This window comes from Akebia trifoliata, unplaced genomic scaffold, assembly GCF_017979445.1.
Source record: "Akebia trifoliata isolate Shusen 1 unplaced genomic scaffold, ASM1797944v1 Contig01299_ERROPOS615004, whole genome shotgun sequence".
Taxonomy (NCBI): domain Eukaryota; kingdom Viridiplantae; phylum Streptophyta; class Magnoliopsida; order Ranunculales; family Lardizabalaceae; genus Akebia; species Akebia trifoliata.
In genome coordinates this window covers 1-119,781 of record NW_028237657.1, presented here as the reverse complement: position 1 = coordinate 119,781, position 119,781 = coordinate 1, and the positions used below count along the sequence as shown (strand labels likewise).

The 119,781-nt window shown below is 34.0% G+C and overlaps 4 protein-coding genes across 5 annotated transcripts; 1 reads left to right on the top strand and 3 right to left on the bottom strand.

Annotated features, from left to right (window-relative positions):
- Positions 1 to 1,079: 1,079 nt before the first annotated feature.
- LOC147380571 (DNA repair protein RAD4-like) lies at positions 1,080 to 14,299 on the top strand. Of its 2 annotated transcripts, none has more exons than XM_086431503.1 (8): positions 1,080 to 2,391; positions 2,587 to 2,636; positions 4,127 to 4,822; positions 8,680 to 9,088; positions 9,544 to 9,738; positions 9,849 to 10,001; positions 11,170 to 11,379; positions 13,523 to 13,760. In XM_086431503.1, the coding sequence occupies exons 1-8, from the start codon at positions 2,389 to 2,391 to the stop codon at positions 13,607 to 13,609; spliced, it is 1,803 nt and encodes a 600-aa protein (XP_086287629.1). In that variant the 5' UTR covers positions 1,080 to 2,388; the 3' UTR covers positions 13,610 to 13,760. The 2 variants fall into 2 exon arrangements, with proteins under 2 accessions (XP_086287629.1, XP_086287628.1); XM_086431502.1 differs by having other exon boundaries at positions 1,091 to 2,391; positions 13,513 to 14,299.
- Positions 14,300 to 14,879: 580 nt separating this feature from the next.
- LOC147380570 (uncharacterized) lies at positions 14,880 to 22,707 on the bottom strand. The gene is given in 9 exon segments (XM_086431504.1): positions 14,880 to 15,254; positions 15,346 to 15,413; positions 15,525 to 15,611; positions 18,171 to 18,272; positions 18,417 to 18,512; positions 18,600 to 18,644; positions 19,216 to 19,302; positions 22,042 to 22,418; positions 22,421 to 22,707. Coding segments are annotated over 9 exon segments (1,146 nt in total). The 5' UTR covers positions 22,623 to 22,707; the 3' UTR covers positions 14,880 to 15,172.
- Positions 22,708 to 35,725: 13,018 nt separating this feature from the next.
- On the bottom strand, positions 35,726 to 38,532 carry LOC147380569 (pectinesterase-like). The gene is made up of 2 exons (XM_086431505.1): positions 37,636 to 38,532; positions 35,726 to 36,534 (listed from the first exon to the last, which is right to left on the bottom strand). Exons 1-2 carry the CDS (start codon positions 38,525 to 38,527, stop codon positions 35,843 to 35,845), a joined length of 1,584 nt encoding a protein of 527 aa, XP_086287631.1. The 5' UTR covers positions 38,528 to 38,532; the 3' UTR covers positions 35,726 to 35,842.
- Positions 38,533 to 54,965: 16,433 nt separating this feature from the next.
- On the bottom strand, positions 54,966 to 117,882 carry LOC147380568 (uncharacterized). Its single transcript, XM_086431501.1, has 42 exons — positions 117,681 to 117,882; positions 115,587 to 115,662; positions 115,104 to 115,184; positions 114,916 to 114,996; positions 111,113 to 111,189; positions 110,936 to 110,990; positions 110,776 to 110,824; positions 109,566 to 109,703; positions 107,353 to 107,431; positions 103,989 to 104,067; positions 98,708 to 98,751; positions 98,398 to 98,592; positions 87,602 to 87,677; positions 87,441 to 87,521; positions 87,279 to 87,359; positions 84,429 to 84,505; positions 84,200 to 84,254; positions 84,041 to 84,089; positions 81,739 to 81,876; positions 79,757 to 79,838; positions 79,597 to 79,675; positions 79,060 to 79,106; positions 78,517 to 78,728; positions 77,691 to 77,778; positions 77,422 to 77,541; positions 77,201 to 77,319; positions 76,211 to 76,283; positions 75,970 to 76,089; positions 67,122 to 67,190; positions 66,849 to 67,019; positions 66,704 to 66,751; positions 66,437 to 66,578; positions 65,706 to 65,803; positions 60,823 to 60,967; positions 60,643 to 60,731; positions 60,408 to 60,518; positions 58,807 to 58,881; positions 57,872 to 57,937; positions 57,546 to 57,734; positions 57,340 to 57,450; positions 56,173 to 56,253; positions 54,966 to 55,383 (listed from the first exon to the last, which is right to left on the bottom strand). The coding sequence occupies exons 1-42, from the start codon at positions 117,780 to 117,782 to the stop codon at positions 55,204 to 55,206; spliced, it is 4,128 nt and encodes a 1,375-aa protein (XP_086287627.1). The 5' UTR covers positions 117,783 to 117,882; the 3' UTR covers positions 54,966 to 55,203.
- Positions 117,883 to 119,781: the final 1,899 nt, after the last annotated feature.

Below are 119,781 nucleotides of genomic sequence, written 5' to 3'. Positions count from 1 at the left end.
AGAATAATTATGCAGTAGATTCATTACCAAGTCAAAAAGTTAAAAAAAAAAAAAAAAAGAAAAGAACATATGTAATGTTTTATCACATAAGTATATTAATTATGAAGATAAGAAGGACTCATATTTTTGGATCACCAATATAAGTCAATGAGGTCCTAGACATTTCCTATAATTACAAACATATAACCTTGAACTATTTTATATGTTTGGCAGTGTAGTTGTTAGTGATTATCTAAGAGAAGATTCTATTATGGATACAAATAGATCTGGACAGAAAATATTTTGATTGAGGACTGGGCCAACATTGGATACTGAAGACAACATTAATAAAAGCACTAATACTAGGAGTAATTATTATCAAGTAATTGATAAGAAAGATCTTGTTTATCTCGCGATTCATAAACAAATCAAATCATTCGGTCAAAACTAAAGTCTTTTTTGATTGGATGGGAGTGAAAGAAGAAATACAAAATCATTCCACGTCGTATCTGGAACTTTGATTTTTCTGTTATAATCTATTGTACTTGCAAAAGATGTACAACCATGGTACTCCCAGAAATGTGTTTAATTTTCATCCAAAATATTTCCATTTTCATTTCACACGTTTAATGGAATCTATTTATTTCTATGAAAGATTATTTTAATTTTTTTAATATTACGTATAATTTGTGGACAAAATAAATTAGTAGTAAGTAGGTCATGTGGTTCCGAACAAATTACGCGTACTTTTAAGTTTAATTTTTAAATAATTGTAGTCGTAATTGGTAGGCATGTGGTTATGACCTTCTTAGGTCATAAAGCAACTGGTTTTATTTTATCATTTATCTACTTAAATGACATGGTTATGAATATTCAAATATGTAAGTTCGACTATAAGTAATTGTGTTACTATGTACCAGATGCTGATGTTGGTTTTTCTTAATCAAATGGTTGTTGATTGGTGTCTGCATGCGTGCAGGCAGGTGTGGGGGTGGGTGTGTTTGCACTTTTACGAGTATTATGGGTCATGAGTGTGCTTATGTTATCATGCTGTAAACTCTTAAAGCACATTCCCTTTGTTTTATATGAATACCGTAATATTTCAATATTTTCTACAGTATTTCCACAATGATTGAAATATTTACATTTCCAAGCAGACCGAATTATAAACCAAAATCAAAATATAAATGTTTGATGTAGTTAGCCTCCATAGTCCTCAAACTTCTATTCTTGAATTTATGGTGCAGGAAATTTATTCTGACATCAATCTTTGACATTGACCATCCTTTAGTTTGAATCAGATATTTTTACATTTTAATCAAAAGAAATAAACAATCATCCAACTCTTTTCTGATACTCTATATCAGCAAAGGCCGGGCTATTGTTCTCCTTCCATAAACACCAACACATGGCAAATCAAGTAAAAAAAAAATTCATTTTTTCTCCCAAGAATATTAAATTGCTACCAACATTGAAATAAGGAGCACAACGAATTTGGATGAACTCAGCTCATTTTGAAGAGGCAAAAAACAAATCCAAGTAGCATGTGCAAAGTCAATGGATTGAGAGATGGTTAGGTTATTTGCTTCTAATTTTGCACATGTAACAGCCAGAGGTGGAGCCAGGATTTTGTCTACGTGGGGGCAACTAAGACCCTTACAAATTTTAAAAATTCTTGTGGGGGCACTAGCGGAGGATTTCTTTTTCTGCAGCTGTTATCAATCACAGTAGCATATAAATCCTTATAATTTTTCAAATGTCTTTAGGGGGGCAAGTGCTCCCATCACCCCCACTATAAATCCTTCCCTAGTAACAGTTGTCAACCAAAATAGTTCCCTTGCAAATAAGATGATCCGCTGTGAGAATCCTATCTAAGGCAGCGGACCATATAAAAAATGAGACAAGACGGAACATGGTGACCCCTAATGGAGAAAGCCGGAAACTCATTCTTTGTACAAAGGCAGTCCTCCCATCCTCTTCATTATCTTTTTTTCCTAATTTAAATCAATAAATCTCTTTACCTATCAAAAAAAGAAGCTGGAAATTCATTCTTATCAATATTTTCTGAGAAAGACTGTAAAAATACATCACTGGGAATATATCATCCTTATTTTGCAAATAAATCCATCGTTCTTCCGACATTGATGAAGTGACGTGAGATGATAAGCTGCTTATTAGACTAATCATGGAATCCGATTTCTAGTTGTTCAGGTTCCTCCTGAAACCGAGGTCCCAACATGAACATGAGTCTCTTCCTAGCTGTCCCCTGAAACTTTCAAAAAAGATTTTTTTCTTTAAAATAATCGTGTACAGAGATGGGAATTGAGATTTCAAAGAAGACTCCTTACTCCAGACATCATCCCAAAAGTGGATCATGTTCCCTCTTCCCACCGTGAAGGCATTTCTTTTATGGTAATTATTTATGTTCACACCCCTTTGTCTCAGAAACAGATTTTCCATTATTCCATATATGATCCTCCTTAGACTTTGTTCGGTACAAGTTACAGTTTGAATGATTTTGAGTTTGTATATTGTTGGAAGAACAGATTCAAAATTGCCCACTTTTGGGTTAAGTGACAGCATACTATTGTTTTTGATTTGTGGCAGGTTGTTGCATTGTCTGTGGCACTATTCAGAGCTCTCAATATGACAACTCGGTATGTTATAGCAAAGATTATTTTCTGAAATCTGGCTAATAATTAACCATTATCTTTTTTTTTTTCATTTGAAAATTACTTTGCGCTTTAAAAGTTTTAGAGTTTTCTTGTTGTTAACAAACATAGGCAATGCTCTATTGACTTAACTAGTGAAGGTGATATTCTTGAGACTTGACAGAGCAAGATAGAGTTTGTTATTATTTCTCTTAGGCCTTGAGACTTTCTGATGCAGCCAATTTGATGAAGCACCGAATTATAGTGCCCCAAGGAGAATCTGATGCATGCTTCATAATAGAAAATTTTATGCAATATCTGATGAGTAGGGAATCGCAATACACCACGAAAAAGTAGTGTCGCCCGTCTATCAAAAAAAAGAAAAGATTTCAGAAAGAGTAAGATGATGATTATGCAGCCTAATTTCGTCACGTTACCTGCAGCCAGAGTGTTTGGCGTCGGAAGGTTAAAATGGAAAATGCTGCAGTGACGTTAAAATTCACATCGTTCACACATTGCTGATGTGGATGTGTACGGAACCATAAATGCTTTTCATCGAGATACGAGTGACAAGCATCTTTGGTTATGTGCGTACCTCCACATCAGCTATGCGTGAAATGATGTGAATTTTAATGTCACTCCAGCAAGACTCTGTGTAAATTGCTTAATTTTGGTAACCACTGAAAGCTTGTTCAATTAGCCTTTGGACGAGACCAAAAACCAAGATTACTTAATTTGGACATGAACTGACTGAGATATGGCTAAAATACACACAGGACATGGGTCCATGCCGGCTTAATCATTTTGGTGAGATTTTAGTTTTGTTTCTATTTTCTGGATTTCTTCTTGGTTTAGTTGAATTTTAAGAAATTTTGATTGAAGTCAGGTTTTTATTTTGGGAATTTGAACTATAAATGGAGTAGTAGCTTACACCATATCAATAAAAATACTTCTTATATTTCTATTTTCTGTAAGTATAGAGAATTTATTAAAGTAGTCATAAAATACAAATAGAACCCACGGTAGATGGTGTTCTCGGCATCGCTAGTTGCTACCTTGTTCTTGTTATTACTTAGACTACAGCATGGGCATCCTCTTAGGGGGGTAAAAGAGGAAAGATAGTAAAGTTAAAGTGGTATTATTGAGAAAGGGGGTAAAAGAGGAAAGATAGTGAAATTGGAGGGAAAGGGGTGGGGATGAGGAGAGACAATAAAGTGGGGTAGTGTGGACCCCACTCCACATTGGAATGGGATGTTTATACCCCTTAAAACTGTAGCTGGAGTGGGTCCCACCATTTTGTTTTATTACATAGATATTTATTTATTTTTCTAGCTACTTCCCCATGATAAACTTTGTTGTTAGAAAGTATTTCTATGTCATAGTTTCTGCAGGTCATCCCTTTGCAATCTGGATTGCGGTCATCTTGTTTACTAATAAATATGGGATGGAGGACATTATATTTACATCATCGATCATACTTATAAATCTATTCTCAGGTTTGTGTCCATTCTGGATGTGGCCTCGCTCAAACCAGATGCCGACGTGTCTGGATGTTCAATCCAAGGTACCAGTAAGGTGGAGACCAATATATTCGATTCTTCTACATTGATGGTGACCAGGCCAAGTCAGGCTTCTGTATCTTCTGTTCAGTCTTCCTCACATAAAATAGGCTCCAACAAAAACATTGAACATAGAAGTTCCTCTACATTGTTAGATTCGTTAGTTTGTAAGGAAAAAAACGGTAAGTCCGAAGTAGTTCCCATCAAGATAGATGATGGATCAAAAAGAAAAGGGGATTTAGAATTTGAACTACAGTTGGAAATGGCTCTTTCTGCCACCGCAGCTGAGGTTCGTGACAACAATTTAAGTTCAGAGTTGAAGGATTTGCCTAGTAGTTCATCAAATTTTGCTTCTCCATTGAAAAGAATGAAAAGAATTAAAACCGAAAATTCTCCGGTTTCCTCACAAGGAATATCAACTGCAATCGGAGCAAGAAAAGTAGGACCTCCTTTGTGTTGGGCAGAAGTTTTTTGTAGCGGAGAAAACCTGACTGGAAAATGGGTTCATGTTGATGCTGTCAATGCTATCGTTGATGGTGAGGAGAAAGTAGAAGCTTCTGCTACAGCTTGCAGAAGGTCTCTGAGATACGTAGTTGCTTTCGCTGGTCATGGTGCTAAAGATGTGACTCGAAGGTTTACCTTTTTTTCCCTTGTTCTTTATGATAAGTCAGATTTGTCTTTGAATTATTTGTATATCGCTACTTGATGTTTGTCATTTGAAACTGCTTCTAAAACTGAAATGCCTGTTAATTTTCGTTGTAACTTAGGCCCTGCTTGGTACTTTACAAATCATTTGCATCTGCAGATCATTGGCACCAGGGGCGGAGCCAGGATTTTCTTGTAGTGGGGGCAAACTATGGTTAGTTGTCTAGTTGAAGAACTTGAATGGTGGGGAAATTATTTGTGCTGGAAAATACGATTGGAGGGAGGTGAGAGTGTGGGAGCAAAAATTGGAGGGAGATGAGGGTGTGGGGGCAAATGGGGAGAGAGGTGAGAGTGTGGGAGCAAAAATTGGAGGGAGATGAGGGTGTGGGGGCAAATGGGGAGAGAGGTGAGAGAGTGGGACAAATGGGGCATGTAATTAGTTGAAAATATAGGGGTGTCTCAAAGTTCTTTGGGGGCAATTGCCCCCACCAGCTCCTTACTAGCTCTGCCCCTGATTGGCACTGCAAATGTTTTGCAATGCAAATAGTGCAAATGATTTACAAAATATCCCTATCAAAATGTATAGTAACCTACATATTGGAATTACAAAAATACTCATTATCAAAGAAACGATTTAAATTATAAAAATAACTTTAGTACTTTTTACAATAACATGCATATGAATTTACAAAAATGCTCCATGATGAGGGATATTTTTGTAATAACATTGTGAGGGGTATTTATATAATTTTCATATGCAAGTAAATGTTATGACTGTATTTTTGTTAATTTCATATGCATGTTATTGTACTAAGTATTGAGGGGTATTTTTATAATTTAAAAGTTTTTTGATGAGGGGTATTTTTGTAATTTCAATATGCAATTAAGTGTATCTTGGAGGAGGGGTATTTTTCATAAATTTATGTGCATATTGTTGTACCAGGGATTTTTTATGATGAGTTGTACTGGAGTGACCTCAAGATTGTACCTCATATCTTGCTTTCCTGACTTGGAAGTGTGTAGTAACCATAGATGCTTTTCATCGAGATACGAGTGAAAAAGCATCTATGGAAAGTGAGATATGAGGTACAATCTTGAGGTTACTTCAGCATTATTCTTTTATAGTTAGATTAATTTCCTTGACAAGGGGTATTTTAGTAATTTTCATATGCATAGGTTGGAGTCAAATAATTTTGCCAATGATTTGCAGTACTTTTTGTGCCGCAAATCATTTGCTGAAATTTCTTAAGAATTTAGGTGATGCATGCAAAATTTTCACAATGCAAATCTTGCATTGTGTAACCAAGCACCAATAAAATTGATTTTAGAAAATTATTTGCATTTGCAAATGAGTTGTACCATACCGAGCAGGGCCTTAGATGCAATTTTGATGGACTACATTCTACTAGATATTGAGATACAAGAGTATGAGTAAATTCTTCTTCCCCTCCCCCACCTTCTCTACCTGACAGATTTTTGATGTTTGGTTTAATATATATATATATGGGTAGCGTTCTTTTGACAAAATCCTAAACAACATTCTAGACAAAGCATTTTGTCTTATATGGGCTAAAAGTTTCAGAATGGGCCGATTTTTTGAGAGGATGATCTCTATGGTGAGAAAATCAGCCAATTCTGAAATTTATAACCCTAGTTTCTAAGTTGAATCATGAACCGTCAATTTTTTACCGTTAGTTTGTAGCCACTTTTCATGGGGTTTAGTAGTTTCAGAATTGGCTGATTTTTTGTGAGGATGATCTCCTCACTACAGAGATCATCCTCACAAAAAATCAGCCCATTTCGAAACTTTTTAGCCATATAAGACAAAGCTTCGTCTAGAATGTTGTCTAGGATTTGTCAAACTAACCTGACCCTATATATATTGGATGGGTAAATATCAATAAAATTCATTAAAAAGGAGGTACAGATGACTAACCCAAGGATACAACAACCAGAACATTAATCACATTGAATATCTTGCTCTAAAAGAAGAGAAAAGTTATAATTGAGATAATAATGTTTTGGAATGGATCCTAAAAATAAATAAATAAATAAATAAGAAAAAAAAACACCCTTAAACTCTTTGAATATCTTGCACCAAAAGAAGAGAAAACCCATAATTGAGATAATAATGTTGTGGAATGGATCCTCTCTGTTTTCAAACACTCTGGAGTTTCTTTCCTTCCAAACTCCCCAACAGATGGAAGAAGGCATTGAACTCCACAAAATTCTTTTGGAAGCAGAATACCCAAGAAATGACAAACTCTCCAACAGAGAAGCAATTGTCTTAGGAAGACAATCCTCATTGAGGGAAAGGAAGTGATACCAAATCTTAGAAGCATCCTTGCAATGTATGGAAGGATGATGAACTGATTCCTCATTGCATCTGCACATGCAACATAACTTTGGCACAAACACTCCATGATGGTTCACCTCTGTTCGTTCTTCAAAATATGGTTTTTTCATATTTTTGGAGATCTAGTTTTCTTCTTGTTTGTGCAACAACCTCATGGTTGTTGCATACCCAGTGCCCGTTTTTGTACTTATTTCCATTCTTTCACGTAATTGGACAAAGGGTGTGTAAATGTCTGATGTGAAGCTTGTATGGCTTCCTTAAAGTTCATTGTGTTGAGTGTTAGTGCCTAAAGAAGTGTTCATGCAAAAAAGATGAAGTAAATGTTCTATTGTAGTACATTGTCATCCACTTGTAATGTTGCTTCTTCATCTCTCATTTTTTCCTTATGGTCAAAGAAAAGGACCACTTTCTTATCTCTGAAAAGCCACCTAGCGATGTGCCTAATTATCATGGTTGGGTTAGAGATAACACTTTATTATGTCATGGCTATGGAACAATATCGATCCCTTTGTTACCTCATATGTGATATTTCTAGATTACTAAGGTCATATGTGAGATTTTCCGTGATATGCATTCTTCTTAAAGGAATATCTCTGTCCATCAGTTGTTTGAAGAGACTTTATTTCTTTCTTTTTTACAAAAGGAGAGAAGTCTCTAGGTGAGTATTACTCCTAGTGTGTCGGGATGTAGGAGAAGCTGAATGTTTAGTTTACCTTTGACATGGAGAAGGAGTGCCAACAATGGGCATATTAGAAGGTAGCCAAGTTTTTGTTTGGTCTTTCCTCTAAATTAGACCAGTTCAAGCACAGATTCTTGATAGTTGATCTCCATATCATGAAGCCAAATTGGTTCTTTGATTTCGTTGTTTTCATTTTTAACATAAAACAAGTTCATTACATATGTAAAGTTTAAGATAAGCATCATGTAATTGATAAGCTCATTTGCAAGAGGAAGTTACAAATTTTGCTTCATCCTCTATAATTTTTAACATATATTTTCAAACAGATGTTACAAATTACCATAAGAGAAGTTTAATCTGTGAGAAAGAAAAAGCTTTAAGAATGGTCTTTTACATTTTCTTCTATAGTTCTTTCCATTTTTATTGGATATAATATCATTTTCTCCTTTACTTTAAATGTTTTTGTAGTATGTACTTTCATTACATTTCCGCATTTGCATGAGGTTGTTGAGTTTCCAAATCAGGAACAAACTTGTTACAGAGCTATACTGAGTCTGGAATAAGTCCAATATTTTGGTTGAATGTACAAAGTGGGTGCGTCTCCCTTTGTGGGGAGTCTTTCACTTTATGCTATGTCCCCCATTGTGATTCTTTGAGAGGATTGTGAATGTCTCTAATTCTCATTTTCCATGCACCAATTATTGCAAAAGATTGCGAGTAAATAACAAATAGTTCATTTTACGCATCTTTCATTTTGTGTGCTTCTCATAATCCAAAGGTATCAACAAAACATTACTTCCTAATTATCAGGTATTGTATGAAGTGGTACACGATAGCGTCAAAACGAATAGATTCACGTTGGTGGGATGCGGTATTAGCACCACTGAAAAAATTGGAGTCAAATGCTACTGAAGGAATGGTTCACTTGGATGTCGATCCGGAGAAGGATTCAAATGATCTGGAAAAGTTAAAAGCAATTAAAACTAGTGATTCTACCGAGCCTTTTGCGAACGGAACCTTCATAAGTTGTTCAACTCAAGAATCTCTTCCAGACAATGCTAGCTTCACTGGGAAGCTTTCCTTAGAGGTGTCTAAATCGCATATGAACATCAATTCACAATCTTCAACGTTGAATTCTAGGGTTGCTACCCGGAATTCTCTCGAGGATATGGAGCTGCATACTAGGGCATTAACTGAGCCACTCCCCACTAATCAACAGGTATAAATTAATATATTGCAATTTTTATGTGTGCCAATAGAACTAGTTATTTTGTGAGTTTTGTATCAAATTTTCTTACCACATTACTTGTTGAGTGTATATTTTCCTCCACTTTTGGGTGTCTTACCCCAGTTAAGCCCCGTGACCCTCTTGTATTCATAGTTCTCTCCCTTCCTTACAGATTGGTCTTTTGGAGTAGTTGGTTGGTTAACATGGTATCAGAGGGCTAGGTCCATATAGATCTTAGGTTTTATTCTTTCCACCCTTATGGGTGAGGGGGAGTGTTGAGTATATATTTTCCTCCACTCTTGGGTGTGTCATACCCCAGTTAAGCCCTGTGACCCTCTTATATTCATAGTTTTCTCCCTGTCTAACAGATTGGTCATTTGGAGTAGTTGGTTGGTTAACATTACTTGCTGTTTTATTGATAGCATTACTTGTTTTTTAAAATCCAGGCATACAAAAACCATCATCTATATGCTATTGAAAGATGGCTTACCAAATATCAAATACTTCATCCAAACGGTCCTATTCTTGGTTATTGTTCGGGTCATCCTGTCTACCCTCGGACTTGTGTCCAAACTCTACAAACAAAAGAAAGATGGTTACGAGAGGGCTTGCAAGTTAAAGTGAACGAAAGCCCGGCAAAGGTTTGGTCCATGGAATTACACTTTTTTTTGGTAATTTGATACTTCGATAACATCAGCTATTTGAGTGAGACGATTTATGTTTTGTGTAATGTTTTTGGTTCTTTACTCAGGTGGTGAAACGTGTTGTAAAGTTAGGCAAGCTACAAGCTTCTGAACCCGGTGTTTCTGACGAAGATGATGGCAAAGGAACTATTGCACTTTATGGGAAATGGCAAATGGAACCATTGAATCTTCCTCGTGCTGTAAATGGTATCGTACCAAAGGTGAGATATTGCTATATTTCGTAGTTTTGGTTGGCAAATTGTTGTTTCAACCATTTGGTAATGCTTCCATTATTTAGCATTTGAACTATAATGTCTTTTCTGGTCTCAGCATGGAATTAAATCTCCTTACGTGTTCAAGCTAAATTGTAAATTTAAAGTTATTATTTTTGTTTAATTGTGTAGTAAATATTATTTTGAACTTTGACAGTCTAAATCCATCTTGCTATACTGATTAATTTTTACCTTTTTGGAGGAAAGGTGGCTATTATCTAGCTAATAATTAAAAGTATAATTTTTGTTTCACTTTGTCCAAGTAGAAACATCTATTGCTTCAATCCTAGTTAGTTTTTGGTCCTAAATACCCCTTCAGGTGATAGTAAAACACAAAAGCTTCCTCTACGTACCCTAGTCTAAAGCACAAGGAGTGGTCGTTTGACGATGGGTGTCTTAGCATAGTTCATACACCAAAATTTGTATTTGAGCACACGAAAGATCAACTATCAATGCATTCATCTCGTAGCTGCTAACAAACCATGCATTGTATGCCTCTAGTATGGTTCTGCATGTGAGCTTTTAACATTTCTCATCATAGAAACCATGATTCAAAGAATGGGTGTTTGAAAAAGAGATTTAAGATGGCAGATTTTTGGAAGAAAAAATCAAGTTTTCTTTATTTACAGGTTGAAGACGAGGGTAATTAGTCAATTTTCATCAATTTATTAATAAAGACCAAGGTCAAAGTGGCATGCTTTCAATTTGAAAACTTAGGGGGATATCTAAATATTATCAATATGTGGAGAGGGTGTAAAAAAAAGGCAAAATAAGGAAATTCGTTTGGTTCTCTGCATTTCACGAGCCTACAGCGAATTGTAGCGCGAACGGGTTCGGTTTGAACCGGTTCACAGTTCAGTACCTCAACGACAAATTGGGTAACCCTGGGCTACACCCCAGTCTCTTCAAGATTATCAATTGCTTGGTGCCCAATCTTCAATACTTTATTGGAAAAATTGTATTTCCTTTTGCCTGCCTTTCATCTTCTGATACATTTAAGGTCTAGCACATTTGAGAAGCCTTTGAGAGTGCACAATATTAATTATTCATTGTTAGTTGTCAAATTGTGTCTGATTTTGTATTGAAAGTTTTATTCTCTATTTGGCATTTCTTCTAGAATGAGCGTGGTCAAGTGGATGTGTGGTCCGAGAAGTGCCTCCCTCCTGGAACAGTGCACTTGAGGTTACCTAGGTTGGTTCCTGTCGCGAAGCGGTTGCAAATTAATTTTGCTCCTGCTATGGTTGGGTTTGAGTTCCGGAATGGCCGTTCTGTTCCCGTCTTTGAAGGAATCGTTGTGTGTACCGAGTTCAAAGATGCTATTATGGAGGTAAACTTTGGTTTACTTTTTTGAGTGCATGAAGCCTCTTTAAGGGTGTCTTTGGCTGCAGGGATGGCACACCCAAGAAATGGGAAAGTACCCAAAATCCAATTTTATTTATTTAATGGCCACAAATCTCTCTTGTTGGGTTCTGTTGACTCAAGAGAAATGCAATCTTGACTGTGCAAGTGAAATCCAATGGTCGGGATTTTATATGTATCCCAAGAACATATCCCATTGATACTTATCTCGGGATATGACTTGACCATTGGATTTCGCTCTTACTAGTTGTTGAGCTATGAAGCACACCTTCAACATGACATACCCGGAGATCTTGAGTTGGAGAAGCTGGAGGTGGCTTACTACTAATCTCTCCTTTGCACATTAAGAGCTTACAGAACCTTACAGATCACACTCACTTTGGACTCAAACACACAAGTCTTTGTGTAGAAAGCTTGCTTGCCACTATTAGGAACCACTTTTGTGGTCCTTTGGAGGTTGTTGAGTGAAAGCACCTGATGGCACTCAAGAGTATATATATGTATATATGAGTTGGGATCGGTAGACTCATCGAAGGGAAACTCATATGTTCACTCACAATCCAACCGTGTAAACATAAAATCCAATGGTTGTGACCAGGGGCGGAGCTAGGATTTTCTTGTAGTGGGGGCAAACTATGATTAGTTGTATAGTTGAAGAACTTGACTGGAGGGAGATGAGGGTGCGGGGGCAAAAATTGGAGGGAGATGAGGGAGTGTGGGACAAATGAGGTATGTAATTAGTTGAAAATATAGGGGTGTCTCTAAGTTCTGTGGGGGCAACTGCCCCCACCAGCTCCTTACTAGCTCTGCCCCTGGTTGTGACAAGATATGTATCTTGAGAATCCATCACATATCCCTAAGATTTATCTTGACCCTCGGATTCCTTGTTTACATGATTAAGATTGTGAGTGAACGTATGAGTTCATTCTCCACGACTACGGATCTCCACCCCATATATATATGGGAAATGTTCAACACCCTAAGCTTTACCCTACACTTTAACAAACGTGTTTTGTCTTACATGAGTTAGAAGTTTTGGAATTGGCTGATTTTTGGTGAGGATGATCTCTATGATTAGAAGATCATCCTCACCAAAAATCAGCCCATTCCAAAATTTTTAGCCCCATGTTTACAAGTTGAAAAATTGTGGACCGTCCATTTTTTGTAAATCATTTTTGATGGGGTTAGAAGTTTTGGAATGAGCTGATTTTTGGTGAGGATGATCTCCTCACCAGAGAGATCATCCTCACCAAAAATCAGCCCATTCCAAAACTTATAACCCATGTAGGACACAAAACGTTTGTTAAAGTGTGTGGTAAAACTTAGGGTGCTGAACATTTCCCATATATATATATATATATATATATATATATATATATATATATATATATATATATAGGGTAGCGTTCAATGGCAAACTTTTGCAAAACTTTTTTAACATGAGTTAGAAGTTTTGGAATGGGCTGATTTTTGGTGAGGATGATCTCTACGGTGAGGAGATCATCCTCACCAAAAATCAGCCCATTCCAAAACTTCTAACCCATGTTTACATGCTGAAAAATCGTGGACCGTCCTTTTTTGTAAACTGTTTTTGATGGGGTTAGAAGTTTTGGAATGGGCTGATTTTTGGTGAGGATGATCTCTACTGAGGAGATCATCCTCACCAAAAATCAGCCCATTCCAAAACCTCAAACTCGTGTTTTGAAAAATGTTTTGCCAAAAAGTTTCCATTGAACGCCCTCCATATATATATATATATATAATATTATATATATATATATAATATATTCCTTGTTTACATGGTTAAGATTGTGAGTGAACATATGAGTTCATTCTCCACGCTACGGATCTCCACCCCCTATATATATATACATGAGTCGAAAACTTTGATCCTATCCAAAAATAAACATTCCAATAAAAGAGAAATGACTTGTGTTGTCTTGTAGTCACATTCATCCCCATGTTTACTTAAAGCAAACCACCGCATAAGGCTCACATTCTGGATTTGATAAGTTCAAAACAGAGCTACTCTCAGCCGAACACCCCCTAAAATTCTCTGTTATATTCTATTTAGATGAACAATTAATTATTTATTAGCCAGGCATATGCAGAAGAAGAAGAGAGGAGAGAAGCCGAAGAGAAGAAAAAGATTGAAGCCCAAGCTATTTCTAGGTGGTTTCAGCTTCTTTCGTCCATAATAACCAGGCAAAGATTGAATGACACTTATGGAGATAGTTCATCTTCGCAGACCCCCGACCCTTTTAAGAGAAAGGACAACATATGTGGGTCTGAGGTTACTAATCGTCAAAACGTCATGCAATCCCATGAATGCCGTCAAGAGTATGTATCCAAGTCTGATCTTTCGGCAATAGCACTAACCGAGGACCATGAGCATATATTTCCAATAGAGGATCAGAGTTTTAATGAAACAAATTCAGTGAGAACGAAGCGATGCCCCTGCGGATTCTCCATCCAAGTAGAGGAGTTCTAGCTCTTCTATTGGAATTGCCCTAATAGCAACTGTGTTGTATATTTTCTGGATTGCCTTTTTGTTGTCTTATATGTTATCAGTTTGAATCTAATTAGTAGAGTTGGTCCGATGTACATAGCTTCGATCGATCAGGTGGACACATTTTAAATATAAAAAAAAAATATAGTTTGACATTTCAATTTTTGCTTATCCAAAAAAACACTACTTGATATTTAGGATGTCAATGGATTGGGTCCTGATTGGATCAGATCATTTTTCGGATTAGGCTTTTATTGGATCTTAATTTGAGGATTCAATAACAATCAGATTGGTTCTGGATGAGACCAAATCCAATTTGATATACAAACAAATATATGATATAGTTGCGTACTTCACATCTTATTGGATGGATTGGCCTCTGTTTGAGTGGGATATGGATTATAGATCTGTAAATCCATTTTTATTTTGAAATACACTTTTTTGGGTTCTTGATGACGTTTTGCCAACTTTTCCCATTTGTAAAATCTTTAATGTGGGAAAATAAATTTCTGGGGAAAACTCGTATCTGCTTGCAATTGTTTCAGTTCATGAATGAAACTGATTTACTTGAAATCAGAAAAAATCGTTTTCTTACCCCAAATTGAATATTTTCGAGACAAGCTCTAATCACTTACCATCCTATATCACTTCAACCTTAAGTTCTCTCTCCTCCTTCAACCTTCAAACTTTACGAGCAAGATAGAAATTTTGGGGAAGTAGAAAGTAATGAATTTTAGATAAAAAATGAACAAGAGTTTTCTTCAAGAAGTTGTATAGGTTTAAAATAATTTACCTAGGTAAAGATATATTTTGGGAAGAAAAATGAAGGTTTACTGGTTAGAGGTGAAGATGAGGGCATTTACGTCATTTACATGTTAGCCTTTCTGATTAGATTGAGGTAAAGGGTATATGTAAATTATCCCAATACAACCATATACTTCTCTACAACAAATTTTCATAATGATAACTATAAAGTAACATCGTAAAGACCTCATGGATTATCCATTTTTTTTTGTTGGAAAAAAATAATAATTAGTACATAAATTAAACATTCTAATACAACAGATCATGTCTTCAGTTGCAACATGGATCCCTCGAAATGGCGTCAACTCGCAAAATGAACTAAGAACACTAAATACCTGAGGAAGACATTATGATTGCAAAAAGTTGCCTCATCCTACAAAATGAATGACCCCTCACATCGGAGAAACATACTTTCTAAAGGGAACTCATTACCAGAATCAATCTAAAATTAAAGCAATAGCTCTGCAATTTGTATTGCATTAAGGGCAGCTCCCTTGCGTATTTGATCACCGCAGACAAATATGTCCAACCTGTGAAATTTTTTCCTTTTTAGCACAAAGGGACGCATGGAATTGGAAAACAATATATATATACATAAATAAACCTTTTGTTTCATCTTACCCATAGTTTCCATCTTGAGAGAGATCTTGGCGTATCCTACCAACTGCAACATCATCTTTGTTTGATACCTGCATCCAATCGTAATATCAAAACTACTTTTTAGTTCATAAACATCAGCATAAGACTGTGTGTGTGTGTGTGTGTGTGTGTGTGAGAGAGAGAGAGAGAGAGAGAGAGACCTCCAATGGTGTAGGGAAATGATTGGATGCCCGCTCATCAATAACAATTACACCAGCAGCTTTCTTGAGAATGTCTCTTGCGGTGTCCTGGAAAATAAACACAATTCAGTTCAGAACCCTGCCACTTTTTCTTTTTTCCTTTTTCAAATAAGTATATTTTTATTGAAGAGAAAGTTAGTCGAGCAGACCTGCCTACGTATAAGTATAACCTACTTATAAAAGAGACTTAAACTAGGCTGAAACCCAACAAACAAGATCCCATTTAAAAACAAAATCCTCAAAAATTACACATTTGAAGTTGTTAAATGACTTGCGCCAAAAAAACAACTGTCCTCGTGCTAATGATTGTATCTTGGAGTGATTGTTCATTCCCTTCAAATGTTCTTCTATTCCTTTCCTTCTAGAACCCCAATAAACCACAAAAGGTGTTAGGGTCCACTCTTGAGTGTATTACCATCAGGTGTATTGTAGTTAGTCTTCGGTTGAGCAAGTTGGACGGTTTCACTTCTTTCCTTTCGGTCCTTCCTTTTAAGGGTTTTTCAGGTAATAAAGCCGTAAACATCTTTCCTATCCAAATGTAGGTAGGTAAGTCACTCTAACAAGAATCAATATAAATGGAAAATGCAACTTGGAATACTTCTGGATTCGGTGTTCAAGCACCTCAACGCTCGGGTGCTGCGCATCGCCACAGCGAACTAGTAAGCTCGATGCTTAACACTGGCACTCATTCCATCTTGCATATTGATATCTCTAGTGATGAACGGCTGGATAGGACGACCACGGGGCGGGCATGCCATCCCCATTGAATGAAAGGTGGTATGAGTAAGTAGGTCTATAGGTTGTGATAGCTAGCAAAGGTGTCATTCGAAGAGCTAAGCTAAGCGTCATGAATGCACGCAAAAGAGCACACACACACACCATGGGCAGAAAACATGTTTTGAGCACCAGGAACATAAGGATTCCACTGAAGGGGTGAGCATGATTTGGGGTGGGGGGGAGAATGCAAATTCTCACCCACCCAATAAGCGAAAAGTGAAAAGCTAAGAGAAGGGAGTAAGTATATATGGGACTCAAAAAAAAAAATATATATAGAACTTTCTTTGTAAGTCAACAGATCTAGATTAACAAGATAACTTTTAAGGCCATAACCAAAGCACAGTCATCATGAAGAGTTTCCCATTGAATATATAGATCGTAAATGGGAAGATTGTTTTTATGGGTAAAAAATATATGTATTCGCATTGCTATACACAAGAATTATATAAAAACAGGAGTGATCTATGTATCTATATTCCAAAAAAAAATGAAAATGATTTTTTTAGCAATAAAATTGTAAAAAAAAGTTTGTTTACAGGTAAAATAGAATATGGATTCGCAATCCTATACACAGGAATTATATTAAAAAAGGAGTGATCAGTGTCTCTCTCTTCTGAAAAAATGGAAATGGATTTCTCTTAGGGTAATAAACTTGTAAAAAAATGTGCTGAACCACTCATAGAGAAAGAATCGTAATGAATGCAAAGGGGTGGCTTGTTCACAACAGTGAAGGACTTGAACCAGGATTTCCATATAGATGGATAGGAAATTAGAGTATCTAACATTAATTAAACATGATATCATAGCTGATCATAGGGTGATCACCTGCAAAATTTACCCCTAAAAAAAATCAATCAAGGAGTTACTAATTTACAAATCAATATACACAAATCGACACTTAAAATTCCCTCGAGTGATTTGTAGTAGCACTCAAGTATGTGTTCTTTAACAAATATGACACCTCTGGGATATTCCTCCAGGGAACAATAAAAAGCATATGTAATTGTCAAAACTGAAATTTTGATGTTTAAGTTGTTGTTTCACATATATACACTTAAAAGCACTGAGAGAAATTAGTGTGATCAACTCTTCGTTTTTGGGTAAGTTAGGATGAATTCTTAATGAGTCTACATACTACCTATTACCCAATTTATACAGAAAGAGCATATAGGAGAACCAACAGAAAGGAAAGCAAAAGTCAACCAACATATAATGCGCACACAGATATGCTACATAAAAAGACTCAAGTATATTGAAACTGTTGCATGGACTCCTTGAAAGGGTGAAATACTCGGTGGAAATACAGTTTTGACACTCGGGCTTTAGTGTGACAGTTAAGATTTTTTCCTCTTATTGCAAGATATTATTAGCATTTCATATCTTATAAAATTTTCTTTGTGCATGCTATTTTCTATTGATACACATCTAAAGATATCCCATCATATAAACTACTATTATCTTTACTATCATTAAACATAATTGCATTGCTATATATTTTAAAACCATAATGTTGAGACTAAAAATCCAATATTTGGGGTTTGCCAGATCAAAGACTCCATACCCGTGTTGGGCTCTTAACATCATTACTTGTATCCATGCAACACACGTTGAAACTAAAAAAATCAATGTTCTTGAGATCATTGACCACCCGTACCTTAACACTCATCCTTTCTTTATAAGTAACCACTTGACCTTTCATCCAGTGGGGACAAATTATCAATTTAGAACTTTTGATAAATAATAAAAATGTAGGGAAAAAAATATATAAATCAACTACCAGAAAATCGACTTCTAGGAGCTACACCATAATCCATATTTCTCCAACATTACCTCATCGAGTGGCTTCTCAAATTGGAGATTCACACTCTCAGCATGTGCGCGCATCACAGGAACTCTTATACAAGTGGCAGTCACCTTGACACTGCTGTCATTCTGCAAATCAAGGTTAGGGTAAAATATTAGATAGATTTATGGGGTCTACAAACCAAGGAAGCTCCAAGCAAGAATTATCTACTTAATTATACTTATTTGATGAAAGTTAGAATTAGGATTATAGGGTTCAACCCCAATACTTACCCAGATTTTTCTTGTTTCCTTCACTAACTTCATTTCCTCTTCATTATACCCGTTTGAGAGAACAGATGCATTGTGAGAGAACAAATTAAAAGCATACTGTAGGCATTATGAAGAGAATCTTGGTAAGTAGCTGATATACAATATCTCTAACATCTAGTCAACACATGTAACAAACAAACGAACCTGTTGATTAAAAATTTTACAAGTCGGTTGCTTTCCCTCCAGGACCTTATATTGCACAATCAGAGAAATATTGATTCATTAGTATTCAATTACGGACAAGGTTTCAAAACTCGTTTTGACCTCTCATCTCGTTCATGGAAGAGACTGCGTTGTCTCAGACGAGTCAACTCGCATCGGACAAGATAAACCATTTAACTCGTTTAACAATTATTTCTTCATATATATTTATATTAAAATAATTATATATTTTTTATAAAATAAGGTAGACTATAAGATGTTTAATCATTGAGTCATATTTTATTTAGATAATAAATATTCAATTTTTTTTTAAAATAAATATTTTAATTAAAATGTAGAAAATCCCAATTGACTACGATGAGTTTTACTAACTCGTCCGAGATTTTCAAAATATTGTCGGAGTCATCTTGTTTGTCTCACGAGGTTTTGCACATGAGAGATGCTTTGTTTATTTGTCTTGTTCATGGATGATATTGAGATGACTCGGGCAAGTCATCTTGGTCGTGGACGAGATTTAAAACCATGATTATGTATACCGTCAAATGGGCATAACATGCACAACCAAATAAAGATAAGATTATAGTTAAATAGAAGAAACCTCACGGGTTTGCAGTTCAAGCTCTTCCATTGCGGCAGCACCAGCACCACTAGCAGCCTGATACGTGCTAACAACCATTCGTGTCACCTGGCACATGTGAAAATCAGGCAAAAAGCCTAAGTACAAACCCTCTCTAAATACTTGAAATATGCGAAGCTAGCAATCCCCAATAAAAATATTGAGTATGTCATCCACAAAGATAATTGACAAACCTTCAAGGTCATGAAGTGTGAAAATTAGAAGTTAATAAACGATACGATGGTACTTACATATGTACATGTACACTAGTGTTCAGAGGGCACTGTCCCAAGATGCCAACTTGTAAATTTAGCTAATAATTAAAACAAACCCGGAAGGAAGCTGAAAGACTCATGCCATTACACAGTTATAAGTTTGTGGTTGTTCCCAAAATTCTCAAGGACCGGTTCCATAAAGCTCTAGAACAGTAGCTAACTCCTAACTCCTAAGTGAATCCTGCCTTTCTCCGCTTTCTAATTCATGGGCAGAAACCACATCAAATGTCCCCAAAGACCTTATGACTTTACTGTTTAAAGCTTGATCTTTAAGAAGCTCTTTGCGAATTAAGGCTTAAAGGAAAGACTAAGAAAACTAATCATCGTTGCTAATTTGCTTAACTTCCTTCAAATTTACCCACTCAATCCTTTTGGAACAAGAAGAAAATGATGTGGAAGTCGAGATACCACTCACGGACAAACACAAGAAGATTTGTTTTACCTACAACATAATGATCATACGACCAACACAAAGGATGATCCACAGGAAAGACTATTAAAGGGGGAAGGCAAAACAAAGTTAAGAAAATACAAACTGAAAGTTTAAATACCACGTGAACATGAGTCACTTATCGTCATAGGATTTCCCCAAGATGAGATCAAAGCTTTTAATGAAGTTGGGTATAACAGTACAATCTCCATAGGACTGCTACTCTGGGGATTGAGACCTTGAGTCTTCAATAGTCCTCTCCTATTCCCATCACCTTTAACCAAAACGTGGTGAATGCCCTAATAAAAATACCTATGTCGGGCTCATCTACTCTTCATCATCTATCCTTCCCTCACACAAATCATAACCTCTGAGGGAAAAAAATCCTCTCATCTGTCTTAACAAGCTCTAATACCTGAGATTTTTCCATAACAATGAATCCAAACTTTATTCTCTAGCCTGCTTCCTCTATAAGAGTTTTCATTTCCTTTTTTTGTAAGTTGGACTTGAACCCACGACCTCAAAGTTGTTTCGCAACGGTCACACCAATGGAGCTATGGGTCTAACACCAAGGGCATTCAATATGGACCACATGCATGTTTGAAAGAACTTCACGTTCTGCACATTAAAAAGATATTACCAATACAATTGCACTTGGATCATTCTCGATAAATAACCATCCATCAAATGTCATAAACTAAAGTAACACAATCATTCAAGTAGACAGAACTATACTTTTACTAAATGTCCACAAAATATCAGGAGGGAGGGAGAGAACATGGTCTTCACATCCAAGCTAATTTCACTCCATAAACCATATCGTGTGATCAAAGTTAAGACAAACAAAATTTAATAAAGCTATCACAGCAACATAAACAGCAAAAAAATTGAATTAAGGGTGTGTTTGATGTCTGGGAAATCAATTTCCTGGACCAAAAAAAAAAAACGCAATTTTCAAGTATTCCAATTGTCATTTTATCAAACAGGCAGTTTTCTGACAAAGGGAATTACTTAACTTAACCAACATAGGTTTTTATTTATTTATTTATTACAATAATTCCTCAAAAGAAAGCCTTAAATTTCTGAAAGTAGTCCTTGGGTCTTCCTTGTCTTATTTGCCACAAAAATGTGATTTGCTCATGATTGTGGAATAAGTCATTTTCTCCCCACCCCGGGGAAGATGATTTTCCCACCGGACGGAAAAATATTTGGCCGAAAATTTCATTATTATTTTTAATAGATAAAGGAAATTTATTTGAAAAAGAAGAAGAAGAAGAAGAAGAAGAAGAAGAAAAACCTAAAGAAACAAAATGGAGGACCCCTCCTATGGTTTACAAATAGACTCCCATCTAAAGAGAAAAACTTCATCACCCTAAATTTTGGGAAATCCCTACACCAGAAAAACATAAAACCCCAATAGAAATAAGCACTTCTTGCATCGAGTTTTCATTCTATTTGAATGTTCTACTGTTACTTTCTTTCTAGATCCCAAACAAAACAACAAAGAGGGTAATGGACCACAAAATCCTTTCTTTTTTGACAAAAATCCTCGATTTTCCAACATTGAAATAATAACATAAATGAATATAGAAATCATCAATAAACATGAAACCCAAGCAGGAAATGAACCAAACCTTTCACATTAGAAGTACCGGAATCCGATTTTCCATGCACAACCAAGCGCCATCAAACAATTTTATCATGGATTTTTCTTTTTTTTTTTTGGGTAAAAAAAAAAAAAACTAATCCCAAAACCCACTCTAATGTTGAATTTTACAAACCAGTCCCATCAACCTAATTTATCTTGGAAAAAATCACACCCTTGGATTCTTTAAAGGCTCCTCATGGATTTTCCCAACAAAGCCTCCAATTTATTATTATTATTTTTTATAAAAAAAACCTAGTCCCAAAACCCACTCTCTAATGTTGAATTCTAAAAACCCTCTCCCATCTACCTAATATATTTTCGAAAAAAGCGCACCTTGGATTCCTTAAAGACTTCTCATGGTTTTTCCCAGAAATCAAACAAACCCTTAAAGTTACAAACAAAAATTAAAAATTAAAAATTAAAAATTTAAAAAGAAGTGAATCAATATCCATTACCTTGGCATGTCGATGAAGAGGTGTGGCGGCCATCAAACAAATAATTGTTGAACAATTTGGATTCGCAATGAGACCTCCCCCCTTCCCAGACCCAATCTTAATATGCGACATTGCATCCGGATTAACTTCAGGAATAACAAGAGGAACCATTTCATCCATTCGAAATGCAGAACTATTATCGATAACAATCGAACCACTATCAACTGCAATCGGTCCAAATTCCTTACTTATCGATCCACCAGCACTAAACAAAGCAATATCAACATCATCAAAGCTATCTCGACTCAATTCTTCGATCACATAATCTTTTTCTTCGAATCTAAGTTTCTTTCCTGCAGATCTTTTGCTAGCTAACATTTTGATGCTTCGGTAGGGAAGTTTCGATCAGTAAGGACGCGGAGGAATTCTTGTCCGACTGCACCTGTTACACCTACAACAGCTAGAGATGGTGCGTCTTCTTTGAGACCCATTCGAATGGATACATTTGTTGTTGTTCTTCCTCTGATGGTTGCGTGATTGGGAGTAATGGAGGTCGAACCAGTGAGAGAGTGATAATGGCGGAACATAGTTGAAGCCCTCATTTTCTCTCTCTAGCTATGAAGTTGTTGCAGAAGAGAGAGAGAGAGAGAGAGAGAGAGAGAGGTGGCGACTGGCGAATGGCGGGCAATGAGATTAAACAAGAGAAAACGGTAGGGTTTTGATTCTGTGGGTTTAGTTAGGGCGTGTTTGGAGCATCGTTTCAAAATTCAGTTTGACGTCTCGTCTCGTTCATAGACGAGTCAACTCGTCTCGCATGAGATAAATCATTTAACTCAATTAAAAATGATTTATTCACATATATTTAAATAGAAATAATTATGAGCTTTTCAATAAAGTAAAGTAGATTAGAAGATGTTTACTTATTCGTTCCAAATTTCATTCATTTCCGATTCCAATTCTCAAATCAATGGAATAAGAATTGAAACTATCAAAAAAATTTGCTTTAAATAACTTTGGTTCTTAATTTCTATCGACTCTTATCAATTTCGATTCGGTTCCAAAGAATCCAACTCTAATCGATTCTAATAACAAAGAATCCAAAAGCTTTCTATAAGTTCCGATTAAATATGTATCCATTGAAACCCCTAAGTAGGAGGTATTATTAATATTAAACACACATTTTACTATATTTAATTGTCCAAACAGATCCTTTGTGAGAAGTTTCTCATAATTTGGGCTTTTCTAGCGTTAAATGTTGTTGGACACTTTTATGTCCGTCAACCAATGACATGGTCTCATCTGACTGAGAAGAGAATATATGGAGTTGGTTTTTTTTTTGGCTTTTTGAAAAAGTTAAAAAAACATTTCAGCCGCCATGACTTTCCATTTTCTTTGTGTTTGGTAAAAGCCATAGTCGAAAATACGACTCGACTCGGATGCCACAAGCTTATGAGTCACAAAAATATATTTAAAGATAGTATTTAATATTTGAGAGTACTGTTATTGGCACCACAGTTTTTACTTATCAAATCTCAATTAAAAATAAATAAAAAGGAAATTTTATTGACATGCCAAAATACTCTGAGGGAGCTCTAATTTTTTGGGCACCTCTAAAAATTAGAAAGAATTTTAGGAAACTTCATTTCTATGGGCACCTCTTTTTATTTTTAAAATTATAACCTTGAATTGTCGTGATCTTCTTATTTGAAATTATTTCGATGATTCCCACGACTTTGATTCTATTGGATTGGACGATCTTTACTACAATCAAATATGTTGTATTCTTAGCGATTTTTGAAATTCTCGTCACGATTTAGAATCAAGCCTTCATTGTTTTTCCACAACATTGGTTGAACAGATATTAAAAATTTGTAAGAATCTTGGAGTTTCTGTTGATAAATTTTTCGTTTGGATACAAAGATTACAAAATTTCATTCACAACTCAAAAACGACACGAAGTTAATGTGTTTGAGTCAAGCTTAATTCGGTTTGGGTCATAATAGTGTTAATCTGTCTAACACAATTATTAAATTGGTTGGATTTAGGTCTTAGGCATCAATCTGACAAACCTGTCTAGACACGTTTAGTTATTCTATCATTAACGTGTAATTTTAAAATATATCAACAATTATTTAAGAAAATTTTAAATTACTCATTTTTTTTCTAGAATTTCTTAGAACTTTTTCATGATTCAATTTTTTATTATCAAATTCTATAAAATATAAAATGTGTTTTAAGAAAATTTTAAATTAATAAATAGTTAAGTTTTTGTTTGGGAAAAAACAAACACTTTTCTTAATAAGTTATTTATTTATATTTATATTTGTTTACTCCATTTTTTTCATTAAAACTTAGAGGTATGAAGTGTGATTCTTAATATTGACAAAATGACCGTGAATAAGATCATAGATCTTACCAAGTAAGACTATTATGTCTCATGTGATAATGAAATACACTTTGTTTAGCCAATAATAATAATAATAATGAAAACTATTTTCCTTGCTGAGTTAGTAAGAAAAGTTTTCTGACCACATCACCTTATGACATCCAAAAACATGATCTGAAGCCATATGGTTGTAAAGGACAAAATTCTATGAATTTAGACAAAATAAATTTAAAAAAGTTATTTTTCATCATTCAACTTAGTTTATGGTTGTGTGGCCTTACTTTTAGTAATGATATTTTATTTTTAATGGTGGAAATGATTTTTTTTTTTTTTCAATAAAGATTAGAATTTTATTAGATAGGTTATATATGGGTTGAGTCAAGTATACTTATTTATAAATAGGTTGGATTTAGGTTTAAGTATTTGACACGATTATTAAATGGGTTAGGTTTGGGTTTGATAAATTTTCATAATACCCTTACCTCAACACGACCTAACTCGATCCATTGCCACCCCTACTTAAATTCATGTCAAGGACTCACATCCAACATTGTAAAACTCATGCTAAGATTGCACATATGACAGAGATTAAAAATAAAACAAATATGTAACATTAGATTGCATCCATTTGTGGTGTTTGCATTTATTTTTTTAATTAAAAAAAAAAATCAAGAGAACTGTTATTGTCACACAAACTTTTACTAATGTTAGACCAATTCATATGTAATTCATCAAAGAATTACACACAGTCAGTGTAGCATTAGTAAAAGTTGGCGTGGCAATAGTAACTTTCAAAATTTAAATAAAAAATTGAGTTGTACCCATCTTATTTTAATGCATTGAGTCTCTAATCATCAAACATTCTAATAATAAAACTTACAATTAATTATAAATATTAAAAATTATTTTTCTTAAAATATGTGAGAAAAATGGTTCAAAATGATTTAAAATGGGTTTCTAAGGCAATTCGTATAGGTACAGGTGAACGATGCAAGTTCGAGTGACTGAATCTGAAAAATGCAAAATGTTGGATTTTTGTACATGGGGTTCTAGGTGGGTCAATCGAGTTCAAAGTTAGGCCAACCAAACCCAAGAGTTGCTCATTTTCCAGTTCTTCGTGGGGAGAATGGTTAGTTGATTGAGGTGGAAATAGGTCGACCAAACTCGAGAATTGTACACTTTGTCTTACTTATAGAGTAATTGGTCGATCGAACGAGGTGGGTCGACCGAGCTTTCTTGTGTCAACCAAGCAGAAGGACTTTTGTTATCTCCTTCGGTGATTTTGCCTCCAATTTGTCCAACTTTTCAAAAATCAATTTCAAATCATGATCCAACAAGAAAGCACACCAAACAAACATTGCTAAAGATGAATTTGTAAAAAGAATAATTTTTCCTAATTTATAATAAAATATATAAGATTTTAAATCGAAAACTGTATGTATTGAAAACTATGACTATTAAGAAGATTTAGAAGTTCCCCCCAAGAAATCTTTGAAGAATGCGAAAGATGAGTTAGGTCAAATTTTCCTTTCAGAGGTGATCAAAAGTTTTGTTTCTTCAAATCCCCTTGAATCTTGCAATGAATTGATTGATTTTCTTTCTTATATCAAAATCTAACGAATCCTCTAGGTAGATGACAAGTGGGCCAGAAGATTGAAGGAGAGGTCTGTTCTTTACAGAAGCCAGCTCCAGCTCCAGAAGCCAGCTTCTTGAAGAAGTAGAAGCCTAGAGCCTGAAAAACTACATTTAGCAGAAGCTTGTTCATTACAGAAGCATTTAAGATAGAAATTGATGTTCGTTTGACAGCTTTTTATAGCTGGATTCTGATAAAATGACCGAAATACCCTTAATGTTGATAATGCACTTAGAATGCACAAAAAATAACTAGAATATATATATATATATATAAATTATAAAAATAATTATTTTTAATTTAAATAAATATATAAATTTTATAATTTTATTGAAATTTCGACAACATCTCTTCTTAAAAATGGACATATGAAAAATGACATTAATGCATTGCCATCATTATCATTGTCATCGTTATTATTATCTCATTATCATTATCTGTATTATTTTATATAAAAGGTTGAAGATTACTAATTTTTGAAAGAAAATTCAAATTTTTTATAAAAAAAAATATAGGATTTTATTTGGTGATTTTTCATTAATAACTGAAAACAAATTATACTAGTCCCTAAATAGATAATATATAGTCATCTATGGTAAATTTTAGTTATTTTCCTTTTATATCAACCATCATTTGATGAACAGTAAACCTTTTATGCTTGTCTTTGCATCCTTAGGCTAAAAACAATAAATCTAATTTTATTTAATTTTATCTTAGAATTTGACATGATATGTTTTTAAGAAAAAATCAAGACTTTTTTAGCTAAGATTAAAGACAAGGGTATTTCCATCATTTTATGTTAATATTTCATGGAAGACCAAAGAAAGATTGTGTCACTAGTTTGAACTTTGAATTTCAAAACACAGAGGATTATTTATAATGAGAACTTTTATTGGCACCCCAACATTTATTTACAACACCCCATCTAAATTTTATAGTCGATGGTGGCAATGTGAAAATATTAATTCCTATTTTAAATGCCTTGGATTAATTTTTTTGTTGGAAAGTGGTGATAAATAATTTAAAGTAATTGGATTGTAATAAGTAAAAGTTGAGATGCCAATAGAATTTCTCCATAATTTTAACAAAGAAAATCAAATTGCTTGGGGTGAAGTTATAATTAATGGTGTGTTAATAACACATCTTTTATTTATTTTCACATCTTTATCACTCTCTCTCTGTCTCTCTCTCTCTCTTTCCATTACATGTGGCGGGCCCATCTGCCACAATTTTTTTTCCTTAGATCTTCATCACTCTCTCTTTCTTTCCATTATATGTGACAGACCCATTAGCACAATTTTTTATTTTTTTATTCTTAAAGAAGAAGGGCATTTGGTGGAATATTATTTAAAGAAGAAGGGTAGTTAGGTCATTTTAAGTAGAGCCGTTTTCGATCTTTGCTCCGCGCAAAAGCACAAATGCGAAGTACCTCTAAGGCGGCTTCAATTTAGGACTTTAATTTGAAGCCCCGTCAGCTCCATAAGCCCAAACGAACGGAATCCAACAGGCTTTTTTTAACTTAAAAGCAGTAAAAGCTAAAAAAGCCCAGCTCCAAAGCCCAAACGAACAGGGCTTAAGATTTTTCTTTAGGGTTTATTTTCAAAAAAAGAAGAGTACGTAGGAACTGGAAAAATTCCAAAGATTTTTCTTACGTTTGGTATTTATAGATTCTCAAGGATGTAATAAAGGTCATTAAAGGATTTGTTTTATTTTGCTTAATAAATCTATGTTTTGAACTCCGTTTTAAGTGATCTTATTGTCTATTTTGGGTAATTTTTTTGATGCGAATATAATGGTGTAGCCAAATTCATCAAAATCCATTTCTAGGAAAACATTCTTATTTGATTGACCTACAAATTTCCTTGAGATGAGCGTTACAATTTTAAGTCATTACATAGGAGCTGTCTAGAGTTAGACACCCTCTCTATATAAAGTCTTTTCTTTTTGTTATTTTTGGGAAGATTATGTATTTTGCATATGTGGTAGACGTTCGAGGATTGAAGTAGTAGAATCTCTCGATCTTGAGATTGAACATATCATTAATAGAATTCGTAGGAACCCATCGTTAACCATGATGGATGATCGTAAGTGAACATTGAATGAGTTTTATTCTTGTTCGTTATGTAGATTATCATGAAAATAATAGAACAAAAATATATAAAAACCTTGTCAAGCAAGGATTGATCCACAGAGACAACATTGATCCAACAATTTCTTTTGATTTAAAATAGTTAATCAGGTCCAAAGTATGCAAAAGAATTAAATTAAAACTAATTTAAAATAAGCAATAATGTGATTCACAATGTAAAAACTAAAAGAATTAAATTAAAACTAATTTAAAATAAGCAGTAATGTGATTCACAATGTAAAAACTAGATCAGTCAAATTCACAAAAATAATTCATCTTATTAGGTTATTTATTTTTTATTATTTCAATCCAATTAACAAAGCTAATGATATTGGATCGAAAAATGAAATTTGTTAATTCAAATATTAATTCCAAAATTATATGAAACATTTAATAAGATGAAATCAAAGATAAAATATTTAATCTCTAATTAAGCATAGTTTAACTTGATCTTATCTAAGTTTAAACTATCAGAATCATACAATTATTTATTTCATTCAATGATTACTACTTAAGAAACTGGCATCATAATAAAACATTCACGCACAATAAATAACTCTTTAAGATGATTGTGTTAGGGTTTCATTGACCTTTCTAATGGAGATCTAGCCACAAATCATATCAAGGACAATAATAAAAAAAATAGACATAGAAGAATAAAAGATTAGGAAAGAAAAATAAATTATCTTTATTGATCTTGAATTTTACAGAGTATCATTCTATTTACAAAATGCCCACAAAATTAACTCTAAAACTATAAAATTGAAAATAGAAGAGAACTAGAGGAGATGATCACTTGTGGTCTGGTTTGGTCTCTTATTTATAGAGACCAAATTAGGATTCCTTTAGAATTTGGAACACTTTCGTGTTTTACAAGGTTTAAATCCTAATTTGTTAGGTTACAAATCAAGCCACTTTACTAGTATATGAATCTTGAGGTACGTCTTGTTGATGTCATCGTGCTACCCAAGGGGTTTTCCACGTCGCGGTGCTTGTGGGCCCAATGAATTTGCATTTTGGTCTGCAACTTTGTTTGGGTCCTAGATTGCAATGCACATCTTCATTTGTCCTGGCTTATCCATTTGATTTTCGCAATTTTGACCTATTACACATAAATAACAATAATTAGTCCGAAAATATATAATTTATTTTAAAACAATAATAATTATGGACTATCAACATATTTGGTCTATTTAGGGGATTTTATGCATTTTTCAACCTTAAAATCTTTGTAAATAAGGCCCTAGAATCAACTTTTTAGGTCCTGATCAATTCTCCTACTTCCGCTACCCCATTCACATGCATTGTTTTATTGTTCAACAATGCTGATTAATTCGAGATTATGTTATTAACCACCATAAATATGCTGCTTAAGTTCTACAGTTTGAACGTGAACAACCATATACCCACCTTAATAGATTCTTGATCATTTGTCAAACCCTTAGGAATCAGAATTTAGATGAGGAGAGTGTCAATCTTAGATTGTTCCCGTTTTCATGGGGAGATCATGTAGCTGTGTGGTAATTCCCTAACACTAATTTCATTGCTTATTTGGATATTTTATAAAAATAATCGTAAATTTTTTTTACCCCATGACTAAAATTGAAATAATAAAGGATGTTATTAAGAATTTTAGAGGGCGTCCTTATGAAGAATTCTCCCAAATTTGTGAGAAATACAATGATTTAGTGGTCAAATGCCCACATTATTACAATGATAAAGCATAGTTGGTGCAAATTTTTTATAAAGGACTAACTATGAATCAACGTACTCTAGTTGAGTCTATACATAAATGTCAATTCATGAATCAAAAGCCTAATCAAGTATATGATTTCTTAGTCAAGTTAGTAGAAAATGCTCAGAATTGGAGTATTGTTAATAACATGCAAGAACTTAATTTTTATACCAAACTTGAGAAAGGCAAATAAGGCTCGAACATTGGGAAATGGGGCAGTTATCAAGTTAAAGGAAATGAAGTTAATGTAAATCAATATTCAAACCTATTTTTGTATTTTGTGTAACCAAAATGTAAGTAAAAGTTGCTGGAAAATAAATTAATAATAACGAAAATTAAACTAAGAACAAGAGAAGAGTACCACTAACGATTAGAATTATCTAAGGCTAGCATTTAAAATTATATCTAAATTCTATCGTTTTTTAAACTCAATTCTAAGGGCTTGATGTGAGCTCCTTGGATTGGAATATATAGCATGAAAGCTTGAATAACACAGAAGTTATGACTCATTCACTCACTAATGTGTGAAGCCCCTACAACCAATTATTTAAATTAAATATATTTTATCTAGATCTTGTCTAAAGATAAAATATCTAAGTTAAACATAAAAAGTGTAAGAATTCATCTAGAATTTTGATCCATTAGAGTTGGACAAGGCCTTGAAGAGAATCTAATAATCATAAAAAAAGTATGGAAGGATAAAGAATAAAAATATAATAATAAACACTTACTCCTAGGCTTCCTCCTCTCACTAATGGAGGGAGTCTAGCCTATGATCATTGCAAAGAAACAAGGAGAAATAATAAGTATTCATTGAGTGACCAAGGTACACTATCTCCTTCTTAGAGAAATTATAGAAACTTGAAGAAATAAAAACTATCATAAAATCAAAAAAATTATAAGAAAAAGTGCCAAGGGCACTATGGGGAGAAGAGAGAAAGAGAGAGGCAGAGGGAGAACCCTTTCTAATTTGAAAAATGGTCTATTTATAAACATTCGAGGCTCTAGAAGGACCCAAATATAGTCACCATTCTTCTTGTGCGTGTTAGCTAGTGAGAGGCAAATAGATAAATTTTTAGGGCACTCCAACTATGGTTTAATTAACTATAGTTGCTAATTATACCCACATAATACATAAAGAGAAATGAGAGACATATTCTCCCATTTCCTCACTCAAAAATTCCAGTAATCTTTTGTCTTCCCATCCTTCCATTTTAGATCTTCAAACCTCTCTACCCTTTTAGCACCCAAAGATCCAATGGTTTTTGTTACAAGGAATTCTATCAATTTAGTGTATTGGGAGCTCAAGAATAAGGAGGAGGAAGTCACAATTGCTCAGGTAGATTTGCATATGTTATACATGTGTTACTATAACATGTTTTGATGCATGAATTGCCATTTGTTAGCTTTGCTTATGTTGAATAAAAATAATTGATCATCTATCCCTTGGGTTACACACAATTAAGAATTTGGGTGAAGTAGTGGGAACCACTTAACAACATAGGAAACAAAAATTATTGTTGTTTGTGTTATTGCGGTGGAAGCCACAGTGGGAGCTCAGTGGCACTCTATCCCACCGTAGGCATATTCTGTAGTTCCATTGCAGGAAGTGATTTCTATCATTGCGTGTACCATCAGGGGACAACAAGGGGTATTTTCCTTGTATTGCCATTTGGATTCAAATGGACCTCACATTCATTTTTTTTTTAAAATACTCATAAATGTAGGTTTTACAACTTAAGTTAAACGTAAAATGTTGAGGTGACTTAACTTTCGTTGGGAATGTTTGATTATTTTCTAAGTTATTTTTTTATGCACTGAGATGACGTTTGAGGGAATTGTTAACATTGAATTGGTATTGGGTAGTTGACCAATGCTTATCACAAACTTTAAATTTTAAAATTCAACTAAAATGTCACATTGGCTGAGTGTTCTACACTTCTTTTAAAAGAAGGACGATTTTATGTGGAATGTTATTGTTTATGATTGATGAACATTTGGATAATGGAAGTACCTGTTGTATGTTGTATGTAGTGAATGATCCAAAATAGTGATATTGGGCATGATTGTCTCAGATGAGTGTGTATGAGAGTAATCATCCCGGGGAGATATGTTGCGCACGATTGTCTCAAGCAAGTAGAATTAGTGGGTGTGATCTTCCCAGGGTAGAATAGTGGCCATGACTGTCTCAACAATTGAGTTTGGACGTGATCGTTTTGAGAGAGTGAATTGGGTATAATCATCCTAGGAGTAAAAATCGGACATGATCGTTCCAAGGGATAATGGGTGCGTCTAGGATGTATTCCATGTGCATATGGTGTTTGTTTCTATTTTACAATTTTAAAGCGAAGAAAGATATTTATTTTCATAATGATGTGTAAGGAGTCATATAAGTGTAGAGAATAATGGGATTCACATGCTGGCTTGATAGGCAAAATGAAAAAGATTGTCTCTGTGATAGTAGGAAGTTTATAGTAGTCAATCGATTGACCTCCGTAAAAAAGGTCCTCGTGATCGTGGGACCTTGGTTAATGGATAGTCTTAGCTGGGAAAAGGGCTATCCAATAGTAGTTAGGCTGACCAAAGAATCAGGTTATAACGTGGTAATTCCTCATCGATAAACTATGGAATCCCGAACTGAGGTGTAATTCAATCCTGAAACCCACAACTCTTATTTGATATACCACCGTGCCTATATTAATTATTTTCTTCAGGTGTTGTTTGTTGAAATCATATTGTGATGGTTGTGTATTTTATAACCATGTAATGGTTATCTTTTATTTAAATATATTTGACTCTTTTTTTTTATATTTTATATTATCAACAAACTACAACAAAATATGTTAGTTTTCATAAAAATATGCAAACCTACTTCTATAACTTATACCCATATGTTATGAAGTTAGCGTGATTAATTGAACACGCCCGACAACCATTGTGTTCTTTCCATCTACTGGGTAAGATTATGTTACTCACCCTTTCTACTCCCCAATTGCAGGATCCGAAGAGTATTACGACGACCATGGGAAATCGAAAATGCCGACATGAGAAAGTTCTACGGAGGACTTTGTCGGGAAGAGTCTGGATAGGGTCTTGGGAGAACATATAGTTGGAGGATTTGGTTGGGTGACAATCACGGAACTGGGTAATGGATTGCTCCAAGTGATTGTGGTGGTGATAGAATTACAAGTCATAAGTAGAGTTGTACGTGTTTGTTTGAAAGACTGAAATTTATAATAATGCACTACCTTTGGGAATCTGATGAACCTCGAGTTCATAGTAATCTAATAGTTATGCAGCCACTCCGAGTTAATAAATTTTATTATAATTAATATACTTGGATTATTTATAATATTAAAGAAAATAAATGGATTATGTACCGTCTTTGACTTAACCTTGTTGAAGATGATATGTGGCAAGTCGTGTCCCCAGATGATGCAGTACAAAGGATGGGAGATACCTATCTTGAAGCATAGGATATAAAAAATAGCCAAAACCCAATTTCTTCAGAATGACTCTGGGAAGACCCTAGTTCAATCACAATTGCCTACATCTGGTTTTGGTCAAATTTCATCGTTTAAGCCCTCAAAATTAGTATATTTGTTATTTTAGGAAAGTTTTATTTTCGTTATAACTTTCTTAAAGAATGTCCGTTTTTTAATTTTATTTGTTACTTTAGATTTGACTCGATTAGTAGTTTCCAAATTTGTGGTTAACACGAAAATTTTCATTTTTAGTAATTCTTCTTAATTAGCAATCCTTACTATAAAACGATTAGCTTTCTATGAAATGGAATAATTTTTGTAGAGTTAATATTTTATTTTTGTGTTGATTTTTTGGAGTTTTTCTTATTCTAACATCACGTAACATCGGAGGGGGTGTGACAACTCACTAGTATATTAAATATAAAAATATTAGAATTTCCACCTTAGGCCTCAACATGTATCAAGCTGGCCTTACCATTCCCAGCGCCATGATTATCATTGTCCACATCAACACCACATCATGTTGATGATGATCTTGAGAATATGATGATCACGATCAAGACAACGATAATGATGATGATGCTAAGAAGGGCATTGAGGTTATTTTTTATCGAGTGCTGATTTTTGAATTCAACCTGACAGGGAAACTCAAAAATTCATTGACATGTCATGAACAAAGAATCGTAGATTCTGTATTTCGGGATACACAACCGACCTGACCAATCTGCTATCTGTAGTTGTGTATTACAAAGGTACAGTTGCGTATCTCGAGCAAAAAAAATCTATGACTCTTTGAATATGACACGTCAGTGAGTTTTGAGTCCGGCTGTGAGGTTGAGCTCAAAATCATTAGTCTTTTTTTTTTTAAATTTACAAGTATCTCAAATAAACATGAAGGCACAAGTGTCTTCACGTTTTTTGGAAATAAAAGTGGAACACATGTCGTCTACTTTGAAACGGGCTGGTCACTTCAAAGCTTTTCCCTCCGAGTTGATGCAAAACTCAGTCAAGTTGGCCCAACTTGATTTAAATTAAAAAATTGACCATAAAACAGAATGTCCTAAAACTCTAAAACAGTTAATGTCTTAATCTTTTTAAATTGTTCAATCAAAATCATTATTTTATTATATTTAGTAAAAACTTTACTTAGGACAAACTATATATTATGTACAGATTGACACGACAAGCTTTAATAATTCATGGTAATTGGATTCTTCTATCTTAAAGAGTGGGCCGAGTAAACATGATCACGAAAAGCTCCAAGCAATTGGCCCAAGAATCGATCGAGCTCAAATCCATAGTCATAACGGGTCAATGGGCTTGCTCAGCTTGGTTGAACGTGACTCAAATCATAAACTATTACTCATAAAATGTTTACAAAAGATTAAAGATGAGGTGATGAAGTGGTCCATGTGGGATATCAATATTATTATTAGTGTTTAATATTAACCTAGAGTTTTCTTATTGAATTGTTGATTTAATAGTCAATACTGATCATAAACCACGAAATTTATCCCATAAATTTCAAATGAAAAAACTTAGTTGAATTTGGAATGTAGTCACCAAAGTAACTCTTTAATAGATCCAAGGCAAATGCATAATATATTAAATTAGTGAGAGAAGTAATCTGAAAGAAGCTATTATCTTTTATTTAATTGAATTCATGATATATAGCTGCTCTTAATCCAATAGCAAGGCCTTGTTATGACATGGTACCCCGATTATAATTTAAATAATGAGTCACTTGGTTCCACATCCCCCAATTTCAAATGTAGTAATCTAAAAGAGTCACGATCCAAAACGGTGTCCCGGGTGTCTATGTGGCACGGTTCAATTGGAGTTAAATACTTTGGGCTGCGAGCACAGCGTGGTTAAGAGTCCAAGGTGTTTTAAATTTCAACTAAAACATGCCATGTAGACATCATTCCTTTTTTATAGGAACATAACATTGGTCAATCTAAAATTGTATTTGCTTGGATGTTAAGAATGTAATTAAGAGATCAAAAGAGTCGTGATAATATCACGCCCCCTTTTGAAAAACGCTTCCATCATAGAACCGTAGATCATTTGCCTCGGGATACATAGAATCATAAATCTTTTTCTTGTGTACCCCAAGGCAAATGATCTACGGTTCTGTGATGGATCGTTTGTCAGAGGAGAGCATCATATTATCACGGTTCATATCAGAAATTAACAAACAAAAGAGGCCTTGACGATTCATAGACCTAATCTTGAGGTATGTGCGGAAATTACACCAACATACTCGCGCAAGTTGAACTGTGAGTCATTATTGACGTAATTCGATGGACATCATTGGAGTTTTTAATATTCACCTCTCACTGTGCTATTATTAAAATAATTAATTTGATACATAAATGCAATACAAATAAAAGCAAATATCAAGCAAATACAAATATGAATATAGATACAAAGACACATAAGGTGGGAAGTTGTCTCAAAGACTCGAAGTAAAGGGAACTCCAGTATTTGGTATCCAAGAATTTCCGGCCAAGAAGTTGCCCACTGTGAACTTTCCAGCCTCGTTCGCACTTGTTATTACATGGTACCCTGACCACTTAACTCGACCACTAGTACCTGCGCCACCACCTGTGTTCATGTATTCACCATAGTACAAAGTACTTAGAGCAAAGTTACCACTCCATTCGAGCCACCCCGCCTTGTCTATTAAGCTATCGAGATAAGTCTTCATGAATATTGTCCTTGAGTATTGCTTCCATGGTCGACCGAGGTACGTTTTGAATGAACTCTGAACACCTTTAAAGACTGACGCGGCGATTATCCTTGAATTATGGATAGAGATCCCAGTATTTTCATTAGGGTCTGATCGACCTTGAGCCGTTATTGTGTTCTTTTGGTTGGCCATGGGCCTCCTCACATAGATGTTGCAATTTTGTAATACGGCTACCGCGTCCCCGAAAATGAAGTCCACAGTGCCATATATGTCACAATTGCGGTAGAATTGGCGTTGTGAGTATACATATAAGGTGTCTTGGTAGCCCTTGAAGCTACAACTATAGAACACTGAGAGATCTGATCCTGATCGAAGTGCGACTGCTTGGTGCTTCTGGGGTCCGGCTGTGTTTTCAAATGTCATGTCCCTAGCAATGAACCCGTCACCCGAGACCGCTGAGAAGACAAACCAGTTTACGCAAGTGTTTAGAATCATATGGTTTTTTATTTATTTGCTATTATAAGTAGTTATTATATAGGACTTTTAAACATAATTATAATTTTTAAACATATTGAATATAGGCGAAAATTTCAATTGTCCATCAACTAGCCAATTGGTTTATTTGTTTCTCAAAGAGGGCGTCGAAATCCTTAAGTAGGTCATGTCTGTGTCTTTTAAAACCATGACTCACCAAAGTCTGCGCTACCTAATTACTCAACATGTTACAATCTCATCCCGTGGTTGGAGACCCTAGAAAAGTCAAACAAAAACATATTTTGTGTTTTCTTTTAAATATAAAGAGATGGTGTTACCCAGACAATAATTGGGGACAACGTTAAGAGATAAAATGTGTCCTATATGACTTAAAAGATTTGGATTAGGATGATTTTTTGCAAGAATGATCTCTATGGTAAGAATTGACAGGATTAGAAGTTTTAGATTAAATTGATTTTTTGTGACGATAATCTCCTTATCACAGAGATCATCCTCACAAAAAAAAAACTAGTCCATTCCAAAATTTCTAACCCATATAGGATAACCATTGTCTTCTTAACGTTATTTGTCGAATATGACCCTATACATATATGAAAGATAAAATAAATAATAATTTTAAATAAGATAAAAAATAAAAATAATTAATTCCTGAATTAAAAGGATTAATAAGGGAAGCTATTATATATTTTTCTAATATTTTGGTGGGGAATATCTCTTTCGCTTTATTTTAATGGGTGAGCGTTTGAGATTGGTGGGCCATGACCCTATATTAATAAATCATTGAAAAGTACAAGTGCAATCTCTTTCACAAGAGATTTCAAGACTAGAGTTACACAATCAATGTTGACCCGTCTAATTACATTTGAAGAATTTAACCACAATTTTGGATGAAAATCTAGTGAGGAAGATTATCTAATATCTTAATCTTGATAAACTATTCAATTAAAACCACTTATTTTACTACTTAATATATTTAGTAAATTATTCCTTTACTAAGGCACTAACCCAGCCATTTTAAGCAAAATTGAGAACAAGAAGTTAATAATTTATCAACAACTTACCGAAAGTCGCTGAACGAAAAGTCGTGGAACCATCTTGAACATTCTTATTGCCAGTGACGATAGTAGCATCGATCCCATCTCCAAAAAACATTAAGTTCTTCATCGATTTCTTAATCTCGACGTTTTCTTTATAAACACCAGCTTTTACATGTATAATAAATCTCTTAGTCCCACTCCTCAGATTCTCTGAAGCAGCTACAGCTTCTGATATGGTCTTGTAATTACCTGAGCCATCTTGAGCCACCACAATATCGGCCTTCAAAGCTGGACTAGACGATTGAAGAAGCTTTCGATCGGTGAATGAAACCCATGTCGGGAAGCCATCGGAGAGTAAGCGTCGTAGGCCACCACCACCATCAATGTTACTAACTAGAGCTGCCCGATTAATAGCTAGTGAGTTGCTAAGCAACTTTGTAAAATTACTTAACATGAAGGGAAAGGAGAGTAAGTGAGAAGATGCATTCAGCTCAATGAACCCATTTTGGCATGTTTGCTGGTTGTTTATAGCTGCACTTAGCCATGTTTGTGCATCTTTCATGTTAATTGGGTTCTTCGACCCTAATGAGCGGTTAAGCTGGCTAACCATGTCTTCGAAGAGCTCCAAGCAATCGGTCCATGCCGACTTAGCCTGAGCATCGAACAAGCTCAAGTCCATAGCTGAAACGAGCTGATGGGCTTGTTTGGCTTGGTTCAAGGTGACTTGAAGTGCGACATCGCGAAATGCGAATTGGGTATCATCTAGAGTAGTGACAAGAGGATTAGTACTAACGAAAGAATTACAAATTTCAGGATATGGGGTTTGGCTACAAGATGATATTATTTCACCATTACCCAACCCAAGAAGTAAACTAAGAACATAAACACAGAAAAACCTTACTACAAGCTTATCCATGGACACTATTGTTGTTTCAATATGATCCAAGAAAATACAGGAGTGGTATCCTTTTATAGACTGGGTTGGGCACTTGAACACGGTTTAGGTTCTTGAAAATAGGTTGTTGGGGGCCATGCATGATGTTTACGTGAGAAAGAATCTTGGTTTATGGTTGTTTTTCAATACCAACTTGGGCCTACTGACACGGCACCAGCAGTCCCTTATGGTTTTCACTAATTAAGTAAAATAAAAATGGTCGATAACCCATGGTCCATGAACAAAATGTTTTACTTTGAAATTGATCAAGAGATTTTGGGGTCCGTGTGTTAGGACTTATAGCACGACAGTTATAACTGGTTCCGATCTATACAAGATTCCCCCTCCAAATTAAATCCAATAGGGTCAATAAAAGCAATGTCTTCTTCTGTAGGATCCCAAATGCCCGGATCAATTGAAAGTTCACTACTTCTATCTAAAGTACTCATTTTCAAAGGATATCCACATTGTTAAAAAAATATTCAATTTTGATCAAAACAATTTCTTATTTTATTTATATGGGGCATGTTCGACACATAACGAAAAAAATCAAATAGCAAACATTTTGTCTTATATGGGTTAGAAGTTTCAGAATGGGTTGATATTTTGTGAGGATGATCTCCTCACCATAGAGATCATCCTCATCCTCACTATAGATATCATCCTCACAAAAAATGAACTCATTCTAGAACTTTTAACCTGTATAGGACAAAACATTGGCTTTTTTTTTTTTTTTGTTGATTTTTAAATTTAATATATATAAAAATACTAACGTTCAATATTTCATGGGAACACTAGCATCATTTACAATTTGAAATGCATTTATTATTTTAGTTGTTAGTACGCAAAATGTAAAGATATTTTAATCATTGTGCAATAAATATTTTTATAAAATATTATGCTGGTAAATACTTAGATAATGAATACAACAAATACTTTATCAAAAATGGTAGTGAGTTCTTTGATACTTATAAAAATATATTATTTTACAATTATTAAAACATCCTTTCTTATTGTACTAAATGATGAAATAATAAATACATTAATTCAAGGATATTTTTAAAATAATGAGAGTTGTGAAAAATGCTAATGGTCCCCTGATCATTGGACATTAGAATTTCCTTATATTATCATGACATAATTGATCTAGAATTGATTGAATAATTTTTTTGATCAAATCCTCATAATAATGCATCTTTTTTTATATTATTATTATTATTTTTTATTTTTTATTTTTTATATCATAAATTTTTCCCATACCCTTTGAGATGGATAAATCCTGGTCGGGTGAAAGTTTATCAACTTACAATAAAGTAAGTTAATAGGCCACCCGATTTCGAATGCAAGATGAGAAGGAACAAACCCGTGTCACTATTTTATCATTGATTCAACTTAGAGGATATTAAATCGTATATTTTATTAGAACCCAAAAGTTGCATCCAGACCCTAATTTATAATATTATGTTGATTCAATACATTGATTGTCTTAGAGTGTTAGAGGCTTAGAGTTCTCTCTAGATTTTACATGAATAAGGGAAGAGTTGTGCTGGGGTGACACAAACAGAGACACAAAGGTGACAAAATGATGAGGTGTTGTGCACATTACCATAAATGCTTTTCTACGAGATACGAGTAAAAAACATCTACGGCTATGTGCAAGCCACTATATTATTTTTGTCACCTTTATGTCATTCCAGCATTTCCATAAGGGAATGTAGAAATTCACCACAACTAGGTTTCCTAAGTTGATTAGGTCTGTTGTTGGTTTTGTTTAGGTGAACGGCTAATCCCGAGATGTAGTTAGTGGGGGTGGGTGGGTGGGTTTCTAAACTCTAATTGTATCACGTGGCTTGATGAGAACTACGTAGCTTTCGTTGTTAAAAATTTGTTTGCTGCCCACACAACTTGTCCCCATGTACGGAAAAGGTCATTAATTGGAAAAAAAAAACACTAAAAAAGTGCTACATTATGCCTTCACCCCCAGTAGCCCAAGAAATGGCCCACCTGTTAGATTGCTTTCAACTCGTTAGGAGTCTTGGAGTTGGAATTGTACTTCTAAATGCTTAAGCATATAAATATAGTCCCTCAGTTGGGTGTCAATGGATTGGTTCTCATTTCTGTTAGTTCGAAGAGATTAGACTCTAATTGATTATAATAAAAAGAGACCCAGTGCCATTCTAATAAATAACTGGTTTTGGATAAATGGTACTTATTGACATACTTAGAATGTTCTAAGCCTAGTTTTAAAACTTGTAAAGCCGAAATAATTGGCCAAATTTTGAGTTAACTTTGTTTGATTTTAAGTTGAATTCAAGTCAGCTTGATTCAGTTGATTTCGAGGTAACTTGGCCTAAAAGTCGATGGAAGTGATTTCCTGAGTAAACTTTGCAAATCATCAACTAGGCTAAATAAGCTTGAATTCTGAAAAATAAAATTATTAGTATTTTTTAAAATGTTTAAAATTATTTTTCGATATTTTTGTTTGACTTGTTTGTGTCGAATTATAAGCCGTGGATTTGATTTGATTTGGTGGGTGTCTGAGTCGAGTTTTCGAGTCTTACAACTACGATTCTAACTACCATGAGGGTATGGTAAGAAGTTCCCAAAAAGGAATCTTCTGATATATGATCAAATGGAGAGAATTGTACACTTGTGCAACTTGTAACGTAGACTGCTACAAGGGGGTGGCAATGGGTCCGGTCGGATCGTGTTGAGGAAAGGGTATTATAAAAATTTATCAAATCAAAATCCAACCCATTTAATAATTGTGTCAAAACCTTCAACCTAAACCAAATCCAAACCCAACCCGTTTATAAATAGTATACCTGGCCCAACCCGTATATAACCTACTTGATAAAATTCTATTCTTTATTGAAAAAAATAAATTACATTTCCGCCATCAAAAATAAAACACCATAACTGAAAATAAGGTCACACAACAGTATACCAAGTTCAAATGTAAAAATAACTTTCTATGGATTTTTTTTTTTTAAATACTTCATATAATTTTAGGTACTATAGTTAGGAATTATGGGTATTCATGTGATATGCATAGAATCACTTCGCTTTTTTTCCATCCCCCATCTCCAAGGGCTGGTTTTCGCTTGCTCTTTATTGCAATTGGTCTTTCCTCAGAAATGAGTTCAATTTCTCAGGAGGAACTAAAAACTGAATGTGATCCTTGGTCGTCTCCAACCGTGCTACCCATAACTACTACTCATAAATTGTTTAATAATTTTTTAATTAAATTCAGAGTTAAAATTTTCTAAAATGACTTATTTTCAACATAACTGCCAGAAAATTTTCCCTCAAAAAGGATGGGTAACCAAGTGAGAATACCTTTTTTTTTTTGTATTGAAAATGTCAAGACCCAAAAAATGGTGAGGGATGGCTCTAAGATTGGAGATATTATTTTTGGACTCCACTACCCAAAATAACAGTTGGGAGGGGATTGGTAGAGGCATGGGTATTGCGTTGGAGTTGTTCTTAAGACAGATTATAGTGGCACACCCACTTTGACTAGCTCCACACCAATGCATATGTAAATCACCAAGGGATTACGCACACCTTGGAGTGGCGTGAGCTAAAGTTGGGGTAGCAATAAAGGGCCTGTGTGGATACACCTCTCCATGCAAGAGCAAAAGCTCAATCACTCCCCGCAAGAGCAAAAAACCTCTCCGCGGAAGAGCAGGTCTTTGAAGCTTCTCCACAAAGAGCAAAAAACCTCTCCCCGCAAGAGCAAAAAACCTCTCCACGTCAAAGCAAAAATCTATCCAAACGTTTGCTAGCTCCCCGCAAGAGCAGAAGTCGTCAAGAAGCTCTATCCAAACGCAGTGAAAATCTCTCTTTTGTAAAGAGTAGCGATAAATTGACTAAAAAAATACATACTCAAACATACCTAACAGATGTGGCATGTGAATAAAACTATAGATTTTTCCTCGAGATATGCAAGAAAAAAGAGTATGGTTCTATCACATTCTACGGTAGTTGAGTATATTTGAGTACTATTTTTTGAGTTAATCACAATACTTTTGCAAATAATGGATAGTGTTCTTGAAAAAATGCTTTGCAATGATTTGTAAAATACATATTTTCTTGAATTTCTCATATTTTGTGATGGAAAAATACTTTATATGAAAAGAAAAAATGTAAAGGCTATTGACACCCACTTTTTTGCTTGCTACATCCACTGTACTTGTCGTTGTATGTAGCAAACACTTGTCTACTAGTTTCACCCATTGCTTTATTTTAAAACAAACAGTAATTTATCGAACCTTTCAATAATTTTCGGGAAATACATATCGAACATTTTAAAAAATGTTTGGTAATAACATACCGAACACTTTTCACGTGGGATCTTGTGCAAGGAATTGTTCGGTATGTAGCTATCGATCTAAGAACGGTAAATTTAGTAGATCTCAAATTTGTAAGCCACACAGACTTTTCTATAAAAACTTTCCTAGCTATGAATGGGAAGGATTCTAGAAAATCAAAATTGGACGAAGATGAGGAATTAGAGTCATGGTATACTAATGCATTGTCAACAAAAACGTGAAGGATTAGACCATGGAACAATGCTTTAAACTCAGTCGAGTTATTTGAGACATGTCCTCATGTCTATCTGTTACACTCTAAAAATTTTGAACCTCGATCCAATCTACGACTCAGTTCAAGATCTTAATTTAAGGTATGACAAGAAACAAAAACCATTGAATCACATCAATTAAATATCTAAAAAGAAATAATTAAAATAAATAGAAATTAATACTGATCAAAATGGATAGCATCATCCTAGACCCGATTAAAACGTCAAATGTAGTAATAATTGTTGGGTACTTTTTACATTCAAACAAAATATAACAAAATAAAGTAAAAATATTCTAAATTTGAATCTTAAAGAGACTAAAAAACTAACAAAAAATAAATATATAAACTATGCCCGCTGATAATTCTGTATTTTCATCGTCCAATTCCAATCTCAATGTTCATTATTTGAAAAAACAAATTCCAATAGAGTTGATAAACTAAAGTTTGCAAGAAAGTCAACGCTATACTAACATCTAAGCATACATACATACAAATAAAAAGAAATATATGATTATCTTATCATCAAGTAACCAAGTCATTCCAAAACAATCAATGTATGCAATGATGACCAATTTTCCTACTAGGTTGACCATAACCATCATCATCAATTTTTTCTAACAGTTCGGTTAAACTCTCTGTTCTAAAATGCTGAATCTTCCTCAAGGGTCTTTTGAGTTTTTCAACTAAGGACCTAAATCCTCACTTGCTCAATTCATCATTCCAAAATGTGTTCATAATTATGCAATTTCACATTCATCTTGTAAAAGAATATTCCATACATTTTCAACATAAATGTTATTATGACAATCAAAGATTTATCACCAAAATCTACTAGGCATTTATATCTCACATTATTCATCGACAAGCACAAAAGAAGCATATAATCATGTTATATACTTAATTTTTATTTACTATGTATATATAAATTAGACGTGTCGTGAGAACTTGGCTTAATCAATATTGGAATCTGATAATGAAATCTAATTCCTTCTTTTTTATTTTAAGCCTTCTTGATTTTCTACACCAAATAATTATATAAATAAAAATTACATAATTACTAATGGTGTCCAAACTATCATAATAGAATTTTTAGTATCTCTCTCATCCTAAGGATCTTATTTTCTTTTAAAAAATAACATAAAAATAAAATAATACAACATTCAATTACAAAAAAAAGACTAAAATTACAGACTTGCATTGTAAGTTAACTTATCTAAATCCAAAATCCTATTTAAAATTTTTTGATATTTTTTCTGTAAAGGGGATTTCTAGATATTTCCACCAATATATAAATTGTAAAAAACGGATAAGTAACAAGTCCTTGGTAGATTTTACAAGTTAACACCACAAATATACCTTAAGTGACGAAAATCATAGATTCTTCAAAACGATGGTTTTTTTTATTAATTTTTTTTTTTTTTTTTTTACAATAAAAGTATAAATTTTTGGTTTAAAACTACAATGCATATAAATCTATGACTATTAAGAAAATCTGGAAGGTACCTATCTTAAATTTATGTCGAGATGGTTTTTTATCGAACCTTGCGATAAATTGAATGATTTCCTCTTTTACGCTAAAACCTAACTGGTCCTCTAGGATAGATGAAAATCTAGGTTCAAGATAGAAGGAGACTAAGGTTTCTCTAGGGTTTTGCTAGTTTTATTTTGTTTTAATTAGAAGTAGAGAACGTGATAAGTACGATCTTATAGTTTATTTTGATTAATTTTTTGATGCGGATATAATGGTGTAATCGGTTTCAAAAAAATTCTAACTTAAATTAAAAAAAAATATTTGTTGACTTACTAATTTTCTCTAGATACGTGTTTAAAAATCTGGGACCTTGCACTATCAAAAACGCCCTATGTAGATATTGCAAGCTATCACCATAAAATCACTGTCATCCCTCAAGATATATCTAACCCTTGACATACCAGGATCTCCCAAACAAGAATAGTCATGTTTATGTGGCGTTCATTGGTTGGTAGTGAAAAAAAAAACAAGAGTCGTGATGAATGCATGCGATAAATGATACACGTCGGTTTGTACATGGTTGATGTGGCAAGGGCATTAAACCATATATCTTTTTCTTCGGGATACACAAGAAAAAAAATCTGTGATTTTGTGCCCTTGCCCTATCAGCTGTGTACGGACCGCGAATGATTTGACGCGTGCACTGTTGATATATATATATATATGCAAGGGAGCTTGGCATGATTTTCAGTTTTATAATGTACGTACAAAATTGAAGGATTTTTTTTTTTATATATTTCTGTAATTATTTGTTTACAATTTATACTCAATCATTGTGAGGAGGGGTAAATCTTACCAATTAAAAAATAATTAATTGTTGAAGGAAGAATTTAATTACAACAAAGTTGAAAAATTAAGATATGAAGAGAGTCCATTGAACTTTGGGACAATATGAGAAAGTAATGTTGGATAGGGTCTAAAATATTAGGCATATAATGAGACTATAAAGAATTTATTAGTAATTGTTAAATATTTGGTTTGTCAAGATGTCTGTGTCATCAGCAAAATTCAAAGTTTGACATAAATGAGATTAGTTAAGGAACGGAAATTGTAAGGGTTTTGAGAACTTAAAAGTCTTTGGTTGTTTTGAGTTTTGGTTGGTGAAGAAAAGACACTAGAGATGTTTGAGGCTTGCAGGTTAAGCTTGAAGATAAGGATTTGTGGTCAAACAAGCAATTAAATTAACATCATATTGGAATGAAAGCATAAGAAAGAACCTCAAATGATCCTTTTGTAGGTGAGCGGGAAATTGACTTCTCATTTGGAAAAATGTTGTGCTTTAGCTTTCAAAATCTCTTATGTACATCCTCCTGATCCTCTAGGTGTCATTTAAAACTTGAAAACTCTGACTCGGCGTCTAAGTATGGTTTGGCAAGTCACGTTGGGCACATAGTAACAAAAGTGGGGTTTTATTTATTTATGTTGTTGAAAGAAACGTGTTTAAAACGCATTTTGCATAACTGATGATTAAAAAATACAACTTTTTCTTTTGTGAGAAAAGACACCATTTTATTCCCATTTTTTTTCATATTCTATTTAAAGGACAAAAAAAAAAATTAAATAATTTCTTATTTTTTCAATGTGGGATTTGATATATAATAGAATTTGATGACTCATAAATTAAAAAATATGGGATTTGATGATAATAACTTGATTTTATAAATTTTCATTATCTATATATATGGAAATGTTCAACAACAAACATTTTGACAAACATTTTTCAAAACATGGGTTAGAGGTTTTGGAATGGGCTGATTTTTGGTGAGGATGATCTCTACGTTGAGGAGATCATCCTCACCAAAAATCAGCTCATTCCAAAACTTCTAACCTCATAAAAAATGGTTTACAAAAAGTGGACGATCCACGAGTTTTCAACTTGTAAACTGGGGTTAGAAGTTTTGGAATGGGCTGATTTTTGGTGAGGATGATCTCCTCACCGTAGAGATCATCCTCACCAAAAATAAGCCCATTCCAAAACCTCTAACCCATGTTTTGAAAAATGTTTTGCCAAAATGTTTGTTGCTGAACGGGACCCATATATATATTTCATAATTTTTAATATATTTTTAATCTTCTACATTTATTGTTCTTTTTTTTTTCCTCTTCATTTTCAATGTTTTATCTGAAGTTTTCTCTTGCCGTTTTATACCCATACTCCTACTTTGTGACTATTTGGGCAAGTCAAATAAATATATATAAACTTAGACCCCAATAATCTCGCGTCCCCCTAACATTTTGATAATTGCAATTACCTCCTTTTTTTTTCTTTTCTGTTTTTGATAAGTCAATTACCTCCTCTTTCACTCAAGGTGTTGAAATTCAGATGTTATTTTATTATTTTATCTTTTCATTTTATTCTTTTATTACAAAAATAATAATAATAATAATAATAATAATAAATGACTTTGAAAATGATAATTAAGAATGACTTTGAATACACTTTTACCCATTTTTTCACAGGGTTATTTTTGTTTATCAAGAAGAATTTTTAAAGAGTAAAATGATCTTTACAAAAATAAAAAAACATTTTTTAACTGTTTAATTGCCAGCAAGTAGATGGAAAGGGGGTAAACAAACCCCTTTGGAGATAAGTACAATTACCAAAACCATTAGGGGGTAAACATAGAATTATGCCAAATCACAAGGGTCAAAGTGTAATTTACACTAAATTACATTTACAAAATATTGAAATAAATTTATAAGATCTACAATTATTGTATTTGTCTTTTTGTCGAAGTTGACTTGAATCAAGTTTTTGGATTGATTTAGTGTATAGTTTCAAGGGAAAATTATTAAAAAAAACCGAATAAAAATATTATTTCTAAAAAAAAAATCAAATTTATTTGAAATTAGCAAAAAGATAAAAAAACCGGCCATTGATTGGCCGGTTGTTGTCTCTCTCCTCCTTTAATTATTTAAAAAAAAAATCCATTTTTAAAAAAAAACAGATCATTAAATGGCCGGTTGTGTATCTCTCTCCTCATTCTCTCTCTTCACTTTCTCTCTCTTAATTATTTAAAAAAAATCGATTTAAAAAAAAGGTCATTGAATGATCGGTTTTATATTTCTCTCTCCTCTTTCTCTCTTACACTTTCTCTCTCTTGATTATTTAAAAAAAATCAAATTAAAAAAATAATAATTAAATAATCGATTTTTTCTCTCTTTTGAAAAGAGCAATTACAAATAAACCCTTAAAAAACTTATGATGTTTCACATGCCACCTTCTAATTAATTAAAATTAATATTGTACGTATAGGATTACTTTATGACATAAACACAGTCAAAGAGCAATTATAATAGCTATAATCGATATATGATTCATCCTACATCAATGTTATTGGAACACCTGAGACGACTAAGATAATAAGTTCTCTATATATCAAGAAACATTTAACGAGATTTACATGATTGGGAGAGGTGCTTAACATGAATAAACACGTGAAATATATAAAACATATCTTATATATTTAGGTTGCATTCTAAACTTTCATACGTTTATTCCTGTAAGTTAAAATAAATAACGCTAACATTAAACCAAGCAAATACTTAATATAAAATCAGAGAAATTCTATTGGCACATCAACTTTTACTTACAATACACTAATAGGATGGGTTGTCTCCAAAAGGAAAATGAGTGTGATATAGCAAAAATAAAGGAGGGCAAAATTTGCATTGAAAATCGTTTCGATGAGGTCAAGTATACGTGATTAAAATATTGGGAAAAAAAATAAAAGAATTGTCAAATCAACAAGTTCATAGACCAAAGGATTTTTCTAAGGGTCCAACTCCAAACCACATTGGACATTAAGGGGTTTTTTTTTTTTTCTCTATTTACGTAGGAGAAGAGAAACTGAATGGTCAAATCAATAAGTATATAGACCAAAGGATTTTTCCAAGGGTCCAACTCCAAACCACATTGGACAATAAGGGTTTTTTTTTTCTCTGTTTATGTAGGAGAAGAGAAACTAAATGGTCAAATCAACAAGTGTATAGACCAAAGGGTTTTTCTAAGGGTCTAACTCCAAACCACATTGGACATTAAGTGATTTTTTTTTCTCTGTTTATGTAGGAGAAGAGAAATGAATGGTTAAATCAACAAGTGCATAGACCAAAGGGTTTTTCCAAGGGTCCAACTTCAAACCACGCTGGACACTAAGATGTTTCTCCTATTAATTTTTTCTCTATTTATGTAATAGAAGAAAAGAATTGTCAAATCAATACTAAGTTAAAAGATCGAAGGATTTTTTTAAGGATCCAACTCCAAACCATGTTGGATACTAAAATATTTATCTTCTTTAATTTTTTTTCTCTATTTATGTAGGAGAAGAGAATCTGAATAATCAAATCAATACTAAATTAAAAGACCAAAGGGTTTTTCTAAGGATCCAACTCCAAATCACATTGGATACTAAGATGTTTCTCTTCTTTAATTTTTTCTCTATTTATGTAAGAGAAGAGAAATTGAATGATTTAATCAACACTAAGTTAAAAGACCAAAGGATTTTTCCAAGGGTCCAACTCCAAACCACGTTGGATTCTAAGATGTTTCTCTTCTTTAATTTTTTCTCTATTTAAGTAATAGAAGAAAGGAATTGTCAAATCAATACTAAGTTAAAAGACTAAAAGCTTTTTCCAAGGATTCAACTCCAAATCACGTTGGACACTAAGATATTTCTTTTCTTTAATTTTTTAAATTCGACAGTTACGTAACCATTTGTAGTTGTTTTTTTACCGTTATTTAATCGTTATACTATATATATATACATATCTCATTATTTTACTTAGGGGTTTCTCTTTCTCACTATTTTGATTCTCTAATAATTCTTCATATTTTTATTCTTTCACAATTTACATCGAATATGAATTCAAGAGTAATTATTTGTCGATATGGCAGTTCTATTGAAGGTATCACGTATATTGGTGGAAATACACGACTTTTATCAACTTAATTAGAAATTACATATGCGGAATTAAAAGCTCTTATTATTTCAATATGCAATATTCAACGACAATTTTCAATAAAGTCAGTTATCAATTTAGATAATAAAAATTTTTTAATTGATATTTTTGATCAAGGAACTTGAGAATACATATTAAATTATAATCAAAATTCTCAAAGTACAATTATTTTTATAATACAACATGAAAATTTTGTAATGTATCAATCAAATTATGGTCAAGGTGAACCTAGTTCTTCAAATCAATATCAAAATACTGATATTGACCATAATATTACATACAATACAACTCAATGTAATGTTGTAACACAAAATGATTTTAAGAGTGATACACATGAATTTATTAATAACAATTTGAGTTCGTCATCCGACGATGATGAAAATATATTAGATATTTATATTTGTAAGATTTTTAAGAATGTAATTGAATTAAGAAAACATGTAATTTCTCTAGCTATTACTCATAATTTTAGAATAAAATATGTCACTAATAATAAAAAAAAAGTTATAGTTAAATGCGATGTTTCAAACTGTGATTGGTGCATATATGCAAAAAAAATTACAAATGGTGATTTATTTATTATACGTAAATTTAACACAACCCCACATGTATGGATACAATAGACTTACGACCTCATCCTCAAACCAGTAGTAATTGGATAAAAGATAAAATATTAACTCGAGTAAGGAATAATGAATTTTATTCTCCCTAATCTATAATAGCTGATATTAGAGATGAATATAATGTATCTATCACATATATAAAAACTTGAAAAGTAAGAGAAAAAGTTAATCGTGAAATACATGGTTGTGAAATTGAGGCATATAAAAATATTGAATATTATTGTCAAACTATTTAAAAAACAAATCCAAGAAGTTTTTGTTTTCTTAAAATTAGTCCAAATAGTCATTTTCAACATATTTTTATATTTTTTAAAGCATGTATAAATGGTTTTAAAAATGGATGTTTACCAATTGTAGGATTAGATGATACATTCTTAAAAGATAAATATCAAGATATACTACTTGCTGTGATTGCTCACGATCCAAATTATGATATTTTTTCACTTGCATATGCAATAGTTGAGCAAGAAAATAAAGATACTTGGGAATGATTTTTAAATTGTTTTGAAATGTCACTTAGACCTTACGATTTTAATAAAATTTCATTTATTTTAGATAAACAAAAAAGAATAATCTTTGCAATTAATAAATATTTTCTTTCATCATTCATTTTTTTTGCATTCAACATTTTCAAGCAAATTTAAAAAGAATTTATAAATCAGATTTATTTTGCAAACTTTTACAAAAAGTTGCTAAAGCTTATACTGAAATTGACTGTAAAACAAAGTTAGAATTAATTAAGAGAGTAAATATTGAAATATATAATTAGATAATATCAGAGGAAGATCCGACACATGTATTAGTTCATTGGGCAGTAAGTCATTCTTCAATACCTCATTTTAGAATAATAAGATCAAATGCAAATGAAAGTTTTAATTCAGGGACATTGAAATTGCGTATGAAATCAATAACCTGATTACTAGAAGGTATTAGGTGTAAAATAATTGAATTACATAATAGACGTAGATTAAAGAGTCTTACTTGAGATTCTCAATCAGTTCAAAGGATTGAAAATAAAATTCAAAAAAGAATACAAAAGGCAATTAGTTGTGAACTTTTAACTATTAATGATATGAGATTTGAAGTATATGATCACGAGAAATAAAAAATGCACATACTTCAAATGGATAATAGATATTGTACTTGTGGCAAATGGGCTTAAACGCTTATTCCATGCCAATATGCAATCAAAGTATGCGATATGAAAAGATGAGATAAATATTAATTTTGTTCTAACGAATTTAGTATTGAAAGATATAAACAATGTTACACAACTTCTATGGAAGGTATTCCTAATCCATATAAGTTAGAAAATCCTTCTCAACGAGAAGAACAAATTTTGCCGCCTATGACTCGACGTCGATTTGGTCATCCAAAGGTAAACAGAAAGAAGATTGATGTCCAAAGATACGACGTATTTCCATGTTCTCTTCTCACTTCAAAATTCAAGACTTAAGAGAAGGGGAAAAAAAGAACCCTAAGTTGAAAATCGCCCCCACCGATCCACCGTGAAGTTTACTAGTTGGCCGTCCACTGTTCGGTGAAATTTTCGTTATCAAATTGTGAGTAACTAAGAATTTCCTCAGTCTTTCATTGCTCCACGGCTCCACGCATCCTCACAATCTTTCTCTAGAGGTAATTTTCTTCTCTCTTTTTCTCTCTCTCTAGTCTGTTATGTGTGTGGGTGAAACTTTTCTTCAGTTTCTCTTCTCCTACATAAATAGAAAAAAAAATTAAAGAAGAGAAACATCTTAATGTCCAACGTGATTTGGAGTTGGACCCTTCGAAAAATCCTTTGGTCTTTTAATTTAGTATTGATTTGATCATTCAGATTCTCTTTTTCTATATAAATAGAGAAAAAAATTAAAGAAGAGAAACATTTTAGTATCCAACGTGGTTTGGAGTTGGACGCTTGGAAAAATCTTTTGGTCTTTTAACTTAGTATTAATTTTACAATTCTTTTCTTCTATTACATAAATAGAGAAAAAATTAATAGGAAAAACATCTTAATATCCAATGTGGTTTGGAATTGGATCATTGGAAAAACCCTTTGGTTTATGCACTTGTTGATTTGACCATTCAGTTTCTCTTCTCCTACATAAACAGAGAAAAAAAGAATTAAAAACCCCTTAATGTCCAATGTGATTTGGAGTTGGACCTTTAGAAAAACCCTTTGGTCTATACACTTGTTGATTTGACCATTCAGTTTATCTTCTCCTACATAAATAGAAAAAAAAAGAAAGAAGAGAAATCCCTTAATGTTCAAGGTGGTTTGAAGTTGGACCCTTGGAAAAATCCTTTGGTCTATGAACTTGTTGATTTGACAATTCTTTTATTTTTTTTTCCAATATTTTAATCACATATGCTTGACCTCATCGAAACGATTTTCAATGCAAATTTTACCCTCCTTTATTTTTGCTATATCACACTCATTTTCCTTTTAGAGACAACCCATCCTATTGGTGTGTTGTAAGTAAAAGTTGATGTGCCAATAGAATTTCTCTGATTTTATATTAAGTATTTGTTTGGTTTAATGTTAGCGTTATTTATTTTAAATTATAGGAGTAAACGTATCAAAGTTTAGAATGCAACCTAAATATATAAGATATGTTTTATATATTTCACGTGTTTATTCATGTTAAGCTCCTCTCCCAAACATGTAAATCTCGTTAAATGTTTCTTGATATATAGAGAACTTATTATCTTAGTCGTCTCAGGTGTTCCAATAACATTGATGTAGGATGAATTATATATCGATTATAGCTATTATAATTGCTCTTTGACTATGTTTATGTCATAAAGTAATCCTATACATATAATATTAATTTTAATTAATTAGAAGGTGGCATGTGAAACATCATAAGTTTTTTAAGGGTTTATTTGTAATTGCTCTTTTCAAGAGAGAGAAAAAATCGGTTATTTAATAATTTTTTTTTTAAATTTGATTTTTTAAAAATAATCAAAAGAGAGAAAGTGTAGAGAGAGAAAGAGGAGAGAGAAATATAAAACCAGTCATTCAATGACCTTTTTTTTTTAAATCGATTTTTTTTTAAATAATTAAGAGAGAGAAAGTGAAGAGAGAGAATGAGGAGAGAGAGAAACATAACCGACCATTTAATGACCTGTTTTTTAAAAATATTCATTTTTTTTAAATAGAGGAGAGAGAAACACAACCGGTCATTTAACGACCTGTTTTTTAAAAAAATTTCATTTTTTTTTTTTTAAATAATTGAAGGAGGAGAGAGACAACAACCGACCAATCAATGGCCAATTTTTTTTATCTTTTTGCTAATTTCAAATAAATTTGGTTTTTTTTAGAAATAATATTTTTATTCGATTTTTTTTAATAATTTTCCCTAGTTTCAAACATATTATACTAACTTTTGTGATTCGGCATATATTAACTTCAAACATAATTTTTTAAGGGAGCATCATGAGGCCCTAAAAAGTGAGCCAAACATTTTTCAATATGTGGACTAGAAATTTTAGAATGGGTTGAATTTTTTTGTAAGGAAGATCTCTATGATGAGGAGATCATTCTCACAAAAAAAAAAAACAAAAAAACAAAAAAAAAAAAAATCAGTCAATTATGAAACTTCTAACCCGAGTTTACAAGTTGAAGAATTGTTGACCGTCAATTATTCGTAAACCACTTTCAATGTAAGATTCTCTTTAAAAAAATCTGAAATTTGATTAGCATATCCTACATGATTTAAGAATTGTTGACAGTCAATTATTTGTAAACCATATAGAACAAATTTTATACTATTCACTCTTGTTAGAATTACATACCAAGTTATTTTAAAGATGTCAGAGCTTCAATACTAGAGAAGGTCATCCAAGTTGTAGTTTAGCCAGATAAAAAGTGCGAAAGTGCATTTATCAAATGATAGCAAATCTTACATGGGACACTATTAGCAAATGAATGTATTGATTGAAGGAAACAAACGGGTTTGCTTCTTGAGATTTTTGTTCTTTTGGTGTACACTCTTTAATATGTTCAAAAGTGTGTTTCTTTGAAGATTCCATGTTTAGGCTTTTCGAATTCCTAATTATTTTCCTTTTAATAGATCATTATTGTTGGATGTAGAAATCGTTTGCATGTTTTCACAAATTGAACAATTTATATTAATGTTAGAATAAGCAAATGTATTATATATACATATAATAAACATAAAACACATTCACTTGTGTAACCTCTCAGTCAAGCATGCAAAATATTCCTAATTTTAGGTAGTCCTTGTGTTTGGATAAAGAAAATAAACTACTTAAAATAAAAAATAAAAAAAACTCTAAAAGATGTTTATAATCCGAAAAGGGAAAAAATTGATCAAGATGTGTTGCTAGTTTTTTACCAGATTGATTCATATATTGTTTCCCTCAAGTTCCTGTTTTACTTGCCAAATATTTTCACATTTCCTAGATTTTTGAAAAACAGATTGAACTCATTTCCCAAACAGCCACAACAATCACATTTTATTTATTTATTACATTTGCTGGGATCAAATCATGCAGAAGCATTGGTAGATTAAGAGATGATGATCAAGATAATTTGCTCGGTAGTGGTCCACTACTAAAGAAAGACAATGAACCATCATTACAGAGGTACCAAGAGTAAGACAGGCGGTTAAAGATGCAGGACGAGTTCAAGTTAACCAGATGTGGCTTGAAGTTCAACTCTTAACCAAATCGTCACTTGCACTGAAGTATGAAATTGAAGTTTCATGGCAAGTTTAAAACAGAATAGAATTAATTAAAAGATGAATCGAAAAGATCTAGAACAATTTCAAGTCCAACGTTCAAAAATGATAATCTTGTACTCGTTCATCTTGCAGAGATATCATGCTAAGTCTAGTGTTTCCATTGAGTTCTGACACAGAAGTTCAAGGCTTCACTCACCAGGAGTGCCTTTGAAAATAAATAATAATAATAACAATTTGATTCACCTAAAATCATGCTTATGCTTTCCCTGCTGAACCAAACAAGTGCATCTTCTCAGCTACCACAGCTTTCATGGCCTCCTTTGCAGAAGCCATTACATGGACGAGGTCCTTCTTAGGGCTACGAAGGGACTCTATGTAGGCCTTCCGGACCTCCGTATTTACATTGAACTTTCTCACACCAAGCTCTATGCATTCCTGTTAAAAATGAATACAAAAATTATGTAAAAGCTTAATATTTGATACCCTAGTTTACAATAATAATATCACATTAACTACATGCAACTTTAAATGTAAAATACTCGCTTAAATGAACAAACCATTGAGCAATATTTTAACGCGTCATTATATCTTTTTCTCTCTTAAAGTGTGAATAAATCACTAATATATCCAACTAATTAGATATGGACAACTGTATATGCATGATTATCTGAGCGCGCTAACATGAATACATCAAACTAGGATGATATAAATGTTTAACTAATCATAATTCATTTCTACGAAAGACTGAATAAATTATTATGTGCAATTTACAAGCCTTTCTACAAGTAGTTTATAAAGTTATTTTATAAATGTTACTCTAAACAAAGAATATTTCAATAAAAATTTACTGTTTATTTAAATATTGCCACCAATCTTGCATTTTTATATCTAAAACTAAAATTGAATTATTCCAATGAAACTAACTGTTCAATAAAATATATCTAGAAAGAAACTACTAGCTAAATTTTGTACCAGTCTTCTGGAAATGAAAATATTTCGTGGAAATATGTCAAAATTTAATACCATCTTTGGGATAGAAAGCAACAAGTCTCATGGTGCTTTTCCCCATTCTAGAAAAGTTGGATGGCTAAGTTCAAGTTTGGAGGTTGACTGCAAACTTTGCTATATAGAAACTGTTGGCAACGTTTATCGAGAGCTTTTGACCATAGATTGAACAACATAAGATAACTAAGAGAAAGAATTATATTAGATGGATAGGCGTACCTTTACAAGTTCCTTGGGCACTCCAGAGGCTCCATGGAGAACCAGAATCACACCTTTCTCTGTACTCATGGCATGAAGGTCCTGGATGGAGAGTAAAAGTAGGCTTCAATAACCTAAATAATATGGATACAGTTGGCATTGAATCCTATTACTTGTAAATGAGACAGCTTCAAAAGAAGCAAAAAAAGAAAAAAAAGACTTTATTTCTCAGGAATTTCTGAGTGAGCCATATTTGAGTAGAACAGAGGTTAGAGATCACTGTATATCCAGCAGTAGGGGGTTAAACTTGGTTCGGATTGTGGCTAAATCGGAACCGAACCAATGTAGGTCGGTTCCACTAAATTAGAGCAAGAACCAAACCATCTCAAACCAAATTAAGGTCGGTTCGGTTCCATGGGTTGCCAATATCCTATAGACTTAGTTGTAAACAACATATTTTTAATAAATATAAAATTTCATATAATAATCATTAATCTATGTCCTAACTCCTAAAATAATTCATAATAAATGAATATATTTATTTGTTTATTATATAAGGTTCGGTTCTATACAAGCCTTGAACTGAGAACCAAACCAAATTTGATCGGTTCTCCATTTTCTAAACCCAGAACCAAACTGCAACTTGTTCCAAACCAAAGCAAAACAACCCAAAGCTATCCATTTGGTTCAGTTCTTGGTCTGAACCGGATCAGGTTGCACTCCTATCGAGCAGATACATGTCAGGTATGCCAAAAACCTGAATCTAGCCAGTATGCAACAATGAAGAAAAATGTCCACCGAGGTAATTTAAATTACTTCAAAATATAGATTTCTTTTGCAAATCACTATGCTCTAGACAAGTAGGAAAAATAGGGATATCTTACCTAGAACGTTAGTATAACTTAAGAAGAAGTTATGAATGAAGACTACTAAAGGAAGTAACATATCTTTCATCGAAATATGCAGACCACCACTATATGTTGAATATGTATGGTAAGATTCTTGAAATAAAGATTTCTACTTGGGAATTGAAGACGATATTGAAGTTTGTGAAAGAGAAACTAGTGAAGATAAAGCTGAAGGAGAGTTCTCCACGCAATAATAAAAAATAAGTGTTAAGTCGGTAACAGATGAATGTACACACAAATGAATTCTAGTTTCAAAGTTACATAATTTCAGATACTTGACCTTAAGCAAATCAAGTCTCAGATCAGGGCCACTTGCTGGGTATGTCCCATGGACGTTTCCAATACACACGGCTAAAGCATCAATTCCTGTCTCATCGATGAATTCCCGAGCCTGAATTTCATATAGAAAACAACATTTCGATGAATATTTCGAAACTTCACCATTTGAAAAGATTTTGATTTTTAATAATAGAAATTGATAGTCACCTGAGTAACATCAGTTAACTTTGCTTCATAGTCTTCAACTGTCAAGTCGTCTTCAGTTCCTGATAATCTGCCAAGTTCAGCTTCTACCAACATATTTTTCGAGTGGGCCAAGTACGATATGTACTTCGTGTACGCAATATTTTCCTTGAATGGAAGATGTGAACCATCGACCATAACAGAATCAAATCCCTGACACGATTGTCATAGCATTTGAATTAGAAAATAAACCAGAAATATATGCCTTCGATCGAAAATAGTGAGCCAACAACTTGTCATTAAGTGATACCAAGAGCAATGAGAGTACAAAATGATAATTAACTACATACCAGTTCAAGTGCTTCCACCAACTCATGCTTGGTACTTCCATGATCAAAATGAACAGTGATTGGAACCTGTTAAAAAATTGTGCTCAATTCAGACCCCCACAAAATTATGATACATTGTATGTACAACAGAGATGCATTATATAACAAATTGTGATGAAACAGAATGTTCCATTGATCTGAAACGGAATGAAATTTTAACCATGGTTTTTCTGACATTTCCGGAGGTTTGTATCATGAGTTTAATGGTGCAGCAAGTTACTGTTTTTTTTTAAAGAACACCAGCAATGGGCTCAACTGCAAAAGGGAACTTTTGGTCAGTGACCCAAGATCAATTGTAAGCATAGTTTTCAAACTTGGTTTGACGTCTCGTCTCATTCATGGACGAGACCAAATTGTGTCAGAAGAGTCAACTTGTCTCGGAAGAGAGAACATTTAACTCAATTTACAATTATTTATTCGAATATATTTGTATGAAAAAAATTATTATTTTTTATTATTTTTTTATAAAATAAGTTAGATTAGAAGATGGTTGGTCATAAAATCATATATATTTTTAGATAATATGAATTTAAATACTAAAACAATAATTATTTTAAGTAAAATATACAAAATCCCAGTTGTCTCAGCTGAGTTTTACTGATTCAGAAGAGATTTTAAAAATCTCTTCCAAATCATTTTGTTTGTCACGGGAGATATGGCAAAGTTGAGACGCCATGTCTATCCATCTCATTCATGGACAATACAGAGATGACTCGGGCAAGTCATCTTGGTGATGAGATTTGAAACCAGATTGAAAGGGATAACAATGGCTACCTGTCTAATATGTTCATTATTTTGCATTAATGTTTAACATGATGGGACTACTAATTCTAAAAGCAGTATCTGTACGGAGTGTATACTGTTTCTATATGCTAACTACATTAAATACCACTTACATTGGCATGTTCAGCAGCAGAGATACAGCATGCAACCAAGGGAATTCCTCCTTGTTTCAAGGAACTCGGATGAATCTGGAAAACATAACATATTAGATACAGGGAAGGTGCTGCAATTATCATAAAGGCGAAGATAAAAACAATTATATCAATGAACCAGTTTCTAATGTATGTGTAGACTTTAGAGGTTAAAAGAACTTCTTCTTCCCATGCACTTTGCATACACAAGACTGAAATCCTAAATATTAGGGTGGGAACAATCTGAATCCTAGTCATGGTCAATGACATAAAGCACTTCACTTCTGAACAACTGAGTTTTTCCTAGTTTGAAGTACACAATAAGTAATTCCCCGAAGCACAAACTGCTTGCCTTAATATCACAACCAAGAAGTTACTTAGAGAACAGAATCACAGAATTTTATGATATAAAATCATTTTTAATCACATAAAAATATGACCAGGTATCAGTACGAAATGTTACAGAATTAAGATGGAATCAGAAATAATAAAGCAGCTTTAGTAGCAATTGAACTCCTGAGTAATTTATAAATTAAGTTATACATGAGTTATACTCGAGTGTGCTATGCCCCTTGTCTCGGTTGGCTGTGCGGATGGATGAGGCTATCCTTAATTCCTTTAGTATTTCTAGACCTCATTACGCCAATATTTGTCTAAGACTGGTTCCGATAGACGTCACTTGACTGGATTCATCAGTTAAGTATTTCAAGGGTGCTATAGGTCACCAATTGCCTTAGACGGCTAGAGCAAAGCTTGAGGATGGCTCTGTGGCATCAGTGATGTTGGAAATGATTTAATTGCACACGTCCCTCTTGGTTCTAATCATAGTTACCATCTTGGAATATGAGTTTAAATAAGGAGAGAAAACGTCAGAAAAAAAATGATAAAAAAATAGTAATAAAAAAATATTAAAATTTATGAAAATATATATAAAACATTTGATATTTATCCTAAGTTTTTAATATATTTTTTAGCAAAAAAAACATACAATTCAAGGTTAAATCGCTAGGCGAGGCCTAAGATGTGACCCCCATAGGGCCTAGGAAGGACCAAAGTGGGGCCCAGGCGGGGCTTAAGTGAAAAAAAAGAAAAAAATTAATGTTTCAATTTTTTATATGCAGTAAAGATCATGCCAAAAAATAGCAAAATAAAATAAAATAAAATAATGTAAATGTTATTACTAGGATAATACTAAGTTACCAACTACCTAGCAACAGCACAACCAATATGCAAGTTATGAAGTAATCTGATGCGCCTCACAAACTTTGCTGTCATAAAAAGAGAAGGTTGAATAGGTGTTTGTTAAAACCAAAATTCGGAAGCCAACAATGCCCCCACCTTTACATCTATCTTATTATTATCAAAGTCATCTTTCTCAAATGAATAAAATTATAATATGACAACCCTATAACCATGTTAGTTTGTTTTTAGTTTCCTAATAACACAGGACATTAAAATATTATGCTGAACACCAACAATGTTCTCAAGTGAAAGGCATTACAATAGACCATGGTGGATAAATAATTATTGATTATATATAAAAATAAAAATAAATGAATAGAGTTTACCAAAACACTTCTCACCTGCAAAATGGCAGGACTGTTCTCTTCCTCTGCAGCAGCAACAACCGCTTCAACTCCTTCCAGATTATAAACATTGAATGCTCCAACAGCATATCCACCCTTTTCCGCATTCTTGATATAGAATAATATAATTAATTACCGTTTGAAAAAGATTTAAATTATAAAACTTTTAAAATAATATAATTACATTTGAAAAATATTTAAATTACAAAAAAAATTAGCAAGACGTTCTTACAAGGAGGAGTTCCTTTGTTGAGGAAAGTCTAACTGGACAAGCCCAATTTTTTACAACTTCTGCCACTGCCGTACTGTCACCAACATTTCCTATGGAAAGCCAAGGATTATAAGTTAAAAGGCCCCAATGCAGAAGCTAGTTCAAACTCTATAATAACATCTAATCAAAAACTAGAATTACCTGGAAAAACAATGTACGGAACACCTGGATGCCTACTTTCAGGACCTAATTGCCACAGTGGAACACCAGCCAAGGCTTGTCCAACAACCTTGGCACGTTCTGCCTTTAAAGCCTTGGTAGCAAGATCTGATGAAGTAATGCCACCCTGAATGCAAAATTGTACATAGATCAACAGAAATAAACTTCCTTTCCATCTAGAATATATGTAGATAAACGAATAAAACAATATCGTAGCTTTTAAATACTAAACATTGCAATTCAAGAGCCAGATATGAATATGATAATAACACACAAGACTTAATTGGCTCTACTGTCCACTATGAGTTGAGAAATTAGGTTTCCATGCAATTGGTTAATGGTTACTTTCTCTCATTGTAGTTTACACTTTACATCATCCGCAAAACTAATATATAAATTTTTAATCAACATTTGCTCGCCCATTTCATTTTGCACTATCTAGTCTTTTGCTTGAACAAAGAGAGGCCCTTGAGCTTGGATGCATAGCCCAATTGGTTGACATAATTCAGTGCAAGTGTGCAACTTCATGGCCATGGGTTCAAGTCTTGCACACCAAAAAGAGAAAAAAGAATAAGTGAAGCCCTTACTACAAATAGAGTGAAGTTCACTTCATATACGGTTGATGTAGAGGTTGGTGAGGATGTGGCCTATAAATAAGTATTAGGTGGCTAAATTTCCACTCGTGCATCTTTCAAGACTTTTATGGTTAAACTTGTGAGAGTTGGGGATTGTACCATCTACAAGATGCTTCAGGTGTTGTTCTTTCTTCTTAGAGGAACCTTTCAGTGGATACCTTTGGTTTCCTCTAGTTTCCTTGCATTATGGGGTTGGTCACCTCGACCTTCCCTTGATCAATAAATTTGTTCTTTATTTATCCAATAAAGAAAGTTATGCCGATGAAGTCTTTGAGGCGACTTTTCTTTGTTTGGAATTTGGATTGAAAATGCTATTTCCCTTTTAACTTTATATTTATTTTCTATTCTGAAATGTGGGAATTGGAAAATAGTTTAAAAGGTTAAAATCACCTATCCTAAATGAAATCAAAACTGATGGAACACTTAACGTTACACATTTTGATGTTTGGGCCCTCGTTTTGTTTGTTCCTTGGCTATTGCTATTCTAATTCTTATATTGATTATCATTCTTGTGTTACATGGTTGTGTTTAATGAAGAGTATACAAGTGTTGCCATGATTAAAACATATTTGATCACGGAAATAGGATTCTATAATTAGAAAATGCTAAATAATGTTTCCAGTAAAACCTTCAGTTATTCCTGGAGGAGCAGACGTAATTGCTCAAATTTCATGACGGAAGGCACCCCAATAAAATGGCACAGCTAAGGAGAAACATTGTCACCTTCTAGAAGTAAAATGTGCCATTCTCAAATTATGAGGTGTTCATACTTGTGGTCTGAAGCAATTTTGAGTCCTCTTTTCCCTTTGATTAACCATTCACATACTTTAGAGGGTCAAATTTTTGTTAATGTCCTAGTACCAAATAAGGAATTGTTTTATTCTTTCCCCAAAAAAATTGGATGACTTTTTTTATTCATAATCATGATCCTTCCATAACCAAGTTCTGTGACAGGTCTATTAAATGTGTCTTTGTTCTCTACAAATGTATTCTTTTTTGAATGACAAGTATTGTGGCCATGGAAAATAAATGGAAGCCTTGAGAAAAATCAAATGATGGATATTTCCTCTCTCAATACAATAGTAGGGTTGATTATTTTAAGTCATTTTCTTTGGTTTCAAAACCCATCTCTTGAGCTTTCTAATCTCTATGTTGGTTGAATGACACTACGTTGTCCATTAGCAAGATGTAAAGAATGTTTTCTTTCATGCTAATGCACATGAAGAGGTCTACATGAGTCTTTCACCTAGTTTTATCCTTAAGGAATGCAGACTAATGAAAGACATTTATGTCTTGACTCAGTTACATTGATCATAATTTGATAGTTTCAATAGGATGGTTATTTCCTTTGGATTTTGTTTATGTCAATTTGATAGTTTTGTATTTGTTCATCATGGTGCTTAAGGGACAACAAAAATTCTAGACTATGTGTATGACAGTATCGTGACTGGCACAACAACCAACTCCGAATTTGACAATTATTCAGCAGGGGATCAATTTGGTTTAATTTGATAGATCCGAGAAAGTTCCAAAAGAATTCATGAAAATCTCATGTATTATAAAACTTTACTCTAGGGGTTGAAGAAGATGGGTTCTAGGGAAAAATCAACTTTCTTATTTAGAAATAAAAGAACATTTAATCAGATTTTGGAAGAAGAGGAATCAATGTTGAAGACAATGGGTTTTTGGGGAAAAAAATTAAAGATCCCAAAATTTTTCCAAAATTTTGTGAAAATGGTGACTGGAGATGACTATTTATGATTGATGTCTTAAACATCTGTAACATGTTTTTGACATTAAAGACATAGGACCATTGAAATGTTTTTGGTATTGAAGTTGACCATTCCAAAAATACTTTTTTATTTCTTAGAGGAAATAGCCCATGATGGGCCTCCCTTCTCCCTATTAATAAAGTTTTGATCTTAACCTATCAATATATATATATATATATATATATATATAGCCCTTGATGGAGCTACACCTAGGGATAAGTTAACTATCATCTTCAAGAATGATAGGTATCTCCATTCAAACTCATAGATGTAACCCAATTGAGTATAAAGGTTGAGTATTAATATATGGAATTAGCTACACATACATGTGAGTTCACACAAGTCAAAAATCTTATGACTGAGTAAGGCATTAATGCTCTAGATCCAATGGAGATATTTGTGACCATCAAGCTTCCATTCATATTGTTACCAACCCTATCTTCCATTAGTGGACCAAGCACACTGTGGTAGATTATGATGCAGTTCATAAGGTAAATAGTCTTCGGACTGTAAGAAGGCAAATGATCCTCGCAATAAGGTATTTTTATTAGAGGAAATGATGGAATTAAAACCAAATGAAGAGCTAGCCATCTATGATCAACCTTCCAATAAGAACATTGATGGAGATCTTGATGAAGAAGAAGGGTTAGCATTCATGATGAGGAAAACTCTCCTTGTTCCTAAGCATCAAAGTGAGGAAATTGTGAAAACAAAACCAGTAGAAGAGCTCCCTATCTATGGCAAGTCCCTAAATAAAGAGATTGGTGGAGATTTTGAAGAAGTGCTTGCACTCATGATGAGGAAAACTCTCCTTGTTCTTAATCATCAAAGTGGAGGACATTGGAATTTGACTCCCAAGAAGGATAGTTCTTGGAGAATGTGTGGATTTGGCTCTTTTACCAATTTTGAAGAAGATAAACAACAAGCAAGGGGATATGGAAGTGTATATGAAGACTCTTTATGCTCACGTGAGGGCCAAATTGAGAAGTCTAATGCCAAATACAGGCAATTGCTAATGTGCAAAGACAAAAACTTATTTTCAAAGAAAGAGATCTTATATGGGTGGCTTTGAGCAAAGAAAGACAACCTCAAGGACCTTATATGAAGTTGAATGATAGAAAACTGGGTCCTTGCAAGGTTTTGAGCAAGATTAATGACAATGCCAATAAAGTTCAACTTCCTCCACATTTCAATATTTCTAATTTCTTCAATGTGAAGCATCTTGTACTTTATTATGTTGTTGACGTGGGCAATATTGATGCTACTCCCAACTTGAGGACAAGTTTTTCTTTAGAGGGGGAGTCTGATGCAATGCATAAATGTTGTCTTCTACACTTAGTATTGTGTGTTAATTTCCATTTGTTTGTTACTTTTGTTATAGTTAGTTATTTGTTAGAGTTAGCAAATTAGTTGGGATTAATAGTTTGTTGGAGTTAGTTAGTTAGTTAGTCGTTGAAGTTAGTTGTTTGTTGGAGTAGTTTCTCTTTAGTTTTCTTTTGTTACTTTAAGTGTTCATGTAAGAGTAGTATAGTAATTTCACTTGGGTTGTTATGTTTCTTTTGCCTATAAATAGGACATCGAATATAGTTGTAAATAAGTTTTTGGTTGAATAAAATAGATTCGAGAGAGATTTTTCTCTTCCAACTTAACTTCTCAACTTCTCTTGAAGTTCACACAAATTAGTCCAAATTTCCAGATCCGATTACATCAGATTCTTATTTCATTCATGACAAGGTCTAGTCTGGAAAGATTAAATCTTATACTAAATCCAGTGAACAAGTTGATATCCTTATTAAAACACTTTCCAAATCTAGACATCGTTTGCCCAAGCTGAGCTTGTTTGATGTCATGCTCCTAATTGAGGGGGCGTTGAGAAGGATATAATGGGACTTAATGGGTATTTTCCATTCCATAGTGTGTTTCATCTCTAAATTATAACTATGTTTCAAGAAGCGTAAATTGACTCCTCTTAAATAAAACTTCAGACTCAGTACTACATTTAAGCAGCATCACCTGTCGAAAAATTTATAGATACATAGAATACACTAGCAAGTGATTAGACGCTAATAGAGAACTAGAAATATCCAATATTTGTAACTTGTGATTATAATGTTAGATTGACTTTTATGAAGAATTTACATCACTTAGCACATTAACAACAAGATGTGATCATTCTTATTTGCATGTATTGATTGAAAGTTTTAAAAGAAACAACAATTTAATTGTTAAGTTCAATGCAAGGGAAACCTTTTAATCAACATATAACACAAATCTGGCTCCTACAAATTAGAGGTTTATTATAAAGAAAACCGATCGCCAATTCCATGCATAAATTGGCAAATTGGCGGTAAATAAAAATCATATGAAAAAAAGAGAAGTACAAGAGCTTAGTGCCTCTTCGTTGATTAGCAGGAGTAAAAAAACCATAGTAGTTAGAAGCGTTAATAAATGGAAATACCTTTGCAAGAATATATCGGGGTCGTGTATTTATCCGCCTAACAATTTCCACCAATGCAGAGCTGACTTTGAAATTAATTTCTAAACTTTCAGAAGGAGCTGTAAAATGAAAAGGTAAGTCATTCAGAGGCAATTATATGAACAGGAAACCTAATATATAAAAGAATTGTTGGCATATCTCTATTAATTTAAAAAGAAAAAAATGGTCTTGGTTGATTTATTAACAAACTCTCGAGTTTCATTAACTTTTGTCCCATCAAATATTATAGTGACCAGATCTTCATTGACTAGAAAAGCCGACATGGAAAATCTATTCACAGTTAGAAGTTTTTTAGAATTTATTACTTACTGTTAGTAAAAGGGAATCTAGCATAATTTGAATGTTAGATAATGAAAGTATAGGTAGGTTGTAATGGCTGTGCCATCACAAAACCCTAATTTATCATTTGTTTGTCTTCTTCTTATTTCTTCAACTGGAAGTTGAGGTATCTCTTTCATTAAAAATGCAAAACTATTACTTGAACCACATGAAAAAGAACTTAACTGTATATCATATTCAATTATTATCAGTAGTAAGAACATCTGTCTCTCATGTTCAAGGCAGTTAAAAGAGATAATTGAGAACCCTATTGCAATTTGCAGTTTACAAAATAAAATAGTCACTTAGCTAATCATATCACAGAATTATTATTTGATGCAAGAAATAAATGTATGAAGGAAGAGGAGACAAACTGCTTCCTGTGATGAGGTCTCGACTGGTCATTATTAATGTATCTTTATTGGCTTTGAGATAAACATCCGCCATTTCAGCTGTTCGATTGATCTCTTCTTCTCGCTCTTCCAATGACTTCATGGAAATTTTATCGACAGATACCTATTAACAAGGGAAAAAGAAGGAAGGAGATTTACATTTACTACGGCCATTAAACAACAACAATGTAAGAAAGGAAAATCTATAGTTTGCAACAAACAAAGAAAGGTATATAGTAGTTGGGTCACCTCAATACTCTTTAAAATGTGGCCAAATCGTGCTTTTAGCTCCTCAACCTGTGAAATGTGAAGTTCAAAAATGAAAATTCTAAAAATTTCAAGAAAAGTGAGAAAAACAGTAAGAAAAAAAACAGCAGAAAATTGCAGTTTAGACCTGCTTTGTGGTTTTAGGAACATATGATCCTACAACTATGAGTCCTCCAGTTCTTTCTTTACTTATTCCTAGATCTTTTGGCATGATTGGGGCAATTGGCTTTATTCCAATTCGAGCAGAAACAAAACTAGCCGCAGTTCGGCATAAGAAACGTTTGCCCTTCAGTTCTGCCTGACAATTAAATAAAGACTCGTAAATATGGATTTCCTCATTCCACAGAGAGAAAAGAAAGCATCTCCGATAAAGAAATATAAGTTTAATAGCGTATTGTGCCTGGATCATTCCTGCTGCAAATACAGCCATGTCTCTTTCACTGGCTGAATTAACTATACATGTCGACCCCTGGTGAACAAATAATAAACCAGAGGCCAAAATGAGTAAGTACAATAATTTTCAACTTGTAAAAATCTTGGTTGTAGTGCAGCCAATAGTACCCTTAAATAGAATGTCAGAATATGAATAGAGTAATAATCAATATATAATTAAATAATAATTTCATTTGCAAAGTATATAAATAAAATGATTTGTATACAGGTGACAAGCTTGAATCAGTCTTGAGCTTTAAACTGGCTCCAGAACGAAGCGGGATAAGGACAGTCGAGTGAGGTGGGTAGCTGGTTTTCCCAAATCTTCTCATATGTATACTGATTTGTAGTTTCAAAAACTTAATTGAGGAACAAAAGTCAAGTTGGAAAGATAAAATTGCCGGGATAAGGCATTGTTATCATGTTATGAAGATAGTGGTGTTGATGATTATTTATATGCACGAGACAAAACAAATAACGTAATCCCCCTAAAAAAATAAAGATAACCCATTATATTTACTAGAGTTTGCCTGTGCCTATGGTGGCACAGACATCCTCTTTGGGGTTAGAAGGGTAAAAGAGGAAACATAGTAAAATTGGAAGGATATAATTGACAAGGGGGGGGGGGGGGAGATAATAAAGTTGACGGGAGTCAAGAGGAAAGACAATAAAGTGGGGTAGTGTGGACTTCTACTCCACTGTAGCTAGAGTAGGATGTTTATACGACAACTATAACTGGAGTGGGACCCACCATTGTGTTTTATTATATCGGTGTGCTTTGAAAATATATTTAACATTGTTTGATTTTCAGGAGTCCCACTCAAACAGGTAGTAACCTCAAGTGCTTTATAACGCCAGTTGTCTACAATCACTAGGTGGCCCATTTATAAATGAAGGTGTCTTTCCAACAGTTGGTGAACAGTGTTTTGGGTTTATCTCAGAATGTTTCAGTTCATTTCATCATTTTCTGAGTGCTTCATATTGCCTGTGTTTGTCTTATATTTTCACCTAACTGAGACACATCTGCTCACAAGAACCATGGTTAGAGTTTAGGTTAGATCATGTCAACAGCATACAATAAAGAAGGGAAGGCTTTGTATAGTGGCTGCAAAACATCTATCTGAAACTAAAAGCATTTTTTTTCCTAAATCTAGTAAAGGGTGGCAGCTATCTGTCCAAAATTTCTGCTCCATGCATGGGAGGGCATCATACGTGAGAGTAATAATGGGGACTTCCAACATCCTCAAAGATTGGAAATCATCGTATATTCAGAAAGCAAACAAAGCAGCTGACGACATTGCATCATATTGTAATTATTTTCAAATTTGTATGTAGATTCCTACTATTTTCAGTAGTGACCTCAAAATCATCAAGGATGACACTAGAATGTTGTAAATATCCAAGGACATGAACTAGTATGGCCACCAATAACTTTGGTCCTACCAAAATAATGAACAACTAAACCATGCTTTAGTAACGATGTGCGTAGCGTGATAACTATCCGTTTTCTAGTTTACCAATACAATTCACAAGTAAATTTTAATGTCTAATTAGTTTCTCGTATGCATGGATGTTATTAAAAAAAAAGTTTAAAAGGTACAACTACTGTGCTAATCATATCTTTTGGCTTATGTAAACAACAAACACTGGTTACTGTACTGTATCTTAGCATAATACTAATAATAGTATATCAGCAAACAAAACTGGGAGTCCTTTTTTAAGTATATGTCCTTGAAGGAGTAGTTTATCTGCTCCATACATCATCTCTTGAAGTTATTTATGCCTGAAACATAGTTTAGAGTAATCTGTCAATGTATATTTTTTACCTATAAAACTGGTATTGTACCGATTAGTTGCATATCACCTAGCTCCGGTAGCACTATATCACCTAAAACAGTTCCTTGTACTCCACTGTTTTGATCATAGTATTAAATTTCGACATATTTCCACGAAATATACCGAAATATTTCCATTTCCACAAGTTCCGACATGAAATTTAACTGACAGTTTCTTTTTGTATATATTTCGGTGGAAATCAATATTGGAAATAATCTAGTTGCTTTTTTAGTCATAATTGTTTTGTAATAATAGTTATTTATTTCTTTCTTTTTTGTAAGGGCTTTTTTATCTTTTAACTCTTTTAATTAATATAAATTCCTGCCAAGCTCTCACAAGAGAGATTTGACAGAATTCTTCTCAAAATTCTTTTTGGTATCAGAGCCTAGAAAATCCAACGATCCCCTTTGGATTCACCTCTCTAGGTCATGGGTCTTGAAGTCTCCTTCCTCCTTTTTCCTTCTTCTTCTTCCCTCCATCAACAACTCTAGAAGTTTTTGAGACCTAATTACCTAGTAGGAACTTCGTTAGAAGGTCGCTTTCTTCATCTTTCCTTGATCGCGTGTTGCGATAGGGATTCTATCTTTGTTTTTTCTCTCCACATGCTGCGATAATCTTTTGTGTTGTGCTTCTACCCTACGATAGGGTTTCTACCTGTCGTAAGTGGTTTTTCTTGCCTGTGGCTAGGGTTTCTGTTTGTAGGAGTGCCTCCCATTGCCTGCGATAAGCTTCTTGGGGGCTGAGTATAACTGCAACAACTACATAACTGCTGTTGAAGGTGCGACAGAAATTTCTGGACTGTTTTTTAGGGTGCGACAGCAGTTTCTGGACTGTTTTGAGGGTGCGACAGCAGTAGATCTGCCAGTACAGGTTGTTTTTGAGGATCTGCAACAATGTAACTGCTGTTTGGGACCTGCGATACAGTTTCTGGACCGTTTGAGGGTGCGACAGCAATTTCTGGACTGTTGTGAGGATGCAACAACAGTAGGTCTGCTAGTACAGGTTGTTTTTGAGGATCTGCAACAGCATAACTGCTGTTTGGGGCTTGCGATACAGTTTTTAGACTACTTGTGAGGGTGCAACAGTGCTGCACCCTCCTTCTACCTGCGATTTTTTTTACACACTGATCTCCCTTCAAACCAAAGTCACAAGTAATGACGATGAATCCAGAGTCTAAGAATTCTAATACGACTCTTGGGGCAAATTTCTCAGCCCAGCGTATCACCACTTCTCTATTAGATGGTCGGAATTTTCAATCTTGGTCTTGGTCTGTGCGTCTTTATTTGGGCAATAGAGAGGAAACCGGATGGCTTTTGGGTACCATTACTAAACCACCCCTCATCGATCCCAAATTTGAACAATGGGAAATCGACAACTGCACTATTCTTGGGTGATTATTTAATTCTATGGAGCGGCGCATCTATACCATGTTTATGTATCATGAGTTTATCTTAGCCTTGTGGTCAGCTCTCACTCAAACATATGCACATGTCAAGAATGACTAAAGGATTTATGGCTACCCAAGAGACTCAGAGTATAACCGATTACTTTGATTTTCTTTAGTCTCGATGGGTCTCTCCCATTATTAGTCTATGATTGAGTTGTTTGCAGAGGCAGCTAGGTATGTGGTTAAGAGGATTTCTCGACATCAGATATATCGGTTTCTTATGGATTTACGTCCTAAGTTTGAGACACTTCAAACCCAGATGCTTAACACCAACCCTTTGCCCTATCTGTTTGAGATATTTGCAACCATTGACAGTGATGAGTGTCATCATCATGTTGTCCCTTCTCAGACGCTTGGTATTTTCTCTGATCCGGCTACAAATCAGATGGCTTTAGCAGCCAACTCGAGTTTTTCTGACTCTCGGACCTTGGGATCGGGGAGTTGCGGTTGTGATAGCTGTGGTCGTGGTAAAGGGAATGGTCTCACTTGCAATCATTGTGGAAAGACTGGTCAGGAGAAGACCCACTACTTTCAGCTTTATCATCATCTGATACCACGATCCTCTTCCACTCCGTCTTTAGGACAGTCTGCTCCTTCTGCCGCTATAATGGAGTCATCATCCATTCCTCTCACTGATCTTCCTTTCTCACTTGGCACAATTGACTTGCAACAGTTACAGACTCAGATTGCCACTATTGTTCGAGATCAGATTCATGCTCACATTCACCCCTCCTCGACAGTAGCCTCAGTTACTACGCATTTAGGTACATTCTCTGCTTTCCATGTCAATCAATCTGGCTCTGTTTCTCTAACATGGGTTATTGATTCTGATGCCTTTGATGACATGACTAGTGAGTCTAGTCATTTTACTTCATCTACTTTTCCTACCACTAATAGGGAGGTTTGCCTTGCTGATGGATCTCTTACACCCATCCCCAACAAGGGTACCATCCCCTTATCTTCTAAGATTTCACTGAATTTTGTGCTTCATGCCCCTCATCTATCTCTTAATCTTATATCTGTGAGAAGTATTACTAGATCTCTAAATTGTTCGGTTACCTTTTTTTCTACTCATTGCATTTTTAGGACCTGACTTCGAGGAAGATTTTTGACAAGGGGTATGAGAGGGATGGGATGTACTTGTTTGGATCTCAGCTTACTGTTGTTTCGGCTTCTATGTTTCCTTCTTCTAGGAGTCGCACGTTTTCTTCTTAGACCCTAGATTTATGACATGCTCGCTTAAGACATGCCAATTTTCATCACTTACGTTATTTATTTCTTGTTTTAAAAATTGCTTGTAGTGGACACAAATTTCAGTGGTCTGTGTGTGAACTTTCTAAACACACGTACTTCTTATATTTCTTGTATGCATCAATTTAATGTAATATTTGATTTAGTTCATTCTGATGTGTGGGGGCCTTCCCCTATTACTGTTTTTAATGGTCATAGATGCTATGTTACATTTATTGATGACTATTTTCGTTGTACTTGGGTTTATTTGATGCGTTTTCGTTTTGAGGTGCTTCCTATTTTTGTCAATTTTCTTAAAATGATTTAAACTCAGTACAATATTCCTGTTAAATCTCTTCGGTCTGACAATGAGGGGGAATATATATCTGATGGGATTCGTTCCCATTTTCATAAGCATGGTATGCTTCACCAGCTGACTTGTCCTTGTACTCCAAAGCAAAACGGGATAACAGAATGTAAGAATCGCCACCTCATGAACATTGTTCGATGTTTTCTCTGAAGAATACATGTTCCTTAAGGCATATTGGAATGTGGCAGTCCTCACTGCGGCTTTCCTTATTAACCGTGTCCCTAGTCGCACCTTAGAAGGACAAGTGCCTCTTCCTGTCCTTTAACCTGATAGTATACTTTTTCCCATTACACCTCGAGTCTATGGGTACACTTGCTTTGCTCAGGATAGAACTTTTAATCGCACCAACTTGGATGACAAAACTATTCGGTGTATTTTCTTGGGTTACTCTTTTATGTCAAAAGGGTCTCGATTTTATGATCCAATTTCTCACTGGATCATACACTCTCTTGATTACTTTCTTTGAAAATGTTTCATACTTTCGTGCCACATCTACTTACAGGACCCTTCTACTTTGTAAGACCCGTCTCCTATAGTGTTGCCTTCTCCATTTCTTTCTCTATCTTCGCCAACGCTTAAGGTTTACACTTGTCGTCCTCGCTCTCCTCCATCTATGCCAATCTCGTTCTTGGACTCAAGTATATCCTCTCCTTCTCTAAACCTATACCTGTTCTTACCCCTTCGATTTTTGTCTCACTTGCCTATTTCTATTCGCAAAGGTAATTGGGGGTGTGTGACTGATCATCCTATTGCCCAGTTTGTTTTCTATTAGGGTCTTTCTTTCTCTTATCAAGCCTACCTTGTGGCCACTGATTCTATTCGGATTCCTCGGTCTGTATTAGAGGTTTTGCGAGACTCTTAGTGCATTAGAGTTATGATTACTGAGATGGATGCTTTGCAGAAAAATAATACCTAGGAATTTGTTACCCTTCCATCTGGGAAGTGTATCATTGGGTGTAAGTTGGTCTTTACTATGAAATATCTCGCCGATAGGACTGTTGATCGGTACAAAGCACGTCTCGTTCCTAAGGGGTTTACACAGAATCCTGGAAAAGATTTTGGTGTCATATTTGCTCCGATTACCAAACTTTGCACTACCCGTCTTCTTTTCTCTTTAGCAGCATGAAACTCCTGGCCACTACACCAACTTGATATGAAGAATGCTTTTCTGAATGGTGATTTGACTGAGGTAATTTATATAAACCCTCCTCCTGGGTTTCGTTTTTAGGGGAAGTATTTTGGGAAGCTATGCTGCCTCCTTAAATCTCTGTATAGCTTAAAGCAATCCCCGAGAACCTGATTTCAACAATTTTCTAAGGTTATTTTCTAAATGCCAATCAGATCATACTTACTTTATTCGTCGATGAGTGGATGGTCGTTGCACTATTGTCTTGATTTATGTGGATGATATTATTGTGACTAAAGATGATGCACAGTAGATTGACAGGGTTAAGGCGTTATTGGGTCGTGTTTTTGAGGTTAAGAACTTGGGTCCACTCAAGTACTTCTTGAGGATAGAAGTGACCCATTCTCGCTCGCCGTGATATCTCGCTATCTCAGTGTAAATATACATTGGATCTTCTTCAGGACACTGGGATGCTTAGTTGTCGTCCTACTTCCTCTCTTATAGATCAAAATCATTGTCTTCAAGCTGATTCTGGTGATCTTTTATCGGATCCTTCTTCTTATCAGAGACTTGCAAGTAGTATGATTATCTGACTAACATTAGATTGGACTTGTCCTTTACGGTCAGTGTGGTCAACCAGTTCATGCATACTCTGCATACTTCTCATCTTGATGTCATTTATCGCATTTTTCACTACTTGAAGTCACATCCTGGTCTTGGACTTTAATACTCTTTCATTGTTCAACTACATTTGTCTTGTTTTACAGATACTGATTATCTTGATTCTCTCACAGATAGGAGATCTACATCTGGTTTCTGTACTTTTTTATGGTAATAATCTTATCTCGTGGAAAAGTAAGAAACATAATGTGGTATCTCGTCTTTCTGCTGAAACTGAGTATTGTGTTATGGTTCTTGGTACATGTGAACTAATTTGACTTTGATCTTTTCAGACAAAGTTAGGATTTCTAATTTCTAGTTCTTTTACTTTGTTCTGTGATAACAAGTCAGTTATTATATTTGCTTCTAACTCAGTTCTTCATGAAAGAACTAAGCATATTGAGTTTGATATTCACTTTCTCAGGAGAAAATTTGATTTGGTGATCTTTAGACAGTCTTTGTTCTTTCTTTAGATCAGCTTGCCGATATGCTTACGAAGTCTGTTAGTCCGTCTATTACTAATTCTCACCTTGTCAAGTTGGATTTAGTTGATATATTCGCTCTAGCTAGAGGGGGAGTATTGGAAATAATCTAGTTGCTTTTTTAGTCATAATTGTTTAGTAGTAATAGTTTTTTATTTATTTCCTTTTTGTAAGGGTTTTTTTGTCTTTTGACTCTTTTAATTAATATAAATTCTTGCCAAGCTCTCACAAAAGATATTTGATAGAATTCTTCTCAAAATTCTTCTATCACTATTCATTTTGCAAAATATTTCATAAATAGTGAATTTCGATCGAAATATCAAATTTTAAGTATAAAAATGCAATATTTCAATGGAAATATTTCGAGGAATAGTAAACTTCGATCGAAATATTCTTTTTTGAAAAAAATATAATTGCTTTTAGAAAGAACTTGTAAAATGCACAATGTATTTACTAATAAAATATTGCACATAACATTCATTCGTTAGTATAAATGAATTATGATTAGTTAGTTATCTTATCTATTTCATCTTATTTTAATGTATTTTAAACGTATTGGTACATCTATATAAGCAACTACACAATTAGCCATGTTTTAATTAGTTAGATACATTAGTAACTTATTCTTATTAAAAAATAAGAAATATAAGAACACATTAATACAATTTAATAGTTTCTTCATTTCAATGTTTTACACATTAAGTTGTATGTAGTTAACGCAACTTATTATTCTTATTTCCATTGTTCTTCAATTTCACATTCCATATGGTTCTTTATTGTATCTTGATGACTTAGTGGGTGTGTTTTAATGCCTATTTTATCATTTCTTATAAGTTCAGTAAATATTTCTATCATTTCCAAAAATTGTATTAATTTCCACACTAATCAAAATATTTTCATGAAATATTCCAGACTAACCGAAATCGGAATTTGATACCTTGGTCATGATTGTACTCCAAATACAAAAATTTGCACTTTTCTTTTTCTTGAAAATCATAGAGGAACCACAACACCAAAACTTCACAAATTCTAGATTCAATTTTCAAAGCTTCATGATTTACAAGTAGGGTAAAACTCTGCAAGAGCTCTTTATAATGATAGGTTTGTCGTAAAATTTACAGGAACTCCTATGAATGATGGGTCTTAATCTTTAATATTAGTGTAAACTCCTTTCATGGGGTGTAAAAAGTAGGAATAGGATGGATTTTTTTTTTAAAAGCATTTTTTTTACATAGGAGTGCAATCGGTACCAAGTAATGTGCAACTAGTCGGTCCCTATATGATAGGTATCATTTTTTCTAACTGATATGCAGAACAATACCAATCTTTTGAACTATGCCCATGAGCAAGTGGATTAAACAATTTTTTAGCAAATCAACGAGAACAAAAGAGAGAAATATACATAAATGGATGTCATCAATCAATGCAAACAAATGTATTAGGAGAATATAAAATGAAAAATCATTTTCATACCACTCTTTATCAAGTCTTTGGGATAAGGTTTTGTTGTTGTTATTTTATTTCCCTAAATATCCCTATAATGCATATATGCATGGCAAGATAGAAAGAATGAAAAACCCCTTGCTTGTATTACGTCTATCAATGTACGTACAAGCATAAATAACATATCCAAAATGGAGGGATGTAGAATTATTTTCCATGTACCTTCGGCAAACTACAAAGATGCTCACAAACAGCAGTGGGTCCTCCTTTTCGCAAAAGCTGGATAGAAATAGATGCTACACTGCTGGACTGTACCCGGCCTTTTGTTTTCTCTTCAATCCACTATACTTTCAGATTAAAAAAAAAAGATATATATAATTAAATTCAATCTTCTCTAGATTATATTATACAGAGACCATGTCCATGTTCTTCAAGCATGCCAGGGTGAAAAAAAAAAAAATACCTCACAGAGGTTTGAAGATCTATATCCGAAAGAAGCATCTTTGGCAAACTCGGTCTCCCCTGCTGGAACAAGCCTAACATAGCCACCAAGAATCATCAGCAATGGCAGATTCAATAGATCCAACCATGATTTGAATTTCAGTTTCAAGTTACGTATCAGTTGGCTTAAAATTTGTGATATCTTAATAAGATGCTATGGGACAAACCAGGGTTACCCGATTTGTTAGAAAGGAACTGAACAGAGAACGCTGCAGGTCCGTGAAATGTAGAGAATTTGACGAACTCCATTTTACTTTAATTTTTTTAAATCCCCCTCCACATGTTGATAATAGTTGAGATATCCCCTTAAAATTTCAAACTAATAACATGCCCCTCCGACCTTGATCTTTACTAATAGACTAATGAAAAATGACCAAATACCCTCACGTTCAACATATTAATAAAAAAAACTTGCTTTTTCTTCCCAAACTCTGCTATCTTCAATCTCTTTTTCACCCCTTTGTTTTTGTTTATCTTCCCCACCCTTCATGTGAGACTAGTCACACGCACTGCCCCCTCGGAAAGTACTACGTGCAATTGGTTGAGTTGAGGGTCAACCTGACCCTGGAGGGTGGCCCCAAGGAATTCATTGCTTCATGGACTCTTGACCTATGCTTCCGAAGGAGCTTATCAAGGCTTGGCTTGCCACTAGGCCAACCTCTTGGGGTTAATCTCCTTTTTACCCTACTTACTACTTCAACCTTCAAATGTCCTCATCTCTGTCCACCACTACGAATCAGGTCCATTCTTGACTGGCGAACCACAAACCGCAAAGCCGAATTAGAACTAAGCGAACCCACGAATCAGGTAACATAGGGACAAGCAGAAACAGTGGAAAGATAAAACCCCCAATGTCTAGATCGAGACACTATTGAGACCAAGATGAAATGAATCTTTGAACTATTAGTGTAAGTGTGCAACCAATATCCTCTATGTTCAGATACAAATATACCTATCAGAATCTGCGACGTAATGTACATCACCGATAGTGTAACGTCCTCCTTGAAGAAAGAAAGGGCAAATGATCCACGCATCCATTTCGCCTAGTACTGAAACAGCAGCATCCGCTTCCTAGAAAAACCAGGCAGCACATATATTTTTATTAATCATGATATATGAAAAAGTACAACTTTGAATCTATTTATTCACGAAACAAGGGTCATATAATGTTACCTCTGGAAAGTGACCACGAAGTGTTGAATCACCTCTCAGAACGACTGTATAGCTAATGTTTGCAACTGATTTGGCTGCAGTGTCTAAGTTTCTGCATATATCTTTTGTCAATTCAATAGCCTGTAAAAAATAAACTTTCACTCAGGAATTGATTTTCTGATTAAGTTTCCTTAGGCTAACTAATTCTCTCTTCAAAACCAAAGCGACAAGTATAATATCATCTCCAGATGTTAAAGAAATTTGGAGCTCTCTGTTTGATTGCTCTTTACCTTCTCAGAACTCAATGAACGAGAATTAGTCAAAATAAAGAAGCAATTGGGCCTTTTGCTGAACTGTTGAACTAGTGATTCAACTTTCCTGCATACAACAAAGATACAATTAACCTCATGAAATGTTCTTTTTTTCTTTCTGGCAGAAATAGTGGGTTCTTGACAAACAATATGGTGTATATATATATATATATAATGGAATGAAGAATAGGCCTTTAAATTATAGTAGTTATCAAGGATTAAAATCTCGGCTCGAGGTAATATTTCAGTTGGGAGAAAATTCAAGATCAACCTGAAACATTTTGGTCTTGGTCGAAACAGTATGAAACTTCACACCATGATAGTAATTAACAAAAAATCAGAAGCTTTTTTTAGCTGCTTCTAGGGTTTTAGAATTTTGTAACAATGTAATTCTATACAAGAAGCAATGTTTAATGTTTTGGAATTTGAAGTAATAAAGTAATAGCATAAAGGATAAGGATTTCCAGGCAAATCATTACTCCTGTACCACATTAATGCAATACAGAAAATGATGTTATTGTGCTGGCATTAGGGACAAATATTGCAGGACCTTGTTTTTTCAATCTTGGCCTTCTTTTTTTTTTTTTGGGGGGGGGGGGGGAAGATGTTTAAGAATCTAAGGGAGCCTTCTTTGAGGATTTAGTTGTACGTCGGGATAATTTTTGTAATATAGAAGTTGACTTGGGCAGGGTTTCTTCTTGTACACTTTTTCGATAAGTCCTCTTCCGTAATTTCAAGGGTCATCTCGACCCCTTCTTCTTGCTTAATAAAAATTTGAACTTATTAAAAGAAAAAAAAAACTCACCATTCTGTTAAGACTTCTATATCATGAACAGTTTGAGTTCCAGTTGGGTCATCATCCAGAACAACCAAGACTTTGGAAGCATTCTGATCCAGCCTCCGAATATCTTCAATTGGATCCACGGGCCACTCAGATGGAAGAGACTTCAAGACATCTTCTTTTTTAAGAACAGGAGGTTTTCCTTCAACTTTAACACCTGTGAGTGTCTCGTACACCTGCAAAGACCAAATTGCAATTGAATCACGTTGCTTAGAACAAATTTAAGATGCTCGAGTCTCCACTATGACAAATCTGAGGTTTATAAAGTGTATCTGATGTGAACAAGTAGGTGTAATTGTTACAAATACTAAACATACAGATAGTGGTTCCTACAAAAACATGGTTGTTCTGACTTCACGAGGAGAGGTGCTTGGACTTAGTTTAGATATTAATATTGAAATACTTTAACAGTGAGATCCTAACAATCTCCACGATCATATTACATGAACTATTTCAATCCATCACAGAAGCTAAAAAATAATCAACAATAGCATCACATGTTCATACCTTGACTACAGCAGCGTCATCCAATCGACCCCATCCAGCAGCAGATCCTGCTCAATGAAAAATCATGAAGACTTTACAACTTGTGTGTAGAATCATTAAAACAAAACAAAAAGAATTTATTGTCACACCAAAATTTTCTAATGCCACCCCAATTCATATGTAAATCACCAAAGAATTAGCACACACTTGGGGTGCCGTTAGTAAAACTTGGTGTGGCAATAGAAGATCTTTAAAAAAAATTCACGAACTTAGTTACATAGTACTTGAAAGAACAAGCTAGACATGATGCAATCTCTACTTAGGCATTATATTCACATAATTTTCGTGGGACATATAAGTAACAAACTTCTGAAGAGTATGAAATGGAGTCTAAAAAATTATGTGAAAATAACATAAGCAAAGATGTAAAAGATATATTTGTTAAAGAGGAGATGAAATGCGGCAATGACTCCCTAATGCATCTGCACATGTTCAAACATGTAACGTCACATCAAAATTAAATATGGTAAGAAAGATTACAATTATCCAGTACTGCACCTGAAAGAAATTGCTGGTGAGCTACGGTAGAAATATGAAGTGGAATTTTACGGGATGAGCACTCTTGAGCAACAATGCCCTGCGAACAGTTACAGCCTGAGTTGTTCAATAGAAAGGTCCGAAATAAATGAACAAGAGAGAAACGGATGCTATTGCATACCAAATCCTTTACAAAGATATCAAGTGCAGAGTATGGCGTGTAGTCATTGTCCAACATGTGAGGTACGCGATTTCCAAACATCCTGGAAGAGAATAATAAAACAGCATAGCTGTTAAGATATAAACTTGATGACACCATTACCACAAAATACAGCTTTGGTAATCTGGCGTATGAAATTCTCCAGAAATCCTATATGGTTACGAACTTGAAAAAGTTTTGAAGCCGGTAACTTTCCAAACCTGAACTTAATTTTAGGTTTTACTAGTACCCTCGTAGATTATCTCAATCTAATGCTAAAAGGGAACAATATGACAAGTATAAGTTATTTTCACAGTACATTAAATCCTAAGTTTTGGTGACAAACAAAGAAACTGCAATAAAAATAAAGTTCCATAGCAATGGTTAATGATCACTGTGCAGCAAGATATTAAATTTCAATTTTGGTCATCCTAGAAATGGAAATATTTCAATCAATGTGGAAATTATTATAGCTTTCATGGAAATGATAGGAATGTCGTGGAAATGATTGAAATCTTGATGAATGCTTTATTTTGACTTTTTTTGCTAGACAAGCAAGCGAGATTAGACGTTAGCAATAAGCAGGTGAAGGTGGGTTTTGAAACTTGGTCATGGTCATCGACAGTCACAGACTTTAACCAATAAAAAAACTCATAAATCACGTAAAACAATAAACAATCATAAGAAGTATGGAAATAAAGATAAAATACGTTGATTACATTCCACCATACATAAGAGCAAGTATTTGTGAGCCTGTGTGAAGAACAATAATATTCTACATGGAATGAGAATAATGTTTCCATCTGATAAATGGAAATAAAGATGAAAAAAAACTGTTCTACTATAGTAGGCACGAGTATTTGAGAGCTTGAGAGTTGAAACAATAATATTCTTCATAAGGATCAATCACAACCCTTTAAAGTTTACAAGAGACATAATAAGAGTTTGAACAATCAGGCCCAAATCTTGATTTGGTGGGATAAAAATGAAGTGGGTCCCACATGGGAATTTCTTTAATTGATGGAGGATCCACATGGTAGTTTTGGTATTGCAAATAATAGTGGACATTTAGTTCAGTGATCTAACAATTATTTTTAATTTTTTTTTTCTTTTTCATGCATTAGGAATAGTCTAGTAAATTTTGTTTTTAGGGGACAACAAGTAGGGTTGGTTTATGGGACACTACATAAGTCTTTATTTTGTGTTTTTTTAGTAGATATGATGAATAAAAAACTGCAGCTTGCTCTTTCTCTCTTTAGATGTGTGAAGCTTTAAGAAACCCTACGTGTGATTCCTAGGATACTATTGGTGTGATATCAACAATATCTTCTTCTCAAGAAACTGTAGGTGTGATTCCTAAGATGCTGGTGGTGTGATATCAATAAATTTATCTCTTTTTTTTATTTTACAATCAATAAAAAGATGACTAAAGATGATTATAAAAGTTATTTTTAACAATTTGTAAAAATAAAAATAGCTAAATAAATATGCTCTTCAACATAATAGTGAGGTACCCTAGATAAATTCCACTAACATAGTGAATTGAGATACTAATTCCAACCTGATGTTACTAAGATCAACAAATCATAAACACCACTGACCAATTCAACATATCATATTGAAGATCTCGGAGATAATAAAGTGAGCTAATTTGTAAAAAGATTGGAAGTGTAGAATGACCCAAGAGAGAGTAAGGAAAATCCATGTACTTATTGGTTATTAGTCACATAACTTCCCAAGAGAAGAAAAAAAATGGAACTATTTTTACAATCAATATTTTAACTAATCTGAGGTGTTATTACCATGCTAATCATGATGAAACAAGTGATTGTACTTGTACTTATTTAGAGTGGCCGATCATATGTCAATACACAACAGTTAAGTTCCTAAACTTTATGATTGAACATAGGTATAAGATAATAAACAATGTGAAAATATTACATTGGACAATGCAAGGCACATACCATGACATGCCTTCACTATTTGTAATGACTTCAAACAGCATTCTTGTATTAAGACCTAATCGAGCCCCAAATGCTATTGCCTCAGCAGCTGAGGCTATATGAACTCCAGCAAGCAATTGATTAACCATCTTTACAGAACTACACGGAAGAATAGATAAGAGTTTAGTTTAATCCCTTAATTTAATATATTGAAGTTGTGAAACAAATATCAATAAAAACAAAGAAATGAGAGAAGCCAAGAGATCAATCAACAAGGCAATCCTCAAATTAGACAAATGATGGAGAAATTTAGAGAAAATAGAAAGAATTTCCATAATTTTTTGTTGATATATAGAAAAAATATGATAAAGTGCCTAGAGAGGATATTGAGAAAAAAGAAAGTCCCAAGTACGCATATTAACATAATTGAGGAAATTTATGGTGATTAGGTTGAATAAATAAATAGTAGGGAGATACATGAGTCTCTAGTTACAGTTGATTACATCCAGGATTGACTTGGAATCCGTATTTGTTTGATTTAGCTTTGGATGAAGTAACTGCTCATACTCAAGAACAGGTCTACTGGTATACGTTACTTGCAAATGATCTCATGTTAGTTGATGAAACTAGAAAGGGGACTTAACAGAAAAATATAACTCCAAAAGGCCATTTTGGATTCCTAGAATACTATAAAAAGTAGAACCAAGTCAAAAAATGTGGAGAGCAACTTCAGTAATAACCCCATAGAGAGGAAGGGCCAACGAAAATTGATGGCCAGGAAATACCAGCAATCATTTTCATTACCTTAGTTTTAATTTCCAAAGGATGGAGAGATTGAGTAGTATGTTTTCCAGAGAATTAGAAATGAATGGTTAAAGTAGAAGTGTGGTTATGGAGCGCTATTTGCCTGATATATCCTAATAAAGTTAGAAGAAAATTTTATGAAGCAATGATTTATGGGGCAGAATGTTGGGTAATAAAAAAAACAACATTTTGACAGATTGAGAGTAACAAAAATAAGATTAGAAGGATGAGTGAAAAGACTTAGAAAATAGAAAACAACGCACAAATGAAAATGAGTGAGTGGCCCCAATAAGTATAAACTAATGGAAAGTCAATTAAGATGGTTTGGTCATGTGCAGAGTATTAAATTTTGCTTTCGATATCTATTTAGATCAGCTTTGAAATGAAAATATTCTATAGAATTTTTTCAATCAATAAGGAAATTAAGTCAATTTTATGGAAATGATGCAAATGTTGTGGAAATGATAGAAATGATGAAGGGATTTTTATTGAAACTACAAGGAAATGATAGAACAAGTGTAAACACGCTCATATATCATCAAATTATAATAAAGAACCCTATGGGAGGATACAAATGAAGAATAGTCACGTTTAACTATAGGGTGCTCGTAATGAGAGTCCAATAGACAAAAAAAACTATATTATACATAGAAATGAGAATAATAATGTCACATTAACCATATACATCACAACATATAAAACAATTGCTTAAAAGAGCAAAATATAAAGTATTATATTCACAAATAATTATATTTTCTATTTCCGAATGTGTATGAACAAATTACTCATACATCCAACTTATAATAACATGGATGATTGTGTGTAATTTATAAGTCCTTTCTATAAGCAATTTATATTTGTTGATGATATTTAAAAATATTATGAATTTTTTTAGAATATTTTTCTCCAAAGAATATTTCTGTCAAATTTTACAGTTCATCAAAACATTTCCACCAAAATCTTCATTTTTATATGTGAATTTGATTAGTTTAGTAAAAAATTACTGCACCAAAATATTCCACGAAATGAATAGTGATTTCCACTAAAATACATAAAAAATAAAAAGATTTCCCCCTTGGATTCGTATCACTCCTTGTGGAAATGAAAATAATTTGGCATACAGTGAAAATATGTCAAAATTTAATGTTATGGTACGTGCATGAAGGCTAATTACAGTGGCCCTCAGAAGAAGTGTACAAGAGGAAGATTGCAAAAGAGAGAAAGGAAGATCAAATATGTAGATTGAGGTAGTTAAAGTGGATATGATCCGCTTAAACTGACAAAAGAAAAGGCTTTAGAGAGAATTGAATGGGGGAATGGGATTTGCCCAGCCAACCCCAAATAGTTGGGATAAGGTCTTGATGATGATTTTGTGAGGAAACTGAATCATAAAAATAAAAAAAACATGTGTGCCCATGCAGTGAAGTGGTGCTTATAAATGCATGTGAACGTGTATGCTGATTATCCCTAAAAAAAAAATCATAAAAGAAACTCGGGAAAAAAAACGTCTCTGAAATACCTTCCAGCTCCACAAGCTCCTTTAATAATATAGAGCTTCTCACTGAGTGCTACAAACAAATAAAGATGAAGCATCAGTTATATATTGCAGGTTTTAGGGAATCCTACAATCGAACAAATACATTATTTTTCAACAGATTATATGTTTTACATTCATTACCTGAGAGAACAGAACCTGTACTCTTGAGAGCTTCATCTGTACCTGAAGCCATTATCTAATAACAAGAAGGATGTAAGTATCAATAGCACCTTAAGTTGATCATGAAATCTCAACAAGTTTCCAACAATCTTACTTTCATGAAAAAGGAAAGAAAAAATAAATGAGGCATCGTGAACTGATATTAAAAATCAAGTTAAAACATGGGAAAATTAACGAGTTCAAGTCACACCGTAAGGTCTCCAGTCGAGGCCTTCACAACGCCACCAGAGACAGGAGCATCCACCAACTTCAAATCCTTGTGTTCATCTATGTAAAGTACTGACGCCTCATTAAATGATGGCTACCATAACTATTGAGATAGAAACTTGAGAAAATAAAATTTGGAAAACATAATGTACTAGAGCTGTAACAATTACTTCAATTAACACAAAGTATGCACAGCGGTAATAAGTACCTCCAATTGCATGTTCTGCTCTCTAGCCTACTACAGTGTTTTGTGTGTGTGTGTGGATTTTTATTTTGTTATCACTTTATGGTCTCCGCTTCATCAATTCTTAGTATCTATAGCAGGGGGTGGAACTTTTATGAGTTTGGATTATCCAATCCAGAACTGTTTGGTGACTAAACCACATCAGGTGAGATTTTAAAAGGGAATTTATGGGTAATTTGAGAGTAGAGCATAACCTGCTAATTGTTTTAAATCTTCTGTGTTTTTTTACATGTTTGTAACAGTCTATTTTGTCATCAAATACCTTCTATCTGATTACAACTTTTCCTTTTTTGTGGTAGATTTTCTAACTAATTTCCGTGTTTTCCATGCCGTTTCTCTTGGAAATTTATTTCGTTACAAAAGTTTCCTTTTCTTGTTAGGCTCCATGTTGTATTTCTCGAAAGAGAGCTAAATTTATCACATGTTAAAGGTTATTGGTAATTCTTTTGAATATCAGAAAATGAACTATTCTACATTGCTTTTGCAATCAAAATTTATGTTTTACCATAATACACACTCAGGAAGCCGAGGGGACTGCACATGCCCTGAGTTGGGTGCTCTTGGATACCTCGGTTCCAAAATAATAACAATAATAATTATATATGCACTCAATTCATTAGCCCATAATATCATATAGATTATGGTGCTCTTAGAAGTTAGTCAAATGCCACACCCACGAATTTACTAGTTTTATTTAAATAAAAAGATTTAAATTATGGAAATGAAGGGACTCCCAAGCTCTTTATGGTAATCATACAAGAACTCTTGATGTATTTCCCATGTATCAACCGAATAAGTGAAAAAGAAATTTTTTTCCGGTGTTTCAGAATCCAGACCAAACCGGTGGTTCGACCAGGTCCAATCGGAAAGTATAATAAAATTGGTTCATTTAGTAAACTACCAGTTTTCGTGAAAATTATATATTGCCACACCAACTTTTGCTAATGCCACCCCAATTCATATGTAAATCACCAAAAATTAGCATACATCTTGAGGTGGCGTTAGCAAAAGTTGGTGTGGCAATAGAAGCTCTCTAAGATAATCTAGGAAAATACATACATGTTTCTAAATTTTTTAATGTGTAAGTTGGTCCAACACAATTGAACCAGGATCCAACCTTGGTCCGACCAATTTGACAAATTAGTGATCCAATCATCCGTCTGTTTTTAAAACATGGATATTTTGTTAGTTTCAACAATATTCCCTTAAACTATTCAATTGCTTAACCCAAACAAATGGTAAATTATATATATATATATAACAAAAGCAAAAGCAATTCAATGCCACATTCACCAAAACCAAGAAAATGAGATCATGCCTCATTCATGGGTGTTTTAAGAAAGCCCATTAACCCTTTCACTAAGGAAAATTAGGATATTAACAGACTTGTATATATATATATATATATAGGGTCGGGTTCCGTGTACACACATATCTACTCGTATATCTACAACGTGTTTTGTCCTAGTGGCTAAAAGTTTCAGATTGAGCTGATTTTTGGTGAGGATGATCTCTATGATGAGGAGATCATCCTCACCAAAAATCAGCTCAATCCGAAAATTTTAACCTCGTCAAAAATGATTTACAAAAAATGGACAGTCCACGATTCTTCAACTCATAAATATGGGGTTAGAAGTTTTAGAATTACCTGATTTTTGGTGAGGATGATCTCCTCGTCATAGAGATCATCCTCACCAAAAATCAGCTCAATCCAAAATTTTTAACCCACATAAGACAAAACACGTTGTAGATATATGAGTAGATATATGTGTACACGGGTCCTAATCCACCATATATATCTATATATATATATATATATATATATATATATATAGGGTAAGGATCCGTAGACACATAAAGCTACTCATAAAGCTATAACGTTTTTGTCTTATATGGTGAAAAAGGTTCGGCATGGGCTGATTTTTTGTGAGGATGACCTCTATGGTGAGGGGATCATCCTTGCAAAAAATCAGACCATTCCAAAACTTCTAACCCCATCAAAAGTAGTTTACAAAAAATGGACCGTCCAAAATTCTTTAACATGTAAACATAGGGCTAGACGTTTCAGAATGGGCTCATTTTGGGCAAGAAGGATCTCCTCACCATAGAGATCATCCTCACAAAAAATCAGCCCATTTCAAACCTTTTTGCCCATATAAGACAAGACACGTTGAAGCTTTATGAGTAGCTTTATGTGTATACGGATCCTGATCCATATATATATATAGGGAAGCGTTCGGAGGACATCTAAAACTGACAACTATTTTCACACAACCACCTGGATGCTATCCATTTTTTCAATGCTTTCTACAACACCATCAAATGCCTTTGGATCTTGTAAACCGAGAGATGTAAAAATAGTTGTCATTTGTTGATGTCCCCTCAACGTGATCCATATATATAAGCACTTCTAATGATGTGAACATCCAAAACTTGAAAATCATGGCAACCTAAAAATAAACTAGTGAGAGGATTAAAGGAGAGAGAAAATAGAAGATGAACATGTAAGTTTTAGACAATTCTAGTTCATTGCATTACTACATACAACAGAGGTAGACTACCAACCACCATAGAAATTAAAGGACTTACCCTGCAATCGTCGTTCTAGTTTAGCAACGAATCCAGGGGAAACTGTGGATGAAAGGATAATGGATGCTCCAGCTGGAAGGGCTGTAAAAAAAGGAACAAAATTGAAGTATAGGTTAAGTGTGAAAGTATTGTTCACAAATGTAGTATAGATGCTCAAAATACCTGATATTGAGCCATGATCTCCATATAAAACACTTTCCGCTTGAGTTTCATTCGTAACCATGACTATAAGCACATCAACATCTGAATCATACAAGTTTAAGAAATGAGTAGGTTCTCGGTAACAAATGGTTAATAACAGATACACATACATATAGGCATACCTTTTGATACTTCCGCAGGAGAGTTCCCAATCAAACCACCTGCTTTCTCAAATCGAGAGAGAGTTGGCTTATAAACCTACATCCAAGGAAAATTTTATCATCAACCAAAAGGTTTACTATCTATATTCACTCAAACTACGTAAAGAAATTATTTTGGCAAAGTCTCAGCACCAATTGTATTTTATTTTTTTATTTATTTGCTTATCGTGGGTATCCCCACCCTTGGGTGAAACTAATCCCACAGTCACACGCACCGCCCCCTCGGAAAGTCCTATGTGCAACTGGTTGAGTCAAGGGTCAACCTGACCCTGGAGAGTGGCCCCAAGGAATTCATTGCTACATGGGGTTTCGAACACTTGACCTACCCTTCCTAAGGAACTTATCAAGGCTAAGCTTCCACTAGAACAACCCCTTGGGGTTGAAGTCTCAGCACACAATTATCAATGGATTGTTTTTTTTTTTTTTTTTGGCAAGTTTTTTGGTTTATAAGAATAATCGCATTAAGAAGACGAAAAGTAGAAGAATCATAGAGCATAGGAAAGAAAGAAAGAATCTACGAGAAAGCCATGGCAAATATAGATATATGAATATATTTATATTGTAAGATTGATTGAATCAAATTGACCAATATAGATATATGAAAAATATTTATATTGTTCACTTGATTTTGAACATTCACACATTACAGAACACAAGGGATTTTTAAGTGGCAACCCTACTAGGAAAAACCACAGGACTAGTCCAGTTACCAATCACACTAAGGCAGATATGATGATACAAATACTATACCAGGCACACAGATTACTCAACTGACTTGAATCCACAACTAATCTCTGCAAACAGTAGTAACCTTTGATCTTTAGCTTCGAATCTTCAAACTACTTTTCTTCAGCATCAACAGATCAACAACCCAATAGATCACCACAATCCGTTCTCCAACAGATCTCAGCACCAACAATCACTTCCATGAGTAGATTAAAAATGGTGCAGGCTTTGCGGTTGAAAACAACCGAATCCTTGCACAATCATGGGATAATAAAGTTTGGATTGTGCGAGGAGTACCGAATTGACTCTGAGGTGTTGAAGAAAGGTACTTCTTCACATGAACCTTAGAGGAAGTCAATCTAGGGTTTGAGAGATGTGAACACAATGTTTAGAACCCTTATAGAGTCAAAATTTTCAGGATTGAATCGGACAAACTCAGTTTCTATATTTCCATAAAATAACTGGCCGATCAATCACGTTATAGAGGTACAATCAATTGATGAAAACTTGTGGTCGATCGAATAAATGCATCAAAGCTTCATAGAAAAAAAAATTAAATTTCGATCGATCAAAAAATAATTTGATCAATTGATTTTATTTTTCCAGGCATTTCACCCAGAAATAAGAAATTGTATCAATAACTAGGTATCAAAAAAGTAGTCAATTAAAATAAATTAATAAATAATAAATCAAGTTTAAGTAGTAAAAGTAAATGGATAAATATAAATAACTATTTTTGCAAGTATTTTACAATTAAGAAGCAATTGCCTCTTGTATAGATCATTTATTAATAGACTATTAATATTGGATACCCTATTCTCACAAATTCCTACATTTCGTTTGACGGGAAACTCATAGAAATTTTGTTAAATTTTAAATGATTGAAAATATGCACATCTCAATCAAGAAAATATTTTAATCAACCAATCAACTTTTTTGATGATTCAATCTGTGTTTTAGCACTTTGCCACATCAAAAACCTCATAAATAATTTTAACTAATCACCTATATTAATTGATGGGTTTCTAAGTCGCTAACTGTGTTAGACGAGTGTTGGTAGCCAATCCGCCAATCAATCACAATCACAGCCATGGACCACACTAACATGAATTAGGTTTGGGAGGAACAAAACTTGTCGACAAACTATTTCTTTACATTTTTTTCCATGTAGCTGAAGATTTATGTCTATAACTTGCCATGAAGGGAAAAGGTGAGGACAAATAGGCCTCTTTGGGCATCCCCTTCAACTACCACATTTAAGATAATAAAAGGAGCAAATGACCAACAAAAAACCAGGAGCAACCATCCAGCGAACACACCCCATTAGATACAAGTATAAGTTTTATTTTCTTAACTGGACATAAACCTCAAACCTAAGGGTGAAGCACAATTCAAACCAGGGATTAGAAATTGAAATTTTATTACTCAAATCTTATAAAACACCTTTTTTATAAGTAAATGCAATTATATTAATTATGGTCGAGATGACCAACAAAACAAGATACAAAAACACCCAAGGAAGAAAAATCCACACCCCATGCTACACTCATTCCAATCAGCACACCAACTCCCATCTTCACATGAAATCGTCAAAGACACCAGTAAAATGAAAAGCCTTTAATAAACACTACAATATTTTCAACCGAAGACACCTTTCCTTTGAATACACGACAATTTCTCTCTTTCCAAAGAGCCCAGCATATGGCAAAAGGAGTGAGAGACCATAAAGTCCGCATTGCCAGCAAAAAGGTGAACCCCATGCTCATCCAAGATTAAAACAGCCCTTTGGCTGACTTGGGGAAGCAAGACGAGACACCAAAAAATGACCAAAAAGCACATCCAAACCACCTGAGCCAGGCACAATGCAGCAACAAATGACTGACTGTCTCCCCATATCTCTTACACATGCCGCAAAAGTTCGGTAAACAAAACCCCCTACGAATTAGGCCATCCAACATGAGAAACCTATCGAGTGAAGCCATCCAAATAAAGAATGACACTATCGACGGAATCTTCGGCCCCCAAGTGGCTACCACTGGGAAAGCCTTGTAAAAAGACCTCATTGAAAACAAATCATCCTCGGCCGTTTTTCCACACCCACCAATCACTCTAGTCAAGATACAAAGAAGTTCCTGCCAAGAGGTTAGTTGAAAAGGCCAACTCCTCCACCTCCCAATCATTAAAATCCTTTCTGGAACCATAATCCCACCCCACCACACCTTCCAACACCACCAGGAATCTAGAGATAGGGAATCCTTTCTTCGTAGACAATCCGAACAAACAAGGAAATTGATCCTTTAAAGGGCAATCCCCACATAACAGATTATCCCAAAATTAAACTCTACTATCAACCTTGCATCGAATTCTTACACCCATATGCACCCCTCTTTAAGTTACTTTCCCAACCAAACTACCTCTACCTGAACTTTTTCATCACCAACCAATGTTTTCAAACGTTGACATTGAAGCAAGGGTTTTGGCCAGCTCGTGCCTCGAGGTTTAAGCCACAAAACATAAAGCGAAAGCCTCAGATGCATGATAATTTAAAATAACTAATATTAAAAAACGAAAAAATTAAGATAACCATGGGATATTTCTCATTTTCAAATCCACACAACCAAATTTCAAGTTTTAATCCATTATATTAAATAATGATATTGTTGAATAACTCTTATTTTATTATTTTTATAGATCTTTTGTCCTTTTTAGTCTTTTCACTTATTAGACCATGTAATCAACTTAAAGCCTAATTAGGATTTAGTAATTAATCACTTTTTACTGTTCTCTTATTTTCAACTTGGTATCAGAGCCTACCTTCTCCAGAGCCTTCTAGTGGGTCTCTGCCTATTTGTTAGCGACATAAGTGTGATCATTGTGGAAAGTTGAGTCACGTGAGGGCTTGTTGTTATGAAGTTCATGGTCGTCCTAATCAGCAACGTCAACAGCCTCAATGATTTTCAGCTCATGCAGTCTCTCAGCCGACTACTGATTCAACACCTCATTCAGTTACCATCTCCTCCTCAGATTCAGTATTTCTATCCCAGGCTGAGCTTGACAAGTTCAAGAAATTCTTCAATCAGACGGAGACTTCATTTCAGCCGGTCTTTACTTTTACTCACTCATGTACCTTTGCATCTGCACACAGTGTTTCCACTGCTGAAAAATCTACAAGGCTTATTTTAGGAAAATAAGATATTCTTCTTGATTATTCTTGATCACTCTTGACTTTCTAGAACATTCTTGTAACCTTCAACAATAGGATAATTTTCTAGAATATTCTTGTAATCCTCCACAATAGGATAGTTTTCTAGAATATTCTTGTAATAGGATAGTTGGTATAGTTTTCTAGAATATTCTTGTAACCCTTTACAATAGGATAGTTTTCTAGAATATTCTTGTAATAGGATAGTTGGTCTATAAATACCCTATTAGGGCATTTGTAATGGATATAAAAAGAATTCTCAATAAATTCAGTTTCCTATATGGTATCAGAGCCTTAAGTTCATATCCTAGGAATCGATTTTTTTTTCTTTTTTTGCCATCTTGTTCGTTGTTCATCTGTTTTTACCCTCCCTTTATTTTTCCCTTGTGATCTTTGCTAAATTCACGATGTCAGAAGAGTCAGGAGCCACCAATCAGTCTGTGATGGTAACACTTCATGGGAGACCACAAAACTTTTCTGGTAGAAATGGGGGAGGATCAAGAAACTAGCAACAAAAGTTACATGCTAATCTGGCACAAACCGGTAGTGATGGCTCGGGTGCTCAAGAGAATTCTAATAGTAAGGAGATCAACAAAGAAGACATTGAATGACTAAGATCACTTCTCAACTCCTTGGAGAAACTATCGGGTATGTGTTCATTTGCACATTCAGGTATGGTTTCTTCTTTTCATGCCTTTAGTGTCTCGGATAGTAACTATTTCGACTCTTGGATCATTGATTCAGGAGTAACTGACCATATAACTCATTGCTCCTTTATATTCTCCACATATAGTCCATGTTCTAGTAACAGAAAAATTACATTGGCCGATGGGTCACTTGCTACTGTAGCAGGTCAAGGAGATATCCACATAAGTCCTTCATTAATTTTGAAAAATGTTTTGCACGTTCCAAAACTTACAATAAATCTAGTCTCTATCCAAAATCTTACAAAGGATTTGAATTGTAGCTTGACCTTTTCATCCACCTCTTGTATTTTTCAAGACCGAGCTACGGGGATGACGATTGGGCATGCTACGGAAAGTAGTGGCCTCTATTACCTTGATGTGCAGAATAAAAATAAGAGTTGTAGGATTGACAATCCATCTTCCTTGTTGTCAGATACAAGATCTCCAATAAAAGACTAGATTTGACTTTATCACCTTCAGTTTGGACATCCTTCCTTTAGGACTTTGAGTGTCATGTTTCCTTCCTTATTTAAGAATATTGATATTCGTGAATTTCATTGTGACATTTGTGAGTTTGCCAAACACAAACGAGTTTCTTTTCCTTTGAGTAATAAAAAATCCTCATTTTCCTTTCAATAAATCCATAGTGACATTTGAGGACCGTAAAAAATTTCAAATATTTCAGGGGCTAAATGGTTTGTCACGTTTATTGACGACTGTACTCGTGTCACATGGGTTTTTTTGCTAAAACAAAAATCTGATGTTTGCACGGTTCTCCCTATCTTTCATGACATGGTCAAAAATGAGTTTGGGGTTAAAATATAAAAAAATAAGATCTGACAATGCAAGAGAATATTTTAATCAAGTATTATCTCCATATTTTCAAAAAGAGGGGATAATACATGAATCCTCTTGCATAGATACACCCCAGCAAAATGGAGTGGCAGAAAGGAAGAATGGCCATCTCTTGTCAACAACTCGTGCATTGTTATTCCAACAGAATGTCCCCAAATACTTATAGGGTGAAGCAGTTCTCACATCAGCCCACTTAATAAATCGTACTCCATCTCGAGTTCTTGATTTTAAAAGTCCCTGGGAGGTTTTTTCCAAATTTTTTTCTGATTTTGCTTCTCACAATCAATTGTCACCTCGAGTTTTTGGATGTGTCTCGTTTGTTCATATTCATTCTCATGGTCGTAGTAAACTTGATCCTCGAGCTCTTAGGTGTGTCTTCATAGGGTATTCCTCAACTCAAAAGGGTTATAAATGTTATCATCCACCATCTCGCAAAATCTTTGTGTCCGCCGATGTAACTTTTGTTGACAGTGAAAGTTTTTTCCAACCTTCTCTTCAGGGGGAGACACTTACTAGTGAAGATAAGGACCAAGGGGATTATGGCTTTCTAATGGACCTTCCTGCTCAAGCTAGCCAACCACCAACCCAAAACACTCCATTTCCCTTGCCTGAAACTGAACCACCAAAACAACTTGAACAAGAAGAAGTTGAGCCATCAAAACAACCCGAAGCTGGATGTTACTAGATGTAGCATAAAATAAAAAAATATCTCCCAAGTCACCTCAAACTGATGGCTTACATCAGTATCATCATTGTTACAAATTATTACATATGGTCTTACATGTAAGACTTAGTTGTCATGTGTCCAACCCACCTACCATACATCTAATCACACTTGTCACTCAAAAATTGAACCCTCTCATTTCTATCCACCTCACCATAGCTGCCACGTCAGATTTTCACTCAAAGACAACGTGTCTTTAGCTAAGAGACAAGTGTCTAGTTAACCCCCACGCATTACCCCTAATTAGAACTTAACTTGACCATAGTTGTTTTAAACTTTAACCAACCCTTAACTATGGTGAAATTCTAACTAATCTTAGTTAACTAACTTGACCCCATTTAGTTTATCTCCACCCATGATTAAATCTCAGCCTAATCTACATGATCCTATGCAAGCATTTTTTTTCAACTTGACCCCTTCTACTTAGTCCATATGGCTCCATATTGCTACCTCAATTCATAGTTCTCTCCATTACATAAAAATTAGGTAAATCTCTCTGTCTCTACTCTTTCATGCATTCTCAATTGCTTAAGCATCTTTAGAGGCCTCTCATCCACCTCAATTACCTCCACAAATCTTCATTACTCAAGTTTATATGACTCTTTTAAATCTCTTCTCTCAATACTATTAAAAAGTTTTAAAGGATTCTTGAAGAAAATAACCAACAACCTTCTTATGTTACCTAGTTAAGTATTTGAAAAGAAGTCTTCATTTAATACTTATTAAGGTAAGTGGTTTCCCACTACTACATATTCTTCTATCTTTTGCATTTTCTTTTAGCCAATTCTTATTCATACACCATTTTTGCTTATTAGATTCTCCCTTCACTTAGAAACTACAACATCAACTCTTCTAGGAGAGTCCACCTTCAAACATTCTTGAAGAACACATACAACCTTAGGTAAGATCTATTATTAAAGGAAACTTTAGCTAGAATATAAACTACAGACATTCATACTTGATGAAGTGTTTTTGTATTTCAACCCCAAAAGAACTCAAGGTGGCAGAGCCGGAGCACGGAACCGAGATCAAGGAATGGGGTTTTTGTGAGTTACGCTTATAGTTTGAGAAAGTATGTACCTTCTCACCCTAGGTAGGCCACCCGGCATGTTTCTAAAATACTTCTATTGCTAAATTTAAAACTAATAGTTTTCAAAATCTATTTCATTTAACTTATTTGACATAGGAAGGAAAGAAAGTGTGTTTTATATTTCACTTGCCATATTTAGAATGATTTTCTTGACTTAATTATACACGACTTGGTTATTTGATATGAATCATTATAGAAGAAAGTTTCATCCTAAAATGTTTATATACTTCTAAATTATGGACTGTTTTCACCATCTTGTTCGACACTAAGAACATAACTATTTGAACAAAGAACATCACTATAAATCTTACAACCTACCTCTCATAATTGTTATGTAATATTTCTGTTTTATAACATAGAAAACTCTTATGTTACTCATGTAATATTTCTATTTTATAATATGGAAGTATATCATTGTTATCATGAAATGTTAATATGAAGTGTGTATGTTTTATTATTCATAAAGGTCTCAATATTTCTATTTTGCTATATAAATATACATCATTTTACCATGAAATGCTTATGTTTTATTATCTAGAAAGGTCTCAAATAACTGTTTTACATCATACAAATATCTCATTTTTATTAAGAAAATTTATGTTTTGTAACATTGATTTATAATCTAGAACCATCTTATCCCCAAGAAAGGTTTTATTTTGTAAATCGTAGTAATGTCTCCTGTTTACCATAAGAAATTTATAATTTATAACTTAAAAGCCTCTTATGTTTACTATAAAATATCTTGTTTAGTAACGTAAGAATATCTCATTTTCATATCAAATGTTTCTGTCTTGAAAACAAATAAACCTCTTCTACTTTCAAAATTATCTATATATGGATGACTATTGTGAAGTGTACTTGTCACATGGATACCCAGTGGTATAGTTTAGGAGTGATAATGTGGACGAGCAATCTTGGATATGGATAATACATTATTTATGATTATGGATAGGATATTCAGTGAGTGCATCGAGATGAAACACAACATTGGAATTGATGGGCAATTCCTGGGTATCCATGGAACTAATTGTAATGTTTTGTTTCTGTGTTTTGATTTTCTTTTTAACAAACCGGAATTAAAAAAATTATTATACCGTTGATTTAACATCTCACTGATTTCTTCGGGATTTCTTGCAAATAAAACACATACTTATATTATTTTAGTATAATTGGTGAGCCGAAAAGAACCGTGAAACTACCTTGCAAGTAATTTCTTGGCTCTTCCAGAAACGAGGAATTACCTAAGATGTCAATAGATTTGACTTGCTCCCTAGTGGTATGGGACACTGTGGAGACAACCACTCCCAACGAAGTCTGGGAAGAACTGGTTATATCTTTTCCATAAACCTTGATTTTGGTTGTAAAGAGGTTGAGGTCAGTAGCTAGAGAGATTTGAGATTGCACGTCCACCTGATAGGCATTAGACGCAAGGTTTACACCTGGTTTAGACATAGATCCATCCTAGACTGTAGTCGTTGAATGGTTGATTGCCATTAGGTTTAGTTGGGTCATTGACCCTATTGTCAATGGCAAGCTAGGTTGGAAAAGATGGCATATTGCGAACGACCCCACGCTCTCCATGGGAGCCAACGGCTACCACACCAAATCGGAAACTCAGGACAGGTGAAGACGCCCGGCTTGTGTTAAAGGCCAACGATGTTAGGATCCCTCATCGATAAATTAACGGGACCCCGATTCCGTTCTATGCCTGTAAATAGTAGAACTCTTCACAACTGGTAGGTCGATTTTGATCGGAAGATCAGTCGTAAGCTTGGACCCACTAGAGATACCCCTCACATCATGTATTGTAATGTAATACTGTATGCATATTTATTATGTCATTATATAACTATAACTGAACTAAAATTAATTGATTATCATTGCAATGCTTTAGATATGTGACTATCATGAGATTTACTTGGTTTCTTCTATTAGTAGATGCATTTAAACACAGTTAGATATAATTCTCGATTTATGCATCATGGTTTTCATAAATAAAATTCATTTTACACCGTATTTTAAGGACACAAAACTTAGAAACTACATTGTTTTCTCACCCCTAGGTGACTAGTTTAGGGTTGGTCGATAAGTGCTAGGCAACTTTGTCGTTCATACCATTTTTTCCACCTTTCAGGTTTCCCTATAGAGGACACCTACTTGGCGGAGGAGTACGTTGAGGAGGAGCCGTACTGGAAACCAGAGCTAGAGTCGTACCATGAGCCAGACCCTGATTTAGAGGTCGTGCCTTGAGGAGCCATCGGTTTGCCGCTACTATTATCTGCTTTCCCCGACAGTAGGTCTTTTGCTAGATGTTGAGATGTCTTTTGTTTATTTATGTATATTGTCCTTTAGGACATACTTGGTTTCTTACTTTTGTTATACCCTATGTACTACTCTTTTGTTATCGCTATGATATGTTATTTCACTGAACATCAATATATGATAGTATCAGCTATGCTTTAGATAAAATTCTGGTATTACAAATTATTAGCTTGTAGAATAATTAATTTTTTCTATTGGTAAGTCAATTGAAATTTCTTTGGGAAGAAAGTTCTTTGAGTTACTTCAACCCTTGACCCATACCTTGAGAATCACATGAGTCCTAGGGAGTGGTATCTAGACCAATAAGCTTTAGGTGTTAGCGGATCTCTCCCTCACATAGTATTGAAGTTTATGCTCAAGTTTCAGGTTTGGGACGGGGTCAAGTATCCTCTAATCATGTTGCCCAGTCGACGAATAGTCGAATTTGGGGCGTGACATTTTCTCCACTCCTAACAGCCAAATAAGTGTCAAGGGAGAAAAAGATTGAGTTAAGTTATAAAATAGGTAGGACTCAGCCAAGTAAAGGGTAACATGCCAGAAACGTTGAAGCTTGAGTTCATTAAATTCTAAATCTACAATACTCTGTGTTACAGACTTGATCGTTAAGGCCTGCTTTGGATTATATTTTTTATGCCCTAAAAAAAGGAATCTCTGCATGAAGGTGTTGGTGAAGGCAGTTCATACCCAAATAGCATCATCTAGTAAAGCCTCATTTTTTCACCAACAATATTGTGTTATTGGTAAAGTGGGCCATTCTGTTTTAGGGGAAAATATTTGTGGATCCTAGTTAATGCACTTTGTTGGGGTATTCAATGATTGTCGTTAGTTAATGCCTAAGATTTGAAAAGTTAAATAACCACATTTTTTAATAATGGCGATCCATTTAAGAGAAGTACAAGAAACTAAAATGGAAGACTTAAATACCAATTGGGAAAATGCTATTTATGGAGACTAATGCTTCTTGATTAAAAATATAAATCTTTTCAAACTATAAAAACAATACACTTTCTTATCAATCAAATATAAAAATGCAAAAGAAAACCCTATAATAAGAGCCAATACTAGAGCCAATACTAGATCATATATTGATTTCCTATAGCACATTAAAAAGTGAAACACAAAAAAAAAATTACAAGAGAGCGTAAGTCTTACATCAAAACCAATCACGCAAAAATTGGATTTTAATAGTTGAGTTGCCATGCCAAATCCCATCGCACCAAGGCCAATGAAACCAATTCGTTTGACAAACTTTGAAGCAGCAATAATTTCATGCCCTAATTTCTCGGGATTGTAGCTTTCTTTATTACTTGCATCTATAATACTCATCCCAAGTACTGTTTCCAAAATCTGAGAAAGAATAGCATAACATAAGAACATGGAGAGTAGATGTATGAAGCATATCTTTAAAGATAGGCATGAAAACCTACTAACAAAATCTTCTATAAGAGAAAACTAAAATAACCTTGATTATTGTAGCTTTGTCATCTCCATCTCTACTTGAGCATCCTGGAAATAGAATGTAGACGGGTGAGAGAAAATCAAATTGATTCCAAGTTTAACAATTTCCCTGCAAACTCCAACTTGGGATGCACATATCGAAAGGGTTGGAAAAAGGTAAGAGCCCCTGAAGTCTAGATTCCTTTGCAAAGGTGGCAAGTCAACTTTAATAAAGAGCACTCTCTCCAGTAACCCTATTTATTTTTTTCTCTTTTACCAATCCCTAAGTCAATTGAGAAGCTAATGGATAGCTTAGTTCGTGACTCTTATGAAATATGAAGAAAGAATTCCCAAATTCTACTTAGTAAATTAAAAGAAACTTTGTTCACCTAAAAAAGGGAGGATAGTCCAGTTTATGTAATCTAAGGTCTATGAAATGTGCTTTGTTCGACAAATGATTGTGGAGATTTTGAATAAACCTGAGTAGCCCATAGTGGAATATATTCCAAGAAAAATACAATGTTATTATTATCATGAGGAGAATAATTTCTTATGGGAGAGGAGTGTACAGGGTATCCAAAATGTTCACATTTGAGTTCAGGAAGGATTCTCATAATAGGTGAAGGCAACAAGGTTCGCATCGGGGAAAGTAGCGATTTCTTTGTTTATTGTTTTTATCTATTTTATATGTGTAATACCCTGAAATTTTTATTACAAATCTTGAGGAATAAATTTTATGAATGTGATGGGATAGTTTGTGAGTCAATCAGGTATTATTTGTAGGTTTAAAACTATTGAGAAACATAGTTTTACGTGAGTTTGATTTGATGATTTAAGTTAGTTGATCCAAAATGATATTTTAGAATAATATTTATGAATATAAAGAACTAATTCATATTCATTTCTGTAAACCTATTAAGAAAAGGCGACTTTTAAAGTTGTTTGTCTCTTGACTTTTAATTTAGGTGTTGATCACGTTAGGAAGTGAAAGAGAATAAAAAGATGGACTAGTTGACTAAAGATTCAAGACGTCGAGTTCAAAAGCGAAGAATTGAATTTGAAGAGTTAGGGAACTTCCAATTTCTTAATTGTAGTCGTAGATTTGTTTTTAAAAAAAATTATTTTTGTTTCAAAGTAATGATTATTTAAAAATTTATGTTCAATGAATGTATTTTGGCAAAAATTCATGCATGTTACTTTAGAATTTGGATCTATCGATATTATATTTATGTTATAGGAGATTTTGTTTGTTGACTTCAATATGCATCAAAAAGTTTTAATTTTAAAAGGTGTTCTTTAAATTTCATTTGGAAAAAAAAAAAGATTTTTGAAAGAAATTTTATTGTGATGTTAAGAATGGTTTTATTAATTTTGTAAAAGAATTTCAAGGTTTAGATTGGTGGGAAAAAATGATTTTTTAAAAGATATCTTGGTTGTATGTTATTGTACTTGTTAGTGTGCATGGTGTATGAATACTCAGGTATATTAAATTAGCTCTCGTGATCGTGAGGTATGCTTTATATTCCTAGATTTAGCTCGCGTAGCGAGGTGTGCTTTATTTTTCTAAATAAAGCTCGCACGATCGCGAGGTGTTATTTATTTTCCCAGTTTTAGCTCGCGTGATCGCGAGGTGGATGTTGTGACGATATAATATTTCACAGAAAGACTGGGTATTCATACTCATACTAAGTGTTACTTTTCAATTTAATTTATGTTCTAAAAGAAAAAAAATATAGTATCATATTTTTTTAAAAGAAAAAGACGTTTAATGTTTTGAAAACAAAATGAATAATTATACTTAAATATATTTTAGTGATCTATTAAAGGGCTATAAATAATAGTTGGTCGGAACTTTAGCGACACACTGCTAGGATATATATTGAGATGTATGATCTCCCTAGTAGTATGTGATGCTTTGGAGATCAACACCACTCTCCATATCCAAGAAATTCTCTTCTACCTTTACTAGAGAATAAGGTGTAAATGTAGTGTCTGTACAAGACTAAAGTTATTTGAGGTTCGCACACACGCCCGATGGGTAAAGACGAAGCTGACAAGCCAATGATCATTAGCAATCTTGAGTAATCGAACAGATTTGACCCACGTTATAGAGGGATGTTTCACTGTTGCCCTAATCAAATGGCCAACTTGAGCCGGATAAATAGCTACCTACTAATGGTTTGTCTTGCTGGCCACAAAATCAGGAACTAACGATGGGATTCCACACCAGTGAAGTATTGGAGCATATACGTATCTTAATTGAGATGTTCACATCAATCATGATCATCAACCTCTATTCTAATACACATCATTGATTGTATATTATGCGGAGATAATTTATGGATGTTTACATTTACAGTATTTCAGTTATTTCAGTATGTTAATTCGATTTTTTTTTCATAGTGGATATTATTTGAAATAAAACTTGCATATTTTTAAAATTGCTTTTAATATGATAAATCTACATATTTGGACTATGATTTTGAAATATACGTTTTCTGCTGGGTAACTCCCCTGTTACTCACCCTACCAATCATCTCAGTTTCAAGAAGTTCTAGTGACGATGATCAACTTTATAATTGTTGCAGTTTCGAGATCAGTAGGTCTGTGTGTTGTGATCATCAATAGATAGTAGGTCAATTTATGTTGAGAGAACAAGTTAGTATATTCTTGGCAGTAGGTGCCATTATTTATTTCTGTTAAATATAAATGAAGGGAGTTGTGAGTTAGGATTGTTGCTTTTGATTATGTATCGTATTTAGTTTTGTTTCCTCTGCAATATATGATATCATTGTCTGAAATTGTTGAGTTATATGTGTTTATAACTAAAGTGGCGGAAGCGTGTGAATCAATAGATTTGATAGGTTGTGTTTAATGAAACACTCAAAATCAATTTGAATTAATAGATTCAATTAATAAACAAGCAATAGCTTGAAAGAAAATAAAGCATAAAACTAAAAAGTAATTAAAAGAGAAAAAATAATTGTATTGATTAATTGATTATTGATTTTCAGATTTGGAGCTCCTTTTATAGATAACTTCATCATAACAACTTAGAATTCTACTAAAATACCAAAAATTAACATTCTTAACCTATCTATAACATAGTACTAATTTTCTAATCCTATTAGAACTCAAATTAGAGACTTCTAAGCACTTTTAATTATAGCCTAAATAATAAAAACGAATTTCAAACAAATTAGAAACTAACAAAGAATTGTACTCCTAACATAACTATGAAATAAAAATCCTACTAGAACTAGAAGTAGAAATAGAACCTAATAGAATTAGAAAACTACTTAAGAGTTGTAGATATCCTACATCAAACCCCCTTTCTTTGAAAAAACTAGTCCTCAAGTTTTTCTTGAAGGCCTTTTTTTTCTTGTTTTTCATTCATGTCTTGCTCTAATCCATTTCTAGTGATATCTGTTCTTTAGAATTTGTTTAAAGAATTTAATTGACAATAGCATATCATCAGGTAAATTCTTCACATAAACATTATCATTTATCTGGTTAAGTTTTCTTTAACTTGGTCTTCTTGTAAATTTTGGCGAAAAAACGATATTTACTAAGATAAACCATGATCAAGTCTCCTTTTTCGTACCACTTGAATCTTCTATTGACACCGATTTTGTACTTATTAGTAGAAGTTTCAAGGTTCTTTTTCAATTGTTCCATCAATATGTCATATTCTTTCAAATTCATCCCATAACGAGGCAGATTTGGGAAACTTGCACCTGGCACCAAATTGGTGTGGTGTTGTATATTCCTCATAGGAGAATGAATGATGGAAGAACATGAGAAAATTCATCAAGGATGGGCTGCACTTGATGAAAAACTTGAGTAGGAGGGTCTCGGTTGGAAGGTTATACTACCATCGGGAACACTTAACTTGTTTCTTTTAAGTCCTCGTTGATGTTGGTAGAAACAAAGCATATTCCATTCTCCTTAGTTGGTTGGGTAGCCTTGGGCTTTGAATGGAAAGGGTGTAAAATCACTTTAATACCATTATGCATGAAAGAATAGGTGTTGGCTTTGCCTCGGTGGGTGACATCATTATCATGAAGTCAATGCCTTCCCAAGAGGATATAACATGCTCTCATTGGGATGATGTCACAAATAACTTTATCCTTATATTGCCCAATACTAAAAGAAAGAGAGTATTGCCTTGTCACATTTTTCTTGCATTCATCGTCCACCAAACCTATAGAATAAAGTGTAGGGTGTTGCGTAGTGGGTAGCTTCAGTACATCGACCATATGGCTTGAAATTATACTTTCCGAACTTCTACTATCTATAATTAATTAGCACAACTTACCTTGTACTTTGCATGTAGTCCGAAAAAGACTATGTCTAGTTGAAGAATTAACATGTTGTACTGGCAATAAGTTGCAGATAATACAATTGAGATGTTCACCTTCTTCAAACTTCTCGAATTGGACTTCCAAATCAGTTTTAGTGATGAATTCTCTTTCGCCAGCCATGAATGTGGATCACAGCAAAAGCTCTGATACCACTTGACATAGCGGAAACATGTGAATCAATAGATTTGATAGGTTGTATTCAATGGAACACTCAAAATCAATTTGAATCAATAGATTCAATTGATAAACAAGCAATAGCTTGAAAGAAAATAAAGCATAAAGTTAAAAAGTAATTATTAAAAGGGAAAAGATAATTGAATTGATTGATTGATTATTGAAGATGGGTTCAAGGAGTTTTGAACCTAGGTTACGGGATCAACTCTCTACATGACTTACCAACTTAGCTAAGTTTGCACCTTAAAATCTGTTGACCTCCTCATTCATTGCAACTTGGCATAAAGTTCAGACCCATTTTTCTGCCTTCATGGTATTAATTGGATCCTTCCTCAATCTGATTTATTTACTTCCCATTTGACACACCATGGCCTTTAACTATAGGGAGAATGATACCATTTTCACTTTGTTGGGGTCTTTGGAAGGAGAGGAACACGAGGAAATATGATGGGTTGGGACATGTGGTTCATGAAGTCATTTTGTGAAAGCTTTCATCTTCTTTCAGTGTGAACTCTTCAAAGAATTTCAGGTAGTGTCCTACGAGAACTTTACATTCAAGTGCGAGCTTTTGTCTCGAGGAGAACGTGTATCTTTTTTTCTTTTTTTCTTTTCTTCTTTTCCCTTTTTTTCCTTTAGCAGTCTATGCTGTGTTTTCTTAGGTAGGTCTTCTAAACCACCTCTCTATATTCGCTTTATAAAATCTTATATTCCTTCCAAATAAGAAAAAAAAAAAGAAAATGAAATGTATGAAACGATTAAGATTGGTACCATAGAGAAGTTGTTGATGAGCCACCGCCAAAAGTGGAAGAGGAAAGGTGAGCGATTTGGCTTTGTCCAAAGCAAACCTCTTAAATTCAAAACAAACCATATATTAGTAAAAGCATTAGTAAAGGTAATAAACATGGCAATAAAAGCTAAGTCGAGAAGGTGTGAAGCAAAGAAAACAAATTCTATTGTTTGCTACTGTCTTAAAACAAAATGGTATCATTTGTTACTATTTACCACTATTTGTTACTGTTAATCAGAAAACTTTAAAAAACAGAAAATATATGGTTTGATAACACTATTAATTTAATTTCATAGTATACTATCAAAGAGGTGTATTAGAAAGAAAAAGTTACAATAAACAAACACGTACATGGAGAAATATTACGAGATATAAATACCATGGGACTTACAAAGCTCCAACACAAACAACAGTGATTGCTTGCCAGATAAATTTCCTGATAAATGAGGGGAAAAAAATATCTCCAAAGATTTCTTGGTTGGTTTAATTATTTATCTGATTACTACCAAAATTTGGCTAAAATATAAATGTTTCAAACCAATAAACTAAAGAAAAAAGTATCACAAAATGGGCAGATGAGATGACTAAAGCAATCAAAAGGATAAAAAAAAGGTATTAAAAAAAATGCAACCCTTTTGGCTATTCTTGGTCCTGTCTTGTTAAAAATTGTAGAAACAGATTACATGAAATTGCCTACAGCTGATCCTAAAACTAATGGGTACCTTGGGCGATAAATAATCATGGTTTAAAATGTCATTTCATTTCAATGTTCTGGTTTTCCCAAGAATCAAGACGATACCAAAAATGGGATATTTCCAAAACATTCTGATACATTCATATAACGTTTAAAAATGTCATTCAAAGGAGATCAAGGTAAAGGGGTAAATATTTACCAAAACAAGAAGGGGCTTGTCTAAATCACCCTTTAAAGTGAGTCTTTCAAAGGAGACCGGATCGAGGGGTATGTCATCAGTTAGAAAACACAGGCTATCTCAAATATTTTCAAAATATGGAAGGGCTTACCTAAATCACTCTTTTAAGAGCTGAGACTAGACACTCTCTGAGTGGAGTAGGGAAGAGAAAGGGGGTGAGAAAGAAGAAGAAGAGGAACTCACCTCTTAGTGCAACACGGGGAACAATTCAACTCCGGTGAGTCCAGGTCTCTCTGTCTCTCATTTGGAATTTGGATCTCTCTCACTCTCAGATCAAATTGAAACATTCAATTCCAAGCTTGTATCATCTGGAAATGTTCAAGACCAGATACATCTCAGCCAATACATTCCGAGAGGATACAAGATTTTGAACTTTGAAACCAATTACTTCGTTTTCCTTCTAGAGCTTAAATGTTTATCAAGCTAATTAATCTGCAACTGAGAAGGAAATGCAAGTTATCATTGAAGCCATCTAAAATTTCAGGTTGACATCCTAAATCAAAGGTTTACTATAAGAATCCATTGTAAGTTCTAGTGTTCTACTGAAGAAGTTCCTAATTAAGGAATTCTTACAAGGATCTCCTCAATTGCAACTACAAAACTAATCATTTGTGAGACTTCCTAATTAAGGAATTCTTACAAGGGTCATCTCCTCAATTGCTACTACCATGGAACCACCCACTACTCAATATGCTCTTACTTTTTCCGAATAGAAAATCTCTGTCAAGGCTTGAAGTCACTACAATAAGTAAAAATGTCAAGTTTCATCAGAAGTCAGTATAGGATAGAATCTACGTGGTTCGTTATCTTAGTAACAACAAAATTGTAAGTCTATCAACCTTATTGTGCCCATATAGGGAAACCATATTACAGTACCATGTCAGCATTGTTGCCTTGTATTGCTTTGTTTGTTATTTTTATTATTGCCTTTGTGTGCTCCCGCATCTTTTGCCTTTCCTCTACCCATTGATTTAAGAAGTGAGACCAACATTATTGTTTCCATAGAAGCCAAACGTATAATTATGTTACTTAGAATTTTGGGGTGCTGGTCAGTCCAATTTCTATCGTTCTCATCTAAGTAGACGTTGAAGTCTTTGTACTTTTTTATAAAGTAACTTTGGTGGAAGGAGATAGAGCTTAAAGGATGTAATAACTTCTAAAGATCAAAAGGAAGAATCTTAGTCTAGGATTAGCCTTACTGAGATCATAAATTCTTTTAAAGTATGTTTTACTCTATCGGATCAACTTTCAGAATGGAAACTTCCAACTCTTAGATCTGAATATGAAATAGTAACATTTGATTTTAAAACCAGATACTATAAAAGAAAAGGTAAAAAAACTAGTTTCATATACAACGATAATGAATAAAAAATAAATGTCCTAGTGTGTAAAACTAACCCCAAGGGGTTGGCCTAGTGGCAAGCCGAATCTTGATAAGCTCCTCAACAAAGGTAGGTCAAGTGTTCGAAACCCCACGAAGCAATTAATGAATTCCTTGGGGCCACCCTCCAAGGTTCAGTTGACCCTCGATTCAACCAGTTGCACATAGGACTTTCTGAGGGGGGGGGGGGGGGGGGGGGGGGGAGGGGGTGTGTGTGACCATGGGATTAGTCTCACCCGAAGGATGGGGTTACCAACGATAACGGCATAACAGCATACATGATCATGAAGAGGGGACTAGTACACTGTTGCAATAATGATCATTGATGACCAAAACCTCGCAATAATCTCCCAGTTTATAAAGAAGAGCAAAACCAAGAACAGAGAGATGAAGACCTACTGTAAAAAGAAGCCAAAGGAGAAAGACTAGACAAGTCAAGCCTTGGAACTATATGGTATATGATCTAGATAATTGAATATTTGGACTTTTTTTTTTTTTTTTTTTTTGGGAGAGTAATCGGGGGTTTAGGCAGACCCCCTGACCAGAATAAATAGATAAAGGAAAAAAAGTTACACTCTCACATAGGGGGTCCCAGAGGCATCCTCCCTTACAATGGAATTCATCTCAGACGGAAGATCAGAAGCGAAAATGATTCTAGTGTATTGAGTAGTTAACAATGAAGCAAGTTTGTCCGCAAGCCTATTTGCTTCTCTAAAAGAATATTCGGACTTGCTGTAAGATAAATGTATATAACATCTATAGCATTGGCTTTCTCTTCTTTTTAGTTTTCATTTTTTTTCCTTTTTTGGATTTTTCTTTCTATTGTCTTCGTTGAATTCCTTTCCTTTAGGTACAGATTTATCTTTTTATTTATACAATAAGATATCCGTTAGAAAAACAGTGTGCAAAACAAATGGTCCACAAACCATTAACTGAACTCAAATGCAAAAGTAACATAACAAAAATAGATTCAATGATTAGAAAAAGAAAAGAAGAAAATAAAAACCTTGAGAAAGTGGTGCAAGATCTTACCAGATTTTGGACGAAAGTATCGAGGGAATCATTTTTGGTATCACCCCTTAATATTTGGGGAACGCGATTCTTGAAAACCCTATATATATTGCCAAGATGGAAAGTTTTTATTATATCAAATCCAATAAAGAATGATAAATGGAAGAGAAATAGTTATTTATCCAAAGAAAGATTACATTTAATGTGTTGAGAAAGAGCTTAAAGTGAAAGAGCACAAATGTTGGCATGCAAATAGCCTAACAGCTTGACTGGTACCAGAAATCTTCTTTTGGAAAGGGACTGTTGTTTTCCATGCATGAACATCTGAAGATAGAAGCATATATTGATGCAAACTAGGTAGGGTCCATTACTGACTGTAAGTCAATTTCGGGCTATTATACATGTAGATCAAGAGTTTGATGAGAAGAATAGAAGAGAAGAGGTGATTGGAGAAAACGTGGGAGGAGTAGAAATTGACTCCAATCTTAGCCGCACAATCGATCATATATCATAACCAAACGACAAAAGTGAAAAAAAAAAATTTAAACAATACTACCCCTACTAATAATAATTTATTACTCCTGACAGTACGCTAGTCGGGGGGTGATCTTGTAATGTGGGGGAATAAAAAGCAATCATTAGTTGCTCGTTCAAGTTTATAGGCAGAGGATCATGCTATGACGCTTGGTGTATGTAAGTTATTATGCCTTAAACTATTGCTATTAAAGCTGGGATTTGATACGCAGGACCCTATGAGTCTGTATTGTTGCAATAGATCTATGATTAGCATTACTCATAATCGTGTTCAAACAATTGAACTAAGCATATTGAAGTTGATACACCTAATTTATGAGAAAGTCAGAGATGGATAGATTTCCATACCGTATGTTACTATAGAACTTTAACTGATTGATATCTTGACGAAGGGTGTTAGTAAGTCTCCATTGTTTCAAATTGTGTCCAAGTTGAGCATGACTGATAACTTTGCTCCAACTTGAGGGAGAGCATTGTGAGGGTTTATGTGTTATATGTTGTGGGCCGTTCATGACTTCATGTAATTAGGTCCTCTTGGCTTTATTTTTTTATTATTAGTGCATAAGTGTCATTTTACATTTTTTAGGTATAGGAAATGGAGGGGATGTGTGAACCATTAACGCACAATCCCTATTCCTCTTTTCTTTCTTTCTACTTCTTCCAAACCCTGAAACATAGGTTTCTATTTCACAACTCTGGGTTCGTAATGATAGTAGGTATGTGCATTTTTTCCATTTTCTCAATTTATTTGACATAATTTTAGTTGTTGAAGTATTATTGAACAACTTAATTAGTCAGGACAATCTCATGCTTACCATGCATTTCAATGGTGGATAAATGAAAAAGCATTCGTAGTAAGAGTTGACCTTAAAATCATATGATTAAAGTTCATATCCTTATCCATTAGCCCAGAAGTATTTGGTAACTTATCCAAAGAGCACTCATTATTTCTTTTCCTTTTTTAGGGGACATTTAATCTCTTTAAACATCTTTCTGCAAGTTTATTCACACATCAAATGCAATATTTTAGCTTTGTCTGGAAATGTTTTAGATTGCCTCACCGTTTTTCATTATCTCATGAATGATTCACTTTCCCTGAGGTTTCCTGACCAAGAAATCTTTGAGAACAAACTTTAAAACTATACAATAACAACACCAGTGAGGACAAGAACTTCTTGCAAATCAAAGGAACTAAAAGGCGAGAGGAGACCAAAACACAGATGGAAATAGTAAGAAAAGACATGAATACATGTGCCTTAAGTAAAGATAGGGTTGAAAGGAGAAATGATACATGGATATGGATGCGAGTATACCATCCGATACATCCATAACGTACTTTAATTTTACCTTTCTAACGTAAGTGCCACTTCTTTGTATTTCTTTATGTTAAACGTGATGAAAGATCTAATGTTGAAAAGTTGTAGTAAGATTTGTTACAACATACAAGTGACATACTTTTGTTGACAAAACAAAGGAAAAAACTGTTAGGGGTTAAAGAATAACAATATGTAGTTATATAGAGATAAGTGTCAAAAGAGGAAAAAGAAATATACAACTGAATAATAATTTCTATAAACTACTTCCTATGCTGTATAATGTTTTCAGACTCATGGAAGTAAAAAATGTATGCTGAAACAACCCCATTGACCATCAAGAATTCAACAAACAAGAATCATGAACTTGTAAATCTAATGCAATACCATGAACTTCCAGCAGCGTTGGAAATTATGTCATAAATTATCCACGGATGAATCCCAGCAATGGCACCAAGAAAAATAGCCTCCACTGAAGCAACAAGGTGAATGCCCTCAAGCAGCTCATTCACCATTTTAATTTTGCTGTAAGACAAACAGAAATAGAGTGAGTAACAGAGATCTTCAATGTCATACTTTTCAGGGAACTACATGCACTATGACTTCAACACTTCAGCTAAATTATGACAGCTGCTATTGGCACCCCAACTTTTACTTATTACACCCAATTTCAATAATTATTTATCACAACTCAATTAAAGGTTAAAACACACCTTTCAAACATTACAAAGGTTTTGGCTCAAATTATAATATCAACATTATAACACTCATTCAAACAATTTCAGTAGTTGTTTACAATTATGAGTAGGCTCATATAAAATCTTAAACCCAAAAAATAGAAATCTAGAAAAAAAATGAAAGATATTCTATTGGCACCCCAACTTTTACTTATTGCCAACCATTTACTTATTTTCTTTATTTTTAATTGGGGTGTAACAAGCAAAAGTTGGGGTGCGAATAGCAGCTCTCTAAAATATTCAAGAAAAATAACCAGAATATGACTACGACAGTATTTTTTTTAATCAGCACTTCTCAATTGCTAAACAGGAAGCTTTTAAGGAACTCATGAAAGCGTCCGCCCCAGAAATACAGTTCATGCCAGATTTTACAATGATGAACCTGGTTTTAAATCTCATCCGAGACTCAGATGACTCGCCCAAGTCATCTCAGTATCGTCCATGAACAAGACGGATAGACATGACGTCTCACATGTGCAATATCTCGTGAGACAGACGAGATGACTCAGATGACATTTTGAAAATCTCGGCCAAGTCAGTAAAACTCATCCGAATCAACTGGGATTTTGGGCATTTTAATTAAAATAATTGTTTTTTTTAATTTAAATATTTATTATCTAAATAAAACATGATTCTATTACCAAACATCTTCTAATCTACCTTATTTTCTAAAAAAAAGTTATAATTAATTTCATATAAATATTTATGAATGAATAATTGTAAAACAACTTAAATGGCTTATCTTGCCTCAGACGAGCTCGTCCGAGACAACTTGGTCTTGTCCATGAATGAGACGAGATGTGAAACTGAGCTTTGAAACCATGATGATGAAGAGATGTGAGAACAACAAGAAAGCCTACCTTCCAACACCCAGTTCACCCTCAAAAGTGTAAAGCTTTTCACACATTGCTGTTGCAGAACACAGTAGTTAGATTGGAAAGGGCATATGGAAGTTCGAAAGGTATCAACTCTAATATAAGTTTAGTTTTTCACAAGAGCACTAGTAAGCATGGATTCTACCAGAGAGAACCGGCTTTGCCTTTGCAATTGCATCCGAACGTCCAGAGGAAGTAATCTAGAAATGAATAAAGAGAATCAGCATCCAAACTTGATAATAATTATCGATAAAGAAACGGACCTCTCCGTACACCAGTATAAGAAAATTAAAGTAATATATTAGATAGAAATTAATGAAACCATTAGTTTTTCTCGTGAAGCCTCGGAGGTTCCTTTAGATACATGTGCATCCACTAGAAAAGCCGTCTCACCAGCCCCTGTGAAACAAGAAACATCTCAGTTTTCAAAGGATTCACACGTAAGTGAAGGATTATATATAGCTAAAAATTCATACTGAACAATACTTAAAATAGTGTACTCATAAAAGATAACATCATTCAAGTTGAACTATCTAACTTGACATTTCCACAAAATGTCCAATTATCTAACATTAACATAGTTCCTTCGGGATTCCAAAATTTCATTAAAATTTGCACTGATTCTGATCTGCATGTTAGGGCTGTGAGTTCTGGGTTGTGCTGCCACTGTTTCCGGTCTGCATGATAGCCCTAGGGTCTGCGATAGGGCTGTTGGGCTGCTGGCTGGGCTGTGCAGCCACTATTTCAGATCTGTATGATAGCCCTAGGGTATGAAATAGGGCTGGGCTGTGTTGCTGTTTCTCATCTGTGCGATAGGGCTGCTGGCTGAGCTATGCAGCCCTCACTGCGGCTTTCCTTCTTAACTATGTTCCAAGTCGCACCTTAGGAGGACAGGTGCCTCTTCATGTTCTTCGCCCTAATAGCACCCTCTTTCTCATTACACCCAGAGTCTTTGGGTGCATTTGTTTTGTCCAGGACAGGACCCGTCATCATATGAAATTAGATGACAAAACCATTCGATGCATTTTCTTGAATTGCTCCTCTATGTCAAAGTGGTATCGATGTTATGATCTCGTTTCTCATTGTATCATACATTCTTTTGGTGTGACTCTTTTTTATAATGTTTCCTACTTTAGTGTCACATCTTTGTAGAACTCTTCTTCAATTCCTTCTCCTATAGTGTTGCCTTCTCCGGTCTTCTCTTCATCTTCACCAATACTTCAGATTTACTCTCGTTGCCTTCGTCCTATTCCAGCCTTGCCAAACTCCTCCTTAGATTCAGGTATATTCTCTCATATCCCTACTCTTAATCCTTTCTGTTTCTGACTCTGACTTACCTATTGTACTTCTCAAAGGTAGGCGGATGTATGTTTCTGATCACCCTATGGCCCATTTTATTTCTTATCAAGGACTCTCTCCTTATTAGGCCAACCTTACTGCCACCGCTTCTATTTGAGTTCCTCAGTATGTTTCAAAGGCTTTACGAGACCCTCAGTAGACTGTAGACATGACTACTGAGATGGATGTTTTGCAGAAGAATCATACCTGGGAGCTTATTCCCTTTCCCTCTGGGGGGACTGTTGGTTTTAAATGGGTTATCACCGTCAAGTATATCGCGGACGAAACCGTTGATCGATATAAAGTCCATCTAGTTACTAAGAGATTTAAGCAGACTCAAAGAAAGGATTTTTGTGCTACATTTGCCCCTGTAACTAAACTTTCTATTGTTCGCCTCCTTTTCTCTTTGATTGCATGTCATTCATGTCCTCTTCACCAGCTCAATGTGAAGAATGTATTTTTGAATGGTAATCTGACTGAGGTTATATATATGGACCCCCTCTTGGATTTCATCTTCAAGAGAGTATTCTAGGAAGGAATGTCGCCTTCTCAAATCTCTGTATAGCCTAAAGGATTTTCCACGAGCCTAATTTCACCACTTTTCTGAGGTCATTTTATCTATAGAATTTTTCAAATGCCACTCAAATTATACATGCTTTGTTTGTCGAGGATTGGATGGTCGTTGCACTAATGTTTTAGTTCATGTGGATGATATTATCCTGACTAGGGATGATGCCCAATGGATTAACAGGGTAAAGATGATATTTGGTCGTGCTTTTGAGGTTAAGTATTTGGATCCTCTTAAGTACTTTTTGAGGATAGAAGTGGCCCGCTCTCGTTGTGGTATTTCACTATCTCAACGTAAATACACATTGGATCTTCTTCAAGACAATGGAATGATTGATTGTCGTCCTACTTCCTCTCCTCTAGATTGGAATCATCTTCATGTCGAATTTGACGATCTATTATCTGATGCTTCTTATCAGAAACTCATAAGCCGTTAGTGTGGTAAGTAAGTTCATGCATGCTCCGCGCACTTCTCATCTTGATATCATTTATCATATTTTTTGCTACTTGAAGTCGCGTCCTGATTTTGGGGTATTCTATTCGTCTACTGCTCAACCTCATTTATCATGCTTCACTAACGCTGATTATTTTGGTTCTATTACAGATAGATCTATCTCTGATTTCTACACTTTTCATGGTGGTAACTTGATCTCGTGGAAAAGTAAGAAATAGAGTATGATTTCTTGTTCTTCTATTGAAACTGAATATCGAGCTATAGCCCTTGACACATGCGAGCTTATTTGATTTCGATTTTTGCTGACAAAGCTATGATTTCCTGTTTCTGATTCCACCACATTGTTTTGCGACAACAAGTATGTTATCATGTTTGCTTATGATTCTGTCCTTCATAAGAGAACTAGGCATATAGAGGTTGCTGTTCACTTTTTCAGAGAGAAAGTTCAATCTGGTGCCCTTCAGATAATATTCGTATCTTTTTCATATCAGTTTGCCAACATGTTTACAAAATCTGTTGGACCTTCTGTCACTAACTCTCATCTTGTCAAGCTGAGCTTAGTTAATATATTTGCTCCAGCTTGAGGGGGAGTATTGGGAAATAATGTCATGCATTTTTACTTCTTCCTAGTTTTCTATTCTCTCTGTGTAAGGGCATTCATGTCTATTCACCTTAGTTAATATAAATATCCTACCAAGCTCTCATTGAGAGACTTGACCATTCTCCTTTTACAATTCTTCTCTTACTACAATTAGAAATTTTTTTTTTTTTTTTTTGATAAGTACAATTAGAAAATTATAATTGCTATCATAGTCCTAAATGAATCTACACATCATTCCATTATGATGAGATACATAATAATGATACGATTTGTCTCATTCATCTTAATGCAGTATTATTCTCTTAAAGTTAATAGCCCTATTATTTTACTTTAATCTATTTTCCTCAATCTACTCCTTTTTTTCCTTCACACTCCCATCTCTTCTCTCTTTTCCTTTCCTTTATCTCTTCGATCTCGTCCCTTTCCTCTATCTCTCTGATCTCGTCCCTTTTTCTCTCTATCTCTTTTAAACCTGAGTTAACCCATATAAACCTAAGTTAAGGCTCAGGTTGCGTAGATCAAGCCCGAGCTCGGATTAGGTTGTGGTTGTGGTTGGGGTTGGGATAAACCATTTGAGACTCGGATTGGGCTTAAGTTGAGCCCCAATTTGACCCAATTTCTCACCCCTAGTTGTCCTCTACTAGTGCAATGTAAATATGAGTGTGTGTTTTGTTTTTGTTTTTTTTTTTTTTTCCTTTTTCTAAGTAGAATATGAGTGGGTTTTAAGGTCATATGTTTTACTATTTTCATGGCCTTGAGAGTTTAACAGCAATAACCAAGACAAATAATAAAAACCATCAAAATGGATAGTGCTAGAAAAAAATCAAAAAGGAATTTAGAATTGAAATTAGAAAGCTATAAATGGAATCATCCATGGTTTAAAATTTCGTATTATCTTAGAATTTTTCAGCTGAGATTGCAACAGAACATCGATCCTGAAACATTGGATGCTTTGGGAATATTCTGGATTTGTATTGGAATTCTCCATGATGTCTTAGAACGTTTCAGTCAAGAGAATCTAGATTCTTCTCCCAACTGAAACACCACTAGATGATATTTTAAAATTTGAAATTATCAATGAACTTCACAAAAGAAAAACTCTCTTTCTCTATAGAAAGTGACACCATAAACTGTCAAGAAAATTAGGAGAGGAAATTTGAATTACCTGTGAGATGTTTCTCTAGCTTTTGGATATGAATTGGTGATAATATTGAGCGGAGGATGACAATAGATTCATTTTGAAACCCTATACAACCATAGATAAATTTATTTTGAATACATATGAGCCAAAGAAGCATTCATATAACTCCAAATCAACTAATATAATTTGTCGAAATACTTAATAGAAAATACCTTTTAGAAAACCCTCCTTCCCAAAAAGCATGTCATCTATTTGATATGCAGAAGAAGTGCATATAATTGTAGCTGCAGCATCTGCATCCAAAGAAAAGTGGGAAAAAATACAGTTAATTCTGTGGCGATGAACACAAGGACCCAGTTTTGTTGTGATAAAAACAAAATACTATATTAAGATGTGAGAAAACCTACAAAGTGGGGGAGTAGTATTTTCTACACTGAAAAATATTACCGTTTACATCATTTTTTACCAATGATGTACAAGCTCAATGTAATATATGCCTATAAGTAGCAAACAACATCTAAAAAGAGGAAATTTTAAATAAATAGATAAATAAAAACTTGTCTAATATAGTGAATAAATTATACTGTCTTCTACAATAATGCTTAAGTTAATTGTACCATGTCTTATTTGTATCAATAACTAGGGTTGCCAACACCATGATTGCAGAAAATAAAGAAAAACAGTAGGACACCAACCTCTTCCTGCCTCCATAGGGCTGGCACATTTAGCTCCACCTAACTTCAAAAACTCATCCATCACAGGGCCCAATGCCTGCATGTGGAATAAATGCAATCAAGCACCAGATTCACAGCCAAACAAAAATTTACGAACATAAAGGATCAGATAGGCTTCAAAGGGATTTTCAAACAACTACATACATGAAAGGAGAAGGACACTAGCACTCCAAAATCCAAACCACTTACATAAGAGAAATTATATGTTTATATATATATGGATACATATAACTTGAGTAAAACTAGTCATAAGCAATAGGAAGCTCTGACGATAACAATCCACTCTTCCTCTAACAATGGTTAGTAGTACCAATGTTTAAAATTTTGTCCTGATGCAATCTCTTGTTCAGGAGAAAAACTAACACATTCTGAAACATTATGAACAATTAGAGACAAACAGAAATATTCCTGAAACAATCAATATTTTGGGGTTAATGATTCGTTCCATCCACGACCAAAATTGGGAAGTCTCAGCCGAAACATTTTGAGATGGTATGTAACTTGAAACCAAGAGTATTACAAAAAGAAGAGAAACAAATGAAAAGTAAGATGACAGTCCAATTATTTGCAAAATGTTAATCTTGGACAGGATTAAGTACGAAATTCAAAAGAAAGTTCAGGGTTCAAAATCTCATTTCAAGTCGGAATGTCTTGGCAAAGACATCTTGATCTTGAAAATTACAAGAAAAAGACATTGGAGGGTTTGTTTCAGTACACTTATCAAAAGAAATAAAAAAATAAAAAAATTTGACGTCTAGATCAAGACATCTCATTTTCAACTGACCTAGACTTCAAACCATGAGAAGGTTTATACTACCAAAATGAAATATAGGTTTAAAAAAAAATTGAGATTAATAAATGAGGTCTGCTTGTTGATAAAGCATGATGCCTGAATAAGAATTTCCATATTCAGACGTGATGCAGTAAATTCAATTATAATCACAATTTCAATCGATGCCCCAATCAAGCTCTAATTATACACAACAGAACATATGAGAAGATGTACTACAACGAAGAAATTATAGTTTTCTTTTGAACTCTATAATAGCAATGTCAGGCCACCCCTGGAGTTGACACACATCCCAAGAGTTACATTAACCATCCACCAATTGCACATTACCCCCATTGATCTCAAACCAATGTTCATATTTTAAGATCCCAAATTAACGATCATCTTGAACAAGGCTAATAGGCTGCAATCTACACAAACTTATCTTACTCCAAATTTCACATTACCCCCCATTTATCTCAAACCAGTGTTCATATTTTAGGCATACAATCCCAAATTAACCGATCATCTTGAACAAGGCTAATAGGCTGCAATCTACACAGACTTATCTTACCCCTAATTTCACATTACCCCATTGATCTCAAAACAGTATTATATTTTAAGCTCAAAGTTCCAAATTTTAAGCAATCATCTCAAACAAGGGATAATAGGCTTCACTCTAAACAAACTTATCTTCCTCCTAATTGCACATTTATTTCGATTTGATCTCAAACCAGTGTTCATATTTTAAGCCCACGATTCCAAATTAAGCGATCATCTTGAAAAAGGGTTAATAGACTTCAATCTACACAAACTTATCTTACTCCTAATTGCACATTTATTTCCATTTGATCTCAAACCAGTGTTCCTATTTTAAGCCCACGATTCCAAATTAAGCGATCAACTTGAAAAATGGTTAATAGACTTCAAACTACACAAACGTATCTTACTCCTAATTGCACATTTTTTTCCACTGATCTCAAACCAGTGTTCATATTTTAAGCCCATAATTCCAAATTAAGCAATCATCTTAAACAACGGTTAATAGTCTGAAATCTAGACGAACTACTCTTAAACGGCTAGGGCATCAATAGTAAACAAAGAATTTTCCAACACACTGGTGGTACAACAACATCGATGGATGGAAAATCAACCATTCTCTAACCAAAATTCGACAGATTTCTTTAATTTTCTGAAATACATAAACAAAAATTAATGACAGAAAACAATCAAATTGTAGAGCTAAAAATGCTGTAAGTAATCAATAAATCATGAAAGAAGCAAACCTCGAACCCTTGAACTCTAAAACCAGAGCGAATGAGTGAAGACGTTAAGTCCAAGCTCAGTTCATCTAAACCAACGAAACCAACAATCTTCGAAGAAGCCATTGGAGCAATTCCAATACCTCTTCTTCTTTTCTGCAAATCTCAGAAACGAAAGAATTAACGATTGAAGAGAAGAATGCGAGTGGAAATAGATTTATTTTATTATTTATTTATAGAGTTATTCATGGTGTCATAGTGCAGCAGTCCACGTTCCTTTCAATCTTGAAAGAGTGATTTTCACGTTACCCCCTCCACACTTTGATGAATATTTGTGAGACCCTTATGTTTTCAAATTTGCAATATGCCCCTTGACCTTGTTGTACATTATGAAAATCTTATAGAAAATGACTAAATAACCTCATCTGAAACCTCTAACGAAAACCATTGTTTTTTTTTTTTAACAAATATATGTAGTCTTCACTCTCCGAAATTTTTTGAAAAATACAATTTCTAAGCATTTGATACCTACTTTCCTTGGACTTCAAACTCCAGTCTAATGTATTTTTCAATGAAAAAGAGAAGATGAATTCTCCTAGGAAAATGATTTTCCCACCTCCCGATGTTATTTATCAAGATTACCCATGTCCACAAAATTAAACATCTAGTTTTAAAACTCAAAAACTACGCTGCACTCCAATTTTTATTGAGTTGAGTCAAGTTGATAACTCACGAGTCAACTTGAATGAGTCAAATAAAAATTTATAAAATATTTAAAAAAATCAAGATTTTAAATTTATGTTTGTTCTCCACAAAATATTGTATTGTTGAATAATTCAATTAAGTTTCCAACTAGATTAAGTGCATTTTCTAGTTGACTTGATAATTTGCAAAGTTGACTTGACGAGTTGATTCCATTGAATGAATTTTTTTTCTTTTGAATTATAAATCGGGGGTTATGCAGACCCCCTTGATAGAAAAGGTTACACTCTATCATAGGAGTACCCACGAGCATCCTTTTCAACAATGACTTTTAATACATCAAGTAATTCACTAGGACAACATTACGAATAGATGCTAAGAAAGACACAAGAAAGTTTACTACTTTGGTCTGGGTCTGCCTTAACCCTGTTGACCTTTCAAAAAAAAAAAAAAAAGGAAGTCTACTACTTTGTTGGTTTTGCTGTTGTAAAACTTGGCTTTGCTGTTGGCAAAAGAAGCCATCATTTTCTTGATCCTATTTATTAGTCTTCTTAGCCTCTATGGGGGTCACAAGCCATTGAATTTTAGGACTGAGTATTCTTGAAATCCAATCAAATCAAATCAAGTTGACTTTGTCAAGTTTGAAGTTTCTGGACGAGATTAAAATAGTGCTAAAAAAACAACTTTGTTTATGTATTTTCCTAGGTACAATTAAATGTTTGAAGGAAATCAAATTTTTGAAAAAATGAATCCCTGTAACTAACTAGACCCTTGCACTATTCTTGAGATTTGAAGGTTGAAGACGGTAAACAATTACCTAAGAGATTGAAGATTTGAGAAGAAAAATCTAAGATTTTTTACTACAGATGAGGGTATTTAGGTTATTTGGCATTAGTCTGTCGATAAATACCATGGTCAAGGGGCAAGCCATCTGTTTGAAAACATTGGAGGTCTCTTAAAAGATTCAACAAAACGTGGAAGGTGTGCCAGAGGCAACAAATAAAATTAGATGACGACTGTCTAACCACCGGTTTAGATTCAACTATTAGTTGGCCATATCTTAAAAGTTTATTTCATGATTTTATATTTTTTTAAGCTCCTTTATATTTTTTGTGAATATCTTATATATCTCCTTATGTTTTCAAACCATTGAAATACCCCTTTACCACAGTCTTCTTTTACAAACTAATTAAAAATTGACCTTAATGCCCTTATTACAATCATTATCACCATGATCTTATATAAAATAATTAAAGATGACTGATTTTAAAAGAAAAGAACAAAATTAATTTTCATTTGTTTTTAGGAGTAACAAGTTTTACCAAGTATTATTTAAACATTTTTATCTAAAGTTAGAAACAATTCTCTCGCTACCTTACATTTTTAATAACTTTACGAATTCTCACTTAACAAACCATTTTTA

Bases quoted from the DNA above. Each gene is read 5' to 3' on its own strand.
- LOC147380571 (XM_086431502.1), top strand. The intron at 4,823-8,679 runs GTTTACCTTTTT...CCTAATTATCAG, and splicing joins GCTAAAGATGTGACTCGAAG to GTATTGTATGAAGTGGTACA. The intron at 9,089-9,543 runs GTATAAATTAAT...TTTAAAATCCAG, and splicing joins CACTCCCCACTAATCAACAG to GCATACAAAAACCATCATCT.
- LOC147380569 (XM_086431505.1), bottom strand. From the start codon at position 38,527: ATGGATAAGCTTGTAGTAAGGTTTTTCTGTGTTTATGTTCTTAGTTTA. The intron at 36,535-37,635 runs GTAAGTTGTTGA...TTGTCTTCTCAG, and splicing joins TTTTCGTTCAGCGACTTTCG to CGGTCTCGGGTGACGGGTTC.
- LOC147380568 (XM_086431501.1), bottom strand. From the start codon at position 117,782: ATGGCTTCTTCGAAGATTGTTGGTTTCGTTGGTTTAGATGAACTGAGC. The intron at 110,825-110,935 runs GTAGAATCCATG...GTTCTGCAACAG, and splicing joins GGCAAAGCCGGTTCTCTCTG to CAATGTGTGAAAAGCTTTAC. The intron at 79,676-79,756 runs GTATGCAATAGC...AACTGTTCGCAG, and splicing joins ATATCTTTGTAAAGGATTTG to GGCATTGTTGCTCAAGAGTG.